The sequence below is a fragment of the Odocoileus virginianus genome, chromosome 4 (assembly GCF_023699985.2).
Source record: "Odocoileus virginianus isolate 20LAN1187 ecotype Illinois chromosome 4, Ovbor_1.2, whole genome shotgun sequence".
Lineage (NCBI taxonomy): Eukaryota > Metazoa > Chordata > Mammalia > Artiodactyla > Cervidae > Odocoileus > Odocoileus virginianus.
This window is the reverse complement of record NC_069677.1, coordinates 13,705,413-13,837,082: the sequence shown is the minus strand read 5'-3', so window position 1 is coordinate 13,837,082 and position 131,670 is coordinate 13,705,413. Positions and strand designations below refer to the sequence as shown.

Below are 131,670 nucleotides of genomic sequence, written 5' to 3'. Positions count from 1 at the left end.
CTCTTTGGCCCAAAGCGAAAGACACGTTGCTGCTCTGGATGCACTCTCAAGCCTGGCCTAGGTTTTTCTTCCCTGGTTTTCCGATGGTGATCTTTCGGCTTGGCATCGCTATGGGCCTCTGTAATCCCTGCTTTGCCTCTCTCAGGCTGAGAACACTCCCCCAGGAGGGAAGAGCCTGGGCTTATTCACCACTATAACCCCAACCAGCACTGACTGACTTACAGGTGTTTAGTAAGTCTGTGCAATAAACCTACGGAGAAGGAAATGGCAACCCACTCCAGTATTCTTGCCTGGAGAATCCCAGGGACGGAATCTATGGGCTACCATCTATGGGGTCGCAGAGTCGGACACGACTGAAGCGACTTAGCAGCAGCAGTAGCAATAAACCTAACTGTACATAACTCGATTGGGATGTACTACCTTTTTCATACACTGCTAGATTTGGTTTTTCATGAATGAGACTGCCTTGTAACTTTCACATACTGTTTTCGTATCACGTTTTATGCTATCTTCGAAACAGAACTTGAGGGGTGTTTTCTACATCCTGAAATAGTTTGTGCAGGACTGAAATTATTTTTCCTTGAATATTCTAAGAACTTGCTGGTAAAACTGCCTGAGTCTTTGTTTTAAATTTCATCCAGGGAAAAGGGAAGAACTAGCCCCATGAAATAGATTGGAGGAGAAGGAACAAAAATAAATGTTCTTTGCACCCTTCAAGAACTGCTTGGTCTACATAACTGTATCTAGATGTACTGCATAGAGAGGTGGCAAGAATACACAGAATTGTATGAAAAAGTCCTGATGACCCAGATAACCACGATGGTGTGGGCACTCACTAGAGCCAGACATCCTGGAGTATGAAGTCAAGTGGCTTAGGAAGCATTACCACCAATAAAACTAGTGGAGGTGATGGAATTTGTTAAAGTGCTGCACTAGCTATGTCAGCAAATTTGGAAAACCCAGCAGTGGCCACAGGACTCCCCAACTCCAAAGAAGGGCAGTGCCAAAGAAGTTCAAAATACCACAGAGTTGTGCTCAATTCCAATGCTAGTAAGGTTATGCTCAAAATCCTTCAAGCAACACTTCAGCAGTACTTGAATCAAGAATTTCCAGATGTATGAGCTGGATTTTAAAAAAGACAGAGGAATCAGAGATCAAATTGCCAACATTCATTGGATCACAGAGAACGCAAAGGAATTCCAGAAAAACATGTTTCATTGATTATGCAAAAGTCTTTGACTGTGTGGTTCACAACAAACCGGAAAATTCTTAGAGATGGGCATACCAGATCATCTTACCTGTCTCCTGAGAAACCTGTATGCATGTCAAGAAGCATCTATTAGAACCTTACATGGAACGAATGGTTCAAAATTGGGAAAGGAATACAAGGCTGTGTATCTCTCACCCTGCTTGTTTAACTTATATGCAGAGTACATCGTGCGAAACGCTGGGCTGGATGAGCTATAAGCTGGAATCAAGATTGCAGGGAGAAATATCAACAACTTCAGATATGCTGACACCACTCTAATGGCAGAAAGTAAAGAGGAACTAAGAGCCTCTTGATGATGGTGAAGAAGGAGAGTGGAAAAGCTGGCTTAAAACTTAACATTAAAAAATGTGAAGTGATGCCATGGCATTCTCTTCCTACGAGAATGTGACTTTGCAGATACTGAATTTGACTCAAGAACCAAGAGAGTCCGTGCTTCTGAACAGTCAGGTTGTTATATATAATTCTTACAGAATAGTGTAAACCTGAGTGCTCAGTCACTCCGTCGTGTCTGACTCTTTCTGACCCTTGGTGGGCTATAGCCCAGCAGGCTCTTCTGCCTATGGGATTCTCCAGGCAAGAATACTAGAATGGGTTGCCATTTCCTCCTCCAGCAGCCCTTCCAAACCCTGAGTATCACACGGCAGTGGCAAGAACCAGTTTTTTATGCTCAGAATCCTCTATCTTTGAGACGAACAGTGGGAGCAATGCCCTTTAGAGGGAACTCAAGGGTAAGGCAAAACCATGGAAGGCCATTTACTTTGGGCAAGTGGGTCATTTCTGCTCCTGCTCTGGATGGCTGCCTTGCCTCAGCTAAGCTAAACCAGTCACTCCATGAAGAATTCATAGCAGCTACTTGTGGTCTTTTCTGACTGATGTATAACTAAATATGTAACAATGCATCTATATTTAAATTGCATTTAAGTTTTCATAAGCTATGTAAACAATGGGCTTAGAAGGTGCAGTGATACAAGAATTTGTCTGCCAATGCAAGAGACACTGGTTCAACCCCTGGGTTGGGAAAATCCCCTAGAGTAGGCAATGACAACCAGGTAAAGAATCCACCTACAATGTAAACAATTACATTCCTTCAAAATCAGCTATCCAGGGGCGTCCCGGTGGCGCTACTGATAAAGAACCAGCCTTCCAATGCAGGAAACATAATGAGATTCAGGTTTGATCCCTGGGTCTGGAAGATTGATCTCCTGGAGGAGGGCCTGACAACCCACTCCAGCATTCTTGCATGGAGAATCCCATGGATGGAGGAGCCTGGTGGGCTATAGTCCATGGGGTAACAAAGAGTTGAACACGGCTAAAGCAACTTAGCATGTATGCAAGGACTTCTCCAGTGGTTCAGTGATTAAGAATCTGCCTTGCAATGCAGGGGACGCGGGTTTGACCCCTGGTTGGGGAACTAATATCCCTCATGCCACAACTACTGAGCTTACGCACAACTAGAGAAACTGGGCACTGCAATGAAAGATCCCACATGACCCAACAAAAACTTGACACAGCCAAATAAATTTTTTTAGAAAATCAGCTACCTTACAACTGATGACGCCTACTGAGCTGAAAGTTGTTTCAAGTTAACTCCCTCAGATGGGAAAGGCTGAAATTCCAGCTGGGTAATTACTGAGCAAAATAGCCTCTCTGACCCTCTCTCTTCTAAAAATGAGTTATATAGTATCAACAGAGACAAAGATGTGAAAGGGGATGCCATACACTGAATGTTTTTGTCTCCCCTAAAATTCACAGGTTGAGACAACCCCCAATATGACTGTATGAAGAGGTGGGGGCTTTGGGAGATGATTAGGTTATGAGGGCGCCCTTGTAAGAGACCCCAAGGAGTACCTTTGCCTCTTCCACCATATGAGGACATAGTGAGAAGCAAAGCTATAAATTAGGAAGAGGGACCTCACCAGATACCAAATCTCTGGCACCTTGATCTTGGACTTCCAGCCTGCAGAATTGTGGGAAATAAGCTTGTTTATAAGCCACTCAGTGTATGATACTCCATTATAGCAGCATGCACAGACTAAGGAGAAGAGTTATAAAAAACTGGAATTGTAAGTTTTCACATGCAAGCTATGGTGGCTACTGCTGTGTACACCCATTTCCCCTTTATTAACAAGTCTGATTTTGTCTGGAGAAGCAATAGCTTTTTAAAACACTCTTCCCCAGAATCTCTTGCAGCTAGGAGATGCCAAATGAGTTACAGCCAATGAGACAGAAGCTAAGGGTTTCTGGGAACATGTACTTTACTGACATAGACATTCCTCCTTCCTGCTTTCCCCTTGCCTTCTGCCCATGTTTCTTCTTCCTGCCTGACGTGAAACTGGAGGTGGAGCAGCCCTTTTGCATCTGGGCAGCCAGGCATACAGATACAAGCCTACATGCAAAGAATGGTGGAGTCAAAATAAGGACAAAGTCCAAGTACCTGGTGGCACTGCTGAACTCCATGAAACCCAAACCACCAGTGGACGTTTTTGTGTGACTTACTGCTTGTTCACTCACTCTTGGGTACCTGTTAATTATAGTCAAACTTACTATAATAGATCTATATAAACCAATTCCCAAAGTATGTTTTTTCTTTAAAAAACCCCTTTCAGGAAAATGATTATACAACCTATAAATCACAGAGTGTATCATATTGCAAATTGGGCAATACTACAAAATAAGATATGCAATTTCATAGTATATTACCAAACAATGATGTACTGGGGCTGTCTTCATATAATATTTGCAATGTAATTTCCTTAAGATGTATTATGCATACATTTTTCAAAAGTCAAAGTATGAGGAAAGGGCAGATGGTTCTGTGCAGCATTCTCAGTTCATCAGCCCCTACCTGCTACTGCATTATCATAAAGGACTGTCCAATGAGTACAGTTTTAAAAAGTGATAGATCACACTTACTGGATGCTTAATATGCGCTAAGCACATTCCAAGCATTTTATGTGAAATTAACTCATTTGACCCTAAAAATAAAAATCCTTATGATGTAATAAGCACTTTTATCACCCAAAACAAATAAAAAGAAAACTATCACTTCACAGTAGCATTTTTAGTACACAGTCTACTAATATTGTTACTAACTAAAAGCATAACTGGTTCTCCCACTAGCAGTAAAATTTAACATTATACACTCCAATTTTATTTTTATTTAGAAACTCCCAAATAACTGTATGATGAAACCAAGTTTAAAAAAAGCTTTAATAAAGCTCTGTTTTACAGTGCTTAGTGATGGACGAAGAAATGTGCAGCAAGAAATACTCAATTACTTAGATTTCTTGTGTCAAGACCAGGGTCACCTGTGCTTCATCATTAAAACAAATATTGAAACATGACACAGTGGCACACAGTAGGGAGTATCAGTAGTAAAATAAGCATATACGAAAGGAAGTGGAAAAGTATTAATATTTGATTGGTTGACAACATAAGTTATATGAAATTGCCTGATCCATGTAGCACCCAACAGCCCACGGCCTAAATTTATTTTTCAATGATGTCCTGGTTTTCGAACATACCCCAAAAGATCTACATATGAAAAGAAAAGGTAAAACATTTACATACTTTTCATATCAAGAAGAGTGTAATGAAAATTGTAGCAATGTCTATAGTAAAAAGTCAAATGGTTAAAGGTTTTTTTTTAGAGTTTATTGAAAAACAAAGCTCTTCAACAAAGTTACTAGCAGCAAAACTTATAGTATCCTAAAGAATAAGGAATACTGAATGTGATTAAGATGTCTTCTAGCTTCAACCACAAAACTCCTTAAAGATTTTAAAGACAATATATTAATCAGAATCAGATTGTACTTTTAGACATTCTTTCATCTTATGGCCCAAATCAAATAGTTTTTGAAAATGGTGCACTTCTGTTTTTAAATATAGGAGAAGTCAGGATATAGAGAAAAACATTTTTTTGGGCAATGCATTCATAGCAACACTGTATGTATCTACAGATCTAAAAATAAAAGACAAGAATGTATGTGGTACTGTTATTCCATTTTGATTGTTAAAAAAAGGCGGGGGGCAGCACAAGGGTAAATTTTTTCACCTGTTACAGTACACACACTGGGATCTGTGGATAAAAAGTAATGAGATTATCTTTTAAACAAGTATACCAGAAACTATACATCCACATGAGTGTTGTTCCTTTCAAAATAATCAACTTCTTGGGTTACAAATTTATACAAAGACTATCAATATATACTGAACATATTCTGTTTTCTAGAAAAACAATCTTTTTAGTCTTTTCCTCTAACCAAAAACCAAGATGCATAGGTTAAAATGTTATAATCACGGTGACAGGCTACATAAATCTCTTAAAAAAAAAAAAGAGGTACTCATCAACTCAATTTCTGACTAAGAATTTATGCCATTTTTAAGGTTGAGCTGGCTTTCCTCTATCACTCAGCACATTCCTAGGTAAGTCTTTCTCCTCTAGGTGCCCATGTGAATATTCTCAAGAACATAAACACATTTCAGAGCTAAAAATTATCAGCAAGGCAAGTCCATTACTCAAATGTACACTGCAAATTAAGTTTGGAAGAAATTTTTAAGAATTTGCTCTTTTTATCCTCATCACTCTTCCTTCACAATTGCCAAGTTTACCAAGAGCTGTTTGCATATTTTATATTCAGTGTTGAAAACATAATCCTACTGATTAAAAGCTTATCAAAGCTACACCTACATCACATTCTGAACCTTAGCCTCAAATAAGTATCTGGTCACAACATTTTTAAAAATCGATGAATGAAAGTCCTCCATTTTGTATAATGAGTGGAATCGTGGAAATCCTCAAATACACCAGTAAGCACATTAGTTACCTGTCGAGAAAAGTCATCTTTTTGATGTTTTGAGAATCTTGGAAATTCAGTTATTCTGAGATACTGTTAAGGGTAGTTTCAAAGACATGCTGATGGTAGATGCAACATGACAATGAAGAGAAACAGCAAGTCTGATCTCCTCTTTCCAGCATGCCTCTTTTTGCTGAGGGTTAGACAGAACAGGACAGGTAAACGGCACAGCCGGGTGAGGATCAAAGTGGCTTGGAGACCTAGGAGGGGGCAGAATACTGAGAATGGGTCCCTGGTGAGGCTAGTCGCCAAGAGGAAAAAACATCTTTCACTGAGACCAAAAGGAAAACAAAGACAAAAACCCACAGAATTTTGGCTGTAAGGGAGTAGTTAAGTATTGAGATGGTGAGATAAAAGGGTTGGGAGTCAGGTGATAGACAGTTTGGAGAAAAAAAGAGAAAGGGGGGATAAAAGAGACCTAGGAGTGAAATGAATGAGCAGTGGGCAGCACCAAGAGTCCCACTGAGAATTAAGAAAAATCAATGTGAAATGTTTAGTGCAGTTCCAGACAGTGTTATACTTAAGAGTAAACAATTCCAGAGATAACTTAAAAAAAAAAAAAAAAAAACCTCTTAAAAAAAAAAAGACCTATTTTGGCTTGAATATTTGTGTCTGCCCCTGAATTCATATACTGAAGCCCTAGCCCTTACTGTATTGAAATTTGGAGATGGAGGTCTTTGGGAGGTCACTGAAGTTAGATGAGGTCGTGAGGGTGAGATCTTATGATGAGATTAGTGTTCTTATAACAAGAGAGAGACTGCTCTTTCCAAGTGTACATACACAGAATGGGGTTCAGGGAGCACACAGCAAAATGATGGCCACGTACAGGGCAAAAAGCCTCACAATGAAACCTACTTTGCCAGCATCCTGATCTTCAACTTTCAAGTCTCTGGGGCTGTGAGAAATAAATTTCTGCTGTTCAAGCCACTCAGTGTATGATATTTTGTTATGGCAACCTAAGTAAAAAACTCTTTAATACACCAGGGGAGGATACTGGATTTATGAAACAAGACCAGAAACCTATAAAAAGATCAGAAAAGGGGAGATGGGATCGGGATGGGGAATACATATAAATCCATGGCTGATTCATGTCAATGTATGACAAAAACCACTACAATATTGTAAGTAATTAGCCTCCAACTAATAAAAATAAATGGAAAAAAAAAAAAGATCAGAAAGGAAGAATGACCTTTTGGAAATTAGAAACACGAGGGAGCTCCCTGGCCCTCTAGTGGTTAGAACTTGGTGCTTTCAATGCCATGGCCCCAGGATCAACCCCTCCTTGGAGAATGAAAAAAAAAATCTCACAAGCAGCACAGTGTGGGGGTGAAAAAAAATTTAAACAAGAAGCGACAGGTGATGTATGCTCCAAAAAGGGTCAGAGATAAAATCAAGGAAATTCTCCCACAAAGTTAAAAACAGAAGACAAAGGGATAGAAAGCAGGAGAGAAAGATAAGAAAAACAGGAGATCAATGCTGAAATGCCAGAAAGAAATAACACGGAGAAAATGTGGCAATTATTAAAGAAATAATATAAGAATTCACCAGAACAGAAGGAAATTAGTCTTTATCATCAAGGCCCGCCAAAAGCTAAACATATAGACCCTCTCCAAGGTTTCAAGGTAAATTTTCAGAACAAAAACTCCAGAGGGGCAGAAAAATGAGTTACATAAAAAGATGTTATCAGAAATGGCAGGTTTTACAGATAAAGTAGGGACTTCAAAATTCTCAAGGAAGATGATTTCCAACCTAAAATCCTGTATTATCGATTAAATCTGAGACATTTTCAGACATGCAAGATCTTAAAAATCTTAACCCATATGCACCCTTCCTCAGGACACTAATGAAATATGTACTTCTCCAAAATGAAGAATAAACCAAACAAGAGAAAACAAAAAATCTAAATTCAGTCGAAAAGTGAAACAGTTTCAGATGCCAGAGGGCAGAAGGCCTGGAAAGCAAGAGCCCAAACTGAAGCCCTAATCAGAAAAAGGAACAGTCCTTATCGGAGACATTTAATGGTATAGAAAACAGCCTTCAGAGGGCTTTTGAGATGAGTCTGGAAAAACTTAGTGATGGGAACATAGAAACTTTCAAAGGAAACGAAAGACAAGATTGACAATAAGAAAAGCAAAAAAGTTGAACAAGAAATGACACATGGTGATAATAAATTACTCAAATGATCAACACTCCCACATAGTATTGGGTTAAAAACTGACCACTAATCAAATTTTGCCACCCTTCTTAATTGGGAGAGTAGAGGGAGTAAAAATGGGAAAATGGCATAGTAATCAAATTCTCAACTGTAATAGCAGGAAGCTTCTAGAGAAAGTAAAATACAGAAATATCAAAAAATACCAGCATAAGTATATAATTTAGAAATCTGAAAATTAATGCATGCTAAACCCAGTTCAAAGTTAAAAGCAGATGCCTCTGTGGAGCAGGACTCTGCAGTGAGGAAGCCAACAGCTGAGGACTGGTACTGTTTATTATGACTCCTTAAAGATTATCTATGCATATTATTTTGCTAAAAATCTAAAAAAAAAAAATGAGGTTTAAAAAAGACCTTTCCCTTCACTGTTCTACTCTTCTTCCTCCTCTTCAAAAGATAAAGCTTGTTAAAAAATGATGTGCATAAAAAATAATTCTCTAATTTTAAAAAGTCACAAATTTCAAAATAGTAGTAAAGCATGTATCAAGCTCCTACAAATAGTGCTTTTCAATCAAATCAATCGCCCAGGCATTTTTAAACTTTTCCGAGATAAATGTTTTGAGCATTTGCTATAGTTAAAGAAATACAAATGTCAGAATAGCACTAAGCAGTTTTATAGTGTAACAAATATTTTAAGCAGTCATTGCCTACATCCTCATACTTTTTTATGTACAATTTTGTTTTTTCATCCTGAACTCTATAATGCATCTGTTCTCCATGTCAGGATATCCAACATTCAAATTAAATGTGTATAATGAAATGATGCCTTAGAACACTGCACGTTTCATTTTGAATAAATTTATTCTGAACCTGATTTAGAAGAGGGAAGGCTCATGCTTACTAATCAATGATTTCTGAAAGTCTTTCTAATTTGGAGCTCTGTAATACATTCATAGTGCCATGACACATTTAAAAAATAGTCATCCTTAAAAATACTAGAATGTACTTTGAAAACCTATTACATATATTCTTTTAAGCTACTCTGATCTAAAGAAAGAATTAAAGTTTATGAAAAGGGAAAATGAACATTAAAAAGTTTATTTCTAGCCCTGAAAGAACAAAATTATTGAACAAGGTCATCAAATACAGCAGTTAATGTCAATGTAACAATTAAATAATTGAATGGGATTAAATTAAAAATAAGTCAATATAAAATTTGAAGACAAAACAGAAAACAAGTTACTTTCACTTAATTCCATTTCTAGCTACCAAAAAAAAAAAAAACCCCACAAGACATTCCTACCAAAGATGTTCAATTTCAAAGTTAATTCTCTGCTCAACACAGAATGAAAGTATGTTTGACAGAATTATCATACATTTTTTCTCTCCATTTGAAAACATTCTAGAATTGTGAGTGAGAAAGACTTCAGTTCTCTCAAGGCCAGGCCGGTGCTCAGTTCTCCTTTGTAATCCTCACAGTATTCACCACGGTGTTTTTGTCAATGTGGTCAATAAATGTGTTAGTGAGAAATAAAATCCATGTGTGTGTGTGTGTGTGTGTGTGTGTGTGTGTGTGTGTATTTTCTTTTTCCCTTTCTTAAACATACTCATATACCTGTGGGAAAAACTGATTTTAACAGTTTCTCTATTGTGGAGCAGTTGAGAAAAGGAAGACAATCTGCTTTTTATATTACCATGAATTTCGCTATAAAAAACCCCAAAGAAGTTTAACCTGGCCTTCAGCTATTGTCTACAATGATTTTAGACATTTCACTCAATATGAATCTCAGTATACTTTTAAACTAAAAAACTAATGCAAAATTTTTAAGCACCCATTTTGTTCTAATTAGAGTTACTGCCTGATCAGATCTAAAATTACTCCAAACTAGAATACAGTATATATAAACAAATATGCATTTATGTGAGCCCTACAAAGAAATACTCATAGGTAGTTTTAAATTGCTCATTAAAGGCACAGGGTCATTTAGGACTGTGGTAACTAGATACATCTTAAGCAGCTTAATATTTATATATTGAGGGAAAGAGAATTTATATTATGTGCCAGGCACTCAACACATAAAGACAGAGTTGTGTTAGCCTTAGTTTCTTATGCTAGCACAATCACTCTACTTGTTTTTTTACTATTCTAGGTAGGATAAAATATTCAATATTTTCATGGTTTCCCAGTTTTAACTGTCCCTAAAAGCAGCAAAAGGAACAGGAGGAAAAGGAAACTTTTAGACTGCCAGAGAGTCTGAAATATAATAAATACTATAGTAATATTGTCTTAACAACAAAAGAAGACTACTAAGGTAATTTTTAGATTTAAATGAGAATTTTCATTCTACAGTAATGACAAAAAGGGTAAATACAAAAGGCAGTTATTAAGAAAAAACCATGAATCTTGATTCAGATATAATTTTTCTTGTAACAAGATGTGAACACTTTAATTTAAAATTAATAAATCACAATTCTGTATTGCTTTTAAGATTAAGATTATTCAAAAATGACACAGTTCAGAATTAACCAAAGTATATTTCTATTACAAGTTAGTTTATCCAAGTAAGTAAAGAATAAACCACAGTGTAGCTCCCTTAACCTAGGAGTCAGGTTTTAATGACAAAGTCCGTTGCCAGCAATGGACATGCAGGTAACCATTAGAGAAGCTGTAAATACAAACCCAAACTGCTTCTACAAACTGAAAAGATCTCTGTTGAGTCACAGGCAAAAAAACAGGGCACTGGCACTACATCCAATTAATATGGTCTCTATGATTTATGTATAGAAGTGCCTTCTAGAGTGGTCATGAGGATCACAGTCTCGTGTCATTTAGTTGGTTTTCTATTTCACTGGTAGCATCTTCTTTATTATAATCCATCCAGACAACTATTTACAAAGAATGTCCAAATCTGGAACTCAAGAGACACTGTAGCTTTCCACCAGATAAACCAGCTTTTTCTGTAATTTAGTAATAGTTGTAGAAGGTCAATATAATCCAGAGAAAAATAAAATCAACAATCAAACTGAAAACAGAGACCATTAAGTGCTCTAGATACAAATTCCATGAATTATTTTACTTGTTTTTGTGTAACTCTCCAACATTGCATTACCAATTAAAAAAAACAAAACAAAAACCAACCACCAGCCATTTCTATCCTTATACCTATATCTTAACACAAATATGGTGGGAATGATAGGAAATAAAACTCTATCAGTTCTCCTAATGCACTTCAAAACATCAAAATTATTTTTATTCACAATTCGTACTATTGCAGGATGGCAAGTAGGTGTGAAGTCAATTATGAGTGAATGGTGGGAATAAAAAGCCAGAACCAAACCACAGATTTTTCTCTTTTACATGGCTCTTGCCATGTCAGAAGGGAAATACTGCCTTCAAGAGTCAAACAATTGAAATGACCAGCGAAGAAAAGGACAGGAGAGGATGGGAGAAGAGAGGGCACTCGAATAATTAATGCTACAGGTCACAGACCTTTTTTAAATCTTTAAAATAAAAACAGTATTGCTATTAACAAGCACATTTCATTATTCCTTCTTTCTCCAGTTTTTTACATGGATATTATTTACTTATTTGAAAAAAATCAAAAGTAACTCAACATCTCAAATGACTCATGAATTTACTAAGAAGTACTTTGTCACTTAAGTTTTCACAGACAGTAGAATGCTGATAATGGGTTGGGAACAATGTTTATCACAAATCTCTACAGTTTACTGGTCAGAAGCTACATCTCTAAGTAACAGACATTTCTCTTCCATTAATATAATCTTATCTAATTATTTTAGAGCTCACCAAGGTTCAAGTCTCTCACTTTGTTAACTCCAAACATTTTTCACCTTTAAATGGAAAAAAATAGTTAAGTTTTAGATTTTAAAATTCAATGGTTATTATATTATTTGCCATGAGAAGGGAGAGGGAGGAGTAGGGTGAGAGAGGGTTAATTAAAAAACAAACAAACTAGCTAAACTTACAACATATACAGAAACTTATCTCCAAAATGAAGGGGGGAAAAAGAGGGAACAGGAAAGGAGTGGCACAAAGTCCTAAAGCAAAGTCTGAGGTGGACACAGGAAGGAAAAAAAAAAGCTCTAAGAATGTATAGTCAATGGGATTCTTTTTTGTTTCAATGATTTAGTTATAAATATAGATTATTAGTCTTCTCTCTATACATGTAACAAATGCCAAACAACTCACTACCATGAAATTTCTAAAATTGACTCTTTCACATTTGCTAAAAAAAGGTAAAAATCACATACTTCTCTTCCCTTCAGCTCAAATTCTAAACTGAAATATTACATGTAACAACAGCTGGTTCTAACTTCTATACAAAGTCAAACCATACTGAGTTCTTTTGCCAATATAAGGAGCTACATAATTTCCATCACACTTGCCTCCAATTTAGGCATAAGAAACACTTCTCAAAGCAATTCAAAAGGAGAAAGTCAAGGAAAAAGAAAGCTATGAAGAAGAGAGAAAAGAAGACTAGCAGATAAAACAAATACTCTGAAAAACTCAAATCTGCCATTCAAGTATTGAAAACACCCCAAAAGGGACAATGAATGGGATCTATTATAATGATATCAGAAAAATAAAATGCAAATCTCAAGCATGATAAATGGCCCTGATGGGCTTTCTGCACAAAGACGTAAGGCTAGTGATTCAGTCCACAATTCCTTTTGGACCCTAAAGTTGTCATTCTGTTTTGCAATTTTTTCTTGGTTGTCGTCAGGAAGTAGTAGTTTTTTTTTTTCTTCTCCAGGTTATGCAGACCATTTCTTTAAACCCCAAAAGAATAATAATTTTCATATATTAAAAGACTTCTTTTAGAAAATGGAAAAAAGAATATGAGGCCACAGCAATGATGTTAACGGTTACTCTTCATTGCTTCTTTAGCTGCCATAATCAGTGGTGTCAAGCTGGATAACGGCTTGGCCAGTTTCAGGAAGGGATGCTGCCAGAAAGAGCAGGAAAAAATAAATGTGTAAATGTCACAAGTTTAGAAGCTAAATATTTTTTTTCAAGTAAGCCCTAAAGACTACTTTATAGATCATAATTTATTTAACAAATATTTCAACACCTATATAAAAATCAACATAATCAACACATCACTTTTATGGCTGAAAGTGTAGTCTTTTTAGTTCTTCCAGTACTATAAAAACTCAGTTAAACGATTCAGATACCTATGACTGCAATGAACTGGTGTGAGAACTGGTAATATGTAAAAACTCGTGTTCTTATTCCAGTGTTATGGGTATTTTATTCCCAGCAGATAAAATCCTAAAATGCAGCAGCTGCCATGCTGCTGGTGATAAATGAACAGTGAAATATATTTATTAGCCCTATGAAAACTTTCTGCTGGCTATTCAAAAAAGTCAACTTTTCCCCCAAATAGTATTATTTCCAAACTCACCTGTAACAATTCTCTGGCTGAACCCCTTTTCTCCACATCCATCTCCAAACATCGATTTAAGAAATCCCGAAATATTGGGGAAAGCTTCTCTGGATTCTGAAGTTCTGGGGTTCCATTAGTTGCTATCAGGTACAAGGCCTAAAAACATAAGAATAACTTTGACATACTTGAGACAGTTCAACAAAGTAAGAGAGTACTTTAAAAGTTACTTAAAGACAACTGCCATACACACTAAAGTAAGTTCTTATTTCTACCCACGTTGGTTAAATATTTTTAACTTTATATTTAAATGCTATAGTTCCCTGACTTCTTTTTCAAAATTATCTTCACCCTTCTTTTTTTTTTGGATTACAAATACACATTGGCAAAAAAAAACCTACTATAATACATAAGGGTATAAAGAAAAATGATCACAATTTCACAATCAACAAATAGTATCTCATTTATCTTTCTTAAGATTTTTTTTCCAAGTTATACAACATTTTAAAACAATGAGATCTGTTGAAACCTTTCTAAAAAATTTTAAACTAGCTACATCTATATAACTATAGATGAACAGATGGAACACATAGGATTTTTAAGGCAGTGAAAATACTCTTTAAGATACTTTAATAAAGGACATATTATTCAGTATACATTTGTTCAAATCCATAGGATATACATGACATCAAGAGTGAACCCTAATATAAATTATGGAATCCGTAAAATAATGATGTGTGAATTTTAGGCCATTCTGTCAGCTCTGTAGTGCTATCTCATTTTTGTTTTAATTCATTAGCAACTCACGAATGATATGATGTTGAACATCTTTTTACATGCCTTGTTTGCCACCCATGGATCTTCTTTGATGAGTTGTCTATTCAAATCTTTCACTATTTTTACCTTAGGATGTTTTCCTTGTTGAATTCTAAGAGTTGTTTGTACATTTTGGATAACACTCTTTTTATCAGATACACATTTTAGAAATATTTGGAAATATTTTCAATATTTGTGACTGGTCATTTCATTCTCTTAATAATGTCTTTCTCAGAGAAGATTATTCCAATTTTAATGAAGTCCAATTTATTATTTCATGGATCATACTTTGGATAAAGTATCAACCCAAGGTCACCTAGATATTCTACTGAATTATTTAAAGATTCTGCTGTATTACCAAAATGCCATCAAAAAAAGGATCTCAGCTGACACAAATCATCAGTATATGAGTGCGTCCATTTTCTTGTCACTGAAGTTCATTTCTCTTTACATGACATTTCCTTCCAAATTTTCATTTAAAAATTCCATTCTAAGAAATAATCTCTGAGCTAGCAGTTATTTTCAAGTTAAGATCATAACACTGTTATGAGCTTCTACACTTTCATCAAAAAGGATTAAGAGGGAAGCCCATACCTATGGTTGATTCATGTTGCTGTTTGACAGAAAACAAGGAAATTCTGAAAAGCAATTATCCTTCAATTAAAAAAATAAATTAATTTTAAAAAAAAAGCACTTGCATTAGACACTTCTCCTCTCCAAATACTTAGTAACTTTTTCTCCATTTTAGGATAAATCTTATTATACTCCTTATCTTCATTCATATTAGTGATTAAAAGCAGCCCAGGTCTCCCAGTCATTCCTCAGTTTCTCCATTCTAATACCCATTTGGTTCAGCATATTCCCCTTTCTGGGTCAAATTTTTTCATACAGATCTCCCTGCTCCCCCCCCCCCCCCCCCCCGCCCCAATACTTTTCTTTTTGAGGCCTGGCTCTTCCAGGAGAATTGGGCCTCACCCACAGTGCTCTCCACACCTCTGTACTTATACATCTGAGCCTGGAGACCAGTGTTCCTTTGGCCACTCATTGCCTCTGTGAGCTCTCTCCCTCCTACTCTGTAATTTCTGGGCTTTCAAACTCATACCTACTTTTCCTTGTTTTAAACATCTCCCAAACACTGTTATTATCTCTAACATGACTCATATTCATGGCAATTTCAGTATACAAAGATGCTTGTTACAGTTCCTAGACATCCTCTTTGATGTTCTTGTCCGCTCACCTGCCTCAGCCACACACATTCCATGGTCACATGCTATGCCATCGGTACCGGCAACTGCAACTATTAAATCTCAGTTGTACTCCACCTCCTACCTTTTTCACTCCTAGTACCCGAATGCCAGCAATTCTTTGACTCTAATGGACTTAAATTCCCATTAATCTTCCAGTCTCTATCATCCCTTTCACAAGATCACTTCTTTGACCTTCTCACACTTCATAGTATTCACTTGGCTAAACATGGCTAAAATTCTGCCTACTTCTTGCCTATACCTATGCAGCTAAGTATGGGAGAGGAAAAAGACATACCCCTGGTACTGGCATCACTAACCTCACAGGGGCCCTTAGGGCTTCCAGCATTCACACTAGATATCCCTGTTTCACTCACTCTCCCCCTCTCCTGTCTCTGTTCCAAGACACCATACATTACATTCAGTTGTCATGTGTTCTACGGCTCCTCTTGGCTAGAGCAATTCCTCAGACTTTCTTTTTGACAACTTTGATAGTTTGGAGGAGTACTGGTCAGGTTTTATATTGTATGATGCCTCTCTACTGGAATTTTTCTTTATCTTTTTCTCTCATGATTAGACCGAGATTATGGCTTCTGGGGAAGAAGATCAAAGTTAAAGAGCGCCAGGGCTTTCCTGGTGGCTCAGTGGTAAAGAATCTGCCTGACAATGCAGGAGACACAGGTTCGGGAATATCCCACATGCTGCTAAGCAACTAAGCCCATGTGCCACAACTACTGAGCCTTTAGAGTCTGGGAGCAGCAACTATTGAAGCCTGCACACCCTAGAGCCTGTGCTCCGCAATGAGAGAAGCCACCGCAATGAGAAGCCCACTCACCACAACTAGAGAGCAGTTCCTGTTCAGTGAAACTAGAGAAAAGCCTGGACAGCGAAGACCCAGCACAGACAAAAATATATAAATAAACTAATTTTTAAAAAGAGTGCCACTTTCATGACATCATATCAAAGGTATATACTATCCAGCATGATTCACCACTGAAGGTACCGAGCTGATCTAAGCCTGGTTTAGGTAACGTTTGTCAGCTTTCTCCACTGTAACATTATTCCTTTCTCCCCCTTTTCAAACTGTGCTCCTTGGAAGGAAATTCTCTGCAGCCTACACTTAAGGAAAGGGGAGTTAGGATCCATCTCCTTTGAGGTGGAATATCTACATACTTTATTCAGAATTCTTCTGAATGGGAGATTTGTCTCTTCTGCCATATTTAGTTAATCACTTTTGTCATTTTACGTACACACAGGCTCTTCCTCCTGTCACTGTTATATTTAAACAATTTTATTTTTTTAAGATACTTAGATAAGAAAAATATTGTATGTATATACCAACATAGTTACTATCTCTAGTGCTCTTCATTTCTTTTTGTGGAACCACATTATCTTTTTCTTTCTGCTTAAAAGACTTCCTTTAATATTTCTTGTAGTATAGATCCACTGGTGATAAATTCAACTTCTGTGTGTCTAGAAAACCTTTATTTTACCTTAGTTTTTACAAGATTGTTGGCTGTAGATTTCTTAGTTGACTGTTTTTTTTTGTTTGTTTTAAAACTTTGTAGCATATATCGAACACATATGAGAACACCTAAAGTTGTCTCACAGCTCACTGACACTATTTCATTTTTTAAGAAATTCATTTCGGTCCTTATTTTTCATATTTATTATTATATCTATGATCATTAAATCACTAATCTACATTACCTGCCATTAATACAATCTCAAATTCTATAGTTACTACCTAAAAGTTAGATTTGAATTAAAAAAAAAAACACTTTTAAATGTCTCTAGTTAATTCTTTTAACATCTAGAAAGCATCTATTAAAATTATTTTAATGACCTTGTATATGAATTCTTTTATCTGTGTCAGTTCTGGGATGGTTTTAATAGATGGGATTTTCCCCCTCATTATGGATTGTATTTTTCTGCTTTTTTAAACTGCCCGGTATACTCTGACTTGATTATTTCAGTGCTTACTGCTTTTGAACTGTGCTGCTGGAGAAGACTCTTGAGAGTCCGTTGGACTACAAGGAGATCAAACCAGTCAATCCTAAAGGAAATCAATCCTGAATATTCATTGGAAGGCCTGTTGCTGAAGCTGAAACTCCAATACTTTGGCTACCTGATGTGAAGAGCCAACTCATTAAAAAAGACCCTGATGCTGGGAAAGACTGAGGGCAGGACGAGAAGAGGATGACAGAGGACAAGATGGTTGGATGGCATCACTGACTCAATGGACATGAATTTGAGCAAGCTCCAGGAGATAATGAAGCACAAGGAAGTCTGATATGCTGCAGTCCATGGGGCTGCAAACAGCTGGACATGACTGAGTGACTAAATAACAACCAATTAACTTCTAAATAAAGATGCAGGACTTCCAAAAAAAGTTGATAAGTTGAATATATCCTAAAAACTAGGATCAATGCTTAACTATGCAGCGCCTCAGGATGCAAGCCATATCTCTTCTATTGTCTGTCTATGCCCATTAGACTTGGTGACCTGATCTCAGAGCTTTAAAAAATTTTACAGCTGACAGTTTTATATTTCTATCCTGGATCCCAGACACATTCAATAGCCTATTCAATATATCCACATGGACACCTGGATATCTTAACAGGCACCTCAAACCTAACATGTTCAAAACAAGTTAAAGATGCTACTTCCTGATTTGGCACCTGCCACCTCCACTTCTCTACTTGCAGTCTTCCCCATTTCAGTCAAGGAGAGCCTCAGTTTCATCACTCCAATTGCTTAGGCCAAGCTCCTAGGGGCATCTCTCCCTCTCTGTCAGGTAGGCTCTCCTTTCAAAATACATTCAGAATCCAACTACTTTTTCCAGCCTCCCCCAACACCATTCAGGTCTCAGCTATCAGCATTTCTTGCCTGGATCACTGAATCAGCCTCCTAAAGTTGGTCTTCCTGCTTCTGCCTTTGCCTCTCATGAGAATCTCTTCTCAACAAAGTAATCCCATCAAAATCTAAGAGTGATCCTGTTGAAACATAAGGAAGATCACTTTCACCTCTCTATTCAATACTCTCCAAGAGTCTCCTTGTCTTACTTGTGCAGAAGCCAAAATTCTTACAAAGGCCTAAGGTACCACAGTTGGCTTCATGTCTTAACTGATCCACCTTTTTTCTCCTGCTGTGTACTCAACTGTAGGCTAGCTATGCTGGAATCCTTAGATCTCTGAATACATAAGAAATGCTCCTGCTTAGGGCCTTTACACATGATGGAAATGTTCTTCCCTTAAGTAACTGAGTTTCATTCTTACTTCCTATGTTCAAATGTTACCTCAGTGAAGCCTCCCCAACCACTCTTTTCAAATTGGACATTGACTCTCTGCCTACCAGTCCCAGTACTTAAGGGTCCATCATTTAACATATTACATTATTTCTATTCTAAAAATTGTCTTCCTCTCCCTTCTATAGTGGCAGAAATTTTTGTTGGTTCTTTAAGACTGTACCTTATAGCATCTTATTGGTCTGAGTGTCTTGAGCAAGCATTCAAATCAGTGTTTGCCAAACATATGAATGAATAGTTTGGCAGTTTAAAAACTGTTCTGCAGTGTTTTAAAATTAATCACTTCTATATAAATACTTTAATTGCTCAGTTGAACTGGAACCTCTGGGATGAAAAGCACTAGGAAAATGAGCATCAAAATCCAACACAATCCCGACAGAGCACCTTCTACATATACCATTTCACTGGCCTCTGTAGCTCATTTTACAGCATGTCCAACTTATTTTTTAAAAATTTTTTTTTAAATTTCTGGCAATAAGTCTGTAGTCATGTATTATATTTCAAAACTTTAAAATAATTACTTCATTGAGATGTAATTCACATCACCCTTTTAAAATGTACAACTTAAGGTCTTTAGTATATTTGCAAGACTATAGAGCTATCACTAATGTCTAATTGCAGTACACTTTTATCCTTCCAAAAAGAACACTCACATGTATTACATTTCCTCCTCTCTTCAGTTCCTGTAAACCACTAATCTCCTATCTCTATGGATGTGCCTGTTCCAGAGACTTCATAGTCAGTTGATCCTCATTATTTGAGGATTCCATATAGGTGAATTTACCTGTTCACTAAAATTAATCTGTGACCCCCAAATCAATACTCTCAGTGCTTCTGTGGTCATCTATAAACATCTGCAGAGAGGTGAAAAGCAGCGTACTGTTCAGCATTCCTAAGGGTAAGAAGGCTATGATGTGCCTTATGGAGAAAATGTACTAGCTTGATAAGCTAAATTCAAGCATGAGTTACAGTGGCTATAAGTCCAACATGACTGAATCAACAATATATATTAAATAAAGTGTATTTAAACAGAAATAGATATAAAGCAAGGTGAGGTACTGATCAGCTGACAAAAATGTGATCACGGCAAGCAGGAACCTAGCCCTATACTTCCTCTAGAAGCAACGGTTCAGTATTTGTTAATTCAGTGTTTGCTGTTTTATAGAACCTAACTACCACAAATGAGGAATCAATCAACTGTAAAGGGAATCCGACAATATGTAATCTTTTATGTCTGACTTCTTTCACTTATCATAATGCCTTCAAGGTTCAATGCAGCATGCATCTGTACATCTTTCCCTTTATTAAAGCTAAATAACATCCCACTGTGTGGACATACTACTTCTGTTTATTCACTCAGCAGGTGACAGACATCTGGGTTGTTTCCACCTTTTGAATAATGCTGCTATGAACATTTGTGGACAAGTTCTTGGGTGAATATATACTTTTATTTCTCTTGGTTATTCAGCTAGCAGACGAATTGCCAAGTTACATGGTAACTCAATGTCAATTTTTAAAGAAACTGTCGAACTGTTTTCCAAAGTGCTATACAATTTTACATTCCCACTAGCAATGCATGAGGGTTCCAATTTCTCCAGATACTCACTAATACTTACAATTTTCTGCCTTTTTTATTACAGTCATTCCAGTAGGCATGAAGTGATCTTATTGAGGTTCTGATTTGCATTTCCTTAATAACTACATATCAGTATATATCAGGAGTTATATACAGTAATGTAAAAGAAGGAAGGAAAGAGGGGAGGGAAGGTAGGAGGAAGAGAAGGAAGGGAGAAAAGGAGGAAGGCAGGAAGGAATGGAAAGAAAAAAGAGAGAAAGAGGAAAGTTGGAACTCTACCTCAGCTGCTGGAACATGAAACCGTTTAAAGTCTACTGCCTTCATCTGTTTCTGGGGACCCTCACTCTTTTGTCTGAACGTGGGCTTTACCACTGCCATCTACCCAGCCTTCTCACAGATGGGATCCTGCTTCCCTCTTTGTACCTGGGGGTACAGAGGCCAAAGTTCAAAGTCAAACCTGAAGGTCATATCTAGAGTCTCTTAATTCTACAGAAAACTGAGCAAATCCTTATTTATGTGCAGCTTATCAAAAAATTACAAACTCTTTAACCTAACACATTCAACTCAGTAACTCAGAAGCAAATAGTTTTTAGATCCAGAGTGAGAGAAGAGACTGGGTTTTTTTGTTTTTAATCAATTTTGTATCCTAAATCCTTGGCCAGTGCCTAGCACATGCAAGTTCTAAATTAATGATTTTTTAAAAAGTTATTTTTCTGAAAGTAAGGTTAGTGTTTAACTGGTCTTACCCTCAGAGGATTTTCATTGAGGTATGGAGGCTCTCCTTCTACCATCTCAATAGCCATGATACCCAGAGACCAGATGTCTACTTTGGGGCCATAAGCTTTCCGTGTAACCACCTCTGGTGCCATCCAGTATGGCGTTCCAACCATGGTACTCCGCTTACTCTGCTCAGGGGTGATCTGAGCGCAGAAACCAAAGTCAGCTACAAAACAAAAAAAAACAAAACATCTTGAGTTAATGGTGTCCATGGGTTGTTTTAGGAGTTTACTTTATATGACTTAACGAATTATATTTCAGTATTCAATCTCTTAGTTTTTAAGAATGTATTAATAAAGTAAACGAGAATGGGCTTCCAGATATTTTGATGTTATACACTCTCACTTTTTAACTTTTACTTCCCAAAACAAGAAGGTAAATTATTAGGAAGGTTTTTATTCTAAACAATTAATTTTATCCTAAATCTTTTAATAAAGCTGAAAAAGATCTAAAAGAAAAAGTTACCAAGGCTGGACACCAAAACTGTGTCCACTGTCAATCAGGTAAAGGTCAGGAAGTGGACATTACTTTTGAAGGAAAAAAAACAGAAGCTAGAATTAATAAGAAGCATATGAGTCAGCAAGAGAGCCCAGAAAAAGAACACATTTAACTGCAACTGTACCCACAAGGTCTTCACCAGCATTACTCTATTCCAACTACCTCATTTTATAACTGAGGAGCAGGATACCTAATTTAGAACCCAGCATTAATTCAGTAGGAAAGTCAACATAAGAATCTAGAACCGTTTCCTTCCTTCTACTGTTAAAACTCATTCTACTCCATGTGTAAATACTGTTAACATTTAGGTCTGTAAGTTCTGAACTTTTGTTATGCATTTCCAAATATACAAAAAATATCTACAAACTGCTTGGTTTATTTTACTTAAATATTTTACTTAGGATACTTTGTAAATTGCTTTTTAAAACTATTTTTAGAGATCTTTCTGTATTACTATATTAATCTACCTTATTATTGTAACTACACAACTTTACAGAACATAAAAACACCATAATGTATTTAACCATTTCTGTACTACTAGATTATTTTAGATATTGTTGGTTTTTCTTTACAAGGTTACAGAGAACATTTTTATACTTACTGCTGTGCATATGTTCAGCAATTCTATAGCAGACCGTCTTAAAAAAGTAATTGTTAGGTCAAATCATAACATTTATAGCTAAAATGAGTGCTTATAAAACTGTTTCAAGTACCTCATAAGAAAAAACATACCACATTATAACTTTATGATAGGTACATTTATTATTACGACTTCCATTTTACAAATGGAGAAACTGAGGCACACCAAGATCATTCATCTAGTGAGTAGCAGAGCCAGGGTAAAATATTATCCCAAAAGGTCAAATTTAGTTTACCTGTGTATCCACCAAAAATGTATGAGAATATCAATTTCTAGCTTTCCCACTAAAATTACAATTATTAACTATATATTTTGACCATCAAATAGAAACTAAATCCTCATTCTTGCAGTTGAATAACCTCTGAAGGATTTTTTCTCCCCCACTTTTTGGCTGGACTACAGAGCTTATGGGATCTTAGTTCCCCAACCAGGGATTAAACTCACACCCCCTACATTGAAAGTGCAGAGTCTTAACCACTGGACCATCAGGGAAGGCCCTGAAGAATCTATTTTAAAAGAGATGTTGAAAAAGGAGCCAAATTCTCTAGGCAAACAGAAGAAATAGTTTTTGGTCTCCTGATCCAAGAAATGTCTTGCATTTTGCATAGCTGGAGAAACCTCAGTAGAAGTTCTTGAATCCTCCGGAGAGCATGATTGGAACTGAGATTATAGTCAGCAGAGGAAGAGAGTTTCTTTTTCCCCCATGACTCTATCATGTCTGATACAGAAGACAATTAGGGAAAGGGGTTTACAAATGATTTTCTCCCTAAAAATGTCATTTCTGATGTCTGGGTCACACAGGCCTCTCCTAATTAGACCACCATCTACCAAATTCAAAGAAAGACGAATGAGCATAATGAGAAAAATCTACCCCAACAGGTAGCAGAGACAAATTCAAGTTTATGTTTGGAAGACAGCACCAACATTACAATAGTACCAGGCACTGCTCCTCAGTGTTTTACATTTTTAGTACTCAGAAGAATTCTCTGAGATAGGTACTATTATTTTCCTTATCATACAAATGAGGAAACAAACATAAACAGATTACATAATTTCACTCAAAATTATTCAGCAAGTAGGAGCAGATCCACTATTTTAAACTCAAGTTGTCCAGCTGATGGTCCACATCTTTTTACTACTATTCTCCCCCACTCCATGTATTGTCATAAAAATGTTAATAGCAAGAAAGAGTTTTTACTTAAACAAAAGGCAGAAAATTATAAATAACATACAAATGCTATCTGTTCACTTGTTACTCACTAAGTTTAACAGATCCTTCCATGCCCAAAAGCACATTGTCACTTTTGATGTCTCTGTGGATCACTTGATTAGCATGTAAAAACTCCAATGCCTGTAAACACTGAACAGAAAAAAAAAAAACACCTGTCAATGAAATAGTCCCTGAAAAGTCTAAGGGAAGTTCATATACACTATTTATCTGAGTACCACCTCTAGTATCTAGCAGAAGACACTCTAATAATACATTTATAGAGAAAAAAATTCTGTCACATGCAAAGTTACAAAAATAAGACACCTTAAATAATTAGATCCTACTCTGGTCTTATCCAGAAACAACTATTAAATAATGTCTTATCTAGTCTTATTTCTGCCACAGGTTATTTAATACCATAAGAATATCACTTAGTCTTCAATGTTCTCATTTATGAAATGAATGGGTGGGTCAATATGATTTCTAGGCCTGTTTAAATTTAAATATCTAAAGGTACACAGCACTTGGTAAACATGCACAAGGCTTTTGAGATATCATTTCAACAGTAATGGGGACTTCCCAGGTAGTTCACTGGTAAAGAATCCACCTGCCAAAGCAGGAGCCACACAAAACACGGGTTCGACCCCTGGGTCGGGAAGATCCTCTAGAGGAGGAAATGGCAACCCATTCCCGTATTCTCTCCCAGAGAATTTTAAGGACAGAGGAACCTGACAGGCCACAGTCCATGGGGTTGCAAAGAATCGGACATGACTGAGTGACTAACACTTTCACTTTTCAACAGTAAAGGATAAACTCATAATCATTCCTATCTGAATCTGAGATGCTCAGAAGTCTAATCAATATAAGACACTGGGTAGTCTGGATCTCTCCAGTTCTTCAGTGTGATGTAAAATGTTTTCTTCCTTTCTCCTATGGTAGGTTTTACATAAAGCTATATCTATATCCTAGATACTATGCCATATTTCAGAAAGCACTGAGTCAAAAGAGCAGAAAAAGTACTTTCACTTCCTTAAAAACAGAATGAGATTAAATTTTTAAAATCTGCTTGCTATGTTTTTTTTAATGTAAACCACATATAAATTGTAACTTGGAAAAAGTTGTTTTTATTTCTTATCCGCATTAAAGTAGAACAAAAAATAAAGTCTGTACATCTTTACAACTAAAAATCTCTTTCAAAACACTGCACTACTCAAAGAAAAAAACTAGATTAACTGTATATTACTGCATCACATCTACCAAGCATTTAAGCAGATTTCTGAAAAGAATAAATCCCCAGAAAAATACTTGTAGGAATAAATAGAAGAACTCTTAAAATAACTTTATACCAATTAGGAATAAATAGAGGAACTCTTAAAATAACTTTATACCAATTATGAAAAAATTATTAGAAAAATTAAGTATAAACAAATTCTTGTTTTTATCAACTTTTGAGTGACAAAACATTCTTCGTTTTTTCAAACATTCATTGTTAAGCGATATATTATTAAACTATCATATTTAAAACTATTAAGTTCTTATTTCCATCCTTCCAGAAACAATCAGGAAGATTATCCATTGAATGAAGCATAATTACACCAGAATTAAAATCTCTGAAGAATACTTTTTTTAAAAAATGCCAAATAAAAGATGAAAAAAGAAAAACATCACATATATTGTTCTTACATGAACAAAGGTTATCATTTACTTATAATTCAGTGTAAAAATGAGGGAAGCCAAATCAAAGGAAACATAACAGTTGTAAGAACTGTCACAATTTCACCCTTTGTGACAATGATTCCTAGGATTCGAAGTAGTGTCTCAGTTTTAACGACAATAGGCAAATCATTAACCCAAGTTTCATCTATAGGAAAAAGATTACATGGAAGAAAGAAAGGCTCATTTTTGGCTTAGATGCAGGCAATGTGACAGAATTCTACTGGCCTAAACAAACAGTGTGTCTCAAAGTTCATTAATGAGTATCATTTAAAACCATAAGCAGACGCATTAATTAACACCCAGGGAGAAGATGTGTACCACTTTGTCCTTGTTTCCGCTGTCGAGTGGGGTGTTTTTAATGGCACCCCCTCTTACCCTCAAAAGTATCCTACTTGAATATTTCCCCTTTTCCAACTCTGTTAACCACATGTTACTGTAAGTTATCAAAAAAGGAGCCAACTCACCTCTCTGCACACAGCAGCTATCTGCGCTTCATCCATGCATGTCTCTGTTACAACATCAGTAAGTGATCCTCCAGCTAGGTACTCCATGACCACAAACAATTCATCTCCCACCAGGTAACTAAAAAAGAACATACAAAGTACATCCACACTTTCACTTTTTCTAAATACATGGCACTCTATATTGAAGATTTCAATTATTAGACACCCTGATTAAAAACACCCAGAAAGCTGGTAGCTTTGAGAGCTAGGAAGAACACTGAAAAGCTGCTTTGTAACAGCACAGAAAAACAACAGAAGGTCATTATGATTTTCCTAAATTACTTTAAAATCTGTCCACAATTCTATCCTGAGTGTATACATAGATTATTCCAATTAAAATAACCCTGTATGGTATGAATTTCCAGATGATGGAGGCCTCCAGAAGATGGAGACCTGGAAAGGTTAGGTAACTCATACAAGGTCACATAGCCAGTAAGTGACAGAACCAGAGTCTGAAACTAAGCACAACTGGTTCCAAAGCTTGTGGCTTATCTTAACCACCCATGCTTTACTGACTTGAAATACTATTTTAAAAAGCAAAGCAATGTACCTGAGAAGTTGATTTTTATAAACATGGTCTCCAGAGGTAGGCCTAAAGTCTACAAGTATGTTTTTGCTTAATCCATTCAAAACAAATTTAAATACGGAAATTTTAAAAAGTCACCTATAATTCCCTATCTCCAATACAATCACTACTGTAATTCTCACGTATTTTTCTATTATTTTTCTTTCATTCACATAGACATCCTGCTTTAAAAACAAATCTGTTGTAAGGGAATTTCCTGTTGGCCCAGTGATCAGGACTTCGTACTCTCACTGCCAACCCGTGGGCAGGGAACTAAAATCCCATATGCTGCATGGTGTGGCCAAAAACAAAAAAGGTTATAAAATACATAATTTTCTCTTCTACTTTTTGTTCTGTTATTTAACATCAATTCCTAAGTTATATGAGGTTTTGATAAACATGTTATTTTCCCAAGACAAAATATGAAATAAAATTGACCTGAAAGTTTAAAAATTGAGTGGCCAATCACCTCTGTATCAAGACATGAATCACAACCAATCTTTCCTTAGTGTTTCTGCTCCTGATCATTTGTACTTATTATGAGCACTAGTAGCAATGTCCTTCATTTAACTGCCTTCTCTTGATTGCCAACTGATACCCAAGTAGAAAAGGGACCTTCTAAACTGTAACATGGGCTTCCCTGGTGGCTCAGTTGGTAAAGAACCACCAGCAATGAGGGAGCCCTGGGTTCAGTCCCTGGGTTAGGAAGATCCCCTGGAGGAGGGCATGGCGACCAACTCCAGTGTTCTTGCCTGGAGAATCCTCAAGGACAGAGGAGCCTAGAGGGCTACAGTCCATGGGGTCACGAAGAGTCGGACACGACTCATTGACTAAGAGCATAAACTGTAACATGCTAGTTTCACCTCTCTCCCTACTTTTGAGTTTACTTTTCAGTGTTGACACTCAACCCTGGCCTGGCTAATCTCCAAAACCATTTTTCTCCCAATGTTTAAGAAATATTTCTATTTACCTGTCCAAGAAATTAACTATGTTGGGATTCTTTAATTCTTTCATCACCAGAATCTCATTAATGATCAATTCCTTCTTTGGCTGTTTCTGTAAATTAATCTGCTTAATAGCAACCTATGATGGAAACAGGAAAAAAAATCAGAAAAGTTTCCTAATTCTCTTAGAAAATCATAAACACTAGTAAGTTAATCATCTAATTTACTACAGACATCCTATACAGTGAGATTATAATTTACTCATGGGCAGTACTTTAATTTCCACACTATGCACAATTCTTTGTAATACAGAAGCCCCAATATTTTCAGATTTCTCTTGAAATCTAAACCCAAGGTCAGTCTAGTGCCAGGAACTAATCCTCTTTTCATCCAAACAGGGAAAATAGTTTTTAAAATGTTTATTTATGAAACTAAACACAAAATTACTTCTTCTTTCCCCTCAACAGGAAGATACTATAAAATTATCTAGAGTAATCCTTCAACATATTCAACTGAAAAAGAAATTCCTCATTGATTATTCACAGGCAGATCCAGGTTCTTCCTAGAGTAAAAGCTAGTGGTACGCCCAGAAGTATGACAAAGTTGCTGACCTCTTGTCCCAATGCCACATCAGTAGCAGTGAAAACTGTGCCAGAGGCCCTAGAGAAAAAAAAGACACAAGTAAATTTAAGACTTCTAAATCATTCTCATTTGTAACATCCGAAGACTTTATACTCAAAACAACTGAAAGGGGGTTAAAGAACACCGAAGACGGAACATCTTTAAAAAAAGTAAAAGCAAAAACAAAGGGGGGAAGAGTAAGAAAAAGAGGTAATCCTTGTGGCCAAAACTTATGCTAGAAATTTGTCATAAATTTCAGACCTACAAAAATACAGAAAAAGATCAGACAAAAAGAAAACAGTAACATATACTCATAGATTTATTTCCCTGCTTAAGAAACAAAAGAACTACAAACAAATTTAAAGGTTCTTATGTGGCCTTTCCAAAGGCATCCTCCCTCTTCCCCAAAGTAATCTGCGTTGTACATTCACTCTGTATTTGATGTGCATAATTTCCACATGTTTCTCTATACTTTACTAAGGACACAGGTGTGTACCACTACAGAAGACATTTAACATATTTTTAAAACTTCATATAAATGATTTCATTTTATGTATTTTCCTATAATTTGCTTTACTGATTCAACACTGAATTGAGGGCTATAGTCTATGGGGTTGCAGAGTCAGACATGGCTGAGCAACTAACACTGTCACTTTTTCTTTTTTTTTCACTTTCACTTTTTCATACCACTACTTATTTATCCATTATTAGGCTCAAGGATACTAACATGATTATCAATTTTTTTGTTATTAAAACCAGAGGTGCAATTAAATTTTACTTTTAAAAGGAAATTCATAAAAGTTTTCAAAAAGACTTAAGCTCACTCTCAAAATTCACAGAATAATTTCCAGAGTATTAACATTAAGAATTCAAGATGTTCATCTGCTCTCTAGCAATAGAAAAGAAAGATTTCAGTTAGCATAGTTTTAAAACCCAAATTATTGGGAATTCCCTGAGGGGCCAGTGGTTAGAACTCTGAGCTCCACTGTGGGAGACCTGGATTTGATCCTTGGTCAGAGAACTAACATCCCATAAGTCATGTGGTATGACCATAAAATAAAGAAATAAATAGTAATTCTTAAAAATGCAAACTATTGAACAAAATCAGGACAGTAGAATTAAAGATCCATACTCCTGATGTGACTAAAATGCATTTAAACAAAGAAAACACTATAAACTTGAAGTAAATTTTCTTACTCTCCTTTAAATATTTGGTGGACAATTTTCCCACCCATCTAATCTCTTACCACCAATGTGAAATCACATTTAAGAAGCAGCCATGTACAATCACTGCTAAGTAGTACAGTATTTTAATAGCATTGAGAAATAAGTTCAATACTTTTACACAAATCCAAGAATACTACTCAGAGAATACCTTAAGTGTTCAATGTCAGTAGGCAAAAGAGATATCAAGCTGGACATCAAGAAAACATGAATATTCTGGTAATACAGTCACAAATACTTACCCTTGCCCAATTTTTTCATATCTTGTGTATTTTTTCTTAGGGTCACCTATGCTTACAATAGTTCCTATTTTAAACAAAAACAACAAAAATTTGGAAAGTCAGTCAAGCATTTTAAAATTATAAACTAACTCTGATAACATTATTTCTTTTAATAAACTCCACTGATTTTAGAACATACATAACACTAAGTTTCAAAAATAATGTATGCTTCAAACACAAGAAATAAGCAATAAAAATAAAAAAAGTACTGGAAGCAAGAAGATACATTATTTCCACTAGGTTAGACCTCCTAATGTCTTGATTATCCTACCACTTTCTAAAAAATGACGACATTACAGAATGACCAACTATACTAGTTTTCCTGAGACTCAGGGGGTTCTTAGGATGTGGCATGTTAAATTTTAAAACTTAACCGGGAAAAAAAAAAACTTAACCGGTCAATTCCTGGGGAGAGGACAAGTTGGTCATCCTACTTTTCATACTCCACTGAAATGTATCAACATTAAACTAACGGTAAGTTATAAAACTACTTACTCTAAGAAAAATATACATATAAAATATCCAAATGAAAAACCCTAATAGCTTTTCTAATTCTTCTCCTATATCTATCTTTCAATATATTTAGTAAATCACTTATTGCTATAAAGATTACTCTAATATAAATTAACCATACATCTGTCTAAGGAAAGTTCACAAAGCCACAACTAAGAAACAGGTTTTAAAATTAAATTTAAATTAAAACAGGATTTAGTTTTTTTAAAAAAAAAAAGGTATGATTTTGTACATAAAATCCTAACATAGTCTTGTTACAAGTAAGTCCAAGCATGAGAAAATCACACTAAATTTTCACTTAAACTTTCACAAGATAAAAGGAGAGAGGGGCATATCAAAGAAATTCATAGAAATGAACCAATTTTATATAGGTACTCAGCCTCAAGCCTATAGCCAATCTGTAATATTTTTCTTTGATGCCTCTAGGTCAGTGTCTTTTATAACTGTAGTGGCTATAGACTTGTAATGAGATACTACTGCTAGCCTCTCTCTGGCCTGCATGTATTATTCCGGGGCTTGATCCAGGCCAATGATAGTTGATGGATGAAAATGGAAGAAAAACACATTTTATGCTTATACATATTATCTAGATAAGACATTTGGTTTATTCATTTAGGGACATTTTGTATTCTACAGGTGTGCATAAATATATACAAACTTCCTTTGATAAAGTTTCCAATTAGGACCCTTAGATTTGGCCCTCTGAGAAGTACTGCTCCCCAAAATACTGACTATTGCAAAGACGCTGCTCACGAGTCAGCACATAATAATAAGCAGGCAAAGAAGAGCATTATTTTGGCTTTACGACATTACCTGAAGCTGTTGTTCCTAGGAGAAAACAATTTAAGCCAAAATATAAGGTATAAATTAAGACCCATCCAGGCCAAATGTTTCAGGGGCTGTTAACAATTTAAGAATAATGTATATTACTCAGCCATTAAAAAGAATTCATTTGAATCAGTTCTAATGAGATGGATGAAACTGGAGCCCATTATACAGAGTGAAGTAAGCCAGAAAGATAAAGAACATTACAGCATACTAACACATATATATGGAATTTTAAAAGATGGTAACGATAACCCTATAGGCAAAACAGAAAAAGAGACACAGATGTACAGAAGAGACTTTTAGACTCTGTGGGAGAAGGCAAGGGTGGGATGTTCTGAGAGAATAGCATTGAAACAAGTATACTATCAAGGGTGAAACGGATCACCAGCCCAGGTTGGATGCATGAGACAAGTGCTCAGGGCTGGTGCACTGGCAAGACCCAGAGGGATGGGATGGGGAGGGAGGCGAGAGGGGGGATCAGGATGGGGAACACATGTAAATCCAAGGCTGATTCATGTCAATGTATGGCAAAAACCACTATAATAATGTAAAGTAATTAGCCTCCAACTAATAAAAATAAATGGAAAAAAAAATAAAAGAATAATGTAAAATGTAGGCAACATACTTAATTTCTCCATAATCTCTTCATCTGTCATTTTGGCCTTCTTTTTCTGTTTGTCTGAAGTCTTGGCACCACCATCAACATTAGAATCACCAACTGGTGCAGGAATAGGATCAATTACAGATCGTGTATAAATCTGCAGAGAAACAGTTAATTACTAAGACTTGAAGAAAAATATTTTTAGGTATTCTTAACTGGCACACTATTCAATTCTTTGATTTTTGACAAAAACTAAGTTGTTTTCAGTGTTCTAAAGAATGAGAGTAATACTTTCAGACTTGTTTTACCAAAGACTGGTAACTAAGAGCCAATGTGAAATATTTTTCTTAGGAACATCATATACATATGTTAAAAGTTTGTATAGCAAAACAGAAGATCTGTAAATGAAATTTAAGTGCAGTCAGATCAAAAATAATGTGCCAGAAATGAAGCAGAAATAAATATAACTTTAACAATCATATTTTTCTACAAGAGAGAAATAAAGAGCAAAATAATGGGAATCCTGATGTTGCAACATGAAAGTGTCAGTCACTCAGTCATGTCTGACTGTTTGCAACCCCAAGTACTATAGCCCCCCAGGCTCCTCTGGCCATGGAATTCTCCAGGCAAGGATACTGGAGCGGGTTGCCATTTCCTTCTCCAGGGGATCTTCCCAATCCAGGGATGAACCCAGTGTCCTGCGATGTAGGCAGATTCTCTTCTGTCTGAGCCACCAGGGAAGCCTAACTATGATTAATTTCCACAAAAATGTTTACACAAATATAATTTCTATCACTTCATTTCAAACAGTCAATTCTAAATGGTACAGAAAATGGAGCCCTCTATAGATGAGGACCCAGTAGCAGTCAGAGTTTTAAACCTGCTTACTGTGCCAACACCTCACCATGCTCCGCTGACTTTATCCCTGTTAGTATAGGGAGCAGGACAGGACTCTTGCTGTCTCTGTCTAACGTTGTTATTGTTAAAATTCTCCCATGTCTGTTAGAAATTTCACTCCTGGCAGCCTCCTGAATGATATTAATGTTTTAATAGAAATGTTAAATAGGAGATAAAATACATGCTTTGGATAAGAGCTAAGATCCAAGTTCTAGACTTAGTACTTCTCTGCACTGAGATAAACAGAGAAAGGCAGAGAAACAGATGAGTTCTCTGGAAGAGACGGTGTAATGCAGAAAGAAAACACGATATGCATTTTAACTTTCAAAGACCCATTCAATTTTAATTTTCAAAAAAAACTAGTTTTTTGATATATGGTATTTAGGTAAAGATCTCCTAGTCAAACCCCCCATATTAAAATATTTTTAGCAGGAGGACTTTTTAAAAATCATGCATGCATGTATGCTCAGCCATGTCTGACTATTTGTGACCCCGTGGACTGTAGCCCATCAGGCTCCTCTGTCTGCGGTATTTCTCAGGCAAGAATACTGGAGTGGGTTGCCATTTGCTTCTCCAGGGAATCTTCCTGACCCACAGATCGAACCTGCATCTCCTGCATTGGCAGGTGGATTCTTTACCACTGAGGCCAACTGGGAAACCCTTTTAAAAGTCACTGGAAATCAAATACAGACTGCTGTTTTTTAAAACTCACATGCACAGACATACAACCCAGTTCATTAATCAGAAACTCACTGATTTTGTATGATCTGGTCGTGGGGCAATAACAGGAGGAGGAGTCTCTTCATCATCATCATCTTCCTCTGTTACTACTGCTGATGTTTCCGATCCCTTGGTATTCAGCTGCATTTATCACATAAGTAAAGTAAGGGAGACAAGTCAAACGGAACAACAGATGAAAATACAACTACCTCTTTTTTTAACATACTTGGAAATATATTTACTAGCTCATTTCAAAGCAATAAAACATTACTGGTTCTAATCTAATCATTTTAAAAGGTAATTCTATACATTACAGAAAAGTTTATGAAACAAATGTATACAGTAAATACCAAGTATTCTTAAGAGAGAATACTATATAGAGAATTTTATACCCTTTAAGCAAGCCCAAAAATTAACAATCACTTCATTTGTTAAGACCAAAACCAAAAATCCCCTGGGCTTTGTATAAGTCAGAGTTTTTCAGTTATTTAAAACAGCCAGATTCACCAGAAAGTGTTGGCTAACAAAGCAAAAGAGCAAGGCATTACCCTTTAAACAGAGTGTATTATTTGCCAGGTGGATGCTAGGTATGGATTTTACATGTTATTACATATAGTTTTCAAATAACTCCAGGAGACGGTTTCCTCCTAACTGAGGAACTGAAAATAAAACAGCTATTATTTGCAGAAGGTGTTTGTGTTTACATGGTAACTTAGATGAAGTTTCTGACAACTCTGAAGATTCTGACAGGCTTCTGATTGCTTAGTAGATTTCCATAGTCTAGATTCAGTAAGATGGTGCCAGAGGAAAACACTGGCAAGTTCTTTGTATTCAAGGTTATACATGAAAACATTATCAAATGTAACTAAATTGCTCTAATGATCATAAGTTTTAGTTACTTTAAGCATCATCAGAGGAAATTCTATTTGCTTAACACGGCTTCCTCAACTAATCAAGTACCTATCTAAAAGCATATATCAAGTAGTTATTTCTGAAGGCTGTAATTTATTTTGGAAAGTAAAATAAAAACTAAGGTTTGTTTTGGGTAACTTAAAACAAGAGCTATAAGAAATAACATATTAACTTACTGCTGGTGTTCCAGAAGGGAAGCCATCTTTCTCTGAATACAAAAGAGAAAATAAAGCTAAGTGAACAATTCAAAAAATAAAACGACTTTTACACAATAAAGGAAGAAAAGACAAAAGCAAAGCAAGTGAAACGTTCTTACGTTTATATAATTTTGAGTTGAATTAAAACTTAAGAAAAACAATATCAGTTTTTAAATAAGAATTTACACAAGACCATAAACCTCAAATTTAATAGAACTCTGTAAATTTGCTAAAAGTCACTGAATTGCAAACATCAAGTGGGTGAATTTTAGAGGATAAAATTATACCTTAATAAAAAATTTTATTGGAAACTATACCTATATTTATTAAAAATAAAACAGAAGTTTATTCATAATGATATTTTTCGCCAGCAAACTGCCTATCAAGGAACTTAGAGAAACCAACAGTAACTGTATAAAGGAAAATTATTGACATAAATTTTGATCAATATGAAAGCAAATCCCTGAAGGCAAAACCACAGTTCATGAAGACTAAATACCACAATATTCATTCTGGAGATAGAACAGCAAATTTTGTATTATCCTTTAAAATGCCCAGACACGCAAACACACAAACATACCATTTTCTGTTCAGACACCGATTTTAAATAATTATTCATTTATACATTATTCATTTAACTGCATTTACTAATTGCAGTTGGGAATAAATCTGACCTTTTGCTAAGGATGTACTACTAGACTACATAAAAAAGGTCTAAATTTGCCAAGTCGACCTTATTGGTTCTGAAAGGATACAATCAAATAAGTACAATCAATTAAAACTAAATGTATAATATTAGCTCAATCATATTATTTCTTAAAACTACATGTATGACTTAAAAGGGCAAAGAAACATATTAAATAATAACCCATGATATAATTAGCAAAATCCACACTGAGGGAAAACAGGACAAATGATTCTTTAACAAATAAACTGCAAGGAAAAGACAGCTTGAGTGCTAACATGAGGGCAGGAAGCCTACAAAACAAAGAGATTCAAAAGTCACAATAATCGACTGTAATGTATGGATTTTTTTTCTAGTCCTTATTTGAACAAATGAACTTAAAAAAAAATCCACTATTCTCCAATTCCTACCTGATGATACTTCAATTCTGAGGAATAAATTCTTTGAGTTCCAAAGCTTATATTTATACATATGATGCATTTCAATTTTTGAGTGGAAAACATTTTTTACTTCAAAGTCTGTGCATTTATATACAGTAAAATAACCTGTCCCACTAGCAATAAATATATTTCTAGTTTGAACATGTCTGTAAATCAGCCTCTTTCCCATCTGTTGCTGGAACTCATTCAAAAGCAGTGAAGAGAAAAAACAAATAAACAAAAGGTCAAAATATCCACTTTTGGCAAAACTAAGAGATTAATATAATCTCCAGACTCCAAATTATACAGAAGAGCTGACCCCATTGGTTTTAAAAGGCAGATCTATGCTGGGGAAAAAGTAGAGACAACCACCATAGCTTAGCTCTTATCTTTACAGAAGCAATCTTTTTATCTAGAAGTGCTCCATAACTCTGCAATCCCAGTTAAGTGAGCCTGTTACCATGATCTGATGTCTTACCAGGAGGAGTAAAGCTCAGATATTTCTGCTTCACTGTATTAGAGTCATAGAACTTCAAGACGTCTAGCACTGCCTGAGGATTCTTCTTTTGCTCTAGTTTGGTGATGTTGGAGGTCTGCAGTAATCGAGCCCACTGCTCTGGCATGCCCTAACAAAAAGATATTCAGAAATTAGTTGTTTTGAATTGCTTTAAGACCAATTTCCAGAAGAAAGTGACAAAATATATAAAACAAATCAACCTACACAATTGCCAAGTTTGACTAAATTCTCAAAGGTCTAGTTTTCTAAATCTATGTTGCAAATTATAATCAAGAGCCTCAGCTCCCTAGGAAAAGGACATATCCAACCACAAACACTTCTGTACAAAGAGAAGAGCACTAAGAATTCACAGTTTACATGTGGACAGAAAAGAACACTTGAAGGAAAAGTTTGAGCTCTGCTTTATAAATGCATTTCACCTAGGTAAACTTACAGTGAATTCTCCAGTAACAGCATCAAAGCCAACATGGATGGTGTGCTCAAAATCAGACGGAGGAGAAATTTCTGGCCTTTCTTTCTCTTTCTTCTTACTTCCTAGAAGGCATTTAAAAAGAGCCTTTTAAAAGGTAATCATGTTTATAGTTTTCCCAAAACAGACTAGGACGGAAATTATTCTAAGAAAGACATTTTCCCTAAAAACACTGGCTGATAGGAAACTGATAAATCAAGTACAGAAATCTCATGGGGGTGGGGTAGAGTGGGTGGAGGGGGGAGGGAGTAGGAGGAGGTGAAGGATATTGTCACCAGTGTCCTGATCAGAGGCACATAGACTGACCCAACAACAGGCCTGAATAAAAGTGCTCAGGACAGAAGAGACAGTCCCTTAGAATACTGGTCCTCTCATTAATAAAGAAGGACACTTCACATACTGAACAATTTGGAAAACAAAGCCTATCAAGCCCTATTTCTGTATTTATCTAGAAAGAACAATTTACATCACTATGATTATGGATAACATACACCATGTGAACAGGTAGTTTACAAGGACAATGTCTTTTTTTTTTGCACATCTCTCTTCCTTTTTATTGATGTTAGTAACTGTTACATTTTAAGATTTCCCTGTTTTTCTATGGTTCTATCAATTATTTTTACAACATTTCTGCCACACACCTATTTCTGTAAATTCAAACACATCAGTTTCGTATTTTTCCCCCACCTAACCACCTTGCTCTCAGATTCTCTTACTTAATCTGCAGCAATTTATGTCAAGACTTCTGGCAGAGCTATTAGTCCCAGGTCATTCCTTCACTTTTTATGCTGCACTAGAATCGACTTTTTGTATTCTATGTTCTCTTCTTCTTGGTCTACACCCTTGTTTTAACTGATAGCTCTCGACTAATTGTATATGTATTTAGATCGAAAATACGACCCTCCTCTGAATTTCTTCTAATTTTCAGTGTTGCTATTTAGGCCAGTGCCACTTTCTCATTCTGAACTACCGCTGAAAATCAACTGATTATATATATACACAGGTATATTCCTAGATGTTCAACTCTGCTGCAATAATCTTTACCTTATATCAAGCAGACTGGATTATTGTAGTTTTATAATAAGCATTGAAACTATTAATATATAGTATAAGCCTTTTCTTTTTTAAAAAATTATTTGGTTCCATTCTAGGTCTTTTGCATTTCCATGTGAATTTTAGAGTAAGTTTGATAATTTCTTTAAAAAGTCTGCTGGGATTCTGATTGAGACTACACTGAATCTATAGATCATTTTAGGAAGAACTGATTAAATAACAATATTGTATCTTCTAATCCATGAAAGTAGTGACTCTCTCCATTTATTTAGGTCTTTTTTCATTCCTCTCAGCAATGTTTTATAGTTATCAATGTACAGATCTGTTACTGCTTTTGTCTGATTTCTGGCACAGTATTTCAAAAAGTCTGATCCTATTGCAAATGGTACAGTTCTTTAAATTTTGATTTTCAGTTGTTCATTGATGGCATAGGAAAACACAATTGATTCTTAAAAACTGATCTTGTATCCTGAAACCTTACTAAGAAACCTTACTTTTGTTCTAGTAGCATTTTTGTAGCTCATCACAGGATTACCTAAAAAAATTCAATTATGCTGCTAATGAATAAAGACAGGTTTACTTCTTCCTTCCCACTCTGGACTCCTTTCATTTCTTTTTCTTGCCTTGTTGCACTGGCTAGAACCTTTAGTACACTGCTGAATAAAAGTGAAAGGGAAATCTCTGCATCTTTCCTGATCTTAGGAAAAGCTATTAATTTTACCATCTAATATGATGCCAGGCTAGGTTTGTCAAAAATGTTAAAGGTATTTCCTTCTATTTCAAATTGGCTGAATGCTTTGATCAGAAATGAGTATTTGATTTTGTCAAATGTTTTATCAATTTTATTGGTATTCTCAATAAATTAACTTTTCATTTCATTGATTTTTCTGCATTTTTTATTTCACTAATTTTACACATTGACTTTTATTATTTCTTTTCATCTACTTACTTAGGATCTCACCTGCTCTTCCTTTCTAGTTTATTAAAATGACTTAACTGAAATCACTGATTTGGAATTTTTCTTTTCTAAAATGGATGTTTATTTTTTTTATTTTTTTGTTTTTGGATGTTTAATAATATAAATGTCTTCTAAGTACTGCTTTAGCAGTATCATATAGATAGTGGTGTCTTAAACTTTCATTTACATTCAGCTTAATATATTTTCTAAACAGTCTTTAATTTCTTCATTTATTTGGAAGTGTTTTTATTTACTTTCCAAATATTTCCAGAGATATTTTCTGTTGAGTGAAAACTAATTTCTAACTTAATTGCATGGTGGTCATGAATATACTTTGTGATTTGAATTTTCCTAAATTTATTGAAACCTTAAAAATGGCCACAGAATGTGATATCCTAGTAAATGTTCCACACTCATTCAAAAAGAATGGAATAGTCTATAAACTGGTCAAGTTGGTTGATAGTTTTAGCAATTTTCTGTCTACCTGTTCTATCAATTATTGTGAGAAGTGTACTGGATCTGCAACTGCATTTGTCTATTTCTTCTTAAAATTCCTTATTAGCTTCATGTATTTTGAAGCTCTGCTATTAAGTGCATAAATGTTTAGTTCTGTTAAACCATTTTGATGAATATATCCTATTATTATTATAAAATAACTTATTCCCCAGTCTTTTAACTATTTAGACAAATATTTCTTGGTCTCAAGTCTACTTTGTCTGACATTAACATAGCCAGTCCAGTTTTCTTTTCACTGTTAGCATACTTTAAACAATTATTTATTTTAACCTATTTTGTGACTTTATATTTTTAAAGTGGATTTCTTATAGGTTGCATATATACTTAGGTCTGCTTCAGCAACCTGTTATTCTTTGCCTTTTAAATGAGGTGTCTAAACTTGGAAGAAATGGACAAGTTCTTAGAGAAGTATAACTTTCCAAAACTGAACCAGGAAGAAATAGAAGACCTTAACAAAACCATCACAAGCAAGGAAATCGAAACTGTAATCAGAAATCTTCCAGCAAACAAAAGCCCAGGACCAGATGGCTTCACAGCTGAATTCTACCAAAAATTTAGAGAAGAGCTAACACCTATCTTACTCAAACTCTTCCAGAAAACTGCAGAAGGGAAACTTCCAAACTCATTCTATGAGGCCACCATCACCCTAATTCCAAAACCAGACAAAGATGCCACAAAAAAAGAAAACTACAGGCCAATATCACTGATGAACATAGATGCAAAAATCCTTAACAAAATTCTAGCAAACAGAATCCAACAACATATTAAAAAAATCATACACCATGACCAAGTGGGCTTTATCCCAGGAATGCAAGGATTCTTCCGCAAATCAATCAATGTAATACACCACATTAACAAATTGAAAGATAAAAACTATATGATTATCTCAATAGATGCAGAAAAAGCCTTTGACAAAATTCAACATCCATTTATGATTAAAACTCTCCAGAAAGCAGGAAGAGAAGGAACATACCTCAACATAATAAAAGCTATATATGACAAACCCACAGCAAGCATCACCCTCAATGGTGAAAAATTGAAAGCATTTCCCCTGAAATCAGGAACAAGACAAGAGTGCCCACTCTCACCACTACTATTCAACATAGTTTTGGAAGTGTTGGCCACAGCAATCAGGGCAGAAAAAGAAGTAAAAGGAATCCAGATAGGAAAAGAAGTAGTGAAACTCTCTGTTTGCAGATGACATGATCCTCTACATAGAAAACCCTAAAGACTCTACCAGAAAATTACTAGAGCTAATCAATGAATACAGTAAAGTTGCAGGATATAAAATTAACACACAGAAATCTCTTGCATTCCTATACACTAACAATGAGAAAACAGAAAGAGAAATTAAGGAAACAATACAATTCACCATTGCAACAAAAAGAATAAAATACTTAGGAGTATATCTACCTAAAGAAACAAAAGACCTATACATAGAAAACTATAAAACACTGATGAAAGAAATCAAAGAGGACACAAACAGATGGAGAAATATACCGTGTTCATGGATTGGAAGAATCAATATTGTCAAAATGGCTATATTACCCAAAGCAATCTATAGATTCAATGCAATCCCTATCAAACTACCAACGGTATTTTTCACAGAACTAGAACAAATAATTTCACAATTTGTATGGAAATACAAAAAACCTCGAATAGCCAAAGTAATCCTGAGAAAGAAGAATGGAACTGGAGGAATCAATCTGCCTGACTTCAGACTATACTACAAAGCCACAGTCATGAAGACAGTATGGTACTGGCACAAAGACAGAAATATAGATCAATGGAACAGAATAGAAAGCCCAGAGATAAATCCACGAACCTATGGTCACCTTATCTTCGACAAAGGAGGCAAGGATATACAATGGAAAAAAGACAACCTCTTTAACAAGTGGTGCTGGGAAAACTGGTCACCACTTGTAAAAGAATGAAACTAGAACACTTTCTAACACCATACACAAAAATAAACTCAAAATGGATTAAAGATCTAAATGTAAGACCAGAAACTATAAAACTCCTAGAGGAGAACATAGGCAAAACACTCTCCGACATAAATCACAGCAGGATCCTCTATGACCCACATCCCAGAATTTTAGAAATAAAAGCAAAAATAAACAAATGGGACCTAATGAAACTTAAAAGCTTTTGCACAACAAAGGAAACTATAAGCAAGGTGAAAAGACAGCCCTCAGATTGGGAGAAAATAATAGCAAACGAAGCAACAGACAAAGGATTAATCTCAAAAATATACAAGCAACTCCTCCAGCTCAACTCCAGAAAAATAAATGATCCAATCAAAAAATGGGCCAAAGAACTAAACAGACATTTCTCCAAGGAAGACATACAGATGGCTAACAAACACATGAAAAGATGCTCAACATCACTCATTATCAGAGAAATGCAAATCAAAACCACAATGAGGTACCATTACACGCCAGTCAGGATGGCTGCTATCCAAAAGTCTACAAGCAATAAATGCTGGAGAGGGTGTGGAGAAAAGGGAACCCTCTTACACTGTTGGTGGGAATGCAAATTAGTACAGCCACTATGGAAAACAGTGTGGAGATTTCTTAAAAAGCTGGAAATAGAACTGCCATATGACCCAGCAATCCCACTTCTGGGCATACACATCAAGGAAACCAGATCTGAAAGAGACACGTGCACCCCAATGTTCATCGCAGCACTGTTTATAATAGCCAGGACATGGAAGCAACCTAGATGCCCATCAGCAGACGAATGGATGAGGAAGCTGTGGTACATATACACCATGGAATATTACTCAGCCATTAAAAAGAATTCATTTGAATCAGTTCTAATGAGATGGATGAAACTGGAGCCCATTATACAGAGCGAAGTAAGCCAGAAAGATAAACACCATTACAGTATACTAACACATATATATGGAATTTAGAAAGATGGTAACAATAACCCTATATGCAAAACAGAAAAAGAGACTCAGATGTATAGAACAGACTTGTGGACTCTGTGGGAGAAGGCGAGGGTGGGATGTTTCAAGAGAACAGCATCGAAACATGTATATTATCTAGAGTGAAACAGATCACCAGCCCAGGTTGGGTGCATGAGACAAGTGCTCGGGCCTGGTGCACTGGGAAGACCCAGAGGGATTGGGTGGAGAGGGAGGTGGGAGGGGGGATCGGGATGGGGAATACATGTAAATCCATGGCTAATTCATTTCAATGTATGACAAAAACCACTGCAATGATGTAAAGTAATTAGCCTCCAACTAATAAAAATTTAAAATAAATAAATAAATAAATAAAAAATAAAAAGATCCTTAGAATGAAAAAATAAATAAATAAATAAATGAGGTGTCTAGATCAGTTACATTTAATATGACTGCTACAGCTGGGTTTAAACTCATCATCCTTTTGTTTTCTGATGGTCTCTATTCTATGTTTTCACTTCCTTCTTCTTCTTTTGAATTAACTATATATTTTTTTATAATTAGCATTTGTCTGCTTTTTTTTTAAGCTATAATTTTCTATATACCATAAAGTTCTCCTACCTAAACTGTACAATTTACTGGGTTTTAGTAGATTTACAGAATTGTGCAACCATCACCACAACATAGCTTTGTAACACCTTCATCATCCCCAAGAAAAACCTGTACACATTAGTAATTACTTCCAGTTGCTCCCTTTGCCTCTGTCTCAGTTCTAAACAGCCACTAATCTATTCCTTACCTCCGAAGATTTGCCTATTCTGGCTGTTTCTCATACAACATGTGGTCTTTTGCAAATGACTCTTTTCACTTTACCTTTTGAGGTTCATTCATGTGAAAGAATGTATCAGTGCTTCATTTCTTAAAAATTCAATTATCATTTTTAAAAATTTAGATAAGAAAAAACATTCACCATTTCCAATGATTTTCATTTCTTTATGCAGATGCACATTTCCATTGGGCATCATTTTCCTTCTGCCTGAAGGATTAGGTTTAACATTTCTTACAGTGTAGGTGTGCTAGTGATAACTTCAGCTTTTATACATTTAAAAGTTTTCTTTCCCTTTCTGTTTTAGAAGGTATTTCCACAGGATACACAATTTAAGCTGACAATTTTTTTCTTCTTTCAGTAGTTTATAGATACTGCTCCTTTTCTTCTAGCTGCATTGTTGCTTACATAAAGTCTGTTGTAATTTTTTCCTCTATGTGTCTTTTCTTTCTGACAGGTTTTTATTTTTTTGGTTTATAACAATCAGCATTTTTTAAAAACTAGACTTTTCTAGAGAAGTTAGATTTTCTACCACTGATTTTAAACAATGATCATGTGCCTCTGTGTAGTTTTCATCATATTTCCTGTGTTCATTCAGAATTCACTGACCTTCTTGAATCTGTGGATTTATAGTTTCCATTAACTTTGGGGAAGGGGGAATCAGCCATTTTTTAAAGTTTTTTAAAAAAGAATTTTTACTGGAGGAGAGCCGATTTACAGTGTTGCGTCAGTTTCAGGTGTACACCAAAATGAATCTCCACTCCCTTTTTAGATTCTTTTCCCATATAGGTCATTACAGGGTACTGAGTAGAGTTCCCTGTGCTATACAATAGATCTTTAAGTTCTTGGTTTGTTGTTTTTTTTTAATGTCTCCCCTTTCCCTCCTTTGGAGACTTCAGTTATCAGTCTGCCTGAAACTGTCCCATGGATATTCACTTTTGTTTCAGTCTTTTTCTCTAAATTTTATTTTGGATGGTTTCTGTTGCTACAGTTTTCAAATACACTAATCTTATTCTGTGATGTCTAGTCTGTTGTTAGTTTTGTCCAGTGTATTTTCCAACCCTAAAATTTTGATTTGTTCTTTTTTCTCTCTCCCTTTGCTTCTTAATATGCTGAATCTTTCATTTAGGTTCTTCAACATATAGGATACAATTACTTAATATTTAAATGTCCATGTCTACTAATTCTATCACCTATGTCATTTTAGATTCATTTCAATTGATGGATTGTACTAATTATGGGTCTTTGCATACCTCAAAAATGTCAACTAGATAACAGACATTGACCTTTTTTCCATAGATGTAGGTATTTTTGTATTCCTATAAATATTTGTGCACTTTGTTCTGGGACATAGATAGGTGATTCTTAGCTATCTACACATACAGGAGAGAGTTTATAAACAATTGATCCTTTTAGGTATTATTTTAATCAGTGAGCTGATTCTACCTAGAAACAGTCTTCTTCAGATCTAGGAAATTTTTTCTATTATTTGGTCATTTTCTTCTATCTGTCATTGTTAGTTAGATCAGTGAATTTTGGTCTGATCTTGTAACTGTTATCTTTTCTCTCTTATTTTCCATCTTTGAACTTTTAACAAACTGGGAAATTTTTCTTGACTATCTTCTAATCCTTTGCCTATTGCTCTTTTCTGTTTATGTTGGCAATCCTAACTGCTGATATTCTAAGAATTACTTCTCATTGTTCTCTGACCATTTTTTACCTGAGAATACTCTTCCCATTTCAGGGATGTACTTTCTCTCTTTGAAGATTATATAGTTTGTGTGTGTGTAGGCTGGGTTTTTTCCCTGGCTGTTTCTTCTACATTCCTATTTTATCCCCTGATGTTTTGGACTCTTACGTTAGGGTTTTTTATAGCTTTAAAAACTGTCCTCTTCTAAGCAAAACACAGTGGCAGAAGGAACCTCCTGAGGCCTAAGGAAAGAAGATAAAGATATGGGCCTATCATGACTCATTAGATGTCAGAGAACGGGGTTAAGATAGCTACTGATCCTTTGCTGTTACTTGCACAGAAAGTATTTAAAAAGTTAACTGGGAGATAAGTAAGCATTTTTATTAAAGATGGGTGTGGAGTATCCAAAATATTTTCCCCAGGACATTCTGTTTATCCAGAGAAAAATCTTTCAGTCTCTGTCTGAGGGTTTTGACTCAAAGTACAAATGCTCTAAAAGCAGGGCAGAAGAGTTCCAGTATGTTACCTTTCTCGAATCTGCTTTTTTCATTCTATACCTCTTTCTGACTCCTCTGACAATAAGGAGTCTCTCAGATTTAATTCTCCTCAAATAAATGTATACATCATTTTGTTTTCTGTTCTCCCAGAGAATGGAGTTCATGACTGTGGAACAAAGGAGGGGCCCTGAGGACCTTCAAAACATCCTATATGTTGGTTGGTCAAAAAGTTCCTTTGGTTTTTTTAAAGTAAGACACATTTTTCACTTTCACCAAGAACTTTATTGAACAGTGTATTCAAAAAATTCACCATTTTGTTCTACTACTTTCTGCTATTTTTCAGGCAACTTCATTTCATCTTCCCAAAACTTTTTATCTTTTTGAGCAAAGAACTGATCCAGGTACCTTTTTCAATCTTCCAGGGAACTGAAACTCTTTTCAGTTAAGAGAATTTTGCAAAGACTGAAATAAATGGGACATCTGAAGGTGCAATGAGTGGTGAATACAGAGGATGAAACAGAACTTCCTGGCCAAGCTTCAACAGTTTTTGTCTGTTCATCAAAGAAACATGAAATTTTGTGTTTCCCAGATGGAAGATTATGCGTTTTCTGTTGACTAAGTCTGGACATTTTTCATCAAGTGCTGCTTTCAATTGATCTAATTGGGAGCAGTATTTGTTGGATTTTTTAATTTGGTTTTCCAGAAGGAGTTCATAATAGAAGACTCCCTTCTAACCCCACCATATACACAACATCACCTTCTTTGAATGAAGACCAACCTCTGGTGTGGCTGGTGGTGGCTCATTTTGCTTGCCCCACAATCTTCCATTTCACACTCTTGTACAATATCCACTTTCACAATTTGTTTTAAAAATTAAATGCTTTCATTATGTTTTAAGTAGGTAATTACATGCAGAAATATGGTAAAGAAGTTTCTTTTCGCTTAACTTATGTGGACCCCAAACATCAAAGCAGGTAACATAGCCAAGCTGGTGCAAATGATTTTCAATACCTGATTTGGATATTTTGAATATGTTGGCTATCTCCCACAAGATGCAATGTTGACTATTCTCAATTAATGTCTCAATTTGATCACTAAAAACATCACCTGGTCTATAGGACCATGGATGATCGTCCAGGAAGAAATCTCTAGGATGAAGCTTCGCAAACCACTTTTGACATGTTTGATGAGTCACAGTACCTTCTCCATATACTACACAAATCTCATTTTTGCATTTCAGTTGCATTTTTACCTTTCTTTAATAATAAAGCATAATATGCCAAAAATGTTGCTTCTTTCTTCCATTTTCAATATTAAAATGGCTACATAAAAATTCACCAATTTTGATAAGGTTTTTTAAATTTTTTTTAATAATTTATTTATTTACTTGTTTATTTTTGGCCGAACTGGGTCTTTGTTGCTGTGTGTAGGCTTCTCACTGTGTTGGCGTCTCTTGTGGGGGAGCACAGGCTCTAGGTGTGCAGACTTCAGTCGCCGTGGCTCGCAGGCTCTAGAGCGCTGGCTCAGTAGTTGTGGCACACAGGCTTAGTCACCCTGAGGCATGTGAAATCTTCCTGGACCAGGGATGGAACCTGTGTCCCCTGCATTGGCAGGGAAACTCTTAACCACTGGACTGCCAGACAAGCTCTTGAAAAGATTTTTTAAATGCATGCTGATATGACAGCTGTCACAATACAATCTAACAAAACTGTCTCAAATCAAGTTAGAGATCACTAAGCACTGGTAAAGCTATTGTACAGAAAAAAACAAACTAACCCAATAGATATCAGCCAACCCAATAGATATTCAACTAATTCTCCCCTTTTCACCCTATGTATTACACAAACCCCCACTCCCCCCCACACTACTGTGTACCTCTAAATCCTGAGCCTCTGAGATTTTTACAAAGGAAACTGGTTCACTTCTTATAAACATCCCCTTCCGCAAACGCTTAGGATTGATGTCTTCCTCTGAGGACAGAGTCAGTTAGTTAGCGCTTAGTCAGTGAGTGCTTCCCCACTTCACTCTTCCAAACGTGTATTAAATCTCTTGTATACTACTGTCTCCTCTCTCATTCTCTTTGCCCTTGTGATAGAAAAAATAGTTCTTCTTTTTACTATCATTTTAGTCGTGTCTGGGGAGGGACAGTAAACAGACGCATGTGGTCAATCTGCCATGTTTTACCAGAAGATTCTTCTAATAGGCTATGGTAGGAGGACAGGACATATTGGTTGTGAAAAGGACCAGAGGGAAATGCAACTGTTAAGTCTAATATAAACTATACTACCTTTACTGAAACGCACAGTTAACATGGCTCATAATCAACTCCTCACTTTCCACTAGGCAGTGAATAATCTCAGGTCATGCTCTCTACTTTTTCAGTTATGTCCTTTGACTTCTAACCTGGTATCCTGCATACAGGAGGAAATTATTTATTAATCAACTATAAACTAAGAGTTGACTTACTCAGCCATTAAAAAGAATTCATTTGAATCAGTTCTAATGAGATGGATGAAACTGGAGCCCATTATACAGAGTGAAGTAAGCCAGAAAGATAAACACCAATACAGTACACTAACACATATATATGGAATTTTAAAAGATGGTAACGATAACCCTATATGCAAAACAGAAAAAGAGACACAGATGTACAGAACAGAATTTTAGACCCTGTGGGAGAAGGCGAGGGTGGGATGTTCTGAGAGAATAGCATTGAAACAAGTATATTATCAATGGTGAAAGAGATCACCAGCCCAGGTTGGATGCATGAGACAAGTGCTCAGGGCTGGTACACTGGGAAGACCCAGAGGGATCGGGTGGAGAGGGAGGTGGGAGGGGGGATCGGGATGGAGAACACATGTAAATCCATGGCCTATTCATGTCAATGTATGGCAAAACCACTACAATATTGTAAAGTAATTAGCCTCCAACTAATAAAAATAAATGGAAAAAAATGAAATTTTAATAAAAAATAAAAATAAATCTTTTGTTATATAGCTCCCAAAAAAAAAAAGTTATCTAAAACAAAAAGATACTGAAGCATGTATTAAATCAAACAATATGCTGAAAGGTTATTTCTTCCTTTTTTTTTTTTTTTTGAAAGGTTATTTCTATGTAAACAGAATCACTGTTTTATAACTCTGGAATCCAAGATCTAAAGGACCAACAACAAGAAAACCCACAATCATCTATATACAGGATATCCATCCAGCAACTGGGTCACTTGATGGGAAGTAATGGGCCAGGGAAAGAAACTTCTTTTAATGAAACTGCACAACTTATTAGTGTACTGGAGAAAAACAGATTCTCAGAGCTATTTTTCAACTTCATGAGACAGTAAAACAAGCAGGCAAGCAGCAACCTTCAGCTAAGAGGTAGGAACCCGAGTGATGTGCTGCACAAAAGGATCCTAAGTATGCCACTACCACATCCTAAGAGGCAACACCTTATAGGCTACATTTGAGCTACAGTCTAAAACTAAAAAATCCTCCATTTCTTTAAAAGGAAGACTTTTCTATTTAACAGAAACAGTGATTACCCCTTTGTTCTTTTGATCCAGAACAGCTTCAAACTGGTGACCTAACTTGTTCCATCAAGTAGAAGAGTGTCCTCTAGGAAACAGGCAGAGGCATATGGACTACTATTACTAATCTCAGAATTACATTTTTAGACCAGAAAGAATATTTACAGTTCTAAGCCTCTCACTAGAGGTGAAAAAAAAAAAAAAACAAAAAAACAAAAAAAACACAAAATCAACTAGAGGTAAAAGTGCATATAGGTTGAATAATTAGACATGAAAACTGCTTTAGTTTATAAACACACATACCACTCAACACTAGCTAACTGAATAGAGTTTTTAAAGATAAGCAAAGACGATGCTTACTGCCATTTTCATTATCAAAACTACTCAACTTGTTAAGCCCATTTCTCACCTGGACTACTGCAAAATCCTCCTAACTAGTCTCCAACTTCAGTCTTAGACCTCCAACAAAATCTATTTTCTAGACGCTACTAGTCTTGCCTATGTAAGACAGAAATGTGACCAGATCTTTCTCCTGTTTAAAATTCTGTAATGGTTCCCCAGGAAACAAGGTAAAATGTGAGCTCTGTAGCATGGAATATAAGGCCCTTTATGACCTGCTCCCTGCTTACCTCTTTAGCCTCTTCTGCTATCTGAGTTTCCAACCTACATCATGCTATTATCTTCTCTGCTTTCAAATCACATTTGCCTGTATTCAGCTCCACAAATGTGCTATGATCTCCCCTGTACCTGGGCCACTGAAATGCTTTTCTAAGCATAAGACACAGTTTTTAATTACCCAAATTCTCCTATTTTCACTTACTTATCCTTTAGTTATCAGCTGTAACATCACTTCTTTAGGAAGCCTTCCCAGAAATGACATTTTATTCTATCCCAATTATCACTTTCCACAGTTTGTAATTGTATGTTGTAGTTTTTTATGAGTGCCATCATGGCAGGGACACCATCTGCCTTGTTTATCAAGAAGTCTCTGCTAACTCAGAGTGCATAAGATACAAAATTAGCAGGGATGTGAAAAAAAGATTTATTCAGTCAAGTTGCTATATAAAAGGTATAATTTATAATTTTCTTTATTTTTGCAGTGACACTGATTAAAACCAATAATGAATAACTGAAGATACTCTAGAGTCTTTTTTAAATAAAAATATTACCTGTTTGTTTAGTAAGGACAACAATAAGGGATGGAAATATGAGTAAAATAAAATTAGTATCTCTAGATCAGGCTTTATATTAGAGCTGGCAAAGATCTTAAGGTCACTGTAATTTTTTAAAATAAAAACAGTCTTTTTCCCTTTTATCCTTCTGTTTCAATATGATAGACCAAGCATATATTGTAGCTCTCCCCTCCTACACCATGTTCATCATGGAACAAAATCTGCAAGGAATGCCCAAAGATGAAAAGCAATTAGCATAAAACTAGAGAAACAAACAGCAGTTTAGGTTGCAGGCAGGAGAATGCAAGTGCAGATAGATTTCTGTATTCACACAAGCATGAAAGTGCACACACATCTACATTCCTAATTCTCATTCCAATCCCTCAAGGCCCTGCCAGAGGTGTTAGCTTCCTGGGAGGCTGAGTTGGAAAGGGAGAAGAGCCCCAAGAGTAGGAGGAATCAAAGAGCACCCTACCCCCCAAACATTTCCTCTTTTTTTTCTCTCAGTCTAACTGAAACTTACGCACTCCTAAATATCTCCCTGTAAATGGGCTACATACCAGGGACTCTAGATGTTCTACTCTCAACTACAAAGTTGAAAGCAATTCTCACCAACTTGCTTTACAAATTCAAGGCAATTCCAATCCAAGCATCAACAGGTTTTTTTTTTTTTAAGTACATGATAAGCAAAGTGTAAAATTTATACAGAAGAGTCAAAAGATCCTGAAGAACCACCTGGTACCAGATTTGCTCTATAAGGTATTAAGAATTATAAACTGTAACGATTAAGGCAATATGGCATTAGTGTAAGTACAGACAAATGAGTCAATTCAATAAACAGAAGAAAACACAGAAACAGATCCTGTCATGGAAAGCTGACAGATAATGGTTAATATTGCAGGTCAGTGTGGAAATGATAAAAATTTCAATAAATGATCTGGGACACTGGGTTAAAAAAAAATAAAGTGAAAATAGATCTCCCTTTACAGGTACACAAAAATCTAGGTAGTTCAAAGGTTTAAACTGTAAAACTTTTAGAAAAACCTAAGAAAATATCACTTCTAGTATGGCAAAAATTTCTTAAAACACAAAGTTTAAAAATGAATTGATCGATTTAACTACACCAAAATTAATAATCTATATTCATCGTAAGATACCACTGAAAGGATGAAAAGGCAGTTTGCAACCTGGAAAACTATATTTAGTAACACACAGTTGATGAAAGGTTAGTATACAGACTATAATGAATGTTTAACAGAAACAATAGAAATCTGGACTAAAAGGTATGTCACAGAAAACACAAATGAGTAGTAAATTAACATATGAAAGACAATTTCCTAAGTCATCAGGGAAATCCAGATTAAAACCACAATGAGATACCACTGCACACCTCCCAAAATGGCAAAAATTAAATCCCGTAATACAAGAATCTGCAAGGATGTTCAACAATGGAACATATGTGTTCTGTGAGTGAGAAAGAACATTAAAAAAAAACCAAAACTTTAGAAAATAATCTGTTAAACATAATTAAGTCAAACACAGGAACACATATCCTTTAACCTAGCAATTTTACTTCTAAGTATTGAATACATACCTCAGCTTAGTTCAGTTCAGTTGCCCATGGACTGCAGCAAACCAGGCCTCCCTGTCCATCACCAACTCCCGGAGTTTACTCAAACTCATGTCCATTGAGTCAGATATACCTCAGAGCCACCTTTAAATCTTTGGCCAGGACCCACACCAATACATTTTACATCCTGACTCAATGAACACACAACTGAAAAGTTTCATGCAACTTTTGTAATAACTCCATTTATACTCCATTTCACTTAGTGTCATTCACTATATATATTTCATAACCCACTATTGCAGTGGGTTGCACATTAGAAATATGAGGTATTAAAAAAGTTAAAAGCAAAACCAAAACTGATGTTCAGGTGAACTCATGAAGACTGCTTCAATGGTTTTTGATGAAATGCTCTGTTGCATTTATGTAAATGTATGTTCAATTTGCTCACAAGCCCTACCACGCTACCATTTACCCAAAATGCTGGACTGTCCACACTCTCTCGTTCATTCTGTACTCTTCCTCTTTCCAAGGCTGTCCCCAAGTACCTTTTAACCTATTGTGAGCATTCTCCTACCCCAATTTTGAATTCTGCTTTCCACAGGCAAGTAATTTCCACTCTCTGAGCAATTACTTGTGGTACTAACCTCCATACATTTTTTTTCTAACCTCTTTAATTATAAATACTGTGTTTACACTGCCTCTTCTCATGCTTCCTTTTTGGTTCATTTCCCAATTTCCCTGTTTAACTTTCACTTCACTCAGTCTAAGCATGTACATATTTCATTCTCAAACATGCCAAATATACATGCTACCACTTTTGCTAAATTAATTTTAAAAACACGCTTTCAATGAGGCTTTTCAGTTACAAACACCCATGAAATCAGAGGAAATTTAGAGATATACATTAAAATGAAGTTTTTCAACTGTCCAATGATTATATCCTGCCTGCATATCTAAATTCTTAGAGAATTCTTAGATTCTCTAAATTCTTAGAGACTTGATTCCATATTAACTATATCACCTCATTCAAATTTTCACTGATTATGTATTTTCAATTCAAATTAAATATATTTATTATTATATACAAAGCACTGTTTTACCTCTCCATGTAAACTTACACATACAAGTGGAAAAATATCTTTATGTCCACTTTACTAGCTGCCAGTGTCATACATGCCATGCTCAGTATAATAATTTCTAATCTTTATTCTAAAATCCATTACCAGTTCATAATCCCCTGCATGCATGCTAAGTCGCTTCAGTTGTGTCCAACTCTGTGTGACCCCATGGACTGCAGCCTGCCAAGCTCCTCCGTCCATGGGATTCTCCAGGCAAGAATGCTACAGTAGGTTGCCGTGCCCTTATCCAGGGGATCTTCATGACCCAAGGATCAAACCCATGTCTCTTACGTCTCCTGCATTGGCCAGTGGGTTCTTTACCACCTGGGAAGCCACCCTTTACCACCTAGCATCACCTGGGAAGCCCCCCTCTCCAAATTCTAAAATCCATAAAGCTCTGAAAACCAAAAGCTATTTCCTTAGTTTGACACCAAAACAAATTTAGTGAATTTAACTTATGTAGACAATTTACGGCCTTTATCCTATTTTGCATGACTAGACCAGTGGTTCTCAACTGGAGACAAGTTTGCCCCATAGGGGAATCTGGCAATGTTTGGAGAAATTTTCAGTTTTTACTACTGGGTAGGAGGTGCTACTTCTAACATCTAACACATGAAAGTTAGGAATGGTGCTTAACATTCTACAGTGCACGAGGCAGACCCCTGCAACAAAGCATGATTTTGCTCCCAAATGTCAACCTTACTGAGGAAGAGAAACAATGGACTAAATTCTTGTTTATGGAAGATACATTAGTATGTTGATTACTGAGTGTTGCCTCAGAAGAATCTGAGGGTGTTATAGAATACATGATAAAAAGACATTATCGGTACTACTCAAAACTCAGAAAAACTTTAATTCCAAACCAAAGCTAACGCCTGAGATTGCAGACAGGAGACTATAGACTCTATACTTCCATTCTTCTATTAAGTCTTTCTCAAATATCATGATTTGCATTAAAGCTGGGGAGACATGAACTATGGTACAAGTCTTAGAAAATGAAGAGGAGATCAGAAATTCACTGGACCTAACAAGCAGGGTGAGCAACAACTTTTGTTTTATTCTTTTCTATTACAGTTTAAAACAAACTAGTCTTTCTTTCTTTTTTTGAGTGCACAGCGCAGCTTGCAGAATCTCAGTTCCCCAACCATGTGAACTTGGCCCTCAGCAGTGAAAGTGCACAGTCTTAACCACTGGACCTCCAGGGAAGTCCCAAACTAGCCTTCCTAATGGTGCCCATTTACTTCCATCAATTGTATGTTTATCATTTGCACCATAAAAGACATCAGCTTATTATACTTAATTAAAGAAACATCAAAACCAAAACACAGTAAGGAGACTCTTGAAACCACAGTAGCTATTTACCTTTCTCCGTGCTTGAAAATATAGAGATGATTTTATTCCTGGGCTTTTTCTCCTCTGGAACGGAAGGCAAAGGTTTCAAACTGTGATTGGCTGATAGAGGGTCTTTGCCTCCAGTGCTAAAAATGGTACTGCTCATTCGCACTGGGGGTGCCGGAGGCTTGTCTTCCAGTTCTCCGTTATCAGACATGATTCAGAATTATGATATGGCCTGAAACAGACAGGCAAAAAATACAGTTAACAACAAGGTAAAAAATAGAACAGACAAGCACAAGACAGTAATAATCCCCTCCTCAGTTTCAAATTTAAAAAAGTTATTCATTTAAAGGTGTAAAACAAGAGATGAAATTGGCTGCAATCAGGCAAATCTCCCGTAACAAAGTTGGTAAACAGGGAGCTAAGAGAATCTTTGAAAAGTCATATCCTGTTAAAAAGTGGACTAAGATAATTTTTGGAAAGCATGATGACACTGACATAGCAGAGAATACCAACTGAATAGTAAGGGCTAAGTGTTCCAATGAACAGACAGATAACATGGAGTCTTAAAAAAAAAGATTCCAAGAAGACTATGTCCTGACCAGGCAATAATAGGATATATGTCTCTGACAGGTTCACTTCCAGAGCAGACAGAATGCTTGCTATTAATTAATAAATACCAACCAATAGCCTCCAAATCTGATTCATGTTCACTAGCCTTGTGATTACAATTTAACCCCCATACAGACTTTGGTAAAGCACCAGAACATGCCACTGGTACAGTATGTCGTTTCTATGAAAATTTGTGAACATCTAACCACATACGTTAGGCCTCTGCAAGTCAGGAAATACTGACAAAAGTAAATCCAGAGTTTGGCCAAACCCCAAGGTTCTGTCATCCTATGATGCCCTGTCCAGTCCGTCCAGTTATTCTCCTTATCCACATGGCTAATAAAGTGGAAATGTCAACTTTGTTTACATATACTTATACACATCTATTTTATGTTTTTTTTAAAAAGTAGATTAATTACACACATTTAAGGTCAGCAGTAAAAGAGAGGGGATGCCTAACTTATGAGTTCTGATACCAAACTGTAGAGCTAAGAAATAATACAATATCCTCCTAAATAAGATTTTAATTGGCAATTAGATCCTAATTTGAAAATAACACTACTTGATACATGTAAGCCAACAAAACTTTGTATATATACAATGAGAAGAATGCAACTGGTTTTAGATAAAATTAAAAATAATTTAAAAAAAATTTTATTTAGTCTAAAATGCTAGTAGGTGAAGAAAAGTAGATATAATTTGAGAAGAATTGAGGGATGAAGAATTATACCTAATTCCACTTCAAATTTTACAGCTTTTGTTTTCCTTGACAGGAGTAGGTCAAAGCACTACTGTATAATTTATATGTCATGTAACAGTTATTTTTCAGCCTACAAAAGAGAAAGAAGGTAAAAGGGGAAAATAAACATTTCTGGAGGTAACCAGCTGGAGAAAGGAGAAAGACTGGCTGAAGTGAAATTCAGCTACTGGTGATCAGAGAAATGAGGGTGCTTGCTATCTAAGAAGGCAGTGAAGATAACATACAGTCAGATGATTCTTCCGAACCAAACTAGTCACATCCTGTGGATTACTTGATGAACTGATAAACCAAGACAGATGTTCAGCTTTGACGTGACCAAACATTAAGACAAAACAGGTTAATCCTAGAGCAGCTCATTTTTTTTGCCTTTTTATACAAAAAAAGGCAGAGTGTTGAAGAATTGATGTTTTCGAACTGTGGTGCTGGAAAAGACTCTTACAAATCCCTTGGAAAGCAAGGAGATCAAACTAGCCAATCTTTTTTTTTCTTTTTAATTAATTTATTTAATTGGAGGCTAATTACTTTACAACATTGTAGTGGCTTTTGCCATACACTGACATGAATCAGCCACAGGTGCACATGTGTTCCCCATCCTGAACCCCCCTCCCCGCTCCCTCCCCATCCCATGCCCTAGGGTCATCCCAGTGCACCAGCCCTGAGCACCCTGTCTCATGCATCGAACCTGGAACAGCAATCCACTTCACATATGATAATATACACGTTTCAATGCTACTCTCTCAAATCATGCCACCCTCGCCTTCTCCCACAGATTCCAAAAGACTGTTCTTTACATCTCTGTCTCTTTTGCTGTCTCGCATATAGGGTCATCATTATCATCTTTCTAAATTCCATATATATGCGTTAGTATACTGTATAGGTCAAACCAGCCAATCTTAAAGGAAATCAACCCCAAATATTCATTGGAAGTACTGATGCTGAAGCTGATGCTCCAATACTTTGGCCACCTGATGCAAACAGGTGACTCACTGGGAAAGACCCTGATGTTGGGAAAGATTGAGGGTAGGAGAAGGGGACTACAGAGGATGAGATGGCTGGATGGCATCACCAACTCAATGCACATGAACTTGGGCAAACTCCGAGAGATGGTGAGGGACAGGGAAGCCTGGCATGCTGTGGTCTATGGGGTGGTGAAGAATCGGAAATAACTTGGCGACTGAACAACAAGCTCGCTTTTATCTTAATCACTAGTTACAACATGGAAACTGCACACTGAGATTGTGATTACACTGTGAATTGCTCCTGCTTACACAAGTTAAATTTAAAACTCAGGATAATATAACAAAACTCCAAAATCCAGCTGCATGCATTTATAGAAGAAAATGCACCAAAACATTAACAGTGGCCATCTGTGATTAAGAAGTAGTTTTCAAACTTGATTATCATCATCATCAAAGTGAAGTCGCTCAGTCATGTCTGACTCTTTGTGACCCCGTGGACTGTAGCCTACCAGGCTCCTCCTATGGGATTTTCCAGGCAAGAGTACTGGAGTGGGTTGCCATTTCCTTCTCCAGAGGATCTTCCCTACCCAGGGATCGAACCCAGGTCCCTCATACTGTAGGCAGACGCTTTACCGTCTGACCCACCAGGGAAGTGTTATAATCATCATAGCTGTGGTTAAAAAAGGATCAGTATAAAACTGAGCACAATAATTACTAACTGTAAACTGACTACAACTTCTATCCTTAAGACTGGCTCATAAATGGAACATGACTAAAAACTGACAGTGCACCTTCAGCTGCATGCTGTCTGGTATTACGGTTATGAGCATAAGTGTGGAATCAGATTGGTTTGGTTGGAATCCTAGTTCTACCGTTCACTTAAGCATGTGACCTTAGGTCTAAGCTGTGCTTCAGAGTTTCTTGGAGAAACGGCTGGTTCTAGGCCTAGACAGGGAAAATATTATACAAGATGAGTCTACTGTATCTTATACTATCAAAAGATAAGGAAGTACTTATAAAGGATGAGGGCATGTCAAAGGGGCATAAGAAAGAGTTTCCCGAATACTAGAATACTGGAATGTTTGGTGCAATAAAATCTATAAGCTAATATGAGATTATAATCCAAAGTATAAAATCAATATACATCATTCATATAGACACAAAAACCTGAATACATAAATAAGATGGGGGAGGGGCAAATCTCCCTTACAAAAGAATTCCAAGTAACATATATATAGATACATTCCTTTCTAGGAGTTAGAACTTAACCTCCTGCTCCACCTAAGTGCAGGCCTGACTTAGTGACTCATTTCCAAAGAATAGAGTGTGGAAAGGAGAAAATAACACAGCAGAAAAATGTGGCATTAACCATGGGATCAAGGTTAAGATCACCAGTGATAACTCACAAGGACATCACTCATCTCCTGAGCTAATGTGATGGGGAGCACAATTCACCTCTGGTATTCTCCCCAAACCCGTAACTTCAGTCTAATCATGGGGGGGAAAAATCAGATAAACACAAATTAAAAGATACACTACAAAATTCCTAATCAATACTTCTCAAAACTGTCAAGGACATGAAAAAACAGACAGAGAAACTATCCTAGAACAGAGGAATCTAAGGAGACACGACACTGTGGTATCTTGGAATCAAAAAAAAAAAAGACATTAGTGAAAAAACTGGTGAAGTTCAAGTAAAATCATGAATTTACTTAATAATGTATCAGTGTTGGCATCTTTGCTTTGAAATACATTTTACATCTATGCAACATTAATATGAAGATGAGTGGTAGTTATACAGGAAATTTACTATCTTTGTAATCTCTCTGTAAATCAAAAATTATTCCAGAATAAGAACTCTATTAAAAAAGGAGTATAAGTTCCTCAAAAAGTCAAATATAGACTAACCTACCATATGACCTAGCAATTCCACTTTCAGTATGTATGCCTGCAAGAACTGAAAACATATGTTTGCACAAAAATGTGCATGTGAATGTTCACAGCAGTATTAATTGTAAAAGCCAAAAGAGGAAAGAAAAACAAAATATTAACAGATGAACAGAAAGACAAAATGTGTCTTACCTATATTACAAACAAAGGAATACTGTTTGGCCACAAAAAGGAATCAAGTACTGACACATGTTATGTGTGCTGTGTGCCTAGTCACTCAGTCATGTCCAACTCTTTGTGACCCCATGGACTGTAGCCCACCAGGCTCCTCTGTCCATGGGGATTCTCCAGGCAAGAATACTGGAGTGGGTTGCCATGCCCTCCTCCAAGGGATCTTCCTAACCCAGGGATCAAAACTAGGTCTCCCACATTGCAGGTTGATTCTTTACTATCTGAGCCACAAGGGAAGCCCAAGAATACTGGAGTGGGTAGCCTATCCCTTCTCCAAGGGATCTTCCTGACCCAGGAATCAAACCAGGGTCTCCTGCACTGCAGGTGGATTCTTTACCAGGGAAACCAATATATGCTACAACATGAAATAAACCTTGAAAACATAAATGAAAAAAGCCAGACACAGGAAGATCATAAATTATATGACCCCATTTATATGAAATGTCCAGAACAGGGAAATCCACAGAGGTAGAGAGCATATTAGTGGATGCTAAGGTGTGAGGGGAATGGGATGTGACTTTGTGGGGAATGAAAATATTCTGCGATCAGGCATTAGTAATGGTCACACAACTTTATGAATATGTTAAAACCACTGAATTGCAAACTTTAAAGTGGTACATTTCAGATATGTGAATTATATCTCAATTTTAAAAAGGAGCTATCTACCTGATAAAGATTATGCAGAGTTCCAAAGAATAGCAAGGAGAGATAAGAAAGCCTTGTTAAGTGATCATTGCAAAGAAACATGGAAAAACAATAGAACGGGAAAGATGAGGTCTCTTCAAGGAAATCAGAGATAACAAGGGAACAGTTCATACAAAGATGGCACAATAAAGGACAGAAATGGCAAGGACCTAACAGAATTAGAAGAAATTAAGAAGTGCCAAGAATACACAGAAGAACTGTACAAAAAAGAACTTAATGACCCAGATAACCACAATGGTGTGATCACTAACCTAGAGCCAGACATCATAGAATGTGAAGTCAAGTGGGCCTTAGGAAGCATCACTATGAACAGAGCTAGTGGAGGTGATGGAATTCCAGCTGAGCTATTTCAAATCTTAGAAGATAATGCTCTGAAAGTGCTGTACTCAATATGCCAGCAAATTTGGCAAACTCAGCAGTGGCCACAGGACTGGAAAAGGTCAGTTTTCATTCCAATCCCAAAGAAAGGTAATGCCAAAGAATATTCAAACTACTGCACAACTGTGTTCATTTTACATGCTAGCAAATAATGCTCAAAATCCTTCTAGCTGGGCTTCAACAGTATGTGAACCAAGAACTTCCAGATGTCCAAGCTGGATTTAGAAAAGGCTGAGGAACCAGAGATCAAATTGCCAACATCCACTAGCTCATAGAAAAAGCAAGAGAATTTCAGAAAAACATCTACTTCTGCTTCATTGACTACAATAAAGCCTTTGACTGTGTGGATCACAACAAACTGCGGAAAATTCTTAAAAAGATGGGAATACCAGATCACCTTACCTCCCTCATGAGAAACCTGTATGCAGGCTAAGAAGCAACAGTCAGAACCAGACATGGAACAATGGACTGGTTCAAAATTGGGAAAGGAGTATGCCAAGGTGGTATACTGTCACACTGCTTATTTGACATATATGTAGAGTATATCATGTGAAAAGTTGGGCTGGATGAAGCACAAGCTGGAATCAAGATGCCAGGAGAAATAACAATAACCTCAGATATGCAGATGACACCACCCTTATGGCAGAAAGCGAAGAGGAACTAAAGAATCTCTTAATGAAGGTCAAAGAGGAGAGTGAGTAAACTGGCTTAAAACTCAGCATTCAAAAAACTAAAATTATGGTTCCAATCCCATCACTTCATGGCAAATAGATGGGGAAAAAAATGGAAATAATAGCAGACTTTATTTTCTCGGGCTCCAAAATCACTGCAGATGGTGACTACAGCCATGAAACTGAAAGACAGTTGCTCCTTGGAAGTAAAGTTATGACCAACCTAGACAGCATATTAAAAAGCAGAGACATCACGCTGCCTACAAAGGTCCGTATAGTCAATGCTATAGTTTTTCCAGTAGTCATGTACGGATGTGAGCTGGACCATAAAGAAGTCTGCTCAAAAGGTAAAAAGTGAAGTCGCTCAGTTGTGTCCAACTCTTTGCGATCCCATGAACTGCAGCCTACCAGGCTCCTCTGTCCATGGAGTTTTCCAGGCAAGAGTACTGGAGTGGGTTGCCATTTCCTTCTCCAGGGGATCTTCCCAACCCAGGGAATGAACCTGGTTCTCCCACACTGCAGGCAGATGCTTTTACCACCTGAGAAGGCTGAGCACCGAAGAATTGATGCTTACAAACTGTGGTGCTGAAGAAGACTCTCAAGAGTCCCTTGGACAGCAAGGAGATCAAACCACTCAATCCTAAAAGAAATCAATCCTGAACAGTCACTGGAAGGACTGACACTGAAGTTCCAATACAGGCTACCTGATGCAAAGAGCCAGCTCCTTGGAAAAAAGCCTGATGCTGGGCCAGACTGAGGACATGAGGAGAAGGAGCAATAGGGGATAAGATGGTTGGATGGCATCATCGACTCAACGAACATGAGTTTGAGCAAATACCAGGAGATAGTGAAGGACAGGTAAGCCTGGCGTGCTGCAGTCTATGGGGATGCAAACAGTCAGACACAACAAAAGACTGACCAACATAAATATTAATGCTATTCCTATTGTGATATTATTTATAGGAGTCTACGCAAGAAGTTGGAGAAAAGAAAAGAGGACTTAAATTCTTCTCCAAGATTCATAATCTACTGGGAAAGAGCAGCACATACATATTTAAGTTATGTCTTTTACCAACATCTTTTTCCAACACATGAATATTAAAAGTCACTCTGTTTCTTCAACATAGCAGTTCTCAAACATTTTGGTCTCAAGATCCCCTCACACACTTAAAAATTACTGCAAATCTCAATTTTTGTTTATGTGAGCTGCTGCTGCTGCCGCTAAGTCACGTCAATCGTGTCCGACTCTGTGCGACCCCACAGACAGCAGCCCACCAGGCTCCCCCGTCCCTGGGATTCTCCAGGCAAGAACACTGGAGTGGGTTGCCATTTCCTTCTCCAATACATGAAAGGGAAAAGTGACAGTGAAGTCACTCAGTCGTGTCCAACTCTTAGCGACCCCATGGACCGCAGCCTACCAGGCTTCTCCATCCATGGGATTTTCCAGCCAAGAGTACTGGAGTGGGGTGCCACTGCCTTTTCCAAATGTGAGTTAGAGCTGTCTATATTCAAATGAGAAATTAAAATAAGTTATTTAAATACTTATTTCATTTAAATAACATTTTTATGAAAAATAACATTTTCCAAAAGAAAATATATAGAGAAAAGTGGCATTAGCTACCATTTCTGCAAATCTTTTAAATGTCTGGCTTAGTGGAAGACTGGATTCTCATATCTGCTTCTGCATTCAATTTGTTGTGTTATGTTTCAGTTGGAATATATAAAGAAAATCTGGTCTTACACAGATGTGCAACTGGAAAGGGAGCATTTTAGTAGTTTTTAGATAACTGTAAACATTCTTGATACTACACCAAACTCGACCTTCTTACAGTTGGCTCTGGACTCTGAAATCACAGGAATAAATTTTTTGTACCCTGTTACATTAAACCCATTGATTTTTCTTTGAACGAATCTTTTTTTTCCTTTTCTAATATTTATTTATTTGGCTGCAGCGGGTCTTAGTTGTGGTGTACAGGATCTTTAGCTGCTGCATGTGTGATCTAGTTCCCTGACCAAGGATCAAACCCAGACCCCCTGCATCGAGAGCATGGAGTCTTAGCCACTGGACCACCAGAGAAGTTCCTGAATGGATCTTTTACCCATTTTGTAATGTCATGAATTGATTATCTGGAAAATACTGGCTCAATTACTAAGATATTCCAGTGTTAACACATTTGATTATATAATAAAAACAAAATCACATTCATTAATATCACCACTGATATCTCATCAGAAAAGTCTAGGTGTTGGGAACTTCTCAAATTCAAGAAAGCAAATACAAGCTTTCTAAAATTCTGATTTTCATTTGAAAATTTAAGTTTTATCAGTTCAGTTCAGTCATTGCTCAGTCATGTCCAATTCTTTGTGACCCCATGGACTACAGCATGCCAGGCTTCCCTGTCTATCACCAACTCCTAGAGCTTGCTCAAACTCATGTCCATCGAGGTGGTGATGCCATCCATCCATCTCATCCTCTGTCGTACCCTTCTTCTCCCACCTTCAATCTTTCCCAGGTCTTTCCCAATGAGTCAGTTCTTTGCATCAGGTGGCCAAAGTATTGGAGCTTCAGCTTCAGCATCAGTCCTTCCAATGAATATTCAGCACTCATTTCCTTTAGGATGGACTGGCTGGATCTCCTTGCAGTCCAAGGGACTCTCAAGAGTCTTCTCCAACACCACAGTTCAAAAGCATCTATTCTTTGGCACTCAGCTTTCTTTATAGTCCAGCTCTCACATCCATACATGACAATGGAAAAACCAAAGTTTTGACTAGATGGACCTTTGTCAGCAAAGTAATGTCTCTGCTTTTTAATATGCTGTCTAGGTTTGTCATGGCTTTTCTTCCAAGGAGAAAGCATCTTTTAATTTCATGGCTGCAGGCACCATCTGCAGTGATTTTGGGGCACAAGAAAAGAAAAGTCTCTCACTGTTTCCATTGTTTTCCCATCTATTTGCCATGAAGTGATGGGACTGGATGCCATATCTTCGTTTTTTGAATGCTGAGCTTTAAGCCAGCTTTTTCACTCTCCTCTTTCATGTCCTTCAAGAGGCTCTTTAGTTCCTCTTCGCTTTCTGCCATAAGAGTAATGTCATCTGCATATCTGAGGTTATTAATATTTCTCCCAGCAATCTTGATTCCAGCTTGTGCTTCATCCAGCCCAGCATTTCACATGATGTACTCTGCATATAAGTTAAATAAACAGTGTGACAATATACAGCCTTGATGTACTCCTTTCCGATCTGGAACCAGACCGTTGTTCCATGTCCAGTTCTAACTGTTGCCTCTTGTCTTGCCTACAGATTTCTCCGGAGGCAGATAAGGTGGTCTGGTATTCCCATCTCTTATTGAAGAATTTTCCACAGTTTGTTGTGATCGCCACAGTCAAAGGCTTTGGTATAGTCAATAAAGCAGAAGTAGATGTTTTTCTGGAACTCTCTTGTTTTATATTCTGTCACATTATTCATTTTCAAGAAAATTTCTGCCAAATATCTAAGTCTGAACAACCAGAGTTGTTCAGTGGGTCTGTCATTCTTCCAAATAAAAATGGTGGTCCAGGAAAAAGGGCTCAGTAACATAAGTGGTAAGACAACCATTTCATACTTCATAAGAACCTTATGCCTACTTCCCATTTTGCTAAACAAGATACTTTAAATGAATGAACTGTGTTTTACCCACCACTGCTTTTGCATCATCAACACAAAAGTCAACACTGTGTAAAAAGGCAAGGAATACTTTAGTATTATTATGAAAAAAAGTTTTGACTCACAGAGCCCAAGGGTACCACAGACCACTCTTTGAGAACTGCTGCTTCAGTGTGTATCCCTGTTCCATACTCCACCCTCAGACTCCCCATTTTTTTCTAATGTGCTACTGAGGCAGCAGAAGACCCATATTTATTTCCTCCTGTATTCAATGGAATACATTTTTGACATACGATAAGGTAATCAACGGCTAGACTTTCAAGCTGGGGCACAAAAGCCTAATCAAATATTGAATACAGTTAAAAACCTATACATATGCAGAGGTAATTACTATACTGTATTTTTGTAACAAAACTCAGAGAGACATTGATTGACAAAACCCAGAAAGCCTAACTGTCATTTATATAAAAAACACCACCACCAAACTCTAAAGCAAACAACATTGAAAGTTAAAGTCGCTCAGTCGTGTTGGACTCTGTGACCCCATCCATGGAATTCTCCAGGTCAGAATACTGACTGGAGCAGCAGTTCCCTTCTCCAGGGGATCTTCCCAACCCAGGGATCAAACTCAGGTCTCCCACATTGCAGGCGGATTCTTTACCAGCTGAGCTACCAGAGAAGCCCTAAAGCAAACAACGTTAACAAGGCACATTTCAGAACACAGCCCTTACACCTTGGTTATTAAAAAAAAAAAAAACTTTCTTTACTGCTCTATTTTTAATATTTTATGAGTAATTTTTAACATTTTCTACACAAATTCAGTTCAATAAAACTAAAGAAGTGCTAACATGTTGTCTGTGTCAGACCTTTCTTCTTTATTTACATTAGAAAATTAAAAGAGTTATGTTGCAAGGAAATCCCAATTAACATGATGCACCCTGTTAGGCAACGCATGCTTAAACAAAATCTAAATTTTGAGTCACATATGTCCCTAATAAAATTATTCAAGATGACAAATCCAATGTTGATAATTCTAAGTAGTGTGCCTCATAAGTGATTAGATAGTAGTAAACAAAAGCATGACCCTTGATAAAACACTGATGACTCACTCTGCCACTAGCCTGGCTGAGGACTTGATCACGTCATCTCAGGATTTCTCTAAAGAATCTCTTGTCTTCAGCTGCTGTTCAGAGGAAGCAGTTAGAAGAAGCCCTAACTAGCTTCCCAGAGTTTCTTTACATTCAGTTTTTGTTTAGAGAAAGAAGTTAGAATTGGTTGACTAAAAATAACACATGATAACACTCTTCCTGACTTTATCTTCTTCAGCAGTTACTAAACTCTGCCATTTACTACCCAATCAATCTGATTTCATGTGAATGCACATAAATCCTATGCTTCATGTTTCCCAAATATATCAAGACTTTCTTGTCCTAAATCATCTTTGAGTATACATTTCTCCATTCTTAAATCTTCTTTATCCTTTTCTCTTACCCATCCAAATTCTCAGTAAAAATTATTTCCCATGTAAGGTCACGCTTGTTTGTCCCTGTTCAAAAAGATCCCTCATATCCTCTTAAAACAAGTTACACAGGAAAATAAATCCAGAGAGTATTAAAGTTGGACTGGAATTAATTTGGTCCATTTCCTTATGTTATTTGTGAAGAATCTGACTCACCAAAATGTAAGCAGTGTACCTAAAGTCACACAAATTTAATTATTAACAGAACTAAGACCAGAATTCAAGCTTACTAACAATTCTTTATCTCATTTTTTTTCTTAATTACATTAATATATCAGAACATTCTCTGGCAATGAATTACAACTGTGCATCATTAATTATTATTTTACATGTGTTCCCACCCAAGACTTCAAGCAATTCAAAAGCAAAAGATTATACAGTCTCCTCAATCAGTGGTGCTGGGGAAACTGAACAGCTACATGTGAAACAATGAAATTAGAACATTCTCTAACACCCAACATAAAAATAAACATAAAAATGGATTAAAGAGCTAAATGTAAGACAGATACTATAAGACTCTTAGGGGAAAAAATAGGCAGAACACTCTTTGACATAAACTGAGACAATATCTTTTTGGATCCCACCTTCCAGAGTAACGAGAATAAAAGCAAAAATAAACAAATAGGGTTCTAATTAAATTTAAAAGCTTTTGCATAGCAAAAGAAACCATAAGCAAAAGGAAAAGACAACCTACAGATGGGAAAAAACATTTGCAAAAATGATGTAACCGACAAGGGATTCATCTCCAAAACTGACAAAGAGCCCATGAGCTCAATATAAAAAAACAAACAACCCAACAAAAAATGGACAGGGGGGCTTCCCCAGTGGTTCAGTGGTAAAGGACCTACCTGCCAATGCAGGATACATGGGTTTGATTTCTAATTCAGGAAGACCCCACATGCCAAAGAAGCAACTAAGTCTGTATACCACAACTATTGAGCCTATGCTCTAGACCCTGGGAGCTGCAATTACTTACTGAGCCCATGTGCCACAACTACTGAAGCCCTCACGCCCTAGAGCCCATGCTCTGCAAGAGGATAAGCCACCTCAATGAGAAGCCTGTGCACCACAACTAGAGAGTAGCCCCCACTCATCGCAACTACAGAAAAGCCCATGCAGCAATGAAGACCCAGCATGGCCACAAATAAATAAATAAATAATATTTTAAAAAATGAATAGGAGAATTTCCTGATGGTACAATGGTTAGGACTCTGTGCTTCCACTGCAGGAGGCTCAGATTTAACCATCGGTTGGGGAACTAAGATCCTGCAAGCTGTGTGGCCAAAAAAAAAGGGAGAGCAAAAGATCTAGTCAATAAATACATATTTCTCCAAAGAAGATATACAGATTGTCAAGAGGAACAGGAAAAGATGCTCAACATTACTAATTATTAGAGAAATGCAAATCAAAACTACAATGAGATATCTCTTCACACCACTCAGAATGGTCATCATCAATAAATGCTGGAAAGGATGTGGAGAAAGGGGAACCCTCCTATACTGTTGGTAGGAATATAAATTGGTACAGCCACTATGGAAAACAGTGTGAAGGTTCCTTAAAAAACTAAAAATAAAACTACCATATGATCCAGTAATCCCACTCCTGGGCATATATCTAGAGAAAACCTAGGTTTGAAAGGATACATGCACCCCAGTGTTCACTGCAGTGCTATTTACAATAGTCAAGACATGGAAACAACCTAACTGTCCATCGACAGATAAACAGATAAAGAAGATGTGATACATATATACAAAGGAGTATCAATCATAAAAAGATAAAACAATGCCACTTGCAGCAACAGAGATGGACCTAGAGATTATTATATTAAGTAAAGTAAGACAAAGACAAATATCATTATCACTTGTATATGAAATCTAAAAAGATGATACAAATGTACTTATTTACAAAACAGTAACAGACTTACAGACACAGAAAACAAACTTGTGGTTACCAATGGGGAAAGGTGGGGAAGAAGGATAAATTAGGAGTCTGGGATTAACATATACACACTACTATATAAAAACACATAATCAACAGAAAACTCTACTCAGTATTCTGTAATAACCTATATGGGAAAAGAACCTGAAAAAGAGTGGATATACATACATATATAACTGAAGCACTTTGTTACACACCTGAAATTAATACATTGTAAATCAACTATATTCTAATATAAAATAAAAATTCAATTTAAAAAGAAAGGGATTATACTACTACTATTGCTGCTGCTGTTGCTGCTACTGCTATTACCACTATTCTATTTCCTTTAATACAGATCCTCCCATGTATCATGTAATAATGTTTGCTGATTTGTATTACTGCACTCTGTCTCCAGATGAAATATTGTTTTCCCCGAACTTATTAGTTCTTGTATGAAACAGCACTTCACTAGATGATATATCAACTATCCTACATTAACAGAAATATCTTTGGAAAGATGTATACTTTTCCCCTAACGGCCAATTCATGGCCTTAGTCCTTTTCCATAAAGCAGTGTATTTTTTTGTTTATTTCTTCTACTAACAGAGTGAAATGCCTAAAAGGCATCAAATGATGATGTGATAAGGTTCTTTATGTATTACATTTTAAGAGACTCAACAAAATAAAAACATTTTATTATAAAATAATGATTTACCTATGTTTTACTCCACCATTACTCAGAAATATATGTATTTTTTAAAAAGGGCAAAAAGATAAATAATGCCTCTCTCCAAATCCTTTCACTTTCTGCTACTTTTCAGTGAAAAACAAGTAGGCGAAACAAAAAAACATGCCCAAAACACACTGTACTCTTCTAACAGGATCATTGTTTAATTGTGACACAACTCGAAGATAAACAATTCCTCAATTGTCTACTGAAGATGAGGGGAAGCTAAATACACAACAGAAATGAAAAAAGGAGTGGTGTCTGGAACCAGTCAGTCCAACTAGTAGAAATTATTAAATTTATTATAATTTACTCAGATCATCTATGGTACTCCAACTGCAAAATATATACTACTGGAAAACATGATTTTAAAAGCATAATTGTGCTTTATCTTTTTACTTACATTTTCTATAAATATCAAAGAAACCTTAATTTTTTAGTGCCTTGTGAATGTAGTAATACAACACTATTTGGTAAGATTTCTAACAACCTCTCAATAAGCTCTGACAGTCCCAACATCACTGGCCTTTCTACCCTGTTCCCCTCCAAAAAAAGCCTCAAATATCTTTGACAGCAAAAGCATTAATGAAAATATCCCAAATCACCTTAAGAGGACAACAACACAGGTTGTGAAAGAAGAGTTCATAAATCAGAAAGGAGTGTTTTCACTTGGTGGCAATGGTCATAAAATCAGGCCTATGTGTAGCAAAGTCAAAAAGGAAAAAGAGGAAAGAGGGAAAGAGCTGTAGAAAATAACTGGGGCACTGATAAAGAATAAAGGAAAAATAAAAAGAAACTTTGCCTCAAACTCAAATACAGGGTTGGATAACATAACAAATCTTTAAATATGCATTGACTAGCTAGTTAAGATGAAAGGGATATTCCCATACAATGCAAAGCACAGTGAAACTAGGAACAAGAGAGTAAGCCATTTATCAAACCTGTTATTCTCAGTGGAATTCTGAGTTCTACATTGATGGTTGTCACAGGGAACAGGTGATAAAACCCAGAGCTTGACAAAACTGGAGTCCCTTCCACATAACGCTAGGACCTAAAAGCTGTAATCTATATGAAATTAAATCAATATGTAGTAAATCCCTCTGCACAGAAGGGAACAAGGAAATCTCAGGTATTCAGAGCACAGTGATAACAACAGGAGTGCAGGGCAATGGGGAATAAAGAAATCCTAACAACAAAATGCACATTTGTGGTCTGAAATCCATGAGACCTATGGTGGTGGTGGTTTAGTCGCTAAGTCGTGTCCAACTCTTGTGACCCCGTGGACTGAAGCACACCAGGCTCCTCTGTCCATGGGATTTTTCCAGGCAAGAATACTGGAGTGGATTGCCATTTCCTTCTCCAGGGGATCTTCCCGACCCAGAAATCGAACCCAGGTCTCCTGCATTGCAGGCAGATGCGATCTATGAGGTCCCCCCAAATTCCAAACAGGTTTAATTGAATGTGGCCATGTTGGCAGCACTCCCTGATGAATGACAGAATCACATTAAATAAATACAAAGCCTCTTTGGGAGGAAACAACTTCAACACAGGTCTCAAAAAACACCCAAAAATCAAATTCTAAGGAAAAGGAGCAGCTCATAGGAAAATTCAGAACACAAACACCACACTATGACCAAGAACTAGCCAAAACACACTGGTGAAACAGATGTGAAATAATCTGACACAGAATATGTGTAAGAAGCTCAAATATAAAAGCAGGAGGGGGGGGGAAGTAAATATGAAAAACAACCACACACAACTTTCAGTAAAAATTAAAACTTGACATTTGAAGTAAAGAGCAGCATGGACTCAGCAGAAGAGAGTGAAGTGGAAGATACACGTGAAGTACCTAGACTGCAGAGAGAAGTACCTAGAGAGACAGAGAGAGAGAAAACATACAAGTAAAAGGAGTAGGCTGCTACTGCTGCTGCTAAGTCACCTCAGTCGTGTCCGACTCTGTGTGACCCCATAGATGGCAGCCCACCAGGCTCCCCCGTCCCTGGGATTCTCCAGGCAAGAACACTGGAGTGGGTAAAAGGAGTAGGCTAGATAACCTAAACACATCTACTTGAAGTTCCAAAAGGAGATGACAGAATGAATGAGGAACTCACTCACCAGGTAAATTAGAGCTGAGAACTTTCTAGAGCAGATGAAGGACACAAATCTGTAAGTTTAAGAAACCTAATGAATCAAAAAGCAGGATAAAATGTAATCTATACACATCAAAGTTAAGACATCATAGTGAAATTAAGATAAAAAAGTTCTTAATGTTGGTCAGAGGAGAAAAAAGGATAAACCTCACAGAAATGGCAGTTGGACTTTCAGCTTACTTTTTGCTACTAACAATGAAAGCAAGAGGACACTGGAATATCCTCAATATATTGAGAGGAAAAGATGCCAACAAAACAAAACTATCTTTCAAGAATAAGGTTAAAATAAATACATTATGAGAGAGAGAAAATCTTCAAAAGATTGGAATCACTATATACTCTTAAACAAAATCAATTAAGTTCAAAATGAATAACAAAAAGATAACGAGAAGAAAATGTCATGAGTTTGAAAATTTAAAACACCTCTTAAAGACTTAGGGTTAAAAATAGATACAATGGCAATCAGAAAATACTAAGAATTGAACAAGAATGAAAAATTTGCAGGACTAGGATAAACAAAATGTGATGCAGGTGGAATATTATTTAGCTTTAAAAAGAGGTGAAATTTGATACATGCTCTAAGAAGGATGACTATGAACATATTAAGTAAAATAAGCCAGACAAAAGGACAACTACTGTAAAATTTTACTTATATGAGATGTCTATTGGGTCAAACTCAACAGACAAAGAAAGCAGAATAGAGTTCACCAAGGTCTGGGGTGATGGATTGTGAAACAGGGAGTTATTGTTTAGTAAGATAGTTTGCATTTGAGATAACAAAAAAGAGTTGGAAATGGACAGTGGTAACGGTCGCTCAAGGCTGCAGATGTACTTAATGCCAATGAAGTATATACCTAAAAAACCAGAAATTTTATGTTAGATATATTTTACTCCCCCCCCCCATAGATATATACCTTGCAGGATGTGATTAAAGCATTTAATGACACAGTTTTGAATTTTTACTTTAAAAAAGAACCAAAATTTAATGAGTTAAGAAGCAAAACAAAATCACAAACAAAAATAGCAAAAGAAACCCTAAGTAGGAAGAAAATAATAATTAAGATAAAAGCAGAAATTGCTGAATAGAAGATTATTATACAATAGAGAAGATCAATAAAGCTAAAAAGTTGTCTTAGACAAAACTAGTAAAATACCTCTGGCAAAATTAACCAAGGAACAAAGAAAGCACAAATGAACACAATAGGAATGAAAAGGGGTTCTATCAGTACTTACTTGAGAAGAGATCGCCAGGACCAATATTCCACTGTGTTCTGATTTATAATTTAAAAGATACACACACACACACACACACACACACACAGATACATAATCTGAACTTAGAGCATAGCTCTATTTTATTTTTTTTTCATAGTTCTATTTTAAACATAAGATACTTTTTACACAGTTCTAACACATACAAACTAGCAATAATACAAATAAACATATATGCTAGAATGTTACTGTTGTATTATCTATAACAGCAAAAGACTGGAAGCATCTCAAACAGCCAGAAACAGGGGACTGGTTGAATCTACTGCCGTATATCACACACTCAAATATTATGAAGCTGTAAAATTGGAAGGAGGAAATCACTGCATACATTGCCATGGAATAATCTCAGGATATACAACTGATGAAAATGCGAGATAAGGGAAAAATATATGTATGGTATGCTGCTACTTACCTAAGGGCGGGGGGGGGGGGGGGGGGGGGGGGGGGGGAGTGTGTCAATACACAAGCACACACACATGGCTACTGTTATTATTTTTAGTGGAAGAATAACCGCAACTTTTTTAATGGTTATTTTGCGGGAAGGCAAGAATAAAATGGAAGGGACTGAGTTAGAAGTTAGACTTCTCTGAATATATCATTTTGAATATTTGTACATTAACAATTTTTATTACTGCTTATTCTTTTTTCTCCAATGCTCTGCTATGCTAGAAGAAACAAATGACAAGACTCTACAAACTGCAAATAAAATTATGATGAATTATTAGGATAAACACAAATTTAGCAAATTTGCAGGATAGAGGAATACACAAAATTCAACTGCATTTGTGCACACTAAAAGCAGAAAATGAAATAAGAGGGGGAAAAGATACCATTTATAATATCATTACAAAGTCTGAAGTTCCTGGGACAGAAATTTCCAAACTTGGTGACCCTGCTATTCTCAGTACTCATTTCACAGCACCTCTAGGCAAAAAGACATTCCTAACAGTTTCACTGATTTAGTAGTTAAGTACAAACAACTTCATTGGTATTCATCATTCACTCATCCTAATAACTTAGTAACCTGAATACACATGAATTGAAAAGAAAAAAAAAACAAAACACCTTTTATTTCTTTCTCAATCAGGCACACAGGGAAACATGTACAATATCTTGAAACCTCAGACCCCACTCACATTCATTTCCTGTTACATACTGATTTACATTATTTCTGATCTCAGCAACCATTTCATAAGGACAGACTTTGGTAAAATGTGGGAAAACTGTGGGACTTCCTAGAACTGGATGTTCACATTGTGTCCAACAGACATCCATCACTGTTTCCCTCTAAAATTTAAAATACCCCACGGTGTTTTTAAGCTCAGTGTGGTACTCCAGGATGCCTTGTACAGCTTAGGAACTGTGGGCCTAGAATCTTTACATAGAGGAAAAATGTACTAAAGACATGAAGACCTAAATACATTGTGAGATACTAACGGACATAAATTTAAAGAGTCAATAATGTACAAATGCCACATTTCCTCAAACTAATCTACAGATTCAAAGCAATCCTAATCAAAGTCCCAAAAGGGTTTTGTGAAAAACTGGGCAATTAATTCTAAAATCTACATCGAAGAGCAATAGCATAGCAAAGACATTCCTGAAGAATAATAATGTGGAAAGACTCTCCACAAAATGAAAAGTTTCTATTTTTAAAAAAAGGGGGAGGGGGAAGGGGGGGGAATCTTCTACCAGATACCATACCAGTTATGCATCTTTTTAAATCTTTTTCTTTAGCCTTACAAGGTGTCTTATCAAGCTGCTATCCCAACAACCAGCTCTATACTAGGTGTGGCCAACTTTTTCATGCAGGTACAACTTAACAACATCCCTCTTCATTCTGAGCTGCACAATGTCATGGGATAGCACAGCACCCTCACATGTGCAATCTGGTAGTGCAAGGGAGTTAGCTGTGGCATGAACTCATAACCAGTGGTGATGGCAACAGAGAGATCCCATTGCCTTAGATCCTGTTTCTCATCCTGTTGGATGATCCTGTGAATAACTTCATGTAACTTCCTCAGGGACAATGCAATGGAACTGAGTAACTCTTTACACTGTCATTCCGGCTGCCACTCCCTATGTGCTTCACTCCCCTTTTCCCACATTTCGGAATGTAAAGAAAAGAATGTAAACAAGTAGAGGAAAACAATAGAATGCGAAAGACTAGAGATCTCTTGAAGTAAACTGAAAAATACTAAGGGAACATATCAGGCAAAGACGGGCAAAAAAAAGGACAGAAGGGCAAGGACCTAAAAAAGCAGAAGAGATTAAGAAGAGATGGCAAGAATACACAGAATTATACAAAAAAGGTCTTAATGACCTGGATAACCATGATGGTGTGGTCACTTACCAAGTCTGACATCCTGGAGTGTGAAGTCAAGAGGGACTTAGGAAGCATTACTACAAGCAAAGCTAGTGCAGGTGATGGAATTCTGGCTGAGCTATTTCGAATCTTAGAAGATGATGCTGTTAAAGTGCTGCAGTCAATATGCCAACAAATTTGGCAAACTCAGCAGTGGTCACAGGACTGGAAAAGGTCAGTTTTCATTCTAATCCCAAAGAAGGGCAATGTCAAAAAATGTTCAAACTATTGGAAATCTGCACTCATTTCACATGCTAGCAAGGTAATGCTCAAAATCCTTCTAGCTAGGCTTCACCAGTACGTGAACTGAAAACTTCCAGATGTACAAGCTGGATTTAGAAAAGGCAAAGTAACCAGAAATCAAATTGCTAACATCCGCTGGATCATAGAAAAAGTAAGGGAATTTCAGAAAAACATCTACTTCTGCTTCACTGACTATGCTAAAGCCTTTGTTGTGGATCACAACATTTAAAGGGATGGGAATACCAGACCACCTTACCTGCCTCCTGAGAAACCTGTATGCAGGCCAAGAAGCAACAGTTAAAACTGGACATGGAACAATGGACTGGTTCCAAATTGGGATAGCAGTACATCAAAGCTGTACATTGTCACTCCTGCTTATTTAACTTCTATGCAGAGTACATCATGCGAAATGCCAGGCTGGAAGAACCACAAGCTGGAATCAAGATTGCTGGGAGAAATATCAACAACCTCAGATATGCAGAAGATACCATCCTAATGGCAGAAAGCAAAGAGGAACTAAAGAGCTTTTTGATGAAAGTCAAAGAGGACAGTGAAAAGGCTGGCTTAAAACTCAACATTCCAAAAATGAAGATCATGGCATCCCGCCCCATCACTTCATGGCAAATAGACGGGGAAACAATGGAATCAGTGACAGACTATTTTCTTGGGCTCCAAAATCAATGTGGACATTGACTGTAGCCATGAAATAAAAGATGCCTGCCCCTGGAAGAAAAGCTATGACAAACTTATAGACAGCATTGTCGTAACTGCAAAAGGCTGAAAACAACCCTTTATTAGGCTAGGCTAGCCTATGCACTGGTAACAAACATATCCCAAATCTCAATGGTTTAACACAACAAAAATTTACTTCTAGTGGACACTAAGCTTGAAGAAGTTCATTCTTCTCCTTAAGATGACTTATAGATCTAAGCTGCTACCATCTTTAAGTTCCACTATCTTAGCAAGCAACCATCAAAATAAGACAGATTGAGGGTACATATGGGCTCATAACAGTCTCAAAGTCTATGAGTGACATACCTTATTTCCCCACTCTGGTTCAATAAATTAAAGGATAATCCTCAGACTGAGGTCAGCATCCTGCCCCAAACTATGCTTTGCTAAGGTCTGCAAAGCCTGCTTCTCCTTGCTTTCACCTGAATAGGAATTTGCTTTTAAAGTCATCTTCAAATTATTTATCTTTAGAACTTTTTTCCTTATGAACACACGGGGCTGTAAGCTTTGCTATCCAATATGGGTGGGCCATACTAGCCATATATGGCTATTTAAATATAAATGAATTTAAATAAAAATAAAATTGTCTCTTAGTCACACTAGCCATAATAGACAGCACAGATATAAGAACATTTTCATCACTGCAACAAGTTCAAATTAGACACTTCTAAACTGTTCATACAGTCAGAATGATGAGTGGTCAGAAATTTCTTAAGTCAGAAATTTAGTCAAATGTTTTACGTAAAAGGTATAAAAACTAAACTTACACTAATATTTTCTTAATTTTATCAAAAACAGGAACACAAATAATTCACTTTTGTATCAAGTTGGTTAAAAGACTAACAAGTCAATGGGAACCAGTCCGAATTTAGCAGTATAGGATAGTCCTCTGAACACATGCCTAACATTATATATCCTAATCATTCATGAGCCAGTTGTTGGTTAACACAGAAGAACTTTGTTTTCACTCTCTAGAATTACTAACTTTTAAAGTACAAATGCCAGTAAACAGTGATATGATATTATAAAATCTTTACCTTTCAGAATGTGACATGTAACTGAGTCATTTTGCTGGACACCTGAAACTAACACAACACTGTACACCAACTATACCCCAATATAAAACAAAAATTAAATTAAAAAGAAATAAAGTCCTTCTCTTTTGTGAGAATTCTGCAGTCTTTAGTATCTGGGGCAATTAACCCTCAAAGCTCAACAAAAGCAAGATTTGGTTTTCAATTTGTTTTCTCAGATTAAGTCTGCTAGAACTCTATTCCTAAGAGCAACATTCATATGAAAACCTTTGCTCAAAGAGGAGAAAAGCACAACGGACTTCTAAGATACAACATTTTATCAGTGTGATTACAACAGAAAATCTCTTCCTCATGGTCACTCAAAGAGCGCAAATGTGATGTCCAGTAATTGTCTATTTGACAAACTTCTTAAAGAAGTTACATAAATAAATCTTATATAAACACCAAAGATAGAAAGTTCCTCAAAATGCTAGTTTATACAATTTAGCATTATTATAATCTCAAAGCCAACTTTTCTGTAAACAAAGATACAAAAGCAGCTGTAAGCACCATCACAGAAAGTTTTTCCTTCCTCCTATATCCACCACCTAGCCATATTCTGTCAAAGAAAGAACACACTGTGCTTTTCCCTCCTTTATTTATAGATTATAGGCAAAACTACTTGCCCACATTCTAATTTTCATAAAATTAACATGTACTGTTAAGTCATTTTCAATTACCAAAAAAACACAAAAAAACCCAAACCTTACTCATGTTAAAAGAGCTGTTTCATATAGTTACTCTTCCTTAACTGTCAAAACCTGATACAACCTCTACTCCTCCTCTGAGCTCCTACTGCAGTATTACCATTCCTATGCTGATTACTGCTGTAGTCTCTTTCGGTTCCAAATTCATCCTTTCACCTACTCTGAACACAGATCTGGAATCTTTGCGTTTCTTCCTTGACCGGCTGGCATGATGCTAAGCCTAAACAGCAGGGGGCGCAGAAGAGACGCTGCAGGAGAAAGTTCTGTTTTGCTCACTGGTTCTGGCGCCCTTGCTTCACAAGCTCCTCCGGCACCAGGCTTCCACATGGCAAGGTGGCCAGCAGCATAGCAGCCAGAAGCTTCCTCATACTTTCTTCTTGGGAGGTTCTGGAGTGGAGTTAGCACCTCCAACAAACAACTTTCCCTAGCGTTCTCGGGAGCCGATGTCCAGCACATCCACCAGTACAGCACGTCATCACCTTCTCAGCCGTCCAAAGGATCCACAGCCATGCTCTCCCCAACACCTCTCCCATGCACCTCCCCTTTCTGGGGGAAGAAGGGCTCTTCCCTGGGTTCTGAGGTATCAGTCCCTGGGGTAGCAACTGCTCCTTAATTCTGTTACTCTTATGTTCTTTGGAGTTCTATTTACTTCTTACTAGCTAACCCCTCACTACTCCATTCTCCTGCCATTGTTAATAATTCTTTCCATGTTCAAATGACTGCCTCTCGTCTCTCCCCTGACTGGACCCAGAGTGAGAGATACAGTCCTACTCATTAATTTGATACTTACATACTTCCTTGACTGTCAGTCAAGTGACTTCTAACTCCTCTTCTTTCTACAAGATGATGAACTCCTGGCTGCCAAGGAACACTTTTCATATTTCTCTGTATCAATCTGACATTGTGCAACATAATGTTCTTTAATACAGAGGCACCAAGTAATGTTTAAAACTACACTTTAAATGATTCATAAATGCTCTGCACACCTTCATTAGTTCAAGACCAGTATAAACATTTTCTAATAACTCACTTTTTTTGGAATTTTCACCACCAAAAGCAAAAATAATCTGGATAGTATAATCAGTGTTCCTAGACTATAAGGTTTCAAAGTCAGGACCAGCATGTAGACTTAGACCTTCTAGACCTTGTTTAAGACAGGAGATAAAGAACTACTCATGCTCACAGACTGTTCATGTCTCCAGGATCATAAAGGGGTTGAGCATGAATAATGTTTATTTTTGTATAAATGTGAGCACGGAGGTAAAAAATTATGCTCAGAATAAGGATGTACAGCCAGGTGACTATTTATTTACAAACAAATAAAATAAGTATGTTGGGATTTCAGAGTCACACAGTTGAACATGTATGAGGCTTTATGGTAAGCTTCTCCTCTACGCTTCTAACACCTAGCAGAAACCCCTTCAACATGAACAATATCATCAGCACTGATGGGACCTCCTATGAGAAAGACTGAGAGATGAACAGAAGGCTACCTTGGCCCCAAACACAGTTTACCTTGTTATCTTTCGCTAAAACTGTACTCTCTGGGTTATTCCAATAAAACTAGCTCATATAAAATCTGTATAGTGTTTATCTTCATCAAGCCTCAAAACCTGCCCTCTGTGGGATTAATTCAACAGCAAATTAGAATTGATAACAATATCTGGAAGTGAGAAAATACAAGAATCAAGCAATTGCCTTTAATTCAAACATGGAAAAAATTGAACAACTTTTCAAATGTCTTTTAGTAGTTTAAAGCAGTACCTCTAGAAGACTATTAGGTGGACTGGCTGTTTATTATCACTACTCAAAGAAATACAAAAATTGAGAGCAAGTGTTTAGAAACTTTTACAGCAATTTGGCAGAGTAATCTGCTGTTGACTTAACAACAACAACAAATGGGGCTCGCATTTTGTCTGTTTTTTCTTTCATTTTATGGTATATTACAAAAGTTATTAGTCCATTACAGAAAGTTTCTAAGAAGCACATACCTAAAATATTCAATTCTAAACACAGAATGCTTTCTTAAAGGACCTGAAGATAATGGCCAATTAGCACATGAAAAAATACTCAACATCATTAGTGATCAGAGAAATGCAAATTAAAACCACGATGAGATACTGTCTCACACATTAGGATGGCTATAATCAAAAGACAGGAAAAAAGCAAGTTAGCAAGTTAGGGAGGATGGAGAGAAAATGGAATCCTCAAACACTGCTGGCAGGATTGCAAAATGGTGCAGTTGCTTTGTAAAACAATATGGTAGCTCCTCAAAGGGTTAAAAATATGGAGTTACTATATGACTCAGCAATTCCACTCCTATGTATACTCAAAAGAAATGAATTGGGAGTAATATTCAGCCATAAAAGGAATGAAGTAGCATACATGCTATAATGGGGATAAACCTTGAAACCTCAGTGCTAAATGAAACTAGTCACAAAAGACCACATATTATGTGATTCTTCTATAAATCCAGAATAGACAAACTTATAGACAGAAAATAGATTTGTGGTTGCCTGGGGTAAGGGAGTGTAGATTGGGGTAAAATCAGTGACTGTTATTGGGTGTAAGACTTCTCCTTGCAGTAATGCAAATTAGACAGTGGCGACGGTTGTATAACTTTGTGAATATCACTAAAAAAAAAAAAAAAAGCAATAAAAACCCATGGAGTCGTACACCTTTTAAAAGAGTGGATTTTATCATATACAAATTACAACTCATTTTTTTAAATTTAAGGGAAAAGAAAGAAACCACAGAGGGGCAAATGCAGATGGAGAAAGCAAGAAGGACTGAAGAACAGGCACAGGCAAAGATGGAAGGTTTGCCTCTGGCGAAGAAGATCTTTTAAAGACTATGTGGCCATCTCCTAGAGTATTTTGAGTATAAGAGTTCTAAAATATGATCTGAAGGGCTGACACATCACTGGAATAAATTACAGAGCCTTTCAATGGGGCTTCCCTGACAGCTCAGTTGGTAGAGAATCTGCCTGCAATGCAGGAGAGACTCCGGTTTGAGTCCTGGGTCAGGAAGATCCCTTGATAAGGGATAGGTTACCCACTCCAGTATTCTTGGGCTTCCCTTGTGGTTTAGTTGGCAAAAAATCCGCCTGCAATGCAGGAGACTTGGGTTCGATCCCTGGGTTGGGAAGATACCCCGGAGAAGGGAAAGGCTACCCACTCCAGTATTCTGGCCTGGAGAATTCCATGGACTGTATAGTCCATAGGGTCACAAAGAGTCAAACACGACTAAGCGACTTTCACCTTCAGTAGGACTACTTTGAAGTTATACTTTTTTGCTGTAATTAGGAAAACAATCACTTCTAAAACTTCACAGCCATGTGTCCTACATTCTATGCTGCTGTTCTTCATATCTGGAAAAAAAAGATGGTTGGCAGTTTTAAAAAATTAACTGCTTTGACTTATTCTGCTATTAAAATTTTTATCCAGTGAGACAGAAAAATATGGGAGTAAAAACATCTGGTTTATCATTTATAAGAAATCAGCACTCTTGGAGGAAAATCATCTTTGAAAATCACTTGCTTTAGGATTTCATAACACTACTGAAACAACCTAATTCTCAAAATTATCTGTGCTTCCCAAAACAGCTTCAACATCAAGTCACTGCAGCCTATAACCGAACCATTATTTACTGTCCCCAAATCCACTCAGGCTCTCCCAGTCTGTTCTTCGCAGCACAGGGAGCCACTTCAAAATATATAAACTTTATAACTTCAGTCCTCTACTTTAAAGCCTTTCAGTAGGATACTTAAAAGGAAGCCCGTTAGTACATGCATGATCAAGCCTCTGATTTTCCAGACTCTATGCTCTGTAGACTTTCCCTCTACAGGCTTTAAGTTTTGTCTGTTCTTTCAGTTTCTCTGACAGCCATCTCAGGCCTCCACACTTGGCCTTTCTGGGAAATTTTATGTTCAGTCATCCAGTTTCCCTAGAACTGATGGAGTTATCCTGGGAGACAAGAGTTTCAGTGCTAAACCCAGGAAAGCCCTGGGCAAACTGAGATCGAGTCCGTCACCCTTCTTTCTATTCATCACCTCCACTTGTCCAACACCTGCTTTACATATTGGCCTAAAGGTCACTTTCCCAGGAAACCTTCTCTGATACCTCCTCACTCCCACGCCAGGCACATTAGTTCACTGCCTTAACATTCATCATAATGGATTTGCTATAAAACTGTGCCTACCTTAACTAGGTTGTAAACTCCACAAGCACGGATCCAGTGAGTATTTTATTGACCATGACATCACTAATACCTAGCACTGTGTGCAGTTCATGTGTCTCAGAAATGAGTACTTGCTGAATGAAAAAAATCAATCAATGAAAGGTGTATCTGAGGCTTTCCTGGTAACTCAGTGGGAAAGAATCTGCGTGCCAATGCAGGAGACATGGGTTTGATCCCTGGTCCAGGAAGATCCCACATGCCAAGGAGCAACTAGCCCCATGTGCCACAACTATTAAGCCTGTGCTCTAGAACCCAGGAACTACATACAACTACTGAGCCCACGCACCGCAACTACTGAAGCCCAGCCACCCTAGAGACCGTGAACCACAGTAAGAAAAGCCACCTCAATGAGAAGCCCACGCACCTCAATTAGAGTAGTTCCACTTGAGAAAAGCCCACACAGTAATGAAGACCCAGCACAACCAAAAAAAAAAAAAAAAAGAAAGAAAAAAAGAATGGTTTTTTTGAGATGGCATCAGAGCAAAGTAATCTTTGCAACCCCATGGACTGTAGTGCACCAGGCCCCTCAGCCCAAGGAATTCTTGAGGCAAGAATACTCAAGTGGGTAGCCATTCCCCTCTCCAGGGGATCTTCCCGACCCAGGGATCAAACCCAGGTCTCCTGCACTGCAGGCAGATTCTTTACCATCTGAGCCACCGGGGAAGCCCAATCTAGAAAGCTAAGATAATTAAATGTTCCATTTATCTTGATATTCACAACTGATAAAATTCATCCAAGCACCTCACTTTAACCACTATATATTCAAAATAAGACAACAGGACACTAGTCTAAATTCTCATTACTCAATCTCTAGTACAAGTTATTTCTCAGTTTACTACTAATCATATTCTTACCCAGAAGATGGAATTTTAGGAAATAGGAACAATAAGAAAACCTAGTTCATGAGACAAAAGGGCACACAGCAGCCAGGAGGGGGAAATAAGCCTGCTGAGCGGGGCCAGAAAGTCACAGATGCTGGGCAATGGGGAGCACTTGGAAATTCAAGAGGCTTGGTTTTAAGTGTTTTTTATTCTCTTAACAAAAGTAGTACAAGGTCATTACAAAGAACCCAAACCAGAATAAAATTTAAAGAAAAACAGAATATCCATAATTACACTTCCCAGAAAGACCTATTTCTTTTTTTACACTTCGCACTAGAAACAGGAAAATGACATGGTTTGAAGTCTAAGTCACTGAAATATTTATATTGTAAACTACAATGTGTCAGATGTTAGAAATAAAGATAACTAAGATCTAGTCTCAGTTTCGAACTCACCATCAGTGGGAAAGAATAACAAAGGACTTACTCTGCAGTGAGATAAGAGCTGATGGGGTAAATGGAATGTGATGGAAAAGAGGACTCAGAGCTCCTGTTTATATGATTATGTAAAGTAATTAGTAATTAGGAAAAGAAATCAAAACTGGCTTTTGAAGGATGAAAAGAACTTGCCAACCAAAAAAAGAGAGGAAGATCTCTGCAAACAGAGGAAGCAGCGTGTTAAGGAAACTTTGTAATCTAAATGTAATCCTCTTTTCTTTCTTCTTCCCCTGGGCCGCCATCCAATCACAAAACTAGAAAAGTGAAACTATGACTAAGCATGAAAGAAGTAAAAGAGTGAGACAAAAAATGTTTCAAAACTGCCTATGAGGTAGTGAATGGGGAAGCAAGGAACAACAAATTTACATTTTTTAAAGCAGTAAGAAGCAGCGTGTTCAACAGTGTGAAGTCTAGCTTTCCTCAAGTTTGGTCACAGACCCCAATAACAATTCAAAGTGAAAAAGGAGAGGGGGGGACAATAAACACAGGTCATCCTTGACTTAAGATATGTATGCTGAAAATATCATTAAGTCGAAAATGCATTTAATACACCTAAATCTATCAAAGAACATGATAGCCTAAGCCTACCTTAAACATGCTCAAAACACATCAGTTGACAGCTGGGCAAATTCATCTAATACAAAGCCTATTTTATAACAATGTTGAATATTTTCTGTAGTTCACTGAATATTTTTCTTAAAAGTGAAAGAGAATGGTTTTAAGGGTACAGAATAGTTAAGTGTATGGTTATACCCTTGTGACTGCGTGGCTGACTGGGAGCTACAGCTCACTCACTGCCTCTGCCCAGCACCACCAGAGTACTGAACCCTGTGCTAGCCCAGGCAAAGATTAAAATTCAAAGTGTGGTTTCTACTGAACGCACACCACTTTTACACCATAGTAAAGTCAAAAAATCATAAGTAGGGCAACTGGATGTGTATGAAAAGTATTCAACTAGATATTAAAAAGATGCAAATTGGAACAAGATGCTATTTTCCTATAATCAGACAGAAAACTTATCAAAGACCTTATACTGAAAAATAAAGGTCAACGGCAGGCTGATTATTTGATTCCTTACGTGGTTGTCTTAAGTTAAACAAAAACTGAAACCAGCTTCGTATAGTAAAGAATAGTATCAAATCAGATAGTAGTAAATAACCTATCCCAAATTTCCACGAAAACAATTTTATTTAAAGTCTTATAAGGCTTTCCATTAGCTTTAAGGTCACACAATCTTAACTAAGATCCATGACCCATCCATGATACTTGTTTCATAAGAGAAAGTTAAGATATAAAGATAGCTTGCTCCTCTCTGCTAGCCACCTTTTAATTTGGAGACCCAAAGTTTGCCTCAAAGAAACAAGCTAGTCAGTCACCCTTGTTAACTCATTTCTTGATAAATAGAGATGAGTTCTGTGGCAGCTAGAGCTTCTTATCGTCTCTTCTAATTTTTCTATATACATTTAGGAGACTGCCATGCAAGTTCCTGAAAACGAGTAACTTTCTATGTGTCTCTATGGATATAAAGTTCAGGTAGAGCTGTAAGATGCCAAAAAAAAAAAACCACCCTGGATTCCCACATGGTTTCCTGAAAGGTGTATTTACACAGCGAAGTGTTGTGTGGAGGGTACAAGATTAGAATCATTAAGAGCCCTAAAAGGAGCGCAGGCTGGAAGTCGAGGCAGGGTAAGACCCTACCATCCCAGCCCGGAACTACCCTATCAGATGAATGCCAACTGATCACTGGGACTCAGGCTCGGAGCTGTGTGTATTTATCCTTCAGCAACACACCTCAGAAGAGGTTTCAACCAGAACCCTAGCCAACTGTAGAGGCAAGGACAATCAGTCCCACAAAGGTTTCCAATAAATGCGTATCAGGTAATAGACAGCAGTTACCATTCAAGGATGAATGAGCAGGGGACTTCCCTGGTGGTCCAGTGGCTAAGGCTCCACACTGCTTCCAAGCACAGCGGTTTGATTCCCTGGTCTGGGAACTAGATCCCAGATGCGGAAACTAAGACCCGGCGCAGCCAAATAAATCAGCTGTTTATTTTTCAGTCGCTCAGTTGTGTCCGACTCTTCTTGTGACCCCATGGACTGGAGCCGGCCAGACTCCTCTGTCCATGCAATTTCCCAGGCAAGAATACTAGAATGGGTTGCCATTTCCTTCTCCACAGGATCTTCCTGACCGAGGGATCAAACCTGCATTTCCTACATTGGCAGGTGGATTCTTTACCACTGAGCCACCTGGGAAACCTAATAAATAAGTAAATAAAAATAAATATTTAAAAAAGAAAAAGGATGAATAAGCAAAAAAAAAAATCCAACACTGATCCCAACAATAATACAGCACAAGAAATAGAGAAAATTACTTTTCAAAAAAGTAGAATCTAACTTAGAAGGTGAATTAATTCAGGACACAGAATTAAGTTCTAAACACTGTCTGGCAAACTCCATGAAACAGGCATATATAAAGAAAAAAGACCAAGATGAAATGAAGGTAATTTAAGCAAAAAAAAGAATGGAGTAAATGTTTAAAAGATGCAAAGAAACTAAATTTTAATAGCAGAAGTAAAGCCGACACCAGAGGTGATAAAGGAAAATCAAATGAGTGATAAAGACAAACAATTTGAGAAGATCACATAAAAGACAGAAATGATAAGCTAACCTAATGACTACAAGTGTTTTCAAGGAAGAAAACAGAACTAAAAGTAACCAAAAATATTTCTGGAAATGAAAAAACAAAGTATGAAGCTTTAGGTACGTTCTGTGCTTAGTCATTCAGCCCTGTCCAACTCTTTGTGATGCCATGGACTGTAGCCCACCAGGCTATTCTGCCCATGGGACTCTCCAGGCAAGAATAGTGGAGTGGGTTGCCATGCCCTCCTCCAGGGAATCTTCCCAACCGAGGGATCGAACCCAGGTCTCCTGCATTGCAGGCAGATTCTTTACCAGCTGAGCCACCAGGGAAGCCCAAGAATACTGGAGTGGGGAGCCTATCCCTTCTCCAGGGGATCTTCCCAACCCAGGAATTAAACCAGGGTCTCCTGCATTGCAGACGGATTCTTTACCAGCTGAGCTACCAGGGAAGCCCCATAAATGCTATGAAGAAGGATGAACCTTGAAAATATGCTACATGAAATAAGCAGACACAAAAGGACAAATACTGTATGATTCTACTTATATGAATCATCTGGAAATGGCAAAATCATAAGAGAAAGTAGATTAGGCACAGTCACGAGAGGTTGTGGATAGAGAGGAATAGAGGGTCAGCATTTAATGAGTGCAAAGATTCAGTTAGCAAAGATGAAAAATTCTGGAGATGGATGGTAATGATGGTTGTACAATGTAAGTGTACTTAATGCCAAAGAACTGAATATGGCTGACTCTGAACAGCTTGGGGTTGGGGGCACAACCCTCCACAGTCAAAAATCTGAGTATAACCCACAGTCCAGCTCTCTATAACATAGTTTCTCCAAATCCAAAGTTCCCCTGTAACTGCACTTCTGCATCCTAGGATTCAACCAACCTTGAACAGTGCTGTACTATAATATTTACTATTGAGGGGGAAAAAAAAAACGGCATAAATAGACCCAGGCAATTCACTCATGTTGTTTAATAGTTAACTTCACCTAAAATTGGTTAATATGATAACTTTACATTATGTATATTTCACAAAAATGTAGAAGCAGTAGCAATGAGCCATTAAAAAACAGAAAGCATTAAAAAAAACAGAAACACACTCAACAAAATTACGACAATACACATCAATGTTTTCAGTATTCATTTTAGATTAAAACAAAACTATTTTAGTAGTTCAGTAGTAATAATTTAAAAGAGCTACAGCTAAAAATGGCATGGAAAGAAAAAGTTACCTAATAATTTACTAAACAAAGAACAGGACTGATACGAATTTAAGTAAAATAAAAGACTCAGATTAAATATGACAAATTTCTATTGATTAGGTGGAATGCAGACCTTTAGCAGTACAGAACTTAAACATGCATCAATAATATTATACCAAAAACATGATAAAAATCATCAGGGTTGAGACAAGACAAGCCACAGAGTAGGGGAAAATATTTGCAAAAGAAGCATCTGAAATAAAGACACTCAGCCTCATACTTCATTAGGGAATTGCAAACTGAAACAAGATAGCACTACAAAAAAAAAAGATAGCACTACACATCTATTAAAATGGTTAAAATCCAAAACACGAATAACATTAAATGCTGATGAGGAGTTGAGCAGCAGGAACTCTCATTCATTGCTGCTGGGAAAGCAAAATGGTTCAGTCACTTTGAAAGACAGTTTTAGCAGATTCTTACAAAGCTAAATACATTATTAGCGTTTAATACATCGATCATTTTCCTTGCTATTTACTCTAATCAGCTGAAAACTTATACCCATGCAAAACCCAAACATGGATGTTTATATAGCAGCTTTACTCATTAACTGCCAAAGGTGGAAGCAACCAAGATGTCCTTCAGTAGGTAAGTGGATATTCAAACTATGGTATATTCCAACAATGGAGTATTATTCAGCACAAAAAAGCAATGAAATATTAAGCCATGAAAAAATAATGAATGAAACATATTCCTAAGTGAAAGAAGCTGAAAAGGTTACATACTGCATACAACTATATGACATTCTGGAAAAGGCAAGACCATGGAGACAGTTAAAGCATCAGTAGTTGACAAGGATTAGCAAAAAAGGAGGGACAAATAAGAGGAGTATAGGGAATTTTAGGAGCTGAGAAACTATTCTGTATGATACTGTATGGTGGATACGTGGCATTTACGCACCATTTGTCAATACCCAATACTCATTATATTAATGTATAATATGAAAAGTGAATCCTAATGTAAATTATGAACTCTGATTGATAGTGATGTACAGTGGTTCATCAATCATAACAAACACACCACATAATGCGTAATGATGGTTGCGGAAGCTAAGGGAGGGGGTAGATCAGGGTATATGAGAGCTCTCTGTACTTTTTTGCTCAATTTTTTTTGTGAACCTAAAATGGTATAAAATGAAGTCTATTAATTTCTTTAAAAATAAAAATCATTAAAAAACCGGGCACCCTTTACTCAGCAAACACATTCTTACTGCATACATACTTGTTCTAAGTTCTGAACAGAATAATAGCAAAGAAATAAAGAAGTAAGTGAAAAAATAAATTCAGGTGGAAGTGCTATAAAGAAAAACACAAAGGGACAGAAAGTTAGATACTGAGCAGGGGCAGGGGAGGCTATATTATATTAGATGGCTAATCAGGTAAGGCTCTTTAAAGCAGTGACATATGAAAGGAAGACAGTATTTAGGCAGAAGAAACAAACATAAAGGCCTCAATATAAGTAAGCATAAGCTTTTCAGAAACAACACTACCTCTCAGTCTTTGACAGATTAAGATTAAAAACTTAATAAAGGCTAAGTCTTATAGTTAATAAAAACTATTAATAAGGAGTAAGACAATTTGAATAAAGATTGACAGATATATGTGTGTATATAAACTGTATGTGCAAATAGAAAATGTTCTTTTTAAGTTTTCAAAGAACATTTAGAAAATTGGATTATGCTTTAAGTCACAAAGAAACCCACAATAAACTCAAAAATATTTAAAAAAACCATAGTCACTGACAATGAAAGAACTAAGAGTGAACAGAACTGTACCAAATACTTCCTGAATCAAAGAGGATCAAATTAGAACTATCAACTATTTGGAAAGCAATAAATACAAGAAAATCATTCAGAGGCATTTTAGAGTGCAAAGTTGTACTCAGAGGCAAATTAAGAGCATTAAATGTTCTCATTAAATAAAAAAGAGAGAGAGAACTAACAATTTACTAAGTTAGAAAAAGTATAACAACAAAAAAAGGCAGGAACAAAATAAGCAGAAGTTAGAAAATCAGAACACAGAAAATTAACAGAATGAATCTCAAAGTTTCTTATTAAAAAATTACTAAGAAAACATTTGGCAAATCAAATTAAGAAAAATAACAAAATCACTAATAAATGATGGAAATGAACACCACAGATTTTAATTATAAAAATTTACATATACCCATATAATAAATTTGAATATCTTAAAAAATATTAGATACGAACTTACCAAAGCTGATACATGACAGTAAGTAAGGATTTCTCCACAGACTACAGAAGTCACTATATGGACTGTGTATTCTTATTAAATTAAAAATTCCTATGAGATTCTCTTCTACTCTTTAAATAAATTCTGTACACTTGACTAACAAGTTTGGTTCCTCATAATATAGGTCTTTTGAGTATCTTCGGAATGTTATTAGCAAATTTATTTACATACTTTTTGTAAGCAGCAAAAGAAAAACCTTACCAACACCTAAATAAGTGTTATAAAAACATTTGATAAAATTCAGAAGACAATTATTTTTCATAAAGAAAAAAATAAATAAGGAATTTTTATCTAAAACCAACAGCTGTATTCATCCTTAACTGTAAAAATACCAGAGACATTCCAAGACAATTATCACCTCTCTAATTTAACTGTGTCTTGGAGATTCTAATCAATGTAATAAAGAGCTAAAATAAAAATAAATACTATAACTATTGGAAATAGAGCAAAAGTTACTATTATTTTTAGGTAAGACAAGGAACCTGGAAAACAAAAGTAAATAAAATTTTACTGAAATCCAGAAAGATAATAAAAATAATCATGAACACAAAAATCTAGTTATTTCTACAGGTACAAACTAGTGGGTATAAGATAGGCTCAAGGATGTTTCACACAACACACAGAATGTAGCTAATGTTTTATAATAACTGTGAATGGAAACTAACTTTTAAAATAGTGTAAAAAAATTTTTAAGAGTACTTAAAAAAAAAAACTAGTTATTTCTGTGTATTTATCAGAAATAATAAACTAAACCAAATCCACAAAACAAAACTATAATATAAACAAGAAATGCAAATTAAACTAATTTTTTATTTGCCTAGCAATAAACAAATTTAAGCAATTTAATAATTTCATTAAGAATGATGGTTGTTTCAAAGACAACAGCAAGAAAATGAGACTCACAAAGCTAGTGATAATACACATCAAATATTTCTGAAGAGTAAATTAATACTTTTAAATGTTTATATGTTTTTATTCAGTAATTTCATTTCTAAGAAAATAGTCTAAATAATCAGGGAAAAATAAAAAGATATTCACTATAGAATTATTTGTATAAAATACTGGAATAAATTACACATTGGCCAATAAGAAAATAGTGAAACTAAGGCACAGCTGTACAACAGAACATTAGGCAAACATTAGAAATCATTTTTAAAAATGATTTCAAGGAGAACAGATGGAAGCTGTCAAGATTTAATTAAGTTTTAAAAACATCAAGATAGCGAATTCCACAAAATATGATTTCAAAATTTCAGAAAAGTAAATTATGTACACATACCAAATATAAAGAAATATCAAAATACTGTATTAACAGCGGTCATTCATAGGCAATGGTTTTTTTTTAAAAAATAACTTTATTCTTTTCAAATATTTAACAAGGAAGTTGAAAAAGTTCAGAAAGAATTTACAGTAGATACTCTTATCAAACACCTGGCTATATTTTTACTAGTATATCTGCCAATGTAACCTTTTATTCTTTAATAACCTGATCTTTAGAGAAAATGAAATTGTGTCTAAAAGTTTTACTCCAACTCTTGTTGTTCATGTGGTTATTATTTTTGCTTTATAAACCAAATCTCAAAATTAAAAAACATAGGAATTAATTTTTTTTTTTAATTTTTGGGCACACCATGTGGCTTTTGAGATCTTAGTTCCCCAACTAGGTGAAACACAGAGGAAACACAGAGTCCTGACCACTGGATTGCCAGGGAATCCAAGAATAGGAATTAATTTTTTAAAAGCTGAGATTATACCTTAAAATGTACCTATGAAATAAGGATTAAAATAAAACCTCTATTTTCCCAGAACTTATTAAATATGTAGATGAAAAAATATTATCTACAAGATAATAGTGTGATCAGAAACATGTTAGGAAGAACTCAGTAATGTAGGTTAAAAGAGCCCTGAACGCATATGTATATATGTGCTGTGCTAAGTCGCTTCTGTCGGGTCCAACTCTGCACAACCCTATATGGACTGTAGCCGCTAGGCTCCTGTCCATGGGATTCTCCAGGCAAGAATACTGGAGTGGGTTTCTGTGCGACCCCATATGGAATGCAGCCCACCAGGTTCCTCTGTCCATGGGATTCTCCAGGCAAGAATACTGGAGTGGGTTGTCGGGCCCTGCTCCAGGGGATCTTCCCAACCCACCAGAGTTTGTTACCTCTAACCTGCACTGGAGGCGGGTTCTTTACCATTAGCGCCACATGGGAAGCCCATATGTATATATGTGTTTCAATTTTAGCCAAAACTAGAGTTCTCTGCACCTTTTTATTCATTTCAATTGACAAAAATTGAGATATTAACTCTCACTTCCAGATGAATAACTCACCCTTTCAGCACACTCCAAAGAAAGAGTATGGATCAATGTGTTAAGAAAACATATAAAAGCAATAAGAATATCTAAATCATACCATAAATCAGAGAAGACTGCCAAAGAAAGCTATACTCAAAAGCTCAAATTTGAAGGCTGAGGATGAATTAGGTAAATGCCAAGAACTAGGAGCCAAAAGACGGCATTTCCCCCTCCTTTTCAGATGTGATGTTTACAATAAAACTATTAAAATATTCCTCTCTGAATCCCTATCATGTGACAAATTTTTACACCAACCTCAAAGCCCTGAAATATTTTCATACCTATATTTTATTTCAGTAGCCAAACTCTTACCCCACTTTGCACCAAAAAAATAAAAATCCTGACGTATTAAGATTCAAATACAATTATTTGAATATAAGTACCAGAATATAAGTATAAATATAAATATAAGTACCAGAAGAAAATACAGAAATTGTTTTTTGATAAAGGTAAAATGGAAAAGATACTCTTAAACAAAGGATTAATATCTACTATGTGTAAAGAGCTTCTGCAATTCAATAAAGAAGTATAGATTAGTATAACCTTTTCGGAAGGAAATTTGTCATCTATTAAAACGCACACTTAAGAATCCTTTTTATGGAAATACTTCTATACATATGCATGTGCACAAAGATATAAGTAAGTTCACTAAGGCTCCACTTTTAGTTGCCCAAAATTGGAAGTAACAAATAACCATAAATAATTAAGTACAAGAAAAGAATACAATATTGCATGACCATTAAAAACATGAGGTATAACAAGTACTGAGATGGAAAAGAATTTATAACAATTAGATTTTTGATTAAAAAAAATCAAGGTAAGATTACATACACTGCTTATTTCTAACTGCATAGAAGAAAACAAAATTGCTAACAGTGCGTACCTGTAAGGAATGCGACTAGAAAGTAAGGAAAGTAATATTCACTTTTTACTCTAAATAACTTACTTGAATCTTTTGTGATAGCATGAACTGACTACCTTTGAAATTTAATTTTAAAATCAGGGGGAAAAACTCATTATTCTAATCTGTTATAATTATGGTTATCTCTAAGGGCTAAATGATTTTTGTACAGTAATTTTTGTCCTGTTTCTTAACAGTTTACTTTCTAAATTTTCTATGAGAAATACAACTCTTTTAAAATCTGAGAAATATGTATTTAAAAACCTATATTTGATTTCATTACTGAAACTTTTTTTTTCCTGAAAAGTAATTTTTAACAGTTATGGTCTCAAAAACGTGGTCCTGAGATTCCAACCACTTTCTGAAAGCAGTCTTTTTTTTTTTTTTATAAAGCAGCCTTAAATCTAAGTTTCTAGGTAGAACATCTGTTGCCAAAGCAATTAAATATAAAACACATTTTAGAATGGAATATTAACTAACACTTATTAATCATGTAAGCACAGCATTTGTTAAGTAATTTTCCCTGTATTATCTCATTTGCTCCAAATAGCCTTATGAAATTTGTATTATACTGTTATTATTATTAATCCTCATCTTATAGACTGAAAAAATCAAGTCTGAAAAGAATGTGTATCTTGTCCAGAGTGAAGTGCAAGAGCTAGGATTCAAACCCAGGTCTCCAGCTCCTAACCACTTTTGATAGCTGGAATGACAAGTACTAATGTACCTTAGAGATAATACACTAGACCTCTGAAATGTGGCCTGAATATTCAGACTGATTATTCTTATTCAGGTTAGGGATCCTAAAATGAAGAAGTGGTGACACTCAATTCTTATCACAGAAGAAAACAGTATTTTTCAAGGCAACAAGGGATATTTTTTCCCTTTTTTTTTTTTTTTGCATCTCTTTCTGCTTCTACCAAGGTACAAGAAGGATACAAAGGACAACTCAGATTGGCGAGTAACTTAACACCCTCCTTGATTAGTCTGGAATTAGCCCTGTAACTAACTGCAAGAGCTTTTAAAAACAAATTGATCAGAATCCCAAAGCCTTAAAGACTTGAAAACAAGGTACAGTTTCACATTTTAATCAAAAATAGAAAATTCAGAAAGCCAAAAGAAATGTTATAATCAAATACTAGAATAATCAATATAGACAGATTAAACATAGGAAGAATTTAACGGTATCTACCTATTTTATCCCAAGCTATTTGAACAAGGTCTCTCTCTTCTAAAAAAGAATAGAGAACTTCCCTGGTGGTCCAAGGGTAAAGAATCCACCTGCCAAGGGAGGGGACACAGGTTCCATCCCTGGTCCAGGAAGATTCCATATGCCTCAGGGTAACTAAGTCGGCTAGCCACAACTACCCCCTTGCTCCTCAACAATGAGAAGCCTGCGTACCTCAACTAGAGAGTAGCCCCCACTCACTGAACTAGAGAAAGCCCAACTGCAGCAATGAAGACCCAACACAGCCAAAAAAAAAAGAGTAACAGAAACTTTATTCCAGCTACACGAACAAGTTCCAAGTTTTCTCTTAGAAAAAAAAAAAAACAACTATAATTGAAAAGATACCTACACCACTGCTAACCATGTCTGCTTGGAAATCCGCCCACCATAAAGACTAGAGACTCATAGGAAGCCCTATCCATTTGTTTAGTAGACATTCTATAATCACAACTTCATGAATTTGGGTTTGCAAGGTTAGCATTTAATGTCAAAAGTCCAGAAGAATAATTCTGAATAATTGTAAACTGGAATCAGGGCCCTAAGAGAAGCAGAATACTCAGAACTCTTCCTCAGTGAAAGTATCTGCTTATAGAAAGCACTGGCAGAGAAGCTGACATCAACACATCTACTTGCACACTCCAACATTTCTAGACCTTAACCCCTTAGGCCAAGAAGACCTCTCAATGAATTAAGGACAACTGACGCTACCAGAATGACAGTCCTGAAAAAACACTAAATTTAGGTCAAACTCTTTCACCAAAACCTGAAAGTGGGTTTAAGACCTACATATGTTACAGGTCAGAAACATTTTAAGGTTCATTTTTCATAATGTAAGTCTATTGTTTCTGGCTAGTTAAAACTAGAAAGATAGAAAAACTAAGGATTTAAGAGTTGCCTTAAATCAATACCTTTAAGAGGAGAACATGAACAAACGTTTCACTTAGATATGTATTTTCTCATAGATACACACAAAATACATAGAAGGGATTATGAGTGTGATTTACAAAAGCCACGGAGCTCCTGGAAAAGTTGACAAGTTCCAACCTGCTTTAAAAATTGCCATTCACGTCCTCATCCCAATCTAACTTTATTCAATGTTTATTCTTGTGAACAACCGTACAACAACAAAACCCCCAGAGCAAATTCTTCTACACTTCAATATCCTGCCTACTTGCAAGAGCGGAAGAGTCAAACAGAGCAGGGGAAAAAACGTGACGTGAACAACCTTGATCCAAAACACAGCTCGTGGGAGTCTAATTTTAGGCCTAACCATTTTGATTGTCTTTTTACAGAGGTTGAAAAAGAAAACAAAAAAACACAGATCACTTGTAAAATAAATCTGATAACTAAACCAATAGGGGTTGGCATTATTTATCAAGGAGGAAAGAAATCACGTTCGCACTGCCCAGAGTATTCCCATTAAAGATAAGATACAAGGGCCGGTAGTACAACCCTACAATAACTGACGACAACGGCAATTGCTTTCCACTCTTCAGCTCTTGGATGACTCTATCTTTAAAGAATGAGTCAAAAGGTTGAGCCCACTGAGGAATATTCGACAACGTTCTCTGTGTGTGTGTTGTTTTAAAGAAAGCCAAACATGGTGAAAGTCAACCTTCAACTAAGTTACCTAAAGAAGCAAATATTCACCTCCTGGCTGATGATCAAACAGGAATCACGAGAAGACCCGAAAGTTCTGTTTTTGAACGGAGGCCCTCAAACCCTCGGAAAACTATTCGTTTTCTACTGATGCGGAATATGGAAGAGATCACAGATTGCAATTTAGAAAAGAATGAAGCGGCTCTAGACAATGTGCCTCGGTAAAGAAACTGTGATGACCAGAGATAAGGAGGAGCTGGGACTCTGTAAGAGACGAAAAATCAAGGAATAAAACCCGAAACGTTTCGTCGAACACTAAAGTAAATGAAGAAAAGGCGGCTGAAACGCGAGGTAAGGAAGATCAACAGAGGGCAGAGTCGGTGGCGCGACAGGGTTCAGGGCAGGGCCGGGTCCAGGAAGAGTTAGATCTCACCAGCCCAGCAAGCTTCCCATTTCAGGCTAGAGCCGGAGAAGAAAACAGCCCGAGGGCGCAGACAATGAGCCACCGCCCCAAGAGTTGCGGCTCCAGGCACGCAGGTGGCGGCTTCCCGGGCCCGCGAGGGGCAGGTCAGCTGCCCCGGGCCGCTCGCGCCGGCCAGGCCGCGTAGAAGCGAGGAGGAATGAGAGCGACGGCCCGCGTCCCGGCCTGTCGGCACACTTACCCTAAGCGAGGAAAGGTCCCCGCCCCAGCGAGGAGCCTCCGGCCGAGCTCCCGGCGGGCTCCGGAGCCGCCCCGAGCAAGCGCGCGACGCGGGGCGGGGAGGGGAGGGAAGGGGAAGCGGGGCGGGAAGAGCGGCCGCGCTGGAGCGCAGCCGCTGCTACTGCTAGGCCAGGCGGCAGCGGAGCCCCGCGGGCGCCGGGAGGGGAGGGCAGGGAGCCTTCGGCAATGGCGACGGCCCAGGCCAGAGGGGAAGCGGAACAACCACCGCTGCTGCGCGTGGCCACAACCCTGGGGGAGGGCGACGGCGGGGACCGGAGAGGGGCGGGACCGAAGCCCGAGCTCCACTGGGCGGAGACGGGTACCACCTCCCAGTGGGCGAGTTCATGCGGGGCCTGCCGGGAGTTGTAGTTTAGAGATGTGTTCCACGTCTCTCTCCCACTTGCTCTTTTTTGGGGGTATTCTCTATATTGAGAGAGACCGCCAGTACCTCATGTAGTTCAGCATTGTCTCCAGTCAGGTCTGTGCCAACCAAAGATGCTGAAAGACGATTTTTGTTACATGAACCTGCTCCAGGACATGTGTTTCTGAGAATTCATCCACTATCCATTTTGCTTTATGCCTACAACTCAATGTACTTTGGTGCTAATTAAGGCCCACCTCCTTGCAAATTAAGGCCTCTATGTTTTATCTACAGAGGAGTTTCTCAATGTATTCATTCTATTCAGTTCAGTCGCTCAGTGATGTCTGACACTTTGCAACCCCATGGACTACAGCATGCCAGGCCTCCCTGTCCATCACCAATTCCTGGAGCTTACTCAATCTCATGTCCATAGAGTTGGTGATGCCATCCAACCATATCATCCTCTGTCCTCCCATTCTCCTCCTGCCCTCAATCTTTCCCAGCATTGGGGTCTTTTCAAATGAGTCAGCTCTTTGCATCAGGTGGCCAAAGTATTGGAGTTTCAGCTTCAGCATCAGTCCTTCCAATGAACACCCAGGACTGATCTCCTTTAGGATGGACTGGTTGGATCTCCTTGCAGTCCAAGGGACTCTCAAGAGTCTTCTCCAACACCACAGTTCAGAAGCATCAATTCTTCAGCACTCAATCCTCTTTATAGTCCAACTCTCACATCCATACATGACCACTGGAAAACCCAGAGCCTTAACTAGATGGACCTTTGTTGACAAAGTAATGTCTCTGCTTTTTAATGTGCTGTCTAAGTTGGTCATAACTTTCCTTCCAAGGAGTAAGCGTCTTTTAATTTCATGGCTACAATCACCATCTGCAGTGATTTTGGAGCCCAGAAAAATAAAGTCAGCCACTGTTTCCACTGTTTCCCCATCTATTTGCCATGAAGTGATGGGACCAGATGCCATGATCTTTGTTTTCTGAATGTTAAGCTTTAAGCCAACTTTTTCACTCTCCTCTTTCACTTTCAAGAGGCTCTTTAGTTCTTCTTCACTTTCTGCCATAAGGGTGGTGTCATCTGCATATCTGAGGTTATTGATAGTTCTCCTGGCAATCTTGATTCCAGCTTATGCTTCATCCAGCCCAGCGTTTCTCATGATGTAGTCTGCATATAAGTTAAATAAGCAGGGTGATAATATACAACCTCGACGTACTCCTTTTCCTATTTGGAACCAGTCTGTTGTTCCATGTCTAGTTCTAACTGTTGCTTCCTGATCTGCATACAGGTTTCTCAAGAGGCAGGTCAGGTGGTCTGGTATTCCCATCTCTTTCAGAATTTTCCATAGTTTATTGTGATCCACACAAAGGCTTTGGCATAGTTAATAAAGCAGAAATAGATGTTTTTCTGGAACTCTCTTGCTTTTTCGATGATCCAGAGGATGTTGGCAATTTGATCTCTGTGCTCTGTGACAACTAGAGGGGTAGTATCGGGTGGGAGATAGGAGCAGGGTTTAGGAGGGAGGGAACATGTATATACCTGTGGCTGATTCATGTTTATACATGGCAGAAGTCAAAACAATATTATAAAGCAGTCATCCTCTAATTAAAACAGAGAGAGAAATACCTCTGATGGGTTTCCAAACTTCACATTCAACCCAGAGGAGGAGCAAGAAACCAAAGTAGTAACCAAGTCAACGAAGCCTGTTGTGTTTTGTGTTGTGTTGTGTTGCGTTGTGTTGAAAGATCCTACTTACCCCAAATCTCTATGGTTTTCCTGGATGCCCAGGAGACAAGAGACCAAAGACAAAGCTATGAGCCTGTAGAAAGAGCTGGGACTATAATCCTGCACAAGGCTGGAAAATTCAGAGGACTATACCTTCTGAGAATAGAGTAGGAGAAAAAAATCCCCTGTACCAACCCAGGCCAATATGTGGAAATATTTTAGCCTGGATTTTGGCATCAAGGGGAAAAAAACTTTTCCTTTAGAATTCATAGCCACAAGTTTTCCCTCACATAGGTCTGAAAGTTCAAATTTATAGTACCTACACTGTCCAGGAAACCTCAAGTCAAGTAAGTCTCCTAGGCTGGTAACACTTGGAGGTCTAGAAGAAACAAATACATATCCTTATTGCACAGGGTCACTCTCAACACAGGACTGAAAGGGTTTCCACAGATAAACAGGCTATCAAAAGGTACACATGAGCACCCAAAATAATACTACATCTGAGAAAATAAGCCAGGAATGAATCAACAGAAACCACAAAGAGAATAATGAAGCTCATGAAGTTTAGATTTTGGAATTATTTATTACAGAATATAACATAAGTTTATTAAAATGATTAAGCAAAGTAAGACAGGAGCAAGAAACAAGATACTGTTTTTAAAAAAATCACCAAGCAACTCTGAAAAGAAGTCAAGTAAAACTTCTAGAAATAAAAAATATAACTAAAACCAAAGCCAATGTCTGGATTAAATAGTAGATTACACACAGTTAAAGAGAGAATTAATAAACTGAAAGACAGATCTAAAGAAATTACTGATAGCAACCCAAAGAGAAAGGAAATATGAAAGGAAAGTTGAGAGACATGGGGATAGATTGTGCAGGTATACCGTATGCATAATGAGAAAAAAAGAAAAAACAAAAGCAGTATATGATGAGATAATGGCTTGGAATTTTCCAGAATTGATTAACGACAAGACCCTTCAGATTCAGGAAGCAAAGTAAATCCCAAACAAGTAAAGGAAATCTCAAACACATCAAAGTGAAACTGCAGAATAACAAAGATAAAGAAACCAGAAAGAAAAGACATCCCCGGCAAAGAAACAACTATTAAATTTAGCATAGATTTCTCAACTGCAACAGTGTGTGCCATCTCACAATGGAAAAATATTTTCAAACTACCAAAAGAAAGTAGCTGAACTTCGAAGTACATACATTGTTAAATTATTAGTAACAAAAGTGAGGGTGAAATAAATATATCTTCAAGTAAAAACAGAGATATCACAAACCACAGAGATGTTACAAACCAGAGAGACCTACTAAAGGAACATCTTAAAAAGATACACTTCAGGAGGAAGGTAATCCCAGAAGTAAGGTGCAAGAAATCAGATAGATAGTTAAACCTACTAATACATCATGGACTAGGACAATCCTCTATATTTTTTCACTCTCTCACAGCCTACCACATCTTATATTCAACTACCTGCTGGTAGTATATAAATTTGATGGATAATACAGATAGGTGTGGGGCTTCCCAGGTGGCACAGTGGTAAAGAATCTGCCTGCCAAGGCAGGAGATGCAGGAAATTCGGGTTCAATCCCTGGGTCAGGAAGATCCCCTGGAGAGGGAAATGGCAACCCACTCCAGTATTCTTGCCTGGGAAATCCCATGGACAGTGGAGCCTGGCAGGCTCTATGGGGTTGCAATGAGTGGGACATGACCGAGCATGCATGCACAGATAGGTGTTAGTCACTTCACCTTACATCCTTTATCTTCACATCATTATCAATTAGCACAAATCATCAAAATACAGATGAGTAACATGAGATGAATAGACTATTTGCCTAGAGTAATCCTTAAATTCATTACATTCTGAAATCATTACAGCAGAAATAAATCTTCTCAGTTCGCAAGTCATGAATGTACTATCCTCCATTAGATCTAACTAAATAATCTAAGTTCCTACTAGAGGGGCTGAAAGGCACACACACACAAAACAATCTCTACCACACCACCACACTTAGTTGAGGTAATCTTTGTTATTTTCACCCAGAGAACATTACATGATACTTTATTCCCTAGTAGCTTAGATGGTAAAGCATCTGCCTACAATGCGGGAGACCCGGGTTCAATCCCTGGGTTGGGAAGATCCCCTGGAGAAGGAAATGGCAACCCACTCCAGTATTCTTGCCTGGAAAATCCCAAGGACTGAGGATCCTGGTAGGCTACAGTCCATGGGGTCGCATTGGACACGACTGAGCGACTTCACTTCACTTTTAAGAAAATAAACCATACAAGTGGAACAATACTGGAACACAATGACCAGGAGAATAGTACCTGTTTTCTTTGAGAAACTGATTTAAAAAGTAAAGTGACAGTCACTTTTTAAGTAATCCAAAGAAGACAATATAAAAATTTCAAAATGCTCTGTTGCATCAAAGTGATATCATCTGCCAGCATTTATCAGACAAAAAAACTCATAGTAAAGTGTCTTCACTCACATTCACACTTTGTTACACTTCTGAATACCCATATAAATGAAAAAATGGCTGAATCATATCCCTAGCCACCATTTCAAATATTAACTGAAATGAAAACACTTAAATACTGAGGAACTTGGCTTTGATGTGCAAAAGAAAATGACTATTACATATATACACATACATAGAAACACACTTAAGAGGTTAAACAGTACCGTGTCCCCCACCTGACTAACCGTATTCCAAAATGGTGTTAATGGTACTGAATTTTAACTAATATATAAATTTCTATTTAAATGCCACTATGTTAATCCCACTGAGAAAAAAATACCTGGATACATGTTAACATGGCAAATTAGAAAATATTTATTCCCATTAAAAAATACCAGAATGTTTTAGGAAATTAACCAGTGATAGCATATATAAAGTATATCATATCCCATTATACTATACAAAACATACCCTAGTTTATTGGCTTCTGTTTTGGAAGATGCTTGCCCTTTTATTTCTTAATTAGCTTATGCATTTGCTTTATTTTCTAATTTCTTCCAAAGAAAAACAATAAACCAAGACCTTTTGTTCTTAAAAAAAAAAATCACCTGAAGATTCAAAAACTTTTGTTAACTATACAACTTCATAAAATATACTTTTTAGTATTAGTACTTAACTCCATCAATCCTTTGCCAATTCATATATTCAAAAGCAGTATTATAAAAAGAGAATGGAAAAGCTTCAAGGAATAATCAATTTTGATATTAATTTCTTAGAAGTCCTACTTTAATGATTTTCTTTGAAACTGCATAAATTAATATTCTTATAAAACTAACATTTAAATAAACTGATTCATCCAAATTAGTCTTAGTCATAATAATTTTCTCAATTTTTAGCAATAATTTGTCTCTAATAAGGTATTTATTTATAACCGAAATGAAGATTATGTCACTTCTCATAAATAATATTAATTTAACAGAATTAAGTTTCCCGTATTGGCCCCTGATGCTTGAGGATTATTAGAGGTCTACACAATACAGCACTGAATTTTGAAATTAGTTGAGAATGATCCAGAATTTCCTCTAGTAAACATAATATTAGCCATAAATGAAGACAAAAGGCAAAAGTAATGACATAATTCTAGAAGAACACTTCTCGTCACAAATGAATAGGTCTTATTTAGGTTTATGGAAATTATTTAACTACATAAAATTCATAGGGAAAAATGGCCATATTTGAAAACAGCCACAAGGATCAAAGTAGAACACAGGATGGTAATGAGCAGAGTCACAGAACATACTAAAGAGGTATGTATGGTCAGTCCCACTGGAACTTGTAGAGTCAAATTCTTGTATACCTTGGGAGAGAGACAGAGAAGTTAGATACATTTACGATCAACCTCCTAACATGAAACCACTACTTCTTTGATTTTTAACTTAACTTTCTCTTCTTTTTTGTAATCTTTTTTTTTCATTTATTTTTATTAGTTAGAGGCTAATTACTTTACATTATTGCAGTGGTTTTTGCCATACATTGACATGAATCAGCCATGGATTTATATGTGTTCCCCATCCTGAACCCCACTCCCACCTCCCTCCCCATCCCATCCCTCTGGGTCATCTTTTTTCTTTTAAATACCTTTCGCCATTGCTATACTACATGTAACACTATATGAATGATTCTTTTAGATTCAACATTTCAGTTAATGTAACAGAATCAGACTCATTAAGTTCCCTGTGCTATGTAAGAGGCCCTCATTAGTTATCTGTACATAGTAGTATATATATATGTCAATTTATCCCACCCTCTCTAATACCCACCCCTGGTATCCATACACCCATTCTCTACATCTGTGTCTCTACTTCTGACCAAGTCAGTGTTAATGAGCTACTAATACTTACTCAATTTAATAACTGAAAACAAGTTTGGAGGTTAAAACTCTAAAAATCGCCTGCATCAGCCTAGATTTACATTTATAATAACAATATTACTGTCTAGAAATTTAATAACAGTTGAAATGATACAACTTTATAGTTTTACTTTCCTTTGTTCACTTGTTCTATGTAATATAATGAAGTTAACTATTTCATTTTGTTGCTTAAAAGTTAATAAAAAGTTATAAATATAGTGAAGTTTTACTGATTAAATAAAATCAGATGGACACACCACTGTGGGGTTTTTTTTGTTTGTTTGTTTTTTGCCATTTCACACTTTTAAAAAGCACATCAACTACACTTAGCCCTGGATCAATGAGGCATGGGACTAACTTTCAATCTCCATGCCTGCAAATTAAATGATTCTATGACTATTGCCAACAGTAACAAAGAAACAACTTTAAAAACAAATACAAAACAGCTTCCTACAGTAGAATATAAGATTATCATCCCTTAAATGTGGCAGAAACATTACAGAAGGAGTTTTATATGAGGACGCATGACCTAAAATAACATAAAATATTAACTTTGTTGTTGTTGTTTAGTCGCTAAGTTGTGATCCCATAGACTGTACCCAACCAGGCTCCTCTGTCCATGGGATTCTCCAGGCAAGAATACTGGCGTGGGGTGCCATTTCCTTCTCCAAAAGATTAACTTACTGATTTATATTTCATATTGTTCCATTGGCAGATATCCTTACTGTTCAAAGCACAAGGAGCTGTCACCTTTGACTGAGCCCAGCATTTCAAGACTGGAAACTCTGAGAAAAAGTGGTAGAAAATCATATCAGAAAACCTGTATCTGGACTAGAAGCCAAGCCAGTCTTTCATGTTGGGATATGAGTATTCAAACATTTTAATACACAATGTACATGATTTGGGCTCAGCTATCATATGCTGTTTTATTTTAACAGCCTGTTCTAAGCGGATGCCTAGAAAACTATAAAATTACAAAGACTGTGAAGAAGTTGAGCATGACTTCTTAACAAATCCCACTACACTACGGGCCATTTTTTTTAACTTAAACTGTTCCTGAAGTATAACGTATCTCAGAAAAATGAACAGATCATAAATCTACAACTAGATAAATTTCCATAGACAAAACACAGCCATGGAAAGAACTCTCAGACCAAAAAAATGAACAATTCCAGAACCCCAAATGCTCTCTTGGGAGGGGGCACTTTTCCAAACTTTAGGGTAAGTAAAAGGTAACCATTAAAAGAAACGGTAAACTAGGTTGGATAAACAAAGTTAACACAGTTGAATACTTTTTTACTTTTCTCATCATGAAACAGATGATGACAGCAAATGTGTGATTAAAAACTTCCTGTCAGTCTTTAGTAACAGTGCTGCTGAATTCAGTAAACATTTTAATCAGCCCCAATTTGGAGATACAAAGAACCAAAATCTGAAAGGGACTTCCTAAAGTTTTGATTCTAGGAAGAGTGAAAATGATGAGAGCAGTTTTTTAATTTGCTGAAATCCACACATAAAAGGAGAACAATTCTACACAAAACCAGTAACTCGAAGACAACTTTTACAACAAAACTAGGTGATAAAGTATCCGTAAAATACATGCAAGTGGACACAAAGCACGGACAGCTATCAGTATGCAATTCTGCAGTATCGTATGAAGAAACAGAAAGCAGCAGAGCTATCACTGGCTGATAAAAGAAACACACCACGCATTATATGCCCACTCATAAAAGCGCACAGCACCACCTATAGTCTTACCAAAAGAATCAAACCTGAATCTGAACACACCTCTCAAACTAGCTTCCAATTTCCAAGTAATGAAGAAGACATGAACTAATGAGCATAGTCATCCAAACCTCAACAATGACAGGGTCTCAAATAACCCTGGTTCTTCAACAGATAAAATTTTCTTTAAAGAATGAAATAGAGGGGAAATCTGTAATTAATAGACTTAACAGAAATAACATTTTCTTAATGGGCAAGACTAAGCTATCGTGTCTAAGAATGCCCACTTGAGTGATAGAAGTATAAAAGAAACATAAGGAAGTGATTAAAAGTGAGGAGAGTGGGTTACTCTTATAGGAAAGGAGACTGGAACAGGACCTGTGGGGCTGCTGCTACACTGACTGGCAAAGTTCTGTTTCTTTCTTTTTTTTTTTTTTTTTCCCCCAAAGTTCTGTTTCTTGACCTGGGTGGTACTTGCATGGCTATTTCCCCTTTAATAATTCCCTAAACTATATATTTGTGAAGTTTTTCTATATCAGTGCTTTATTTTACAATCAAAAAATTTAACAGAAAGAAAAAAGAATCATGACTTTGTTATCACTGTCCCTGACTTACCACCATACCTTTACTTTTATTTTCAACTCTCCAAAAAGATTTGTAACCCTTACCTTGGTCACAATACATCAATAAGTCAGGGTTATGGACCACAATAAACGTTTCTCCATCTTTACTATGTGGCCGATGATAGCGATAGTGCACAGGCAAAAAAGCCTGGAAACAATCAATGCACTGTGAATCTTGTCTAGCATAAATGAGAACTTCAGATTCCTTGGACAAATAGTTGGGAGCCTCTATATTAAAATTTTCTGAAACCATCACTGCCTGTCAAAAAGAATACAAATATTAGTCCAGAAGAAATGAATGAGGAAGATGTAAAAAAACAAAACCAGAAGACTACTATATAGATGAACAAAAATGTGAAACACACCACCCCTTATAAACAATTTTCATTCCTCTTCCATTCTCAGTTTTAAGTAGAAAACACAAGATGTGATCTGTGTTTAATAGAAGCTTACTAAAAGTAAACTGAGGAAATTATACTCTGAGGTGTGAAATTTCCCCATAATAAAAATTTCTATGTAATTTCCTTATCAACCTTTGCTTTGGTAACAAAACAGGTACCAAGAAAAGAAACTTCAGGAATAAATACAGCATTGATTCAATAAGCATGAAAACTATGATAAAAAACAGTTAACCCAGTATTGGGTTAAAATGATAGGTATCACTCTGGTAATTTCCTGTTCTTCAAAGAAGCAAAGTAAGATGGTAGTGAGTAAGATAGAGCACTGTGGGCAGGAAGTCAAAGCAAAGGTCAGCACTCTCTTTTGGATACAAAGTTAATGGAAAAAATGGTAACGATTCTTTTAAAAAATAATATGGTAAAGAAACATTTTAAAATAAGTGTTTTATGCCAAAAGTAAAAATGCAGTTGTGACAGAAATTAGTCATACATTATAAATGTATCCATATATACATATTTATTTATAAAACCACACATACACACACACGTATATGAACATTATATACATAATATGTGTGTGTGTGTATGCATACACACATGCAAGTTTTCTTCAGATTCACTTATACAAGGAGAAAAAAACCAGCATTAATTTCTACCCACCAGAATTAGCATCCTAATTCTTCTATTTGACAGTGACACCAAGTGCTGTATTTTCACATGCTGTTTCTTCCCAGTTCATCACAGGAGTAACAGAACTTACTAGCAAAGGTCAAAGAATTATAATCTTATGACTCATGAGGAACTTGAGAAGTGATTAATTTAAACCATTGTTCCAATTAAAGTATTTTTCAAATATCCAGCCACTGTTTTAATGCTTTCAATGATTGGAAGGAAGTTCATTATTTTAAGTCATCTCATTTAATATACTGTTAAATTTATTCCCTTTTTATTAGTAGAAAGTTGATTCTCTGACCCATAATAATTCACCAATTGTCCATGCTTACAATATTTGCAAAAAATATGTTATTTGTTTTACTAAGGGTCCCTCACAACTTAGAAGGCAACCACTTTCCCCCATATGTTTTCTCCTCCCCAAAGAAATATGTACAGTTTTCTGGGTTTCTCAAGACATGGTTTTCCAAACCATTCATCATATCAGTTGCCTTTTGAAATACTCAGAGAAAATAGTAGCAATACTATCTTCTTTAGCAAAAATTACATTTTTTCAGTTTCTAGGTTTAAAAATTGCATTAACTTTTTAGCAGCCTCATTTCAGTGTGATATATATATATATATATATATATATGTATTATTTTTTAAAACTAATAGACTTCATTTTTTGGAGCAATTTTAGGTACAGAAAAATTGAGCAGAAAATAAAGCATTCCCACATACTCCCCATCCCTCGCAAACACACTCACAGTTTTCTCTATTATTAAAATCAGTTTGGTACATTTGTTACAATCCATTAAGCTAATATTGATAGATTATTAATTACAGTCTATAGTTTAAGTTAGGGTTCACTCTTTATGTTGTATAGCCTATGGATTTTGGCAAATATAAAATGACACGTATCATACTGGATAGTTTCAATGACCCAGTGCTCTGCCTGTTCATCCTTATAATATTCATTTGAACTTTTTGCAGAAACCTTTTAAGTAACTCCCATTCAATTTTTTCAAGTAATTAATTTTTCACAAATTAAAACCAGGGACTTATATTTATCTCTATTAAATATGTATATAACATTTATGAACTTGATAACTATATCTTCTATATTTTTATCTAAGTATAAAAATGTTGACCAAGAAGATTACAACAGCAAATCCCTAAGAAATTTTACTAGAGACCTTCTGCTAGAAGTTTACTAATGCACTCTCTTTGCATACAACTAGATATAAATTAAAATAACACGTATTTTCTATCTTGTCAACAAAGATGTATAGAATGACCATGTAATAATAAAGGTAACTTTCTTTGAGTACCAATTAAGCTCAGTGGTTTATATACATTCGCTTCTTTAATTTTCACAAGATCCCTATCAGAGAGGAACTCTTAGGCCTGTTATTATATAAATGTCTAAACAAAGTATCGGGGTGGATAAACAATATAGTAGCTAGTAAGAAGAAGAAACAAGATTCAAAGCCAGGTCAAAGAGATTCCCCTATTCAATTAGGTTAAATAAGATAACCAATATTTTTCTAGTTGAAAATTAAGTATAATAAGTAGAACTAACCCAAAGTATATTCCTGATTGTGCTATTTAGAATTTATGATGGCATTATGATCTTCAGCTTCTCTAATTAATGAGTTTTTGTTTACTATTTTCCATAGAAATAAAAATATGGAAACTTCCCAAAACTTGAGAATATTTTTAACATGAATTTAAACTAGAATATAATGAAAATGAGGTAAACTGCTCTAAATGGCATTTTGGCCTTCAGAGAGGGCTCTATTAGTCAAAGGGTTATTTGGTGATGGTTCAAAAACTTTTATTCTGGGTATCTGAATCTCAAAAATCAGCCTTAGGGACTTCCCTGGTGGCCCAGTGGCTAAGACTCAGTGCTCCGAATGCAGGGGGCCAGGGTTCGATCCCTGGTCAAGGAACTGGATCCCACATGCCGCAACTAAGCAACTAAGAGTTCTCATGCTGCAACTAAGACCCACTGGTTAACAGACATGGACCTATACTTTTTCATGACAACACTAAACTACACATATCAAAAACCACCTTAGCAAAGTTAAATGAATTAAGCAATAAAATTTTTGTACCCTAACTGTAACACTCAACAGATCTTTCTCCCCTAGACTAGAGCTCTATCAAAAAAATTCAAAACAACAACAAAAAAATCTAAAACATTTCCCAATTAAGACACAGTAATTGGTATCTTTGAATAACTTATACAATCTAAAATTGTAAAACTATAAAAATGAAATGTATAACAATAAATACTTCTCTGACACTGGGATGTTAATTCTTTTTAATTACTTATTTATGTATTTTTATTTTTGGTCACGCTGTCTTCATCGCTGTGTGCTATTTTTCTCTTGTTGCAGAGAGTGGTGGCTACTATTCGCTGCAGTAAGTGGGCTTATCATTGTGGCGGCTTCTTGTTGCGGCCTGGGGGCTCTAGAGCTCGAGCTTCAGTAGCTGTGAGGCACGGGGTTAGTTGCTCTTAGGCATGTGGGATCTTCCTGGACTAGGGATTGAATCTGTGTCCTCTGCATTAGCAGGTAGATTCTTAACCACAGTACCATCAGGGAAGCCCCGGGATGCTAATTCTAACAGTACATATTTTTTTCTAATCAGTCTGGCTAAAGAGTTTATCAGTTTTATCCATCATAAACTGCAAGTTTTTGGTTTCACCAGCTTTCCCTACTGTGTGTGTCTGTTTTCTAGTTCATTAATTTCTGCTGTGACCTTCATTTTTTCCATCCTTCTACGGTGGTTTCACGTGCTCATCATAAATTAAGAAGGCTTAGCTGAAAACGTTAATTGAGATCGTCTTTTAAATAGGCATTTTAGTGCTACAAATTTCCCTCTAAACACAGATTTAGCAGTATCCCACTACTTCTGGTATGTTATGTTTTCATTTTCATTCAGTTCAAAATACTTTATTTCCCTTCTGATTTCTTCTTTTGACCCGTGGATAACTTAGAAGTGTGTTAATTAGTTTCCAAATATTTGAACATTTTCTAAAGATCTTTCTATTCTTTATTTCTAATTTAGTTCCTTGGCAGTCAAGAATATACTTTGTAAGACTTGAATTCTAAATTTATTGAGGCTTGTTTTATAGCCTAGAATGATCTACCTTGATAAATACTGCATGTATACTTTTAAAGAACATGTATTCCACTGCTGTTGGGTGGAATGACCCATAAATGCCAATTAGGTCAGGGAGTTGGTTCATAGTTTTGTCCAAATCTTTGATATCCTTACCAACTTTCTGTCTACTTATTACATCAATTATTAAGAGAAGGGTACTGAAATCTCCCAACTATAAGTGTGTATTCATCTATTCCACCTTACAGTTCTACCAATTTTTCTTTGCATTTTGAATATATTAGTGACATAAATGCTTAGAATTATTATTTCCTGCTGATTAGTTGATCCCTTTATCAAAATGGTGATAGTCTTTAGCACTTGTGACAATCTTTGCACTTGAATCCCTTTGCCTAATATTAATATAACCACATCAGCTTTCCTTTGAGCAGTGTGAGCATGTCTTATCTCTTGTTTTAAAAGTTAAAGTTCATTTCTTATATGCAATATACAGTTAGATCTTGATTTCTTATCCAATCTGAAAATCTCAGCCTTTTAATGGAGATATTCAGACATTTACATTTAATACGATTATTAATATGGTTAAGGTTAATTCATCTTGTTCTCTGTATCTTTATTTTTTGTTCCCTTTATCTTCTTTCTCTGCCTTCTCTCTAATAGACTGAATTTTTTTATAGCTCCATTTAATCTGCTGTGCTGGCATATTAACTACAACTCTGTTATTTTTGCAGTTACTTCAGAGTTTATAGTAAACATCTTTACTGTATCAGTCTACTTTCAAGTGACATTAAACTACCTTACGTTTAGTGTAACAACCTTACTAAACTGTATTTCACTTTTTACCCTTGTGGTAGTGCTATCATACGTTTTATTCTTAGACATGGTATGGATGCTACACTACATTGTTGTTATTTTTTGTCAATTATCTTGGAAAAATTCACATAATATGGGGAAAAAAATCTTATTTTTACTCATGTAGTTATCATTTCAAGTGTTCTTCTTTCCTTGGTGTAGATACAGATTTCATCTGGTATCATTTTCCTTCTGCCTGAAGGATCTCTTCTAACATTTCTGGTATTGGAGGTTGGATGGTGATGAATTCTTTCAACCTTTATGTCTGAAAAAGTCTTTATTTCACCTTCACCTTGAAAGGTATTTTCATTGTATAAAGAATTCTAAATTCATAGTTTTTTTTTTCTTTCTATATTTTAAAGATGCTGCTGCTCCATTTTCTTGTTTGCATTATGTTTGACAAGAAATCTGCTGCTATTCTTACCTTTGGTCCTCTGTATTTTATGTGGTTTTTTTTTTTCATCTTGATGCTTTTAAGATTTTCTCATTATCATTGTTTTAAACAATTTTATCTTATACCTTGATATAGTTTCTTTCATATTTCTTGCACTTGAGCATCGTAGATATGTGGGTTTGTAGTTTCCATCAAATCTGAAATTTTCTCAGCCGTTATTTCTTCAAATACTTTTTTCCATCTCCATCTCTTTCATCTCTCCTTGGGGATTTCCGTTACACCTCCCCTGCTCAGCTTTATTGAGATATGACATATAACATTGTATAGGTTTAAGGTATATAACATGAAGATCTGATATATGTATATTTTGAAAAATAATTACCATAATAACGTTGGTTAAAATGTCCATCACCTCATACAGTTACCTTTCTGTGTGTGTGTATGGTGAGAACATTTAAGGTAAACTCTCTTAGCAATACAGTTTGTTAACTACAGTCACCATGCTATACATGAAATTTTCAGAACTTAACTCATCTTATAACTAGAAGTTTGTACTTTCTGACTGCCTTCACCCATTTCTCCTACATTCTCACCCCTGGCAATGACCAATCTGCTCTCTGTTTCTGAGTTCAGTTTTTCTTATATTCCCCATATAAGTGAGATCATACAGTATTTGTCTTTCTTTGACTTACTTTACCCAGCATAACACTTTCAAAGCTCATGTGTTTTGTTGCAAATGGCAGAATTTCTTCTTTAATATTTGCGTAACATTCCATTATGTGTGTCTCTGTGTATGGATATACATATACATGTGTATATACACATATATGAACAAATATACACAAATATATACACAGTTATACATATCTCAGTTTCAAAAATATGTATCTCACATTTTCTTTGTCCATTCACCTATTGATGTATGCTTAGGTTGCTTCCATATCATGGCTATTGTAAATAATGCTGTAATGAACGTGAGGATGCAGGTATCTCTCAGAAATAACCCAATTAGACTTACGGTAGGTCACATGAAGTTGTTCCACAACTCACTAATGTTCTACTCACTTTTTACATTTCTTTTCTTTATCTGTTTTATATTTTTGGTAGTTTCTATTGCTATGATTTCAAGTTCATTAATCTTTTCTTCTGCATTGATCTGCCATTAATTCCATCCAGAATATTTTCCATCTCATACTTTGTAGTCTTAATTTTTAAAAGGTCAACTGTCCTTTCAAGTATCTTCCATTTCTCTATTTACGTTTCTGAACATAAGGAATACAGCTATGATCAGCATTGACTGAATCATTTACCTCCTCATTACAGGTCATATTTTCCCACATCCTTGCATCCTTGCAAAAAACTTTGATTAGAGTCAAGACATTTTGATCCTGTTGGGTACTAGATATTTCTGCATTCCAATTACTATTCTTGAGCTTTGTTTGTAATGCTGTAAGGTTACTTGCAACTGTCTGATTTTTGCAAGGCCTTGGTTTTGAAATTTGTTAGGTAGGGCTGGACTAATGTTCACTCTAGGGCTTAGTATTCCCCACTACTGAGTTCTTCTGTTTACTCTATCCAAAGCCTAGTGAATTACAAGGATTTTCCCAGTCTGGTTGGTGGGAACAGGTACCACAACTAGACCTGTGTGATACACTATTACCTCTAATTTTTTCATATAGTTCTTTTCCCAGCATCAAGCAGTTTCCTCACATGCATGCGTTAATTAATACTCGACTATGCATTCAGGGGAACCTCTGTGGATCTCTGGAATTTGTCTCTATGCAGTTCTCTTCTCTGATACACTGTGAATTCTAGTGACTCCGTGTACATGCATGCTAAGTCACTTCAGTCGTGTCTGACTCTGTGCAAACCTATGGACTGTTCATAGGATTCTCCAGACAAGAATACTGGAGTAGCTTGCCATGCCATGCCCTCCTCCAGGGAATCTTCCCAACCCAGGGATCAAACCTGCATCTCTTATGTTTCCTGTACTGGCAGGTGGGTTCTTTACAATTAGTGTCACCTGGAAAGCACTTCTAGTGACTTTGGTCTTTCCCAAATCTTACCTTTATCTCCTTAACTCAAGAAGTCCACCAGGCTCTGCTTAGGTTCACCCTCCCTGTACTAGTCTGAACTCTTCATGTAATACACTAGGACAACTGAAGGGCTAACCTTATTTATTTCTCATCTCTAAGATTTCACTGCTTGATATTCAATTATTTTTTCCATTCTTTCTTATATTTTGTCTATTTCTTGGTTGTTTCAAGTAGAAAGCAAATGTGTTCCCTGTTCTTCAACTTGGCCAAGGCAGAAGTTCTAACACATTTTCACTGAGTAAAACTTGCAATTTCAAAAACACTTCCATTTTGACCTATAAAATATCAGTTTCTTATGTTTCAATCTAATATTATGCCGTTTCCAAAGAATGTGAGAGATTTTGATTAAAAATCTACAATGAAACTAGTTAAGACTTGTTTTTATTTTCCAATTGCTAAGAAGCTATCATAAACTCCTTTAAAAACATTTTGTTGCCCTATCACCCATACAGTCAAAAATTTTGTCTTATCTAACAGAGTCAAGATATATAAGCAACAATCATTCCTTATGTATAAATTCTCTTCTATCTAGTTAAACTCACCAAATAATACCATATCTCATGACAAAGTTTCTCTGCACAAAGAATTGGGGCCACAGGCTCAACTCAGCTAGGCAGAAGGAAACAGCATCTAATATATCAGGAAATCAACTTCTAATTATACAAACAAGACATCTATTTTTCTAGAAGCTTCCAAAATGAAAAAGTAAATTCACTTAAAAGATTTGTAATTAGATATTAGAGAATTAGGAAGCAGAAAATCAAGATAAAGAGAAACCTGTCAAGCAATCTATAGCGGGACCGTTTACCCACCTTATTTTCTCATTATAGTCAACCTGCACACAACCCTATCTCACCCCAACCATAGGTATGGGTATGTGGGCATGTGACCTCTTTTTGGGTACCTGTGCATAAAAACATTCCACTTTCTTAAAACATGGTAGATCATTTTATTAAGTAAATTTAAATATGATTCCAATCCATGTCAGTACAAGCCAAGAACTGTATTTAAATTTGAAATGTACTTTTTTTTGGCTGTACCATTTAGCTTGCAGGATCTTAATTCCCAGACCAGGGACTGAAACTGGGCCCTTGCAGTGAAAGTGTGGAGTCCTAACCACTGTACTGCCAGGGAATTCCCAAAACATATTGTGTAAAAATGAAAAAGCCTCATTCAGAATTCATGCTCAGTGAAAAAAGAAACAAATGAAAAAAAAAGGAATCTTCCCACATATGTATCTAAACTTCCATATATGTGAACACGTGTACCTAAACTCACATACAGACACAAATAGGAAGAAATGGTAACTAGGGGTTAAAATAGGTGAAAGCTTAGCACTGTATACTTTTTATACTCCCTGAATTATAAACCATGAGGATATAACTACCTACTCAAAAACAAATGTAAATAAAACAGGTGAAGAAATTGGACTAAATCACAATTAGAAATAAACCACCATCCTAAATGACTCCAAGAGTACCCAAGTGCTATTTTGCCTTTTTCAAATTCATATATAGAATGAACTAAAACAGTTTCACAAAATTTCTTAATAGGAATCACTTCAGTCATTAACAGATTTGGGGATCCAATATGATTTGCTGAATCAAGCTTTCTCAGAAAGACAATAATCTGCATCAAAAATACCCCCTGGTGATTCTTATCAAAGTTAGGCAAACTCTTAACTAAGATTAATTTCCCAAAAGAACAGCAACTTTGCAATTAGACAATCCTAGATTCATTTCTTGGCTTTTCCATTTACCTATGTGATTTGGGATACGTTATTTGGACACTTTGTGCCTGTTATCTAGAAAATGGAATCTTTCCAAGGATGCTATAATGATTAATCTATGTAAAGGGTGTGGGACATAATCTTTCTTATAATGCTTAATTTTATCTTGCTTCCTTTAAAAAAAAAATACCTGCTATATAGATACCCAATAAATATTTGTTTCCTTTCCTCCTATACCCAAATTATACAGATGTTGCAATATATGTCAAATTTTAACAAAGTTGTTGTTGAAGCAGTATTTATTAACCACTAATCTTTTCAAAGACAAACTTTAATATAAATGTCACTTTAGCTAACTTATTACAGACAAGTATGACAAGTTTCACTCACTTTTTAAAGAATACTCCCATCCTATCTTTTATATACACGCAACAAAATGAATTAAAAAATACTACATTTTATCTACTTTGCCTTAATTCAATTACAACATTCCTACAATAATTTCCCTCTCAAAAAAACCCTCTAACAGTTGTACCTCTGTTATGTTTCTCTCTCGTAATGAAGCCAACTCATATGGATCCACAAAAAGTCCTGTTGGGATGTACTGTTTAATTAAGAGTCGGCAGGTCTGTAAGTCCTCAATGCTTTCTCCAAATTTCACTTTTGTTAACAGGTCTCTGTAAGACAAGTATATTTTAAGTAAATATCGTCATTCAATTTTTTTTTCTTAAGAATTCATTCAATTTTTAAACAAGCTAATATAACAAACTTAAATTCAAATTAGTACAAATATTATATTTCAAATTAGTTTTTCAAAAGAAGATCATAAAGTCAAATGAAATATTTATATCACATCAGAATCACTCATTATATCTTTCATAAATTCATGTCATAGTCACAGTATAGTATTAGTGTGAAAACAGACAAACATCAATGGGAAAGGATGGAGTCCAGAAACAGATACACAGTTTTAAAAAATAAAGGTGTCAATATAATTTGGTGGAGAAAACATTATCTTTTCAACAAACAGTGCTAAAACAACTGTGTACCTATATAGAAAAAACTGAACTGTGACCTCTACCTCATACCATACTACAAATATTAATCTAAAATAGGTTATAAACTTAAATGTAGAATTGTCTCAGCTTTCTCTCTGGAGGCTTATTTTGGACCAAGTGCAGAGAAGGAGGTCCAAAGCACGATGGTTTTGCTTAAGTGAGAAAACAGGGATAGAAGATAGGGGAGGCTTAAGCAGATAGAAGTCACAGCACTATGCTCCAGAGAGGAAAGATCTTTGGACAAAGAGTTCTAGAAGTCTGAATTGGAGTCCCCTTGAATTTTTATTGAATACTAAAATAAACATGAGTAATATGTAACTCCACAAGACTGGACAAGGAATTACCAAGGAACTGAAAGATAAGAAATTCTGAAATTTCACAAAGACACTGCATTCCACCAACCAAAGGATAGAAACCAAAGAGTTCAGCAGAGATCCCACTGAGATAGAAAGTAGAATGGCGGTTGCCAGGGGCAGGTGGTTGGGGGATGGGGACGAGGAGTTACTGTTAAGAGGTACAGATTTCAGTTTTGTAAGATGAAGAGCGGTCTATGGATAGTTAGTAATAATGGTAACACAACAATGGGAATGTCCTTAATGCCACTAAAGTGTATGATTTAAAACAGTTAGGACAGCATATTTTATGTTACAGGTATTTTACCACAATTAAGATAAATAAAAGTGTAAAAAATATATGACTGATCAGAGCAAAAGTAACAACAATATATGGCAGGTTTGTAACATAAGCAAAAAAGCATAAAGTTAATTAACGTATGGCAAGAATAGCATATAGGAGAAGAGAAAGAAATGAACTATTCTGCTATAAGATTCATGCATTATTCATGGTATGAAACAGTATTATCTGAAGGTAATTTGTGATAAGTTAAAATTGCAAGCCCTAAAACAACTAATTTTTTAAAAAGAGAGAAGTATAGTTAATAAGTCAAAAAATGGAGATAAAATGGAATGATCAAAAAATATTCCATTTATCCAAAAAAAGGCAAGAAAAAAGATTAGATGATACAAATAGAAAAAAATATAGAAAAGAAGTAGCAAGATGGGTAAATTTAAACAAAACCAACCAAATCTATATTAATATTAAAAGTATATAGTCTAATCACTCCAGTTAAAATATAGAGACTGACAGATTGGATGAAATAGCAACACTTAACTATATGCTGTCTACAAGAAATGGCAAATATAAACACAGATAAAAGTAGAAGGATGGAAAAATGTATGCAAATATTAATAACAATACTATAGAGTGGCTATATTAATACTGAAAAAGAAGACTTTAGGACAAGGAATATCGCCATGGATAAAGAAGAATATCACAGAAAAATAAAAGGGTCAATCATCAAGAAAATATAACAAGAAAATAAAATATAACAATAATTTATATATAAAATATAACAATAATAAAATATAAAATATAACTGTGAGCACCCAATAACAGAGCGTCAAAGATTCCTGTATTTTACATCAAAGTAAAAACTGGTAGCACTATAAGGATAAACAGACAAATCCACAATTACAGCAAAAGATTTTGATACCCTTCTCTCAGTAATGGATAGAGCAAGTAGAGAGAAAATCAGTAAAGATACAGAAAACATGAACCACCTTTAATTTAGTTGATCTAACTGACAATTATAGTAATAGAACATTCTAAGTGCATAAGAAAAACTATATGATGAGCATTAAAAGAAGTCTCTAAAAGTTTAAAAGAACTGAAATCAAGCAGAATATGGTCTCTTAACAACTTGGCATTAAATTGGGAGTCAACAGGAGGAGATACGGCCTCCTCCAAGCCACAGCCTCAGCCTCTCTTGTCCTTCAGACTATGCCTGGTATCTGCTGCCAGGTAGCCTTGGTTCCACAGACCTGCATGTATGGTTTCAGGTTTCCATACCTCCAGAAAGAAAAACTGACACCCTGCAACCTGGGAATTGATGTAAAAGACTGAAATTAGGCACTTCTTTCAAATCTGAACATGGTTAATCAAGGAGCAACAAAACCCAAGGGGTCAATACTGGAAATAAAATATGCCAGTTCAAACTAGTATTTCTGGGAGAGCCTGCTGTTGGCAGATCAAGTCTGGTGCTTCATTTTGTGAAGGACCAACTTCATGAATTTCAAGAGAGTACCACTAAGGCTGTTTTTCTAAGCTGCATGAAATATGGGACATGGGATACAACTGGTCAAGAATGATTATCACAGCCTAGCAACAATTACTACAGAGGAGTACCAGCAGCCATTAGTTGCATGTGATATTGCAAATGAGGAGTCCTTTGCAAGAACAAAAAACTAGGTTAAATTACTTCAGAAGGAAGTGAGTCCTAACACTGTCATAACTTTACCAGGAAAGTAGGTCGATCTAGAAAAAATGGGCTGAGATTTCCAGGAAGCGCAGTCCTATGCAAATGACAAGGTATTCATAAAGACATCACCTCGAACAACAATGAATGTAAATAAAATATTCACAGTAATAGCTAAAAAGTTGCCAAGGAATGAACTACAGAATCCAGGACCAAATTCTGCCAGAGCAAGAGCAGCAAACCTTACTGAACCCATTACAGTCAACCAGCGGTCAGTGGCAGGTAGACTGTTCTTCCGCTTTCTAAATGGTAGCAGGGGAATTGGAGCATTAAACAAGTTTAGTATGGCTTATAATAGAGTCAAGTTTCTAATATAGAATTATTTTAAGTGTTTTGAACTTCATTTTTAATAACATGCATGTGTCCCTGACTAATATTTCAGAAACAGATGGAGAGAATGAGAGCTGTGTGTTCATCTATTTCACTGGCACATGAGGGGAAATCATTTCTCATCACCAGAGATACAGACAAGTGACTGGACCCACAGGGAACCAGAATCCACAGTTCTATGAAAAAGATCTGGAACACTCTCTAAAGATACTTATACTTAGCCACAATATTCAGGCTAACAGTAATTTTTCCTAGTATCTATATTTAAAGTGTATGTTCCACATTTTAACAAATTATTCCAAAGAAAATAGTCCTGTATCTTCAAGGAGAAAAAATGAACATCAATAGCATATAAACTATAGCCAGATCTATTATTTTTTAAATGAAAAATTAAATGTAAACCCATCTTGTTTTAGGAATATGAAAAATGATAAGAGCATTTAATGAATCGTGTCCCCTCAGACATATGAGCTTATCAACAAAACTGAAACAAATCAGGTGGCTGTGATTCTGTTTAGTCACTGCTAGCCATTACATATGTTTTGTTGTTTAGTGGCAGAGAAGGAGCTTTTGCCCTCACTGGACATAATAGTCAATACACCAACAATTACGAACATTCAAACTTATTTTAAAGTCCATCTTCAGCTGTGCTGTAAATAGGGTAATACATTGTAATTTCCATGTTGTTCAGTTGCTAAGTCGTGTCCTACTCTTTGCAACCCCATGAACTATAGCGCTCCAGGTTTCCCTGTTGCTCACTATCTTCCGGAGTTTGCTCAAACTCATGTCCATTGAATTAGTGATGTCATCCAACCATGTTTATTACTCTTCTGTAATACTTAAAGAGCTGCTTAAAAGTATGCAAATGTATAGTTACTAAAACAGTTAAATTTTTTCCTTTTCTCCCCCTTTGAAAGGAAAGGGCTGTTTTAATATTTTACTGGGAAAGATTGGGGGCAGAAGGAGAGGGGGGCGGCTGAGAATGAGAAAGTTGGATGGCATCACCAACTCAATGGACATATGAGTTTGAGCAAACTCAGGAGATAGTTAAGGACAGGGAAGCCTGGCATGCTGCAGTCCATGGGGTAGTAAAGAGCTGGACACGACTTACCGACTGAACAACAGTGAACATGCAACATCTTATCATCAGAGAAACAATATATTTTAAAAGACAAGAGATCTTCAGGACCTCCTTCCAAGATGACATTAAACCAATCAACCAACCAAAACATGTTGGATGTATTAGTTAATCTTTATAAAGTTATTCACCTGTATTACCTTCCAGTTCACATTCTTAATTTTGCTCACAAATAGAACACATAAATTTCACCAAAAGACTTGTAGAAAATCAAATATACTACAACTATAGTATCCTCTGATCCACTTATCCAGTAACTCTATAATAGAAATAGAAAATGAAAGTTGCTCAGTCATGTCCGACTCTTTGCGACCCCATGGACTATAAGTACATGGCATTCTCCAGGCCAGAATACAGTTCCCAGAGACCAACAGTTTCTATCCTGTGCTCACAAACCACAGTTTTAGTAATCTGGCCTAGAACTCTGCCCAGAATCCAGAACAACTAACTAACTTCCAGATTAACCAAAGATTATAAACAAGTTCAGCAATAGTTTAAGCAAGTTCTCCTACTTCAAAGAGATATAATTCATCAGAGAGGGGAGACTCTAAATTAATTTACAGTTACAAAGGCCTTTTTATACAATTTGTTACTAATAACTGCTTGAACTTTCCAAAGTGGGAATAAGTCTTCTTGACTAAGAAGACAGAAATAAGAGGGACCATAAATTCTACCTTCTATAATATGTTAATATTTCCTCATCCACCCTCACAGCAATACAATACCTGCTAAAAACTAAAAACAAAACCAAAAAGAGCCTTTTTAAAAAAAAACATGATTGTTGGCATTTTCTGAAGGTCTCAAATAACTGAGATTTCTAGTTTCTGAAGCTTTTCTCATGGGTTCTGTCACTCTTCGTTGTTGCTTTTAATACTGCTTTTTAAAGTACTTAGAAAATTTAAATTACTTTTTAATTACTGCTTTTTAAAGTACTTAGTACTAAGTACCTCAGTACTTAGAAATGGACAGCTACTTTTGTTGTCCTGAAAGTCTCTTCAGGCACTTCTTTCTTCCTTTCTGGAATCAGTTATCTCTCATTCCTCTTGAAGATACATCCCAATTATGTTAAAGAAAGAATTTATATATACTTGGCATAATCACCCCGATACTGCTTAAAATGTATCTGGAACTCTATCAAAAACTTCCTTTCAGAAGTGAATTCTCTCCCAAAAACAGTTTTATACTTTATAGTTACATCTCTTCTTTGAAACGATATTGCCCAAATTGATCACCTATCTCAATTACTAATAATAAAAGCTAACATTTCCTGAGTATATGCTATGTGACAAGCACTACATTAAGGAACTTGCCACATATTCTCTGATCTAAACCTCACAACCCTAATAAGGAAATAATTTCATTATCTAATTTCATCAGTAAGGTAACAAAGATTTAAGTAACTTGACTAAGGGTACACATATACTAAATAATACAGCTACATTGTTAGACCAAATTTATTTGAATTAAAAACAAGCAAACAAACAGAAAAACCAAGTTCTTTCTACTACACCTCCTAGCCATTCACATGTAGCCTAAAGTTGAAGAGTGAGAGTGAGGTGTTTTAGTTTAAGGTGAATGAAGGGATTTAAAAAATAAATGTATCAGAATTCATAAATCAAATATCTGAGAATAATTTCAAAGTAACCACTCTGAGAGGCCTTAAAGTTTGGGAATCTCTTATGGAACAGCTTCCACAACTTTTTACCAGTCTTTTAAATATCTTCAATATTGGCAATATTCATTTTTGAGAATAGTTTCTATTTTGGAAATAGTTTGGTCTTTGGAACCAAGTTTTGTAAATCAGAAATAGTGATTTAGGGTGGTATCTTAGTACATGAGACTATGGCTTTGGAGTATGATAATCCTAAATTTCTATCAGAGCTCTACCACTCTAAACTCTACTTAAAGTCCCTGAGCCCTAGTTCCCTCATCTGAAATACAAGAAAGGTATCATCTACCTTACAACCATTGTGAAGATTAAATGGAATATGTATACATAGCTTCTGTCTATATAAATAAATAATAGATATGTACAGTAAATAATAAATGTTTGTTTTCTCCTCTTCTCCACTGTTATTTTAATCATTGTTTCAAACTATGAACTGCTTATCTGTCAGTTATAACTTTAAGAATGCAAATGATTTTTTTTCAGTTTATCCTTTCAGCTATCAATTTTTGGTTTTAAATTACATGAAATTGTATTTTCATATAAGTCAATGGGCAACTTACCTGTGGAAACCATCTTTCAAAACTTCTTGTCTCAAAATAATTTCAGAACAAGTGGCCCTTATACCTATAAGAATGAAAAGATTTTTTTAAATAAAATAAGCATTCAATTGAAAGAATATTTAAATAATTAGAAAATAATTATTTGAATAGACTTTAATTGATTGGAAAATCTAACCAACCTAAAACAAAACAAACACCCTTAAAACTTAAGCAATTTGGGCTACATATAAATCTATTTCTAGTGTAGCATAGGGGTTAAAAGCCTTGACTTTGGTGTTAGATTGGCTAATTTCAAACAACAGTCTGTCACTTAATAGCTGTGTGACATTGAAGAAGATAGTTTCTCTGCTAGTTGTCATGAGAATTTAATATATGTGGAAGCACTGGGAACAGGGTCAACCACAGAGCACCCACTCTAAGTGTTTGTTATTTATATTACTTTATTCAGGTGATCACTGGACATCAAAAAGAACAGAATGGCAAAAGAGCCAGGAAACCTCAATTTTAATCCTAGCTCACTGAAACTGAGTATCAGATACAAACTGGCAACTTCTACATTCTATCATCCACAAGTAGAAAAAAGAAGAAGGTACATTTATGCAGTGTATAGACGCTGAGAGGGTTTAAAGAAAAAACAAAAACTGGAGGCTTTTCAAAGGTTCAAAGGGTTCCTTTATAAACTTAGAATAACCCGAAATTTCACTAATCTGACTCCATGCAGAATTTAGACATTAAAACTGTTACTCAGTGTCAATTTCATAAAATTTAAAAATTCAGCTACTAATGATTACCAAATCAGCCCAGGCACCTTGCTATGGAAATTTACTCCATTCTGAAAAGCTGGAAATGTGTGAGAACATTAAAACAAACATGCAGAAAAATCATACACTATTGTTATGTTGTGAATTCCATTAGATGTATTCCTGAGAAGACCCCCAAAAAATGAAGTGGAAAGGAAACATTTGAAATATACCAGAGAGGGAAGGAAGGGGGAAACTATGAAAGATAACATTTATTAAATACTTATATGACAGATTCTCTACTTGGGGTTTTCACATGTATTTTAACTTTCATGATCTAGAGAAACAGGCCAGCAAAATTACTGCCATTTGTACACAGGAGCAAAGTGAAGCCACCCAGTCGTGTCCGACTCTCTGTGACCCAATGGACTGTAGCCTACCAGGCTCCTCTGTCCATTGGATTTTCCAGGCAAGAATACTGGAGTGGGTTGCCATTTCCTTCTCCAACACAGGAGTAAACTCTGACATAAATAGTAACTGTCCAGGTCATACAACTAGGTAAGTCACTGATTAGAAGTAAGATTTGCCTGACTTTTAAAGCCTAAGGTATTTCAGCTCTTCTTGCTATTTAACAAAATCCTTAATTACTTTGGAGAAGCATATATCGTCCTTTCCCAAACAAATAACTTACAGAATATCTCTTGTAAAAATTCAGACATTTCTTCAATATTTAATTTTAACAGAGGTGGGGGAAGGGTTTATACCTGCCTATAAATTAAACTAGAAAAAAGGTCAGATTAACAGGCTTAAATTCTATGGAGTATAGAGAATGGTAAATTTCATTTATCTTGGGATGATAGAAAAGCTAATTTACAAACAGTATAGCAAATACTAGATTATGATTTTTAAGGCAAAGGTATCATTTTCAAAATGAATTTGTTGCATCTGAATTCACTTAAGATTTTTACTCTTAAATTTTACTTTACTTGGTTTTTGTGGCCTGAATTGGCTCTGGAAATTGACCCCCTTTACAAATTGCTGTAAAGTCTTTAGTTATCAATAAGCCCAGTTGTTTCAAAATTATTTTTGGCCTAATAATTCCTTCTTCGAATAAATTTGAGAACCTAATATATAAACACACAAAAGCAGAACTGCACCGATTGACAGGTACTAATCTAATATCCTGGTTTTAAAGACAGTTTCCGTACTGGTTTTCCTGGCGTGTGTGGACTGACTTTTCCTTCCCTACCAAACGTTATCACTTTATTTTAACTACTACTGCACTTACCCGTTTCCCCTACTACATTGCAAGCTCCACGATGGCTGGATTCACAGCACCTAGCACAGCACTTCTGCCCACGAACTTGAGCACAAAGAAGTGAAGCGACTCACTCACCCAGCCCGGAGTCATAAAGAAACCCTAACCCAATCCAGTTTACTATCAAACATATTTGTAAAACAAAATTAGTCGTCCTCCCCTTTCCACGCTCCCCGAGTGTAGGTATTCTAGATTGGGGCACTTAGGCTTTGTTGGTCCCGCAGTGGTGAGAAGCTTCGCATCCCAAGAGCACCCCAAAATGTTTCACGGCTGTACTTGACAACGTTTTAGTAATAGTGCTGCCAGTCCCTCCTCAGAAAGACAAAGCCTGCCTCTCCAGAGAACCAGGACTGGTCACAAAGAATGAAGACGGAGGCGGTGGGAGGTGCAGGAACTTGCAGCCTTTGTTTTTAAACTCCTTCTACTCACCCCACAGTTCTAGGGTCGCGAGAAGCACGTTTGCAAAGCGAGGAACTGAGAGGTCTCGGGAACTTCGAGTGCTCCCCACCGTCTCAGACCTTAACCCCGCCCCACTCCCAAGGCCCAGCTCCGCCCCTTACCGGCGACGACGCGGGTGTTGTTGAATGTTGTGGCTGGCGAGCAGGTGAACCCAGCCGCCTCCCAGAGAAGCAGCCAGGCCACTGCCCTGACGGCCACCGCTGGGGTAGCCAGGACGCCGGAGAACGCGCGCCCCGGAAGAGCACGCGGGGATAAAATGCTATCGGAGGAACGTGCACAAGGTTCACACTGCTCCTAGAGCGCACTGTCACGGAGTTTGGGACCCGGAAGGAAGATTCGCTGCGCGCACGCCTACGGTCCTGTAGTTTCCCGGCTCCCCGCCCCTAAACGTTCCGGGGGAGCGGTAGGCCGTCACCAGCACCTTAGTCGCCCCGCCCCTCGCCCTCACGGTCGGGGGCGGAGCGAGGAATGGCGCAAGCGCAGTGACGTGCACTAGAGCAGTTGCTCTGGGGACAGCTCCGTGGACCCCGAGTTTGACACCGAACCCCGCACGCTGTCCTGGGAACCGCCTAGCCGAGCTCCTGGCATTCTCCTCCACTTCCAGGTATTTGCCGATGCGATCTTCCTGCCAGAGAATTCACCCTACAGTTACGTCTGCGAAGCTGGCTGTCGTCTTTTTCTACAGCGCCAGGCTTTGCCTGGCCTTAAGGTGAAATTAAGTGCTCCTAGGTGCACTACGGTTGGTGGACAGGTTTTAGACATTGACCTGCAGAAGATGCATTTTCTGTACTTCTCTATGGGTAAGAAAGTCAGCCTTACACTAGTGGGGGGCATGGATAGGGAGAGGATCGTCTACCTGACGGCAAAATCCGTACATTCTTAGATGCTGTGGGCCATCTTTGGCAAGATATACCAGTCACTGATCCCTGGGGAGGAAAGTATTAATGTCTAGGAGAAAAACGTGGTAAATGTGTCGTCTGTCTTCATGAATTGAATATGTAAGCAGACCTGGAGAGTATCAGGTGCAGATTGGAGCAGAACGGAGGGCCCTAGGATGGATGTCTTAAAGACGAGAGATGGCAGAACTCAATGGCGTCAGTCGTGTCCGACTCTGCGATCCAATGGACTGTAGCCCGTCAGGTTCCTCTGTCCATGGGACTCTCCAAGCAAGAATACTGGAGTGGGTTGCCATTTCCTTCTCCAGGGGATCTTCCCGACCCAGGGATCGAACCCGTGTCTCCTGTGTCTTCGGCATTGGCAGGCAGGTTCTTTACAACTAGTGCCACCTGAATACTACCTAAAATTCAATATAGCAATATAAGCATGCTGTTAAGAAATATAGAGATAGATTTTGGAAGAAACATTTAAAAGAATTGAAATTGATTACCTATGGAAAGGGGACGAGGACAGGACGGCAGTTCTTTGTTATGAGCCTCATAAAATTATGTTACATTTTAAACAGAACAGAAACAATACTTTAGTAAAAATAAAAGTTTAATTTTAAAAAGAAAGAAAAGAGTGTAGTCATAAAACTTCATTATTGAGCATCACTTGCATGCATTATTAATACAGTCACGTGAGTGTGTGGAATCTATATTGTGCTCACTAGGATCTTCTAGAAAGTTTACTAACAAATTTTACTGAGGCAAACTGGGAGAAGTATTTGTTTTTTAAAAAATGAAGGGAAGGAAAGAGATGGAGAAGGAGGAGGAGAAGGAAAAGAAGAAAGAAGGGAAGGGATGGGATGGGATCACTGCATCAAATCAGAGACAGAACTCAATAATTTGACAAAGCTGTTCTTTATATATGATCCATTTCCTAAGAGTAAAAATTCTCAGTCCAACAGTAAGAGCTGAATAATATAGATTATGGTATATCCATAGAACAAAACATTTGCAGTCATAATATAAGTTTGCATTTTAGAAAGACATTAAGTTTGCATTTAAAGAAAAATTACATGGGTTATTAAATTTAAAAGACAGGACATAGAAAAGAATGAAATAATGCCATTTGAAGCAACATGGATGGACCTAGAGATTACCATACTAAGTGAAATAAGAAAGAGAAAGACGACAAAAAAAAGGAAAGAAAGAAAGAGAAAGACAAACACCATATAATACAGTGTATGTGAAATCTAAAGTATGACACAAATGAACTTATCTACAAAACAGAAACAGACTCATAGACATAGAGAACAAATTTGTGGTTGCAAAGAGGGAGGGGGTTTGGGGGAGGGATGATTGGGAGTTTGAGATTAGCAGATGCAAACTGTCATGTATAGAATGGATAATAAGGTCCTACTGTATAGCACAAGGAACTATATTCAATATCCTGTGATAAACCATAATGGAAAAGAATATAAAAAAGAATGTATATGTGTATATATGTTTATAACTGAGTCACTTTGCTATATAGTAGAAATTAACACAACATTGTAAATCCACTATACTTCAGCAAAATAAATTTCTTAAAAATTTAAAAGGCAGGAAATAGTATGTATCAATACAAAAACATACTAAAACTATGCCTAGAAAAAAGACTGGAAGGACTCAGGGATGCTTATTATTTTATATGTTTCTTCCTCCCCCTCCCAACCCTACAATAAACATCTGTTAAGTAACCCTGTTTCTACTGTGATTCTCTGGCAGAACTGAATTTATGAAGGTATCATCCCTTCGCTACTTTACCTCTAGGTTCTTTGACATTTGCAAATCTTCCTGAGAATACCATAGTCACATCTAAAGCATTCCCTGCATTGAGAGCAGGGAAGAGGGAATGAAAAATATTAACCTTTAAAATAACTTTTTCTTGTAAGTGAAAAAACATCATGTAGTGAGACAAATAAGTTAAAATAAAAGCCATATAAGCTTTATTGCCTTGAAAATGTGAAGGCTGATTCTGCATTAGGTCTGCCTTCTTGATCAGATTTCCAGACTGTCAGCACTTAGAGAAGGTACAGGGACTGTGTCTTCTTTTAATACACTGAATCAAATAATGGAATACCTAATCCAGATATTGTGTTGGGGATAGTGTGGTGAACTTTAGACATGTTTCCTGTCCTCAAGGAGCATACAGAATAGAAGGGGGAAAGATAGGTGATTAAATAAATAGTTACCAGAAACTCAATGAGGAAAAAAAAGGCAAGAAACTCAATGAAGGACTTCCCTGCCAGTTCAGTGGTTAAGAATCTACCTTCTAATGCAGGTTGCTCCCTGGTCAGGGAACTTAAGCGCCTACATACCTGTGCACTGCAGCTGAGGACACTGCAATGAGGACCCAGTGCAATGAAAAACCAAGCAAGCAAAAAACACCTCAATGAGTAGAATGATTGGGGAAGTACAGGAGCGGGAGGTCTGGTCTGGGGAACCTCTCAGGACGTAATGTATTAAAAAGATTTAAAAAACTCTTAGTACCTTGACATTGAGGGTGCTTGTACATACTTGTTTAATTAGTAAACAAAAAAAAGATCCTGTAAGTTGATTCTTGGGCTGAGTTAGGTGTTCCTACAGTCTTTGGTTAAAAGTACAGTGCACTAAGAGATCCAAACTGAATTGCATTTTAGGCTCATGTCTGAACCAGCCTACATCCCTCAATGAACCAGGGATTCTACAGATTGAGGATAACCCAGGGCCAAACTGAACTTTCAAGATAGCTCTTGAAATACTGAGCTTGAACTGACCATGTATCTCCAGAACTGGACTAGAGCCAGATTTACCGGGGAGGAAAAGCAGGGAGGGATGTGATTTACCCAACACTTAACTTTTTTTCCCCTTTAGCAGGAAGTCATTATGTGACTAACACATTGTCATCAGATTTCCTCTGATTTACCGTGAGGTGTATGTGAGAATGATGTGCACTGCCAAAAAATGTGGAATTAGGTTCCAGCCTCCGGCTATTATCTTAATCTACGAGAATGAAATGAAGGGGAAAAGTCGCCAGCGCATCATGCCAGTCCGAAACTTTTCCAAGTATTCAGGTATCTTATGTTTTATCTTGCCTCTTATCATAAATACTGTCTGAGTCAGTTTATAAGAACAATCTGAGTCTCATGTAATGTAGTGATATGGCCTTCAGTTAGACAGACCAAGGTTCAAGTCATGGCTGTTAGGGTGGGTGTGTAAATTTGGCTAAATTACTTAATCTTGGTGAGCATCAATTTCCTAATCTGTTAAAGGAAATTGATAATCCCACCCTTTCAGGTCTGCTGTGTGAGTTAAATGAGATAGCATTATTCAATAATATTAATTCCCTTCTCCTCCTCCAAATGTGTTTTTTAATTTGTAGTATTGATATTTCCTTAGTACCAATTCTAATATCTAAAGCTGTAATACTACTTTTTCTTCTCAGACATTTTCTTCAGTTGGAAGTACTTAACGTCTCCTCAAAGTGATTTTAAGTTACAGAAATAAAAAATATATTGATCCTTCCCCCATCACACTCAAAGCTGGATGTAAAGAAATAGGTCTGTAACTTAATTCATTCCCAAAAGCCACTTAGCTACTTGACTATAATGATAGGTAATGCTTTCAGTAATTTGTGGTGTTGTGTGTGTTATAATAGTTCTGTTTCTTGATCCTAGATTGCAGCAGAGCTGCTGAACAATTAAAGAATAATCCACGACACAAGGGTTACCTGGAACAGGTATCACTGAAGCAGCTAGAGAAGTTATTCAGCTTTTTACGAGGTAACTTGTGGGGGCAGAGCCTGGCAGAAACAATGGAACAGATTCAACGGGAAACAACCACTGATCCTGAGGAAGACCTGAACAAACTAGATGACAAGGAACTTGCCAAAAGGAAGAGCATCATGGATGAACTTTTTGAGAAAAATCAGAAGAAGAAGGATGATCCAAATTTTGTCTATGATATTGAAGTGGAGTTTCCACAGGATGAACAGCTGCAGTCCTGTGGCTGGGACACAGAGTCAGCTGAAGAGTTCTGATAACCAAAAACTGGGAAAAAAAAATTATTGAGTAGTAGAAAATGCATATTTATACAAGACCATAGTTTGGTTGTAGAAAAATCCGTAAAGAACACAGTACGTATTAGGTCACATTTGGATTGACAGTGTTACTTTTCCAGACCAGGATATGTATAGCATCTACTATGTAGGTGCATGTGGAATGTAGGAAAACAAAATATAGGGATCTGCCTTTAAGGAGCTTATAGTCTAATTGGAAGATAAGTCAAAAGCTTGTGAAAAGCTAATTTAATGGTGTTAGGCAGAAAAAATATTAGTTCCAAATACTTGATAAAGGCTGGAGAGGATCAGAACCTAGATTACCATAGGGTAGAATAGTCAGGAAGGACTTTGTCCTTCAGTGGCAAAATGGTATTTTGCTGGCCCTTGAGATGGTAGTATTTGGATAGAAGCTTAGGTAGGATTCCTGATTAGAGAAATTGGGAGGAAAAAAAGAGGGATGTTGCGGGGGATTGGAGAGACATAGGAATTAGAACATTTTATTTGAGGAACAGTAAGCAAATTATAATGTGATAATATTGGAGGACATGATGATTACTAGGGGATTATCCTGTATATATTGTCTTTATATGTATTTAACTCTGGAGTAGATGAGAACTCCTGTAGAATGCTCTGTGGCTGCAAATGGATATAATTTGATGGACAGCAGGGGAATTCTGGCCCCTCTCCCTGCCCTAGTGTCAGGAATTATATGCTCAAGACATCCTGAAACCTGAACCTCTTCTCATAAATAAGAAGCTTGTTCATAAAATGGGAAAGCTACCCATAATAAATGAACATAAGTACTGCCAGTTTAGGCCTATTCATGAGTTTGTATCTACAAAGAGAAGATCTTTGTTGTACACGGTTATATATGTACAGATACATCTTTCTTCATATTAGAATATTATTTAATTGGTAGAAGTCCTCTGTTTTCTGCAAGGAAATTAGTACTCATGAAATAAAGTTATAAAAATTACTCTTTCTACCTGTCTATCCCTACTCTTTTTAACATTAAAAGTCTCATTAAAAAGATCATTCTTATAGTGGTATCACCAAGGATTTAAAATGGCCATGTCTCAAATGTTTATTTGCCAAAGGCAGCAAAAGAACTTTCAGAGCTGGAGATCCTACCTTAACTGCGATTACTTCACTGTGTAGATATAGATGATCTACTTCAAAAGTTGGCTTTGGGTTGTTTTCCCCTTTCACTATTACAAACAGTACCGTAGTAAATAATCTTCTACATTCCCCATCTTGCAGAACTGTAAATGACACCTGGAGGGGAATTGCTGGGTTTGTGCATCCGGAATTTTAATAGATACTGCTAGATTGTCTGCCAAAGAGTTCCGTTCACTCATTCAGTACTTAATGAGCACTTACAACATGCTAAGCCTCTACTGTTCAAGAGTCTGAGGGTGCAGCCTTTGATAAACTACAGTCTACTTGGAGGGGAGAGACGATAAATATACACAGAATAATGTCATGTGATGACTGCTTAGAGTTAAAAACAGAGTGAAAAGAGAATGATGGTATGGGTGCCGCTGTTTTTGACAGGGACTTCAGAGAAGGCTTCACTGAAGAGGTGACATTTGAGCAAAGGCTTAAAGGAGGTAAGGAAAGATTGATGTGCGTATCAGGGGTAGTGGAGAATGGGACGTACATAGGTCCCCAGGGCTGGAGTGTGCATGATATATTTGAGGAAGAGTAAAGAGGCTAGTGTGGCTAAAATAGAGTAAACAAAAGAAAAAATGGTAGGAGATGAGGTGGAGTGTATTTTATCAATGCACAGTGAGTATATTTTTGTAAGGTTGTAGCAATTTATCAGCAGTACATAAGAGTACCTATTTTCCCTACACACTCATCGAAAGAGTTATCAAACTTGATCTTTGTCAATTTTATAATTTAAAAGTGGTATCTCCATTGTTTTAATTTGCATTGCTTTTATGATGAGTGAGACTGAGTGACTTCATACACTGTGAGATAAGCCTTTTTTTAATGAAATAAAAAATGTTACATCCTTCACTCATTTTTTTGTTGGATTACTGGTCTTTTTCTTATGGATTTGTAAAAAGTTATTTATCAAGGAAAGTAGTCCATTATCTATGATATGAGTTGCAGATATTTCCACCTTGTCATATGTTTTTTCCAGAAAGAATTTTTCAAGTCCGATTGATCGATATTTTTCTGTATGCTTCTGCATTTTGTGTCATATATAAAAAGGAACTTTTCACTCCAAGACTTTTTGTTTTAATCCCATGATTTTTTCTAAACAGGAATTAATTTTGCTGCAAAATATAAGATTACTTTTTTCCAGGTGCCTATCCAACAATACCAACACCATTATCTAGTGCTTTACCTATCTTTCCCTCCACTGACTTGAAATGCATCCTTTATCATATACTAGGGGCTTCCCAGGTGGCGCAGTGGTAAAGAATCCACCTACTAAAACAGGAGACACAAGAGATGTGGGCTCGATCCCTGGGTTGGGAAGATCCCTTGGAGGGAAAAATGGTAACCCACTCCAGTATTCAACCAGGAAAATCCTCTGGTCGGAGGAACCTGGCAGGATAGAGTCCATGGGATCACAAAGAGTCAGACACGACTGAGTGACTGAGCATACATATCATATACTAAGTTTTCATATGTATCAAAATAATTATCTTTTGATTATGTTACTGTCTTCTGCCTCACATTTCCCAAGCCATGTTTTGGGTTTTTTTATACTTATGGAGCACATCTCCTATGTTCACTAAATTAAGAGCATTAGAAAAATACAAAATGAGCCACAACTTTTACCTTTGAGTTGTTAACATAGTTCAACCAAAGCAACAAAACTAACACATGTGCAACAGAGGACTGTAACTAAGGCAGAAGGGGGAGATCATATGAGCTGAGTAGTTAACAGGTTTTTTCCTCCATGTATCTTGTTCGAAGCTAATTCTTCTGCTGAGTTCTTTTAAGTGTTTTTCCATTATAAAGCTAATGCATATTCACTATCTTAAATTTTTAGACAAATGCCAGAATGTAAAAGTGAAATGGGAATATTTTTCCCTCACTTTCTCTCAATTTCCACTCTGCAGAGAAATTAGCTTTCCTAGATGGCTCTGCATTCCATCTTCTCTTCTGAGCTGGCTTCGTCAATTATTCTTTCTCTCTCTCTGCCTCTGTCTCTCATCTTCAGCTTCATTCTCTGCTGGCTTTCTCTGCAGTCTGTAAACACACAGAAGCCTCCAACATGTTAAAAGAAGACATATCGCCTTGTCTCTCTTTATCTAATACAGTATGTAACCAAATTTTAGCTCATTTAGCTTATTAAATAAATCTAAGGATGTTTCAAGAGAACAGCATCGAAACATGTATATTATCTAGGGTGAAACAGATCACCAGCCCAGGTTGGGTGCATGAGACAAGTGCTCGGGCCTGGTGCACTGGGAAGACCCAGAGGGATTGGGTGGAGAGGGAGGTGGGAGGGGGGACCGGGATGGGGAATACATGTAAATCCATGGCTAATTCATTTCAATGTATAACAAAAACCACTGCAATGATGTAATTAGCCTCCAACTAATAAAAATTTAAAAATAAATAAATAAATCTAACCCCAACCCCAGCCCCCATTAGAGCTGATCTGGCTCTAGTCTTACTGTAGACTGGTCCGTTTTGACTGGTATGATACTTCATTGTAGCTTTGATTTGCATTTCTCTAATAATTTGTGATGTTAATCATCTTTTCAAGTGCTTTTTGACCATCTGTCAAAAATTGTTTTATTTTTTCTTGTCTTGCCTCAAAATGTGAATTCTTATTTTATTAGAAAGAAGGAGCTTTGTCCAGATGGAAGGGTCAGGTTGGATGTGGTCAACAGAGGTGAAAAAAGTAGACCATGGGAAGTTTCATGAAAACCTACAATGGAAGGGTCACAAACTGAAAAGGATCTCCCCTATCCTCACCTCCTCTCTCCTAGAAACAAACTAACAAAAGAACTTCTCCTCCTCAAGTCTGCTGCTGCTGTGTCACTTCAGTCATGTCCGACTCTGTGCGACCCCAGAGACGGCAGCCCACCAGGCTCCTCCATCCCTGGGATTTTCCAGGCAAGAGCACTGGAGTGGGTTGCCATTGCCTTCTCCTCGTCAAGTCTACAAGAGCGTTAATGGCTGAACGACCAATCAACATTCAAGTTCAAAATCTTTAGTCTTTATGTCTACAAAGTCCTCTCAATGGTTCACCATTTCATACTGTAAAAGATACAGTTATATAGCAGATTACCTACTCAACATCCTCTCACTTCTTTCATTTCCTGCAGAGGTTCAGTACTGTTTGTTCAGATATCATCCTTCCCACACAAGTCTCAGGTCTAGAGGCAAACCCTGTTAGGTCTCAATAAATTCCAGTGATTCCATTTCATTGTCAATGA

The 131,670-nt window shown here is 36.5% G+C and overlaps 3 protein-coding genes and 1 pseudogene across 11 annotated transcripts; 2 read left to right on the top strand and 2 right to left on the bottom strand.

The window, feature by feature from the left end:
- Window positions 1-10,793: 10,793 nt before the first annotated feature.
- Window positions 10,794-94,839, bottom strand: PAK2 (p21 (RAC1) activated kinase 2). Its single transcript, XM_020887899.2, has 15 exons — window positions 94,545-94,839; window positions 53,557-53,764; window positions 36,328-36,428; window positions 35,856-36,003; window positions 34,253-34,284; window positions 33,198-33,305; window positions 31,572-31,704; window positions 29,567-29,630; window positions 28,091-28,139; window positions 27,506-27,618; window positions 25,932-26,049; window positions 23,802-23,901; window positions 21,373-21,569; window positions 13,705-13,842; window positions 10,794-13,245 (listed from the first exon to the last, which is right to left on the bottom strand). Exons 2-15 carry the CDS (start codon window positions 53,741-53,743, stop codon window positions 13,159-13,161), a joined length of 1,575 nt encoding a protein of 524 aa, XP_020743558.1. The 5' UTR covers window positions 53,744-53,764; window positions 94,545-94,839; the 3' UTR covers window positions 10,794-13,158.
- A 4,656-nt stretch (window positions 94,840-99,495) lies between these two features.
- On the bottom strand, window positions 99,496-123,176 carry PIGX (phosphatidylinositol glycan anchor biosynthesis class X). Its single transcript, XM_020887944.2, has 8 exons — window positions 123,156-123,176; window positions 122,655-122,924; window positions 122,401-122,593; window positions 119,783-119,846; window positions 113,189-113,330; window positions 103,447-103,660; window positions 101,738-101,838; window positions 99,496-100,501 (listed from the first exon to the last, which is right to left on the bottom strand). Exons 1-8 carry the CDS (start codon window positions 123,174-123,176, stop codon window positions 100,358-100,360), a joined length of 1,149 nt encoding a protein of 382 aa, XP_020743603.2. The 3' UTR covers window positions 99,496-100,357.
- Window positions 115,701-116,402, top strand: LOC110133785 (ras-related protein Rab-5A pseudogene; annotated as a pseudogene).
- On the top strand, window positions 122,503-129,287 carry CEP19 (centrosomal protein 19). Of its 9 annotated transcripts, none has more exons than XM_070466183.1 (4): window positions 122,503-122,903; window positions 123,306-123,560; window positions 126,076-126,275; window positions 126,879-129,287. In XM_070466183.1, exons 3-4 carry the CDS (start codon window positions 126,146-126,148, stop codon window positions 127,238-127,240), a joined length of 492 nt encoding a protein of 163 aa, XP_070322284.1. In that variant the 5' UTR covers window positions 122,503-122,903; window positions 123,306-123,560; window positions 126,076-126,145; the 3' UTR covers window positions 127,241-129,287. The 9 variants fall into 9 exon arrangements, with proteins under 9 accessions (XP_070322284.1, XP_070322283.1, XP_020743563.1 ...); XM_070466182.1 differs by having other exon boundaries at window positions 122,503-123,008; XM_020887904.2 differs by lacking the exon at window positions 123,306-123,560 and having other exon boundaries at window positions 126,079-126,275.
- Window positions 129,288-131,670: the final 2,383 nt, after the last annotated feature.

Bases quoted from the DNA above. Each gene is read 5' to 3' on its own strand.
- CEP19 (XM_020887904.2), top strand. From the start codon at position 126,146: ATGATGTGCACTGCCAAAAAATGTGGAATTAGGTTCCAGCCTCCGGCT. The intron at 126,276-126,878 runs GTATCTTATGTT...TCTTGATCCTAG, and splicing joins AAACTTTTCCAAGTATTCAG to ATTGCAGCAGAGCTGCTGAA.
- PAK2 (XM_020887899.2), bottom strand. From the start codon at position 53,743: ATGTCTGATAACGGAGAACTGGAAGACAAGCCTCCGGCACCCCCAGTG. The intron at 36,429-53,556 runs GTAAATAGCTAC...AATGCCTTCTAG, and splicing joins ATTTTCAAGCACGGAGAAAG to GAAGTAAGAAGAAAGAGAAA. The intron at 26,050-27,505 runs GTAAATAGAAAT...GTTCTTTTTTAG, and splicing joins ATAGTTAATTTCTTGGACAG to TTACCTGGTGGGAGATGAAT.
- PIGX (XM_020887944.2), bottom strand. From the start codon at position 123,176: ATGTACGGATTTTGCCGTCAG. The intron at 103,661-113,188 runs GTACAACTGTTA...TCTTTTTGACAG, and splicing joins GAGAGAGAAACATAACAGAG to GCAGTGATGGTTTCAGAAAA. The intron at 101,839-103,446 runs GTAAGGGTTACA...ACTTTTTCTCAG, and splicing joins ATTGATGTATTGTGACCAAG to AGTTTCCAGTCTTGAAATGC.